General features: G+C 41.1%; 1 protein-coding gene across 3 annotated transcripts; it reads right to left on the reverse strand.

Moving 5' to 3' along the window:
* Nucleotides 1-43,958: 43,958 nt before the first annotated feature.
* Nucleotides 43,959-115,552, reverse strand: FAM53A (family with sequence similarity 53 member A). Of its 3 annotated transcripts, none has more exons than XM_074904368.1 (5): nt 115,471-115,552; nt 94,213-94,460; nt 87,225-87,279; nt 84,155-84,957; nt 43,959-45,150 (listed from the first exon to the last, which is right to left on the reverse strand). In XM_074904368.1, exons 2-5 carry the CDS (start codon nt 94,288-94,290, stop codon nt 44,827-44,829), a joined length of 1,260 nt encoding a protein of 419 aa, XP_074760469.1. In that variant the 5' UTR covers nt 94,291-94,460; nt 115,471-115,552; the 3' UTR covers nt 43,959-44,826. The 3 variants fall into 3 exon arrangements, with proteins under 3 accessions (XP_074760469.1, XP_074760471.1, XP_074760472.1); XM_074904370.1 differs by having other exon boundaries at nt 115,375-115,483; XM_074904371.1 differs by lacking the exon at nt 115,471-115,552 and adding an exon at nt 97,820-97,841.
* Between the last annotated feature and the right edge of the window lie 28,627 nt (nt 115,553-144,179).

Raw genomic sequence — 144,179 nt, forward strand, 5'->3', positions numbered from 1 at the left:
AATCCTACGCAGGATTGAATGTGCAGATCCTTGTCTTTCCGTTGTGTGTGTCTCTTGTTGCATAATCCCCAAACAGCACTCTGCCCTTGGAATGAAAATCTGAGAATGTTTTGAACTTTTTTTAACCTGCAAATAGAAGGCTGGTGGTAGGATTAGTAGGTACTGATGGAAGAAGTACTAGGAAGCAGGAATCCTTAAAACCATCTCCTTTTTTCTTCAAAGGCCCTGACAGGTCTCCCTCTCCCTTGTTTCTCCTCTCCCATATTTACCAGCAAAATCCCTCATATTGAATCATCCATGACTTTCAGCCACCTTCTACTTTTTCAGTGTTTTGAAACACCTGCCATGCATAAAAGCAAGATATATTCAATTGAACTGTCCTCCTCTGCTCCCTCATACAGCTCACAGCTGTAGACTGGAAGCACCCCACAAGAAAGTCCTTCATGTGAGTGCATCCAGCACCTTGTACATAGGGACACCCATCCCTATTAATTGCACTTGGGGGCATCTAAAAATCCAGTGATGGTCCTGTTCGCAGACATATAACAGACCCAAAGACTTTAGAAAATCTCATTGTTCCCTGATGAAATAGAGAATGTTGATTATTCCACGTTTGACAGAGCCACTGTGTAAGCTAAGGTGCCCTCGGTTCCTGTCCAGACCTACTTCAGACAAACATTTTTCGGGGTGTCATTGCACCAAAAGCTTTACTACACCCAGACCTGTACATGTCGAGATGTGCGACTGCATTGCTGGCTCTCTGTGCCACACACCTTCTTACAGACCAGTGCAAGATTGGTTGGACAATATTTACTCCTCAGCAAACCCAACTGGATGTTTCTTATCACTGCATTGATCTCTAAGTATGTACAGTTTGATTATTTTTTATTCCAGTGCTTTTCCTGGTAAGTATTGGGGCTGACTGCTTTATATAACCTCAGGTCCACCTTTCTCTTTTCTTTGAGGACAGAAATTATACCTGCACCCCAAAGCTGCCTGCTTTCCTTTGTACCCTCTGGTGAATATATTCAGCTTAGCCATGTTTTCCCTTGTCTGTTCTTTTCCTCTTCTGTTTTGTGTCTTGCCATCTTTATATCACAGTGAAATGATTTTTTTTTTGTTGGAGAAAACTGAAGCAAAAAGACATTAAATATGTTGGTCTTCTATAGGTCATCTGTACCTCTCCTGTTCCTCATTAGGTAATGGGCTTCTGCCTGCTGCTGTCTTTTTCTTACTTTACTGTATTTATAGCACCTTTCTCCTTGTTTCCTAACACTCCTCAGTGGTTGTAATTCATTTAGCACAGCAACCTTTCTGCCCTACATGCTTATTTTATTCCTTGATCTCATCCTCAGTAATGTGACCTCATTCTCCTTTTTAAAATGATTCTTCAGGGACTCTCCTATCCTTATCCTACCCTCTGGCTATCTGCAGTGGGTAGAGGTGGATTTTCCTACTGTGGGTGATGTAGCCTGGCTCAAGTACTTACTGCCCATGAGGGGAGATGGAGTTCCTCACCTCTGGCCATGCTGAACAAACCTGCCAAGATGTGGCACCTCACTCAAACAGCAAGTCTTTATCAACCACACAGCACCTAAATTATTCCCAATACTTCCTGCACCCACAGACAGAGGGTATATCAGGGGTATGTCAGATGAAATCCCCTTATCGGTGTCCCATATCACTGAGATGTTGTGGGAACGTGATGGGTGGCAAATGGTGGGCCTCAATCCCACGCCCATTTCCACCAGTAAAGGACAAAGGAGCATCCAGAGAGTGGGGAACAGGGTGCTATGGAAATGTCTTTGTCCCCCATTAGTGAGGGAAAGCCATAGTAATCTGCCCCCAGTTTTCAAGTCTGCCAGAGACCTTAAGCATCAGCTTGAGATTTATTTGGTGTTCTGCAGCAGGGACAAGCACTTGCCTGTGCAGATCCACTGTGGCAAGGTTAAAAGGATGCAGGTCTGCCTTGTTCTGCTACTCCTCCTTGCTGCACACAGGGACTGACACTTCCCAAAACCACCTCTGGAAAGTCAGCAGCGAATTAACATGATGCTGGCAAAAGTAAAGCTGTTAAAACTGTTTGTAGCTTTAAAACCTGTATCTCCTTTGGCAAAAACATCTGACAAAAAGCAAAGCCAATCACTGCCCCACAGTAAGAATAACTCAAATGGAAGTACTGGGAGCTTTAGAGGTGCTTGTTGCAGAAGGGGGATGTCTGAACAATGGAGGTTCAGCCGTGTTTGACTTCCCAAAGACATGAGGGAGTTGCAAACTTACTTGTTCCCTCTATGATGCTCAGCAATGCAGTTCCCACACTGCAGCACTCCACCATACCTAGCAGCAGGCTGAAATGTCTCCTGGGTGACAATGGGCTCCAGCCCCACTTGATGTAACCTCACCAGAGGTGGTCCTAGAAACCACTGGTAAGGGAGCAGTAAAAAAAAATAAAATGCAAAGGAGCTGATCCCAGCCCCAGTTCAGGTAGGACACCAAAGACTTCCTCTGTCTTGGTGAAAACTGGAGTGATTTTGCTAAGACTTGACTCAGTCTCACCAGGTAGCTTTCATCCTTAGCCCAAGATGTCAAATAATTTGCAAAATGCTTGCAATTGCATTGATACGTGATGGCTCCACTGGCCAAGCATGTTTTTTGGGAAGTAGCTTAATCCCAGTATGCACCCCCCTTCCTGTCTGAGATTGCAGGGACTTGGCACCCAAAAGGCAAGGAAAGGGAAAGCTGTTGTAATTTCTGAACCAACAGCCCACGGTGTTTTATTTCAGTGCACGTGGAGGCAAACAGCTCCAGAGAATGTCACCTCCTTCGTTAGAGATCACAGTTAATGAAGGGCTGAGAATAAGAATCAACAACCCTTACGAGCCCCTCTTACAAACTTTCTAGATTAAAAGCTAATTTTAAGATATTTTAAAGACACATTTTCAACCTGTATAACACTCCCTTACTCACATATATGTCTGACTACCGTGGTGTGCCAAAGCATCAATTATAATGTCACAGAAGCACTTTTCTGATGACATGTCCCTAAATGATCTCAAACCTCTCCTTATCTGGGAAGGGTTGTGTAGCTGGGTTTTTTTATACCTTAATTCTTCAAATTCAGGAAAACTCCAAGGAACTTCCCAAAGTCAGCCTAAAGCCTGGGTAAGAGATCAGCTGGACTAGTTTATTTTTCAGCCCACAGCTGAACCAGGCCCTCATCACTGCTTGTCTCACCCCACACGACCTTGGGTAAACCAGTCTGGCCCCACCAGCTCCCGTATCAGGTTGTGTGAATGCAATCTAAATTCAGCAAGCAGCCCTAATTGATGCTCTTTATGTTTATTTGACTCATCGAAGATATGCATCAACCTAAGTAGTAAATCTCATCGTTGCATAGGAACTACAAGGATCAGTTCATTTCCAAATGTGTCCTGGAAAGGGCCCAAGATATCTAATACTGTGGGGAAAACACATATTGAGTGTCAAATTAAAGTAACAGCAGCTCTGCAACAAATGGCAACTTCCTCCTGGAAGAGTCAAAGATGGCTCTAACTGCTGATGCTTTTAAATGTACTTTCAGAGTATTAATAGAGCTGATTTAAAATAGCTCCTCTCACTCTTGTTCCTGCTTTAACTCATACCCAACTGCTAAACATACTGTGACTGTTCCTGCTAATACGCTCTCTGACAAATCACAGCCATGTATAGGTTTCCTCTCAGTATTTCCAATTTACTCTTTAATGGGAGACAAATGTGTCTTATTTGCTGACTGTGTAATGAGTCTTAAAGAATTTCCAGGCATGCAATAGGATGGTGCTTATTAGAGCTGCTTGCAAATTGTTTTATTTGCTTAATTCTGTGCCCATAGGATATTCACTGGCACCTAAATGCTGCACTGGCTGGTGCAACACTAACATGTAAATCAATATATTACATAAAAAAGTAGAACCTTCAGTGGGAGTATTCCCATTTACACTTGACAAGAGTCAGAAACCAACATATCAAACTGACGAGAGGTACACGTAAACAGTTGGTTTACTTGTGTAGTTGTAGGATAGCTATTGCAGTCTGGCTTCCCATCGTAAGCCTCCTTTAGAAATATATCAAGTACCTGATTCTGGCAACTTCAGGTCTGTTTAATTTCATGCACCTAGGGTTTACTATTGATTATACAGAGGGAGTCTTTGTTTTGGTGGCCGTGCGAAGGAAGGATGCCTCTTTGTGGATTTGTACATGCATTTTGGGATTGAATTTTTTCATGTTTTTTTTTAGGGTGACACCTCCATCAGGAAACACTTTCAAGCACAGTCTTCCTGACATAAATATTTATACTGTGACTTGCCTTTCCACTCGCTCTCAGCCAATGGGCCAGAGGTGGGAAGCATGGATTAAGGGCTGGGGACAAGGGCAAATGCAGTGGGGAAAGCAGCTGAGAGGGGAGCCTGGAGCAGGGGTACTTGGGGCATGAGAACGGCTGGAAGAGATGAGGGAGGGCAAGGGATGGAGTCACAGGCAGGGGTGGGAGATCTGTAAAAATATAACATAGAAAATATAATTTTGGCTAAGACATGAGAGCAGGTTTTCACTGTCAAATCTATTGGTGTCCATCGCTCTTCCTTCACAAAGGGGTTTGTGGGGTGCTGGGTTTCGTGTGAGCTGTGGGTATGCGGCTAGACACTGCAAAACGCCTGCGGCAACAAAGAGACAGATGCGGTGAGTTTGAGCAGAGTCAGATGGAGTTTGAGGAATAAAACACCCCAAAATAGGTGGTCATTGGAATAGAAACAGAAAGAGAAATTGTACATTGACCCTGAACACATCTGACCGAAAAAAGGAATAAATCCCTCATTTTTCCAGCATAAAAACCTATGCAGTTTTCTAGAGACTAAGAGGCCTTAGATCTTACTGCTTTGTCTTTCTTACTGCTAGTAGGGCATTCAGCCTTCAGAAAACCATTAAGAATATGTTTTCTCAGGGTATCCCAGCCTTTTTACTATTCAATAGGAGGGAAAAAAATGAATTAATATTACGCTGTTGGTTTCACAAACTGAGAGAGAGGACTTAAGGATTTTCCTCTCTTAGAAAAGTTGTACTTTGCAGGGTCTCAACTGTACAGAAATTAGCCACATTTACTGCAGAATAACCCTGTTAGTGTTTAGCATGTATTTGAAATATACAGGCACACCAGATGAAAACCAGCAGTATGAAATTAGTGCACCAAGAGAAAAAGGCAAGGATCAGATCTGTTCCTCTGGGGCTGGCTGCCGGTGAGCCTGCAGCGTGTGTGTGCTCTCCACTTTACTGCCAGTGCCCTTGATTTCTCAGGCTGCTTTGAAAGACAAAAAGAAAGTTGGTAATCATACACCGACAGATGGTTCCTTGGTTAGTTACTCTTTATTTAGAGGGAAGCAACTGCGATTCATCAGCTTTTTTCTTTTATTTTTTTTTTTTTTATCCTACATCATGAACTTTCAACTTCAAATCTATTTCTAAGAAGTATTGTGTGGCAAATGTCTATTAATAGCAAACCTTGGGCTGACTGGAAATTTCCTTTTTAAACATTCATATTCCATTCTTTGAGATGTTTTCACCCAATTTTGTTTCACTTTTCAATGACAGAGCTGTCTAGAAAGTTTTCCACTGAATACAATATTAAATATATCGTTTTCATGCCTGTTACTAGAACTTAGATGTTTCTTTCTTATTTTTGGACTTCCTTTCTTTACCTTAATTGCAAATTGATAGCTAATGAGCTGCTCGTATTTTATTTTGATTCTAAACGTTTTTGATTGACTATTTGGGACAAATATGTTTGTAGCACCTCCCTACACATATCAGAGTTAAGATGTATCTGTGAATAGTCCTTTTGAATGGTAATTTGCAGAATTCCATGTGCACTTAAAGTGAAGAATATCTCTAAATAACTTTGCTAGATGGAAGCCTGAACCAAAAATTTGGAATGATTGGCTTAAAGTTGAAGAGTGGCTCTCTACAATCAACAGAGAAAGCTTGTGTTACAGTCCAGCTCATGGCTAAGGGTTCATTCTCCTTTTGACACTTTTGGGACGATATAGGAATTCATTGCACATCTTAAATCCAAGTAAACAGCAATTTGTCCAAGATTCTCTAATTAGGGGAAAATCCTGTAAAAAAAACCCCAAACAATGAGTGACTCTTTGGGGGCTTCTGTTTCATGTTTCCTACCTGAGCAGACATCAGTACAGGCCTGAACCAGAATTACTGAGTGCAAACAAACTTGCGCATGAAGCAGTGTCCAAATTTTCTTTTACAGATATGGAGGAGACATTTCACTGATTTTTTTTTTTTTTTTCCAGCAGCACAAACTACAGATCAGAACTACTCACTTTTTCAGGTATTAAAGTGAGTTGAAGAGAAAAAGATTACTATCTTGAGCTTTTAAAAATACATTTTTAAAAATGGCTTAGATTTGAAAACAGAAGGGGACCATCTCTATACTTAGTTACCATAGAGAACTTAATGTAACTGTGCTTATTCATTTTTAAAGAATTCTGCTGAATTTTGCAAGGGAAAATCTCAGAGAACTCAGACAGTCAGTTCAATATCTTTAATTCTAAAAGAATCTGATCCAAGCCTCCTCCAAATTATTTTATATTTGGACCTGAAGTGAGTCCATTACAAATCTGTAAATTCAGTTCTACCTCAAAATCAGTCCATAACTGGAGGGATCAGAGACAAATTCAATACCATTTACAAGTCACTCAGCATTACGCAAGTTGAACTTTTTGGAAATAATTCACTTTTTCTCAGATTATTACCACCACCAAACACCTGCCTCAAGGTTTGTTCGGTAACAGGGAAAATGAGAGGAAAAGTCCCTTTTTCACAGTGGTCTTATGGATAGACCACATTGCTGACCTTCTAGACAAAAAAATGTATATATTGATTCCTATGAGGAATGGCATGCTGTTAATAGATGGGATCACTGACATGAATGACCCAGTCCCTTGCAAAATGTTGTATTTCTCATCTCCCTTTTGCAAAAAGTTCTCTTCTATTGATAAAACTCAGTAGAGAACTGGGCACTTCTTCTGTTGTTTTATTCTCAGTCCACCTGCCTGGACTTGAGCTTGCCCAAGTGTTGCTGAAAAGCATTAGGATGACACATTTTCACATGGAGAAAGAAGATACTACAAGGAGATGAAATGGGATATCTCTTAGACAAACATTTCTAAAGGCCTGGACCAACTATTTCAAGGATTTATTTTGTGTATGGCCTCCTTGCGGGAGAGCTCAAGGTAGCCAGGACTGTTGACCTTCTCCAACTCCTCATCGTGAGAAACGGGCACATTCCCAGTGCTCAGCCCAGCCAACTTGCCCTGCAGGCACCTCCCTCCCTCCCCCTGACTGTGGATCCTCCAGCTGCCCTTCTCTTACTTCTCTTCCCCTCTTGGGCACTGATCTGAAACCCCCACAGGTCACATAGTGGGCAAAGAGATTAAGACCAGGATTTGTAAAGATGATGCTTTTTTAGACAGCTTAATAGGCCAGATGCTCAGCTGAGGATCAGGCCATCTGTCCACTAAAGCCCTACCTGTACCAAACAGGTTATTGCTAGCAGAACTGTTAAGAGAGAGAAGGAGACAATTCGGGACTGCAAACCCAAACCTCAGCTATGCAGGGATGCAGAAGGACCTCCTGACACTAAGCACGTGGAAGAGAAAATGGGCGATGATGTTCATGGCTGACATAGGCACTAGTTAGAGGGAGACAATCCCAACTGCACATACAAATTAAGGACTTCTCTGCTCTTTCAGCAGACATAAAGGACCCAAGAGTCAACAAAAACCATAATTATACTAACTTTAAAAGCCATTGGACTGCTAGAGTAGTGTGAACTGAGCCCCCTATAAATGAGAGCCAGGCCCAGTCCCCAAAGCCAGCTGCTCCTTTAGTGCAGTGATCTTTCTCCATACTCACTGATAAGCAGTCTATGCCCCGTGACTTAAAATAAAAGGGAACGATGGTCCCTGAACAAACCCAGCGAAGAGGTATTGATTTGCAAATAGTTTAAAAGAATATTCAAGGGTCATGAGCTGACCCTTTTTCAGCTTTGACATTTTATATCAGGGAGGATCCTATTGAGATGGGAATTCATATCCTAGACATTGTTTTGTCTTGTTTCATAAATAAGTTGAATAGCTTAATTGATTGACACCCACTGCACTTTCCCAGCTTCCTCAGGCTCAAAAGTACACTGCTGTTTTCTGCCATAAATAATATGAACATTCAATCAGCTGCCAGGCACAAAAAGGAACTGAAAATTCTTCATACAATAGCTGCAATCTGGCATACGAGACACCACAGTTCTAAGGAGGAGAGCACTATTTGATATTACCAGGTATTCATTTTCCTCCTGCAGCAACAATAGTATTTTCCTACCCAAATGACCTAAACCCTGGAGAAGAAAGACCCAGGGGCCCCTGCAGGAAGGAAGACCAGTTTGTCTTGGCATTTATGTGTGTTCAGGGGTTAGGAAACTGGTTTGCAATCCTGTGAACACAACATGGGGAAGGACACGCTGGCCCACCAAATCCCATCCCTTGGAGGCGTTGGTACAGCATCCCTTCATCCCTCCTGGACTCTGATCCAACTCCATCTCAACATGAGTGACATTATTTGCCCCAAGCTCCCCATTTGTCCCGGATCTCACACCTCTGATGGCTGCAAACCTCCTCCTAATTTCCAGTCCATGCTTATTTGTGATTATCTGTTCTCATGTCAGGTTTATTCTTTTACTTAAATATCTCTTTTCCTCCCTGGATATTTAGCCCCCTGATGGATTTAATATTAATATCTCCTCCTCAATCTTGCTTTTACAAAGGGAAATAGATGTCACACACTTTGAATCTCTTCTCTTTAAGACAATTTAATGGCCTCATCAGCAATTCTAACGACTTTTGGCAGGCTCTTGGGTAAGTTTATATCCCACATTTTCAAAAAAACAGTGCAAAAATTAGTTTGACCATTGAGGACTTCCTCTTGAGGAAGAAAGGTGTGGATGTAAGCACTTACCTTCAGTTGCCCAAGTTGGAAAAGGTTAGCTTCTATCCTCCTTGTGCTTTAATTTCCTTATCTGTGAAACAGAAAGGACAATACAGACCTCAACGGGGAGTAATTAAGGGTTCTGAAGTGCACCGAGATCTTCAAGTGAAAGGTTCAATTCTAAATGCAAAGCTTTTTTGTCTGCTGTTCTTTACTTGCTACTTCTCACAGACTGCAAACCCTGGAGAGATGGCACTGAGTGAGACTAAAGCCAAGGAAAGACTTCTCCATTGATTACAGTCAGAAACATTTATGCAAAAAGTTTTATAAAGGGTGAGAGGCATTAGTTGCTAAAACAGAGCAATAAAAACTGGGAGAGAAAGAATACTGACTGAAACTATTGCAAGGCCAATTGCTAGGATCAGTAGTTTATCCTTAGAAGAAGCAGCAAACAGTTAAATCTATTTTACTTGCTTTGCTTCACAAGAAATCTCTCCAAGGATGACCACCATACACATCCTCATCTGTAATTAATAAATGTTTGGAAGGACACTTTCCCACTCAACATATGAAATTATAGACGATCCCTTAATTCCCCAGACATTTGCAAGCCTTGTCTTGTCAGAATTGAATTTACTACAGCTGATTACCCTGAGAATGCACTGACCTTCTTAGCTCCTGCTGTGGTCTTTATTTTTTCCATGGCAGATAATATGGGGACCAGAAACTGGGGACTTGGTAGCAGGGATTATGTGATACTAATGAGACAAAGCTTATTGTTGATGTTAACTGTTATTACCACTAAAAAAAGTGCACAACTCCAGACAGATGGACTTCACTTTGTTATACCAGGAGGGAGCGAATACATTTTGACAGTAGCAGCATCTATTTAAAATCTGGATCACATCTGGTGCCTATATGAAGCAGACCATATCTGATCAATCAGAATTATGGCTCTTCAGACTCCAGACGAGTTAGAAGAAATTCATTATCTGTTGTGAAGCCTGCTTCTCTTTCATCTATTAAAAAATGAAATAAGATTAATTGTCACTGGATCCATTTAGCTATTGAAAGAAAAAAAAAAAAAAAAGGACAGTAATTAAACTAACTAGCAGGCTCCACATCTGAAGACATGATTAATTCTTTGAAACACTGTGCATGTAGGTACTTGGCTCACACTAGGCTTCAGTCAACAGTTTCTTAGCTGATGAAATAGATAGCCTAGGACTTATGTCCATTTCTGGTTATTTCCTAAACTCTTGGAAACCCCCCACATGAATTTTTTCAAGCTCTGTCAGAGGCCAATATTTATCTTTCGGGCACATTTAGTCCCTGTGCTGGGCATGCTGCTTGGGAGATACCACCCTGAGGACATTAATGTCTCCATGGGGCCTCCTACTTCCAAGGATGTCCCAGCTCTCCCCTTCTGGACCAGCAGTTTCGAATGCTGAAAATTGACACTGAGATGCTGGGAATTCTTCCATGTGAGGTCTGCTGAACCCAAAATGATGGTGAGAGTCTGAGTTTACAAATAACTAAAAGTAGAATCCAAAGGATGTGTCCTGTTCTGGATCAGTTGAATTTTTTAATATTATTTTTCTTTTTACAGAGAGAGTTTTTTCTTGCTTTTGCTGATGAGCACAGAAGTCACACCAGCTATGACTTAGCCTCTGAAGTTCTCATCATTGCTTCCTTTTTTACCATGTATTTTCCTTGAGACCTGCAAGAGCACAGGTCGGAAAGTAGCCTTCTGAAAGAAAGGGACTTCTATTTCCCTCATTCTCAACTTTTAAAAGAAAACTTAAATTAAAAGATAAGGCATTTCATAGGTGTTATAACTAAAGCTGCTGAGAGAACAAAATGGTGTTTTGGGGATGGGGAAACACAAGGTTTAAGTTCAAAACTATAACCTTTGAAGAACAGTTTAAAATGCTCATCAATCGTTGTGAAATATTTCTCAAAATTCATTGTCAAATTGCTATTTTTGATTTGTGCTAATGAAACCCAGAGAAAACATCTACTTTCATGAGTGGCATGGGGGCAATGACTGTGACCTTCCAGAGGAGCGCCAGGTGTGCAAAGGAGATCAAGGAGGTCATTAATTTCTTCTGCAGCAGTGATGGCTCAGGAGCAAATGATTTTGACTGCTTATGTCTAGATGGGTAAAGCACAAAATGAGGTTATAATAACTGCCTGCCCCAAAATGCCAAACCACCCTCAAAAATAAGTGGGGTAGCTCCAAAGCCATTTATCTAACATGGGCACAGGAATGTCATGGGAAACTTGACTCTGGATGATATATATCAAAATCTCCTGCTAGCACTACTAACTCTGGAATTTCTACAAATCATGGATGACAATTTTCTAACCAAGAAGTAAAAATTAACGGTAACTAAGGTGGAAGTGATTATGTTTGATTCCTGTCTAAGCCAGTTAAAACCACATGTTATTTCAAGACAGCCAGTTTCACAAAGCTGAATCGAGTACAAGCCAGCTGTAAGGAGGACTGAGGACTAAATACAATGCCTGTAATAAACAGTTTAAAATTATTTAGCCAGATGTAAAAAGAAATAACAACAACAAAAAACCTAAAACTGTAAGAAAGCATGGTTTAAAAAAAAAAATCTAGGATAGAAAAGGATGCAAAATGAGCAATAATAAAGGTGAATGGAATTTTAGAAGACAGATGTAAACACTGAAAATACATCCTGGAGCTATATAAAGTCAATAAGGAAGCAAAGGGATGCAAGGAAATACATATGGCTGAAAAAAAAGACAGTAAGAAGCAGATGTTTGAGTCCATTGGGACCAAGAGTAACCCTACCAATACTATAAGCCCATGATTAGTAAGAGAATCAGAATAGCCAGTAATAATGCCAAAAGTCAGAAGCGTTTAACAAATACATCCATTCCTTGCCCAGGAGAAAACCAGACATTGTGTTCATATCATAAGGAAAGGATGAATATTTTCTACTCTAGCCATAATTGAAACTGAAGTAAAACAGTCACCACTAAAGTAACTTTTTTTAATATCAATACAACCAGATACCTTCCGTGAGGATGCTAAAAGAGCAGGTTAGGAAGCTCCTCTGGATGCTGATTTTAGTAACTTGCGTCCAGCAGCGGCAGAAACTTGAGAGAAAGCAAACATTATGGCAATATTTGGACACAGTAAAGGAAATTATCAAATATGTAGAAGTCTGTCAGCCTGACACTTACTGAGGGTAGTAATAACAGAAAATCTGATACAAGATTTAACTGCTAAAGAATTCAAGCAGGCACTCTAAATAATAACATTTTGCAAGAATTTCTGGAAAACAGAGCCTCTAAGAGTGGATAATATAATCACTGTGAAAGACAGAGACAGATAGGACCCATTGCTTTCACTTGGTCTCATCTCCAGAAAAGATGCAAAATATCCACATTAGCCCCCAGGTAAGAAATATTTAGGTGTTAGAAAAATGTGATACAAAAATCAGATTTATGTTCCTTGAAAAATAATTTGTTATCAAACTTAAAAGGATGGGAGAGGTCCTAATTAGGGCTGGTAAAATTTGATATAATTTTTCATTGAAAATTACTAGCTGTAATCTGTAAATTTTTTAGTTAGTTGTGGTGATGCAGTAATAGTTTTTTGTTAGTATCATATTTTAGCAATGGTATAAAGCTCTGAAGCAGTGCAATCAAAACAGCTGCAGAAATCCATAGCTGATATAAGATACTCTTCTACCCTCTATTTTTACATATGCTTCAGTAATTAACTTTCAATATAAAGAAATAAAGTATTTGTGAAAGAATTAGAAGAGAAACAGCCAACTTCATCTAATTTCTACCCAAGCCAGAAACAGGCACTTCGAAGCATGGTCTCTGCAAATAACTGAATGATTTTTTTTTCTTAAACCTGCCATTTCTTTGCTGAAATAAGGCACATCAAATTCCGTGAGGTGAAGAGACAATTTCCCTTTCTGTCCCGAACTGCCTGAAATAATCCCAGCACATGCTCACCACTCCCAGATGGAACTTGCAACGCCAGGTTACCGAGTTCAGGGAAAGGCAGGGGTTCATGTTGCTGGTTGCTTTGTGCAGTTATTTCTGCATTTTCCAGCAGCCCTTTTACCATACGGAGACAAAGCTCACTTTCAATCTCCAAACCATCACTCCTGCTTTAAAATTGTCCAAATCTCAAGGGGTGGGATTGAAATCCCAGATTAGGACACAGGAGCATAGCGAGGTGTCCAAATTCCTGCTGCGGTCAGTGGAAACACAGTCAATGCAGACAGTGAGATCTGGAGAGCTATTTGCCTGAAGAAGACACCCACTTTGATGAGCAGTTTAAATCCCACACAAACCCCTTTAACATCTAATTTTTCCGAGAAATGGATCTAAAGCTTTGAGTCAGGATAACAGAGCTCTCCTTTCCAAGGAAATATTTCAATACACATTTCTCTTTGTAATGAAATTTCTCCTCGGGACCAAAGAAGGCAATTGCTTACTGCTTTAAAGCAAATGTTTTTTCAAAGACCCCATTGTTACTCAACTTTATGGAAACCTCTCTGCTTCACAGCTCTGTCTTCTTAATGTGTGATGGCTGAAAGGTGAAGCTACCCCCAGATTTTTGCAAGCACCGTGACTGTTTTCAAGAATAAGTACAAACCAAAGCTTTGCACTGATTTATCTCTGCTTTTTGTTCTTTCTGAGAATTTCTTCTTCCTCACTTCTGGATGTGCCTGTTGACTCTTTCAAAAGAAGGAAAATAACAGCATACTCCCAAATGCTGTATGTGCCCTTCCAGCTCCAGCTGGGAAATAACACAGTGTCTGAGACAGGCTTGCAGGGCATGAAAATGCCTCGTCCTCCCCAGACAGCCAAACTAGAGTCATCTCTGTCTTGCAGCAGAGAGCTAAGAAATGACAAGCAATTTTGCTCAGGTCACCCCAAGCTGTAACCTTCGTTGTGAACTCCCCCGCTTGCAGGAACAGGATGGGAGGTGCATGGTATGAGAATGCCTAAAGTGTGAAGACACATTTGCATCGTATCTCTGATAATCAAGATGCGCTGCCAAGCAACTGTTTATAGGTACTCGGTTATCACATCATGATTTGCAATATTCAGAATATAATATGAAAAAAGACCCCAAACCAAGATTACACCCTGCAGCACCACCTCTGATCATAGAAACATATTTTCCACACCTTCCGACTTCACACCCAAACCAACGTCTGTTTAGTAAACACTAGGGGGATTAACAAATACTGACTCTGGAGTTTCATCAACAATTAGAGAAAACCTGTTAGTGTGTCAACAATCAGCTATTTCTGCTTGATGACTGTCACACATGTCCAAACGAGACGTGTTTCTCAGTTGTTTTCATCTGGGACAAGGGCACCATACAGGCATATACTAATTATAAAAACCAGTCATATAGACTGACCTATGGATTGCATTAAAGAAAATCTCCTGGTGGAACTCAGACACGAGATTATCTTGTTCATACATATGGTATAAGCACATTTTCACCCCAGTCTGAGTTTGGATTTTAAAGGTAATTACACTTAGTTAGACAAGATGAGAAGATTTTTAAGTTCACTGTGTCTTTTTGCTTTGCAAGCCATACCAATTGCCAGTTATTAGAACCTTACAATCTTCTGATATTTACCCCTGATATTTTTCTTCAAATCCTTTTATTTCAGATTCTTTAGGTATTCTTCAGAGCCCTACCTAATCTTCCCATTTGAATGTCAATCACTCACCTTCCACACATGCCAAGCGTTACATTGCTTGTTGACTTACTTAGCAATACATCCTTGCAAGCTCCCAAGACACTTGTCATCACAATGTTTGATAATGTAAATACTCCCTGGAAGAAAAAGGAAAGTACTTACTTTTTTGGTTTTCACTGAATTCTAATTTTTTTCCCAAAAAAGTTATTAAAAGCAAAATTTTAGCAGGTTTTATGGCTTTTATAAAAAGGAAACAAACCCTGAATATATTAAAGAAAGACACAGAGCTGGATTGAGAGTGCAACAAAGCATTATAGTCCTAATTCCTAAAATCAAGTAAAAATTCAGCATCTTGGCAGGAGTCAAGGTTCCTCCAGCTGAATTTCAGTAACCTGAGAACTTTAATAAACCTGGCCCAAACCCTTTGACAGTTAAATCAGCCTATGAAAGAGGAGCCCCTTCCTTGGGGTCCTCACTGGAGCACCAACTGCCATCAGGCGAGGACAAGTCCTGCTCGGTCCCAGCACGGCTGGGAGGTGCTCCCCCTTTCAAAGCCAGCCAAATCCATGTGCATCACACGCAGTGCCTGCCCAGGACCGTCCCTCTTTTGTGCCTGTGCCCATCTGGCAAACCCCCAGCCCTTCCCGCAGCCCGTGCTCCTGTCACCACAGTCTGCACACACACATATTGCAGCCCAAGCACCATTTTGGCACTTCAAATGCACAACACCTGTTCTGAAGGTTAACAGATAGTGACAAGTTTAATCACAGCCTCTGCTGAAGTTTTAGCCTGCCAGACAGTCAATTATGCTATTATTTTCGATACTTTTTTTCTCCCTCCCCCCCCACCCCCCCCATCACTTTGCAAGGCAGTTCCACAGGCAGCAGCAACATGCTCCATTTTGGAAAGACAGTTGCGTTTTCTTTGTCTTCTTCCTGGTGGCCAACAGCTCTCAAGGCCGTTCCCCACTGTGTCAATGCACTGTACTGTGATGCTGCTCCTCGGCAGACACATGGCACGAAGATGCCCCAACGGCTTTGTCCACCTTATGTCCACTGGCGCCAGCACACAAGGGGAGGTTTCCTCTGGAGCTCCATCCTCACATTTGGCCTTTATGGGCTCTGAGGTCCATGGCCAAGAGGAGTCAAGAGCTGCCCCAGTCACAGTTACACACTGCAGGACTGGGATTGGAGCTGGGGTCACTGTCAGGGCAGGAGGGGGAGGCTCATATATCCTTGTCTAAAGGTTCCCACGAACAGAAAGTTCCTCCTAATCTCAGTGCAGGGGGCTTTCATTTGTCAGTGTGCTTTGACAGAGGTCTTCCAGGCAGCCTTGGCTAGTCTATTGTGTGGAGGATAGCGAAAAGGGCCTTAAAATGTGACTGTAGCATCATCCCCAGCTCCCCCCAACGCCTACAATACAGTTTACTCGTTTGCAGTCCTACAGCCCCAATGGGGACACAGTCCCTGGCCATTACAGTGTGCAAACACTCACCTAAACCTTCATATTGTCAGCATTAGGCTTCTGAAAACTTCTATCCAGAAGCTCCTCTGGATTTTTCAGTGCACCATTTTTATTTCGTCTTAGCACAGAAAGGAGAAACTAAGCTTTCTCCTTCCCTCTCTTGGAAGAGGGTCCAAAGATGCCTGCAGCACTAAGGGCATTCAAAGTCCATCTTTATTACGAACCCTGCTGACCTGAGCTAAGCAGTATGGACACTGAGTGAGGGTTCTTTCTTCAGGGTGCTTAACACTCTGCAATTGAATCCCAAGGGTAGAGAACAAACATTAACTTGGTGGATGTAATCTGGAAGGGCAGGGCAAAAAAGCCAGGTTGTTGCTTCATGAAGCAGGGGCACTCAACTTTTTGAAAGACTTTTTTTTTTTTTCCCAATTAAGCTGAAAAAAAAAGGCAGCTGTAAATACTCATTTAAGGGGTCATTAACTCTGCCACCCAAAATAAAGCAAACATAGCAGCACTGAAAAGAGCCATGATGAGCTCACAGAGTCTGCAGCATGCCTCCCCAGTGAAATCCCTTGCTAGTTTCCACTAGAGCCAGCACGTGCTTTCTGTAGGGATACATGAAGTGGATAGCCCTGTCCCTGTCCCAGCAATAGGGACACCAGACATGTTCAGCACCTGAAGGTGGTGACATGGACAGTGCTGGTGTTTTCATGGTAGAAAGTAAGATGCTCAAGATGTAGCCAGAAAACATAACATCATTGGTGTTTGTGATGTGCCAGCATAAGAAAACTCACAGAGCTATTGCGGTGGGAAGGACGGATAGGGCATAAGGTTTTTCTCTTTGCTGGCTTCCCAGCTGCCTAGCAGGACCTGTAAATGAGCATGGCACTCTCCTAGTTTTGGGAAAGGGAATACCACTTTCTCTGTAACTTTCTGGCAAAATACTGGTTTGGGGGAAACCACAATTTCCCTACAGAGAGGAAGCTGATGGCAGCACAGTTTCCAGTGGGCTTCCTTACTTGTTGAGTGAAGAAAGTTCAGAGACCAGCACAGAGGAGGTAGCTATGGGTGACCTGGGGTTGCCAGGTACCAAAATCTTGTGCCACTGTTCCCTGACTTAAGGTTGTACCAGGGCAGCTTAGAGGTATCACACCCTAGAAGACCAACAGTAGGGCTTGGCATGGGAGAGATGAGCCTAGAAGTGGTGCTGAGATGACGAACAGCTGGTGACAACAAGCCCAGATCCCACCCGCCATGTGCAGGGAGAGGGCTGGGAGAGAGAGAGGAAAAGAGGAAGGTGGAACCAGTTTCTGTGCATCACAGAGTGTCCTCGTGGTACCTGGAGGTACTGGCTTCAAGAGATCGTAGAAACCTGACCAGATGCATGTCCTACCTAGACCACGGGGTGGGAGAGGGGTCACGGTACATATCCAAAAATTCAAGTCATGGTGGCCACCAGTGCACAGTCCCCCTGCACCTGGTGTGGGACTGAGACCCCTCCATATGCTGGAGTGCTGGCACATAAAGTTGTGGATGCTAGGAAAACAGAATGGCTCAGCAAAACAGCCCACAGAAGGGAATGGGTTATTTAAAGGGTGCTTGCCCAGGCTACACACCAGCAACGCTCTGTTTGGAGGCCAACAACCCTACTGGAGGGAGCAGTATGAGGTGAGGAGTTCAGTGCCAAGTTCTCATCAGCCTTTTCCAACCACAACACTGCTACTAAATTTAAACAAAATCTGTTCCCGTCCATTCTGCATGCCGTGCTCTTCCCTGTCACACAAGGCAACCTGAACCTGATACACCCTCCAAGCATTTATTTATTTATTTATTTGTAGCTTGTTCACCTGGTGACCACCTATCCCTCCAGAACATCCCATGATCTCAGGGGCAGCTGGGGTGCCACTGAATGGGAAAGGATGGAAAAATGCAATAAAGAAGTTGCTGACACAGTTTACCCAGGATCCCCAGGAAGCACAAGGATCTGCGTGTCGTCCAGCTCCCATGTAACATGGCGCAACATACCTTCTATACTGAAAATAAGGGTTTCATTTGAGCTAAAACTGTTCCCAAAGAGAGGTTAACTTCACAAACGCGTTTTATTCTGCAAGCAGATCACCTTGGCAAATGCTTTTCATTTCTCTGAGAGAGGAGAGATGGAGCAAACGCCTGCTCAGAGCTCCTGTGTCCTCAGCTGCATGACAGGTCAGTAAAGAGCAATGAAACACCCCATCAACTGAGCCTGAGCTATTAAATTCAAACCAGCAATGCCACACGAGTTTTTCCCATATCATATAATCACATAAAACAGAAATTTCCATTCCTTTTCAACTGCACTAATGCCGTTGGAATGACGTGTAGGGTAACACCAGGAAAGTTACTGCTGTAAAGTAAGCACCTGGGGCTTAGTTTGCATACTTCATGGATTGGGGGTTATTATCCATTTAATATATTTCTTTTGTCATGTATTAGAAGCAGAGCTTTTGAGAAACAGTATGTTTGCATACTGCCTTTAACTAACACTGTTAGTTAAAACAGTCTGTGGTATTTACTCATACCAAACAGGAACAACACCACCAGCAAAAAACCATAGGGCATGCCCTCAGCAAAAGGAAGAGACATAACACACCTATACTCCACACTGGCATCCAAAAGTTTCCCATTTGTCGAAGCCAAAATATTGTCATGATCAAAGCATTTCTGAATGAAATCCAAGATGGGTGGGTGGGAAAATGCCAGACCCTTTTATTTTTTCTCCAAAAATTTCTGAAAGGAAACAATAATTTGCAAAACCTTTCTCACTGGGGAAAAAAAAATCATTAGAAAAGGCAAAAGAAAAAAAAAAAAATTACCAACAACCAGTTCGAGCTACATATAACCCTGCCAAAGCAGTTTTTGTAATTGCTACCCCAGGAGAGATCTGAGCTATGACTTAGGTTTCCCAGTGTTTAATTAATTAAAATAATACATAACAACAGTAAAGAATTTATTGGTTTTACCATGGTCAGTTATGGCCTGACTTGAAACCTGTGGCCAAGCTACCAGGACTTTTTTGTGTCTGGTCCTGTGATGTTGGGTTTTGGGTTTGTTGTTTTTTTTTTTTAAAGTAACCCTGTATAGGCTGTATGTGCTCTCTAAACCAAGACAAGGCTGTGAGCAGCCAATGCCACTGAGCACAATCTCCCTGATGTGCCCAACAGCTCCCAAACACACATCTGGCCTAATCCTTTCCCCATGGATGATTCCATCCCAGCACTCATCCGTTTTAGCTGGCTACATTTAAAAATAGATAGAGAAGGGAGGAAATTTCCTTTTTCATTTGTTTTCTTTAGACTCTAGCTAGCCTCATAAACAACAAGGGTGTGCTAAGGGAGATTTTTTAAAATCTCCTCCTGCATGGTATTTAAGATTTGAAAATCGGAAGGTGAGACTCTTTGGCACTACACAGGCAAGCGTGCAGCGTAACTGCTCTGATAGAGGGACCCAACCTCTTCCACATTTCTGCTTAGCATGAACAAGCACATCATCTAGAGCAGCTACACAAGGTATATGACTGAAGCCTTCACTCCAGAATAATCTGGAAGAAGGCTCAGTTTTCTGATTCAATATCTGGTTTTGTCACAGAGAAGAAATTATTTGTCATACAGCCTTGGAGGCAGCTCTGCTTATCGTAATTTGTCAACAGGGTAGCAGAGAGAGGCAAATTCCGTGGCCTTTCAGTCCCTGTGCATGAGAATGTGGGTGGATTTCTGGGCTGTTGCTCAAGCCCAGGTATCAGCTCGGCGTCACATGTGTTTGGGGCACTAGATAAATAAAGCCCTTTATATCACTTATGAATAACAGAAAATGGTAGATAACAGGGAGAACTTCCTTTGGCCTTCAGGAGAGGGTCTTAGCGGAGCTAAGAGCACAAACCCGTTGCCTGATGTGGCTGAGAGCACTCCCACACCACTGAGTGATTCCCCATCACCAGGAAAGCCGAATCCATCTCTGGTGACCTCACAGCAATCCAGATGACCACAGCACAGGAGGCAACGGAGGAATAGCATCCACTTTCTTGACTCATCCCTATATAGCACTTTGAGTCAAGCACCACACAGCAACAGTGTGGGGAACACCAGCCTTGTACTGAGGTGAAGCATCTTCCTCAGTCCTCAGCCATGACTCTGCAGTTGGCTGTGCCAGGCCTGCCCGTAGCCATCCACTACAAGGACACCACGTATACATTCATTTTAAATATAGAGAGGTGATGCACTCTTCTGCCACTGTGCAGCCAACTGATGCTTAGCCAATTAGATTGATCTGAGTGCCCTAAATGGGATGTAGTCAGCATTTAAGTAGATCATTGACAAAAATAGAAAAATCAGAAGGACCTGGGAGCTATTTTGGTCTAGCCTTTGACTGTAAATGGTGTGGCTGATAGCTGAGACCACTGGCTACATTACAAGTGAAAGCCCCATCTAGAGTAAACAGATGAACTGGCTCAATAGACTAGCTTCTGTTTTTATGTCTTTATGTCTTTTCTTATGAGAAATGCTCTTAACAAGGTCTACATTACCTTATCCCAAGGTCCCTTACAAAGAAAGCAATTAACCCCTACTATTCCAAAATACTTCTCTTTCATGTGTATCCAATTATTACCGTACACAAATGTTTCCTGATGATGTCTTTTGATACAGAACACCAATATCCATATATGAAAATGCGGTCCATATCTTCTAGCAATATCAGAGGACTTGGCTTCCAGTAGATAAGATTGCTGCACTAAACCGTATTTTGGAATGCAATATCCAGCCTCTGATGTCTGACTTAATATTTGCCTCCCACAGTAGCATTTGAGAAATGTTAATGGTCTTTTATTTTTTCCAGCCAACACCTTTGATAGGAAGCGAGGTAGTATTAGCTCTGTGTTACAGAGGATCACTGTTAGCAGACAGAAGCTAAGGTCAAGGTTGTCTGAAATGTCTACAACCCAGCCAGAAATAGTCCTTCTGGGCCCCACTGAAGGTATTGAAAAAGGTAAGAAAGTTGGTGAAAATCCTTCTTGGAAGCTAAACTTCCCATGACAGTAGAAGAATGCTTAATTCAGAAAAAATAAAACACCATCACAAATCCCAATGGGTGAAAGTTGACTGAAATACAGTATTTTTCCCAGCTGTGAGAATAACTTTACCATGATCTCCCCAAAACGGGGTCCTTCAGTTCTTCATTCAAGAGTGGATGCCTTTTCAAACTCATTTGGAAGCTATGATCTTGATGAAAAATGATATCTTATGGTCTGAATCATGTAGGAGGTCAGACTGAAAGGTCATCATAATCCCTCTAGCCTTAAAGTCTATGACAGATTAGTGTCTTTCATATGGATAGTTCTTGCTCTGAGCAAACGCTGAATTATTTCAGCATTTAAGTGTTTTGCTGCTGGCTCTGATAGGATTCACTGCTCCTATCATGCTGCCTTCCAGCTTTTTATTTTCAAGAGAATGCCCTGCTGGTAAGGGCTGACATGATCTTTGTTTTCCAGTCACCATTTTATTATAACAAGCACTGGATCCAAAAATGGACTGACAACCCAAGATAAGAGAGTGACAGAATATAATTTTACAGCCTCTTTCTCAAGACAAACACATCCCAGAAATACCAACTGAACACATGGAGGAAATGTTTGAAAAACCTCTTTGTGTGCTGTTTTGTTCACATTGCTCTGACATGCCAAGGATTCTCAAGTATACCTGCCTGAAAAATCTCCAAACGATACCTGGGATGCCAGAATTGTGCTTTAGTAGATGACACCTCCTAATATGTCACCTTGGACTGATGCCCCTTGAGGAGAAACCTACTATTAGAGTTCAGCCTAATTGCAAAATCATGGAATATTTTATATTGGAAGGGACCTCTGGAGACCCCTGCTTCAACCCCTCCTCAAAACAGGGTCACCTTCAGAGCTGCCTGCTCCAGTTTTGAGCATCTTCAAGGATAGAGAGTCCCCAGATGCAAACTGCTGGAAGAAGAGCAATAAATAACTGAACCAAACTCTCCTTGCCAGTGGTAGAGGGTAGAGCAAGGGGCAGTAATAAAGGGTAGTGGAAGAAGTTCCTAAGCTGCAGCTCAGGAAGCTCAGACTGGCAGCTTTGGGACCTATAACTGGAGAGGGGTTATAAACTCCACCCTTGGAGGTTTTCAAGAGTTGGCCAGACAAAGGCTGAGCTGGCCTGACTTACTGTTGGCAGCGGTCCCGCTTTGAATGGGAGATTGGACTAGAGACCTCCAGAGGTTCCTTTCAACCAGTGTGTCTATAATTCTGTAAACAGACAGATCAATGGATAGATCAGTCAATGGAAATCAACATAACTTTTGTAAAGGTAAGTCATACCTCAAAAATCTACTAGATACTTCTGAAGGTTTGCCAGACATGGGGACTGGAGCAGTTTGGTTGATTCACTGCACTCTAAAAAAATTATTCTCATAAATTATCATAAACTCATATCACATTAAAACATAGGAAGTTAAAAGTAGGCATAAATAATGATACATATGCACACATGCATATTTGTGTGTACATGTGTGTGTATGCTTTTGTATATATACATGCACATTCTGACATGTAATAGAAGATGAGTTTCTGGAAAATCCTCCAATACCTTGTGCTGGAATTTCAGCTGTTTGGTGCAATCATAGTGATCTGGAAAGGGGATGAGTGATGAAATGACCAATGTTCAAGTACTAAAAGTTTTTAGATTTTTAGATCTAAGCCTGAATGTGAGTAATTACGGGAGGATCTCGTGACACTGAGTAACCAGGCAATGAAACCACGGTTAAAAGTCAGTGTCAATAAGCACAGATTAATGTACATGGGAGAAATCATCCTAGACATATATAAGAAAAGGACTGAAGTAATTGTGAATAATCATCTGAAAATTTCAGCTCAGTAGCTTTGAAAAAGAGAGTGATAGGATTTATCAGAAAAAGGCAGAGAACAAAATCAAAAGTCCATTGCACACCCTCAAATTATGGAAAATTTAGACAGCCCTGGTCAATATTTCCCAACAGCAAAACTACAAAAGATAACATGGAGGGCAACACTGATCAGAGCCCTGAAGTGGCATTTGTAGGCCAAGTGACTGCATCAACTCTTCAGCTTGAAAAGAGCTGATGGAGGGATGGGTCCCCAGATGCAGTGACAGGGACCAGGCTGCTCCATCTGTAGGTTTAATTTCTCCCAGCCCCTGGCTTAAGTTCCTTGCAAAAAGCATGATATGCACAACTCATACCAGCATACCCAGATGCCACCCGTAACATGTGCAGAGGACAGGCCAGTTAGCAGCCTGAAGCATTTCATTCTGCAATGACCAAATTACATACATGTGACAAGGTCTACCAGAAACGCCCCCTTTAACCTGCCAAGGTAGACTGAGAAAAGGAAAGAAAGCAAGAGACAGAGCTCTGACTCACAGTTGCTCGTGTGCAATAAGACTAAAGGAGAAATGGTTCAAAACAAGCTGCATCTTTCACACCCGCAGGCCCCATAATGGGACTGCAACAACCGTGTAGTCTTTGAGTAGTGTCAGGAATGGCAGGGATTCCAGCTTAATGCTGTTACTATTTATTTATAAATAGTATCAGTGGGTGGAAATTCCTATGTCTAGTTTGGTAAGGATACAAATCACTTTAGAAAGTCTCTGATCTCTCCAGAAATATCAGTGTCAGGGGATGTGACAGGTTCAACAGCCTAGAGGACAATGTCTAGGTACCAAGAGTGGTGGACAGGACACTATCTCACATGGGCCAAATCGGGGCTGGTGCATAAAATCTGACTTGATTCTTACCATTCCCAGATAATGAGTTCAGTGAAAGAAAAGCAGTCTGACCCTTGGATCAAAAAGAGCTTTCTCCAGGCCTGGACTACATCTTGTCGTAAGAGGCAGGGACCTGAACTGCCAGACATTTTTGTGACAGCTGAACATATTCGGTGGACAGTCCTTTCTAGAAAGACTTTCATACAAAGTGCTAAATGGACTGGAAAATTTATGATGTAGAACATTAAGAGCTAGGATGCCAAAATGGTCAAGTTACTAGCTCCCACCCATAGTCAAGCCCAGCTTTCCAGACACTATGTACAGACCCTTGAGCTCTCGGTATGATGAGCGTCACCCAAATGGATTTGGGCTTCTCCTCCTGGTATAATCCATGTGTAAGTCATAGATTGGAGCTTCTTGGCAGTATTTTGACTTTAGCGTCTTACAGAATACTAAAGGACCGTTATAGAGTCCTGCAAAGCGAAGTAATGCCACTTTTGAGCTTCAGTTGTGCCTGACACCTTTCAGAAACCAAAACTCAACCCCACAAAGCTTTGCAAACAGAGTGTGACAAGAAAGTTGGCCAGCACCCAAGCCCATCCTGACAGGGGAAACTGGCACAGCTGTTTCTGAAAACACCTACTCAGTTCACCCATGCACAGTTTTACAAGTTAGTCATTAACCACCTCACCCCCACTGAGGCACACGGTGTATAATAACCTCATGATGTGGCTCTCTACAGCCAAGTGCCTTGCAGAGGTGTAATGCATTCAAACCCTCACACACCCCCTTGGGGTCTTGGGGAGGAGTGAAAGGAAGGAGTCTTCAAGGAAACTCCCAAGATAGTTTCAGTGGTACTCTAGCTGCCAAAAAGGAGTTGGGATCCATTGTGGGTGCATCCCCAAGTGACTGAAGATGAGTTACAGAAAGTCAGATGAGGCATTACAGAACCTGAAAACAGCTGTTATAAGCCACACAGTGTGGCACCACTCACTAGCAGGACCTTACCTGGGACATGAAAAATGAGAGTTCCTCCTCCACCTGGAAAAGACTCAAATCCCCGTGTTGCTTGGAAGCTGTCTTAAACACAGGGGTACTGGCAGTACTGGATCGAGGCATGTCCTGTTGAAGTTGGCCCAACAGGTAGCCACACAGGAAAGACTCATAGGGCTAAAAATATGCCCACTGGAGACAAATGAGACCTGGTAGTTTAGACACTCAGCAGGGACTTGGCTCTTACTTTCTGCTCCAGTTCGGTACCCTGATCACTAGCTCATGCCTCCTGTCTCCAGGACAAACTCTGTATCTCACCACTCATTTCCTCATCCATTCATATTTTCAGTGTCCAGTTAAAATCTTGAAGAGCCAGAAATAGATCACGCAGAAGAGGACCAGCCCTTTTTGTTTGATTCTAAAGAGATCTGCTTTAGGAGACCTGCTTTCTGCCATGGAGCCTCCGGCCCATTGCCCCTTTAGAGCAGGACAAGCCTCATTAGCACAAGGGAGGATTTCCCAACCACCTTCTGGCAATCAGTGAGGCTGCCAGCAAGCTTGGGGGGGCTGCACGGATAAGCTGGAGAGAATATTTGATAAACAAAAGGTTTCCCTCCCCTTTACAGCAGTGACACGATGGAAGAAAACAAAACAAAAGTGACACGGGGCTGAGATAACGCCTTGCACGCTGTCTAACCCTTTGGTAGGGTTCTCTCTGCTCTTCCAGGCTGGATAGCCCGGGAAAGAGAACATGCCCCAGCCACAGAGTCAAAGGTTCTTGTCCCTTGCTAGCACCTTTAGGACCCTCCACCCCTAATTATTTTTTGCTAAGCTTGCTGTGGTAAGGTCTTGAGCATCGTGGTACCACCCTGTACCCTTCCAGGCAGCAGCTGCGGCTGTTCCTCCTTTCCTCCCTGACACACAGTAATTTTGCAAGCATCGTCAGCTGCAGTCCGGGAGTGGGTCCGGTAGATGGCATTTCCTCAGCTGGAAACAGGGTCTGGCCATGGCCAGGCAGTGAGCTGCCCGCCGCAGGCCTCGCTGCGTGAGGACAGCCACGCGCGCTCGGAGGAAGGAGTTTTACTTCCATCTGGCAGCTCTCAGTGCCACAAATCAAGCGACGCATTGTTAGTTTTAAGACAAAAGGGGAGGGGAAGAACAAAAGATCAGAGCAGGACTGATTTCTGTCTTGTCGTCCTCCCCAGGGCTCTTTCCTGTTTATGAAAAGTTGGCTGAGGGCTACAGATGAGTCTCAAGTCCAACCTCTGCTCCAGACAGCCTCGAGCACTTGGGAGGAGGAAATGACTCCAAACTTGGCAACACGAGGCCCGTCTTTGCCTGCATGTCCTGCCACTCACTGGAAAGCAGAAAGCAAAATGTCTCCCAGGAGGCAGGCGGAGCGCTGCTTTTTGTCACAGCCCTCAAAGTGAAGGCAAATGCACACTGAAACCATGGCACTTAGAAGGATGCAGGGAGCCTCCTGGTCCATCAGAGTCATGGATGTCATGGAGCCAACAGCACAGGTAGAAATGAGGCTGTTTTGCTGTAGGATCACACAAGGTTTCTCATGAAAGTAACTCAAAGGAAATTAAGATGTCACACCTTGAGGCTGCTGAGTTTGTTTGTCATGCTCACACGTGAATTCTTTTAGCCTACAAACCTCAGTAGTGCTGCCAAATATGGGAAGACTTTCCCCTGTCCAGATTGCATTTGCAAGGAGATAGCACTTGCTGCAGCACTTGCAGAGCCCCTGTTCCTGTAGTAAAGGCACACGTGCAGGGTTTGGGGTTTAAATATATATATATATTTTTAAATAGGAGTCAAACCCTGATTTGCAAACACAAGAGCTGTTCTGCACTCAAACCATGCAAATCTGCTCGTGATGGCTTGGCTTACGAGCACAAGTGCAGACTGTGGATCATGCTCAGGGATCTGGCAGCTCTGCAAGGAGATCTGTTTGCTAACCAAATCACTTGTCAGTGGTCTCTTGTCACCCTCCCTGCCAGGCCTGGAACAAAGTCCTTCAGGCAACATGGTCCCCTCTCATTCAGCACAGAGGATGCCAGCCCAACCGGCCATCAAGATCCACATCCTCACTGCACCAGCAGCACTGCCCCATGCAAGACACAGGGCTCAAGTAACATTTCCCACCTTGGGCAGGACTGTGTCCCTCCATGGAGTAAGGGGCCATTGCACCACCTTTCAGAAAGGAACCTGTCTTGGGGAAGCTCTGCTGTCTCCTATCACTGTAACCCCAGGCACCAGCCAGAGCCAGTAGGGAAACAGGCATGACTGTCATCAGTGCCCTAGGGAGGACCTATCTGGGCTGCCCACCAGGGAGGTAAAAGCCAAGACCCTTTGGAAAGGAGACGACCTGGCAACCAAGCCTTACATCTTTCCTCCCTCCCTCTCAGGGTGTGGGAGGAAATCTGAGAAAAAGTGCAAAGCTGCTCCTTCTATAGAGGGGTAGGTCAGGATCTGATCCACCAACAATGCTGCAAAGGATGATGTGTGGACAACACGTATCTGCGCACCAGTGCTCTTGACAGGGCCACTGGGGGTCATGAACAAAAGGTTAAATAGCTTGGGTGGGGAGAAAAGGTAAAAAAAATATTTTGTCCAAAGGGAATGGAAATAGGCCATGTCACAGACCCCAGCTCTCTGCTTACCAGAAAAGCTGCTGTGGCATAAACCTGGAGAGTTGAGACCCTGAGGACTAGCTCATGCCTCGTTTCCACAACTTCATCCACAAGCGTTGCTCACAAGAGAAGTAAAGACTTTTCCCCAGGTGAAGCTGAGGGACACTTACCCTGCCCAGGACCGTTCTGTCCAAAATGACCAGCTAAAACATTCCCATTGCCATGCCTGGGAAAAGCCCTTCTGAGGCCCCTAGTGTAAAAAAAGGTGAAAGCACAAACCATCCCCGTGGTACAAAAAGGATCGCATGGGTGAGCAAGCACAGTTCAAAGGTGCTCTGTTGACCAGCAAGACAACGTTTTCCTCCTGACTGCCAGCCCTCCAAATGCAGGCTGTGGTTGAGCCCCCCTCCCAGGTCCAGCATCAGCACATGGCCTCAGCACAGTGTCCCTTGCGCTGTAGCTGTGGCTCAGGGAGGCTGTAGTCCTCCAACACCCTGCTACATCTGCTGGCACAAGGACACCCTGGCTGTCGGGAAACAGAGGAGACAGCTCAGCTTTCCAATTCCCAGATGAGTCTCCAGGGCAGGCAGTAAACAACCCACAGCAAACAGAGAAAATGGAACCAGAGAGACAGTAAAGCAATGGAGCCATTTTCAGATGGCTGGAGTATTTTGCAAGCCAGGGATGATTTATGTGGAGTTGGCCCCAGGTTTGCATGTAGGCAAGGCACAAATAGCTTTGGTTGGCCAAAACCCAGCATATCTGACAAAGCTAAGAGAAGGAATCAGAGGAGATCCTGCAGGGTGCAAGTGCTGTGTGCCCAAAGCATTCTGCAAAGGTAGGAGCCCGTCCTTGCTGGCGCCACTGGTACATGAAAGCGATACTCAAAACAAGACAGAGTTATAATTGCACTGCACGAAAGACGTACTTACCCTAATCTGCTTTTCAGTGTATTTAATTCCTCATTTCGTTTAACGTCTTCCCCAGCCCGGGGAGTCCAGGGGCTGTCATCTTTCAGGGCTCTTCTCTCCCACAGTGTCCCCATGATCAGGTCCCTCTCTGGCCAGAGGAGCAGCCTCCAGAGCAGCTGTGTGCAGGGGACCTCCTGGTCCCCACCATGGGCAGCGAGGCTCCCCTGGCACAGCCAGACTCATGCCACCCAGGCCCAGGGAGGTGAGGCTCTCAGCCACAGAAGGACAGTTGCTCTTCAAGGCAAAGCCCATAATTGTCCCCCCAAGGGCAGGTTGGTGCCAAAGGACACTCTTGAGCTGGGGTGACACATCCCACACAGGCAGTGGCCTCCAACCCTGCCAATGCACTACAGGTGGCCACAGCAACTGCAAGCTGTCCTGAAACTGGAGCCTTTACAACTAGTTAGATAACAGATATGGTCCATTAGTTTGGCAGGCCGACAGGCCCCCGTGCCAAAAAGCCCATCTCTACTCAAAAGGGACACTGTTAACAGTAACTCAAGAGGATGCAACAGAAGAAAATAAACAACAGTTGAGGCAGTTGGTGTAATTGGCCAGCAGATGAAAATAAATTTATGCCAGCTTGTGAATACGGCTGCTGAGCATGATTCAGTGAGTAAATCGTGTGGCACAGAGCACAGGGCAGGCATGAATAAATTAAGTAAGAGACAAAGGCCAGGCTGCCTCTTGGAGAATATCACCCCCCCAACCACTCAGCTTTTCCCATTTCTGCCGTTTCACTCACATGTGTCCCCTGACGTCATTAATGTATGGGTTTCCCAGCCAGCCATAATGTTTTTCAGAAGGGACATATGCCTGAGCTACTGCTAAAACAAATACCCAAAACCCAAGCAGAATTAAAAAAAGAAAATGTTCAGCAGAAAATCCCAACCATTTCAAGTGCTCTTTGAGCACCATACATGAATAACAAAGAGTGAGCCTGCCATTTATTCCTTTGCGGATCACTTTTAAGATCAGCTTTTGTTCTGTGCTTTTTAGAACAGCTCCAGTCCAATGGACAAAAATTCCATTCCCAGGAGCACACAAGAAAGAGCCAGGAGCCCTGGGCTGCACATTTCACCTTTACTTTTTTTATTCTATACTATAAACGTTTGGCATGGTCTTAACACGCTGAGCCAGCGTCTGCCTTTATGCAGTGGGGCCGACAGCTTGGAAACTGGGATTCTGCAAGGAGAAAAGGAGGATGGAGGCTGTAGATGATGTGAACCACCTAGAGAAAAAGAGACCTCAGCTTGGGTGGGTGGGACCCTACCAAACATGAATGTAACCTCTGCTTTGCAGATGCTGCTTCTGGATCTTACTTTCTCTGCTGTCTGTATCTCCCCTTTTTGCATCCTCACCTCCATACATACCATTTAATAAATACATTTAGACACCTGCTCATCTCCTGGTTTAGCTGCAAACCACTTGGCTCTAATCAGCTTTCTCTGTGAAACACTGGCCTACTTTTTTAGCAGAGAAGCTCCAGTTTTGCTCACACAAAAGGTGGTTTCAAAGGCAGCAGAGCCCCAATAGTCCTGTTCTCTCCCACCTTCACATAGACATCCCAGCTTGTTGCCAGCTCAAGCCCATCTTTTACAGAGAGCTGGGGGCTTCCATCCTATAGGAAGCACCGAACAAGCTCCTAGCCAGAGCTGATTTTTCCTCAAAATAATGGGCTTCTTTTTACCCCCCCCCCCCCCCCCAAAACCTGATTTATTCACTCTATCTTTTTCAAAACAGTCAACCAAATCACAGTGCAAAGCAATGAGGTACTATAAACTCTGCAGAAGATGTTGTCACTGCTGTCCTATGGTTCCCTCAGTCTTTGCTTTGACTGCCTTTTCCTGAGCCATGTGGGAAGGTACTGCCTCAGCAAAACAGAGATGGGGGGGTCTCAAAGGCTATGCCTCAGATAACAAAGACACTAGCATTTCCTTGACAATTATAACTCTAAGAACTAGAATTTCTCCTTCTTTTAATTATAGAAGAAATATTTGGACCAGATTTTCAAAGATTAGTTCAGATCCCATTTAGACATGGCAAATAAATGGCCTGGTTTTCCCCCAGAACTTAGAGGCTCTTTGAAAAAACAGGTCATAAAAGTGGTAGCGGGAACTGCTGAATGCAGAGACCTTCTACCAAACCTTGCCCCAAACAGCTTCCCCTGCCAGCAGAGTCACTCCTCTTTACAGCCTCCCACAGAGCTTGGGAAGTAATGTCACACTGGTAGCATCAGACAGCTGGAGGAGGTGGGGACCACTGAAGTTAGTGTTGTCAGAGATAGCTGGCATATTTAAGCAGACACATTTTCATGCTCTGAGAGGATGCACAGACTCACTGAAACTGAGGTCAAGAGGATCTACAGCAGGCATCTAGCCTGGCCTCTTATGTCCAGTACAGAAAACATTTCCTTCTTTGAATATAACAAATGCATCCATAGTGTGACCGCCAAGTCTCCTAGACATAAGGCATTTTAGCATAAGGCAAACTAATTCACAGTGAACTGTGTTTCATGCACATGTGAAACCACAAAGTTCCAAGCTGTTGTAGGCATGGGTGGTTGTGTGCAGCCACGTGGAGGCCCTCGCTGATGCATCATCCGACTGTGAGGAAACTCCAATGCCTTTGCACCTGCAAAGCTACTCATCCAAAGTCCTCCAGCTGCCTTGCAAATATTAATTGACAACTCACATCCTGGGGATGTAGGTAAATATCAACTCCCCTGTTTTACAGACAGGTCAACTGTTGCACAATCTCAGTCAATATCATTCAGAAACTAAAACCAAAAGGTCATTTTCTGGTTTAAGGACTATATCCCTTTCCCTGCATTGTGTAACATTATTTCATGCTATGTAACAATTTTTTCCTGGTATTTTACATGTCTGTCTATCCTAAATTCTGCTGGCTTCCACAGTTGTCTATTCTTTGACCACAGATAAGTGTTCTGCTTACTTACTGGACATCTGCCTTATCTGCAGCCTTTCATCACATGTTGGAGTCCCCAGCGTCTCCCATCCCTACAGAGCACTACCAAGTCCCATGTACAGCTACTGGAGGGGACTGTCTGGACCCAAACCTTGAGCAGATATCACTGGGGCAAGCAGTGAGCCAGACACTCAGATGTCTAGTGACTGTCCAAACACATCTGAAACCCAGAAATCCTGCATCAAGCTAGGGTGGAAGGCACGTCTGCCCAAGTAACAACTGTCAAACATAAGACATCACTTGAGGTTTATTTTCAGCATATGGCATACAACTTCCCCCTTTCTTTAGCAAAGTGCCATTTACCAGAGGATTTTTAACGCCCCAGACCTCCCTGGGGTGGTGGGTGTGTTAAACCACAGCTCTTAAAGAGGGAGAGAAAAGGTGTCATCTCAGGACAGTCTGGGGAGTGACACAAGCGTAGGGGCGCAGATCTCAGCTGTGGGGCAATTTCTGCTCTTATTGTTGAGACCTTCTGTTGCTGCTTGGTTATTAAAGCATGCAATGCCAGTCAGCTTTAGAATTACCTTGTTTGCAGCAGGTGTAGTTCCAGATTTCATATCTCCAAGTTCATCTTCTGTTTGCTTTTCTCTTGTTGGCCAAACCTCTGGTAGAGCTCTGCCTAGGGTGACAACACCAAGTTACAAAGGCTGGGTAGATAAGGAGCAGGAAATTAGTTTCTCTAATGGGTACAAACTCAGCATCAAGATATCAGGATCAACCAGAAAATGAGATTTCTTTCCCCTCCTCTTTTTTTTTTTTTTTTTTTTTTGAAACGGGGTGAAACAAGAGTGCTATACTTGTCACAACTGCACAATAACTGGTAACAAGTGAAGCTAGAGACTATTACTTGACTCTCCTCCCTCCAGTGTCCCATGGAGGATGTCCTAGGGAAAAGAACTACCTTTGACAAGACTGTGACAAAATATGCAGCACAGGGAGATCTCAGGGAGATCACCATGGGAGTAGCCAGAAGCCGGTTTTGGTACCAGCCCAAGGAGAGCCATGGTCTGCCATAATCCAATCATCTGCTTTCTTTCTTGTCTTGTTCCTCTTGGATCTGGAACAGGGCAGGCCTCACATTGCCTCTGCCCTCACATAGCACAAGGTATCCTTTAAAAATCTAGGCAAGATACCATGTTATTTTTACAAACACATCTTCTCAGTATTGACTGTGGAAGTATCATGTTCATCCCACCATAGTGGTGGAGCATGCGTTTTGACCCCTATCTACCCATCCAACAGCTGTGCTGGTGCTTGAGGCTAAAATATCTTCTGAGCTTCAAACTGACTCCTCTTCCATGAGGACAACAAAATGTGTCTGCCCCAGATCTTCCTCCTAACTCAGTGACGTTGGAAGACTCGACCTAGAAATGCTGACAGTTCAGCACAGGTTAGAAAGATGAAGAGTTAATACCACTTACCAAAGGTGCCCCTCCTCCCCAGCAGCAGTTGAATATATTATACAGCACCTTCCAGGTTCCCCAAAAGACCATTTTACTCTTAGACAGGCTCTTAAACTTTTTTTTTTCTTTCTTTTTTTGCAGCACAGAAGGGGAAACTCTAGCCTTGGTGATTGAAAACTTTGTTTCATGGACTATATGCTGGCAATACTGAGGAGAAACATAAGCTTGAGAAGGAACCATGCTCAAACGAGTGCCCTATTGTGAGATAAGTTTTTCTTTTAGCGATGAATCAACATAATAATCCATCTGTAACACTAGATGCGTCTGCCTGTACTACAGCAAAGGGCCATCTGCCCATCTGCATATATGTTCAAAATGCTGCTGGGACAACCACGACGGTCTCTTAATGAAAGGCACTCAGCAATTAGTACTTAAGTGAAATGGTGCCCGAGCGGTTCTGAAGCCTCGTTTGTCCTTCCCACTCCAATGCAACAAGTGTCTGTAACTTTTTTGTCTTTGTTTTTATTCCAGCAATTTCTTTTTAAAGCTGGTGGGGAGGGGCGAACACGTTCTGATTCCTGCAACAGCAGGAGCCAAGTTGTAATCAACATATGTCTGGTGTAAGCTGCGCCGCCGCGAATTAGAGGGGCAAACTGCTCATCGTTTCCAAAATACCCACCTGCTTGGGGGCCAGGCTGCAGCAAAGCCATCCACTACGTGGCTCCATCTGTCTGATAAACAGGCTGCAGATTTGCTGAAAGCTGAATCATTTCGCTTCTATTTACTTCCTTTCTTTCCCCTCTTCTCCCCCCCCCCTTCTAATTGGAGCTTGCTTGAAAGGTGCAGACACCCACAAAAACAATGCAGCACAATGAGGCCAGCGCTGATGTTCGTTAAACCGCTTCAACGGAAATCCGTGCTGGGCTGAGGCTGAGCAGGCATAAAGGAGACAGACCTTGTCAGCCTCCAGCCAGAGCGGGAAAATTAAAAAAAATTAACCAGACTACAAAACAGTGCAGAAAATCTGTTTGGAGCGCGTTGTGTTACAGTTATAGAAAGTAACTGCAACCAAGACGCAAAGGGTGTTTTAGCACATGGATCCTGCTGGGAAAACCAGGAGAGAGAACAATCCTGATGTTAAAATCCCTGAGGATCAGCTCTCCAGCACACACAGCAGAGAGGCAATGCGGAACGGAGCATCCTTGCGTCTGGCCCCAGCTCCACAACAGGCTCACTCGCCAATTTTAAGGTATAATCCCAACAATTAGATCAAGCACTGAACTTGAGCACAGACCCCAGACTGTACAAGAAAGTAAGGGAAATTGTGTGTATTGGTATTGCAGTGTTTAAGCAGGTGTAATCAGGAAATCACAGCTTCCTGGAGGAAGTCTTCCCTTGCCCTCCACAGCTCAGAAACATTCTGTCAGTCCTGTTGTCAGTAAAATAAGGGTATTTCTATCCCTGCTGCAAAAAAAAAAAAAAAAAAATGATAGCTGGGAGGCTGAATTGCTCTCAGCCTGAGAAGCACAGACTGCTGCATGGAGTGTCCAGGCCAGGACATATTATGGCCACGGATTTCCTTCATCTAATCGTTTAACCTCATTAGAAAAATACTGGATTTCTCTACTAATCAGACCTTCCATTTCACTTAAAAAGGAGAGGAAAGAGAAAGAGAATTAGTTGTGATTCTCAATACATTTTACTACACAAATTCAACAACTTCTACCAGAAGGCACAGTATTTTCCCAGTAGCCTGGACAATCTCCATAGGAATCAGTTACATTTTTAGATGGACTACTTGCAAAAAACCATAAAAATTAGACAGTAAAAGCTATTTGCAAGCATTAGCATCAGTAGAAGGACTGATTTTCTGGTGAGAGAGTGAGAAACGGAGAATGAGTCAGGTTTCAAACACCTGACAAGTCAAAAAGGGTCTTTCTGGGGAAAACACCTCCTCCCTGCACATGACTATGAGATTTTTCTTCATGCTTTGCCACCACCTCATTTGGTTTCTCTCCAGCAGGGCATAGAGGGGATCTGAAAGATGTATCAAGTTACTCAGGCATTTAGGATGGGAAGACTATGGGAGAATAATGTTCACCACACACCTAAAAGTGTTGCTACATGCAGCTGATACTGCTGACAAGTGCAGTAAATTCCTCAGTAGGTTGCACTGCTCAAACCTGGTTCAATGTCTTAAAAGGCAGCTTTCTTCCATTCATTTTGTCCATGGGCTGCTGTTTTCTTTTGGCTTTGGAAACCCATCTACCAACCTGTCCATCCAAGACAACCTTCCTCCCCCAACAAACATCTCACCATGACAAGCAGCTTCCCCCCAGCCCCCCATGAACCCCCACTACCTGTTGGTCCCTCCTGACTTCCCTGCCTCCAAACAATGCAGTTAAACATTCAACTCAACAATTTACATGACTAATTGCGGCTCAAGATTTGCAGGAGTGGATTTCCACACTGCCTAAAGTCCAAGCCCCTGAAACAGTGCTCAGCCTTCAGCCAGATGAATCATATTTTCCAGCCCTGCTCCCACCTCTGCCCAGAAGAAGGATGCAGGAAATGAAATCCATGTGACCGATGCCCTGGCTGCACCGAGGACAGAGCATCCTCACCTCCTACCCTTGGGCCTCCCATAGCACCGCATATTGGGGTTTTGATGGCCACAGAGATGCATGGCATGTTTTCCAGGAATGGCTTTTACAGGAACCGTGTGTTTCGCAACCACACAGGTGCAATGGCAAGGTGAGAGGTGGCGGTTCAGTGCATCCACCCACAGTGTGCAGCTCTGGGGAGCTTTTGCCATTGGCTTTAAAAGGGGGGAGTTCTGGACACTTGTCTTGGCAAAAGATAAGAAACTCAACCAACATCTCTGCAGTGACTGACGGAGATCCAGCAAGCCCACAGCAGATGGATTTAAAAGGACCCTGTGATCCTCCCTGCCCCCTCATTTCATAGGGGTCACTCCTGCTGCTGTCCTGCCTCTCAGCCCTGTGTGACTGAGAAAGCTCTGGGAACAGGTAGGAAGGACGGAAGGGGCAGGTGCTCTTTGTGAAAGGTGGGACATCCTGACCCTGTTTCAGCCCAGCCCAGGGCCATCGATACTCCCTGCCCCAGTGATGCTGTAGGATGCCAGACTGCAGCTCTGCCACAGCCCTCCCACCACGGGCACCGCAGAGCCAGGACAGACACGCAGGCTGATGTCCCACCCCATCCCCCCACTGGTGCCTGATGCCTGGGGCCACCTTAATCCCTGGCTGGAGGCACCCAGCCCTTGCTCCCCAACGTGCATCTCCCAACCTGAGACACCATTTCATAGCCCAGCAGTGGGATGCAGCTGCCTTATGCTGGAAACCCCTATGTCCCCCGTGGGAGCTGGGCTGAAGCTAGCCAGCATCGGCTGCATCCCAACCCACCCAGTTGTCTCCGAAACAAGGTGCAAACCCGGGGCTTTCTACCCCATTGCAGAACAAACCTGACACCAGGGCAATAAAGACAGGTGGGTACACAACCCCATGAACGCCAGAACATTGTCAGAGGGATTAAAATGGGGCGATGACACAGGACCAGCCAGCCCACTGTGGCAGAGCTTGGATGCTTCTTGAAACCACAGTTTTTTTATACCTCCACGCTCATTTTCAGGCAAAACCTTCCTCACTGCACTGAAGAGATGAGGGTGGGAGGGAGGCGGAGAAGGGCCGTGGGCTGGAGGAGTTACCCAAACTGCTTTACAAAGGCCATTTGCGCTGACCTTGGGGATCCAGCATCCCCCCCTGTCTTAAACAACTTGGAGCTTTTGTGCACGCCTCACCGCGGGGCCGAAAGTAAAGTTTCGGCTGGCAAATGGCAAGCCCCATCCCAAAGCATCGCAGCTACACTCACCAGCCCAGCTAATGAGCAAGCCCACATTTCAAAACCCAGTTTACTGCTTTGGCGGGTGGGCCAGCTGTCTTCCTGTGCCCCCCCTCCATTTGCATAACTATCCATGGGGGGAGCAGGCAGCCCCACAGCCGAACAGCTGGCCATTGGCAAAATGGATTATATCACCCTTTTGTCCCCAGGTCTGGCTGGCTCCACTTGCATATTCAAGCTTTTCCCCCACACGGGCATCTCCTGTGCTCCCAGCTCGAGGTGCTCCTGGCTCAGCCCCTCTCCAGCAATTCAGTTTGTTCAGGTGAAGAAAATGAAAACAGATCAATCAGGGCAGAGCCCTTGGTGTGAGGGAAGTTGAAAGGAGGGTGTGGAAATGAGGTTGGATGTTACCATTTGCAACTGGATTTAGGAACAGGTGAAACTCTGCCTAGCGGCGTGCATGAAAACACAGCATTAACCAAATTAACTAGCAAAAAAAAATCCCAGCATTTAGGAGTCACTCTTTTCCTCTCTGAGAGCCTCTAGTGTCACTGCTACCATTCTGAACAGCTCTTACAATGCAAGAAACACACGTCTTCAGAAGTTCAAGGTCTAGATAGCTTTGTTTATGCATAAACAAGACTTACAGCCCCCATCCTTTCCCACTTACAGGCGAAAATCACATTCTTTTCCTGAAGAGCAATAGTTTTAGAGAACTTTTCTTAGCAAAAATTCAAAAAGACTGGTGCCTAAAGACTATCCCAGCCGTTTCCACTAGCCCTAACTATAGCAGACTTATCGAAATGCCTCCCTCTAGAAGGAATATGTGCCTCAGATCAAAAAAAAAAAAATACAGGGTAGGAATACTTGTATTTGCTACAGTTCTGACATTGTGCCACAAGCCTTTTGGTTTAAAAAATTATCTCCCATACTAAATTTTTTTTCTATTCAAATTTTTCAATTTCTGTTGATTTGTAGGTTTTTTCACTCTTTGTTTCTGTCACCATTTCCTCATTTGCCCCAGATAGACTCTAATATAATGACATTTGAAAACAGAACATTTACATTAGACAAACAAGTCAGACACATTCACCCTGCCCTAAATGGTGGAGCAGAGCTCCAAGATCAGGTCACCCAACATTTTGCATTACACGATCCTGATTTTAGACTTGTTTCCAATGACTTAAAAGTGTTCACAGGCTGAAGTTCTTCTATGTCAGGTATTTGCTTTAGGTTGATTCCTTTCATTTGTTAAAAAAAAAAACTAAATAGGTTCAACATTCTTTGCACAAGAAAAAAAAAACAACCAAAAACCAAAACCAAACCCAACAAACCACTATGCTTTGCTCAATAAAAAAACCCACCACAAAACAAACCACCAATCATCTAGCCAAGAAGCCATAGCATCTATAGGGACTTTGTCAGGGTTACTGTGACCACCACAAGGATAGTGTTACAAATCAGCATTTGTGATTCCTGTAAAATTTCATCCAATTTTGACCTTGCTTTAACAGCTAGAAAAACACACCAGTTTGTAAATTCTTATTTGAGACTTCAGCATCTCAACTCTAAACGTTTGCTATGCGCTGAGCCTGCACCTGCCATCCCAGCTCCCTGCTGCTGCCCACATAGCCCGCATCACCCAAACCCTTCTGACAAATTACCTCTGGACACGAGTTTCCAAACTGAGAGAGGGTGATGGATGTAACAGAGCAGCATGGGGGACAGAACAGCCTGATGGGGATGGGGAGTCATTAGGGATGCTAATGAGTCAGAGGGGAAAACCAGAACTAGATCATCTTGCAATAGCCAGACTTAAAAAATCCAGAGTAAAATCCAAGCTCCCAGGTACGGACATTGCTTTCTTGGCAAATAAAAACCTGTGAAGACATCTGCAAAACGTTCATCTTATTTCCCCTCTGGTGGACCCATGTTATCAGACACTAAACAAAGGAGTAGGCTGTTATCTCGCATAGTGAATGACTTCGTTGTGGGCCTTAAGATCATGACAATGCTGATGACCAAATCTGGAGAATTTGTATATTTTCGTGTCTTTTTTCAGGGCAGGAGTTGCATCACAATGTTTTTAAAAACACGTGTTAGAGGGAAATGAAAATTGCTAAGTCACTCAGAAATAGCAAAGAGCAGATGCAAGGCTGCCTACAGACTCATAACTTGCTCTCATGCACCTTTCTGTATTAGGCAAGATTCTCCATTCATGTAACGACGTGCTCTGTCTTCCACGGGAACACGTCTCATTCAGTGCATGGAAAGAGCCACTGGGAGGATGAAGCAGGGTCACGCAGCAAAATCAGGTCATCGTATGCTGGACTGAAGCCTCATTAGCTGAAAAAAAGCAAAAGCTGCAGACAGTACAGGGCCATCCTCTGACTCTATTTTCCAAGATTTCCCTCTTCTTCTGCCTGAGAATCATATGAGAATGGATTTTGAGGAGTATCTGCTTCCCTGAGATGTGAGCAGCCCTGTATTTTGATGAGCAATCCCATTGCTACTGCGTATATCACAAGGGCTACGAGAACTGAGCTTTCCCTTGCTGTAGCTACCTAGCCATGAGCTCTGATGCTTCCAAAAACTCGTTCAGACAGTGTCTCAAACTCTCACCTGGTATGGAGTAGCTGTAAAATGAACCAAGGACGAGCAAAGAAAAAAAAAGAGAAGGCAGCTGAAGCAGTTGCGCATCACCCCAGTCCATAGTTGAGTACTCTGGGAACACATTCTCACTCCACACTGCTGCAGGGAGGAGTTCAGCCAAGTCTGGTTTGGAAAGTGGGACACAAGTTTTGAGTACTCAACAGAATAACCCTCACTTTAAATTCACATCATCACTCACTTCAGAAGAGCTTACCTGAATCAGGGCACCACAGCTCTTTGTCCAAACCGAGACATCATAAAACATTTCATCTTATGGTTTAAAGAGTTTAGGAAGCGAAATGCTGCTCTAAAAAAGTTTAAAACTTGTCTACGTAGAGTACATGCACTACTTCCTTGGCTCAAATCACTCACATCATAGATCTCTAAGTCACTTTACAATAGCAAAAAACCACAAAAGCAGTACTGCTGGATGGGTCCAAGAAGCTGCAGATAGTGAAAGCACTGTTTTCCCCTAGTAAATACAAGCTTTCAGCATACCACTGACTATAGTGCTGACCAGATGGTGGTGGGAGCAGTAACTTGGATGATGTTAATTACAGACAAACTCCAAAACAACTGATGTCAAAACTCACTTTGAAAACACACCAAAATGGGCTGCTAAGCATATGGCAGCAATGCTCCTCTAAAACTGTATTTTGTGTATGTTAAACAACTGACAAGCTCCACCAAGGGGTCTGAGGATCAGTAGCCATAGCAGCAGGGTCCCAGATCCTGACTATTTGATGCTTGTCCCTTTAAAATGCTGAGGAAAAGGTACTGAGATGTGGTAGTAGTGGCAGCCACGAGCTCCTGGACCAGGTCCTTTGCAGGGTGAGCACACACAACACGTGCCACCAACACAGCCAGTTCCCCTCTTTTAAGGACAAGGCCTTGAAGGAAACATCTCAGATGATCTGCTGAGCAGCACTGGATGATTTCTAATGAGAGGATGAGCCCTGCTGTGAAAGCCCACCATGCAAGCACGCGGATCTATACTCTAGTACTTTTTAAAATGAACACTGTGCAGTTTGCAAAATAAACACAGCGAGCAGATTGAGAAAAATTATTCTGGCATCTGCCGACCACCAGCGAGGACTTCCTAAAAGCCTGTGTGTTTTCAGAGGTTCTGCAAAGGCCAGCTTTACACCAGCAGGTATCAGCATCTTTACCTTCAGTTTGGAAGTAAATTTACTAGGCACCACCCCACCAGAATGAACTTGGATACAGACAAATACATATTTTTTAGAAAGATGATTTAGCCCAAGCTTACAACTTAGGGGCCTATATTCCAGCAAATGCCAGCTCTGAATAGGATCTATTGATTACAGTTGAACCGTTCACTGGGAGCTCCCACCTCTGCTCCAGTGTGCTTTCCTTGACACGTTATTCTCAACTTCTCCTCCTCCAGCAGTTATTTACCTTGTAACTTTTAGGCTTTCTTGGAGATGCAAAATCCCAAGGAAAATAGGATGGGAAAAGACTGTGGGAAGTCAGCCAGCCTTTTCCCCTGCCCCAAAGCTGAAATGTAGCTGTTGCTCCTGACAGCTGCTTGCTCATAATATATCTCCATTTGTGGAAGAGCTACTACCACCTCCCCACACATCTGTTCAATGATTCCCTATCCTTTGGCCTTCGAAGAAACTACCACTCATCCTAACTACAATTTAAGCCCAGTCTACAACATGATTTCAAGCCCAGTTCTTTCAGCACGTCCTCACAAGTGCATTTTCCCACAATTTCAAGGTATCAGTCACATCACTCTCCACTGCACCCTCTAGTCTGAAGTGCAGCATCTCAAGCTGCATACCTACAGGTGCTCCTGTGAAACACAGGACTACCTTGAGTCTCACCAAATATATGACCATTTGTGAACCTTAGCCTGAAGCTTGCTTTTTTGCCACCATCAGGACAAAGTGCCAGATCACTTTAATTAGTTGGCCCAACACTGAACTTGTGCAGTTTAACCCTATCTAAACTTATGGTCTTGCTGAAAAGGATCTTGTCTTTCTCCACCATCATCTCCTTGTTGAAATCAAGTTGCCAAGACTATTTTGAATTCTAATGCTATCTTATCTTTCACATCTGTCCAGCTTCCTGTTGACTGCAAATTTAAAGTGCATACTACTTTGTTATCCAGGTTGCTAATAAAAATGAAAGATAAGTGACCAAGAGCAACTCCCACAGCCCCATGCAATACGGTCTTCTGTTCTGGTTCTGACACTGGATGCAAGACGGAAGGAAACCACTCCCAGAGCAGAGCTGCTTACAGCCTAGCTCAGCCCAGTTCCAAATACAATTCAATCTCTGAAACCACGCTTTCCCTTCTTGCAAACCACCTTCTGTACTTGCTCAACAGTCACTACTGATTTTATCCTATAATCGAGTGCAACAAAGGTGCCAAACTAATCATCTGTGAATTTGTTTTAGAAGAGGACTTCAGAGCTTGCCCCATCTCAAATAAGTTTTAACCAGTAATTCTTTTTACTCTTGGCTCTCAGGGGGATTACATTAGCATCTGCAGACAAAGTGCACAGATTCCTCTCAGCAGATTTCTTCATTTGCCAGTGTTACTGCACAGCTGTTCAACTACTTATTTTCCTGTCACCCACTAATAAGAGCCTAAACTAGGTAATTACAACTTCCTACTTTCATGAAACTTGTTCAGTATCTAAGCCCACTGCTGTTTATTTCCACAAAAGGGCTATTTAGAGTTTTAACAGCTGGCTTACCAGGAGACTGAGGCTTTGTAGCCATAAATAAATGTATCCGTACCTTCACTTGGGAAACCCCTTCCTACCCTGTGTGGGCAGGATTACAGCTCTGTGTTGACTGAAAACAGTGCACCTACAGAAGGGAACTGGAGGACCTTGCCTTTGCAGCCAGAGAAGTCAATTCACCGAGATCGCAGCCAGACCATGTTTCAGAGCTAGAATAAATAGTATCTGGTCTTCTACTCTTCTCTTTGCTCTGTCACCATCTTCTTAATAGCTTCAGTTCTTGGTTTGTTTTTTTTTTTTTCTTGGCAAAGCACATCTTACCTTTTATTCACACCCTCTGAGGTATTTTCTTCTTTTACTTCTTCCAGGAGCTTGTCTTCCTTGGGGGAGGAAAAGCCAAATGGATTGTCCCATTAGCTTTCTCATTCCATGCCATCACACTTAACTAGAGTGCTTTCAAATAGGTAAATTAACTTTTAAGTGATCCCAGTTGTACTGTTGGCCTTTGCTACAATCCTACATTAAAGTAGATTCAATTTTACTTACTTCTACTGCTCAATTAAGAATAATACACAAAGAGAAGTGTAGTTCTGCAACTAGTAATTGCAGTCCAGCAGGGAGCTGCACTTTTCCGTCACCCACAATGACTGATCACTGCAATATAGTGCATTTCCCATCTCCCCAGGAGAGGAACTGGCTGTACCTCACTTGCTACCACTTGAAGTAGCTATTTGAGGAAGGAGCAAGAATAGTGATCCTCAGTTGCATAAGATTATTTCATATAGCTTTGTGCATGTGTATGCCACCATCTGTATGCTCTGTGCTACCCTGGAGCAAATATCTGTGGGGCGAGATGTGCAGTTAATAGGAGCTTCTGAAGGAACTGAAGTCTTTGCTCCAACAGCAACTCCTTTATTTACTCATATAGAAAAAGAATGATTTTTGTCAACAGTGATCAGTGTCACTTTCTCACATACAAATATATATCAACATGTCAAGAGACCAACAAGTCTTTCTGGTGTTGTTATTACAGGTATTACCAGTATCAATATCATAGATCATTGCCCCTCAAAGTTGTAAAAGAAAGAAAAATAATTTATAGCTTCTCAATGGCTAACCAAACTTAAAATTTTGTACAGATACTGAAGTGTGTAAGCTGGTTCAGTAATTAAAGGCCAATCCTCTTTATCAATTTCTCTTTATCAGATCAAAGGCTGCCCCTAATCAGAAGGCTGGAGCCTCTGTCATACCTTGCTCTAGCCTTTGTTATATGCCTCAAGTATTTTTTTATTACATTCCATTAGCTGATTTGAAATATGTCACTGTATTTTGCGTTTATGGCACAAGTTACAGTAGGAGTTGGCTCATTTAAGCTGACTAACGTGATGCACTGAAATGCCACCATCTAGGCTTCCTCATTTCTATCCAATTTAAAACCATTTTGAGATTAATTTCCCCCTTGTTCAGGAAAATCCTTATTGTAGCTGAACTAACAAAATAAGTATGTGTTGCAATAGTCTGCAATGAATACAGTATTACATTTGAGATGATTACAGAGTATGTAATCACCAAGACACACTTTTTTGGTATCCAGCATCTGTTACTCCCCAGACTAACTTGATGTCACTTCCTTCTCAGATGACCAGAAATCTGCCCTCCTCCTCCACCCAATTCTACACATAAGTAGCATATGACATTATCTGCCACAGACTACACATTTTCCACTGGTAAAATTCATAAGCAGACACAAGTGCAAAGCAAAATGTCATTTTATTTAATTCAAGGACTATTTTCCTTCTAGTATTGCTGAAGGGATCACCTCCTGGGGAATTGATCATTACAAAGTCCCTGTCTAAAAGTTCAAGTGCTCTTGTTGTACATTCTTTTGAACCACAGAAAACATAATGACCAAGTAGGTGGGCAGCTACTTGCAGTTTTATCCCACCTAAGTTAGCATTGCTTCAGGCTAGAAAACAATTCAAGTAGTAAAATAATGGAAAATGTTAACCTTTAAGGTCACTACCATATTTTGATCAAAAAGTCCTGAATGTATGAAAAGAACATTTGTACATGTTATGAAGGTTTTTTTAACCAGACACTGTCAAAGATGGCAGTTAACTATTTTGGACCAGTTGCCAACCAGATATTTAAGAGTTCTATCTGAAGGTTTATTATCAATTTCATTATGCAATTCACTTTTCACATTAAGCTCTTTAACAAAAGCAACAATACCCGCACCAGAATCACTGTAGACAGATTTAGTTTTATAGAATGCCCTTCTGAAAATTCATTTCAAAATAGAGATGCTTTTTCTCCAGAACTGTAAAAGCCATAAAAATGCAAAATATCTGTTAGGAAATTTTTAATCAAAATTATTCCTTAATGTTCAAAATAACATTTAACCTCCTACTTTTTTGTTGTCATCCACATAAGACTAAACAGGTAACAATGGTTCACATTTTTCCCCCACCTGAAACATTTCTTCTAACACAGGCCCAAGACAGGCAATACAGAGTCAGGGACATGGATTATGCATGGCAAAGGTAATCCTCTATCATTTTAATTTAGAACAACTCTGATTCTAGCACACAACTTTGAGTCTCAGTTGTTTTCAATCTGCTCTAGGTCCAAGTCCCCACAGTCTAGAGGAAAGATGCCTTCTTCGGTGCTCTCACAATCACTTGTGTCCTCATCACTTTCACATACTGCAGCTGCCTTCTTATAATCCCTTGTTTTGAAGCTACCTTGGCATGACCCATGATGTCTTACTTCATCCAGTTGTTCTTTCATCGGACTGGAACCAGGGGTGATGATGTTCATAAGATCATTTGAGTCACATGGGGATGACACAATTGTCTTCATTTGTGTGTCATCGTCATCATCTTCATAGTCAAGGGAGCAAAGACTTTTGGAATTTTTTAAAGTCTGCAATTAAAAAATACATGAATATATTAAACATGACTGTACAGGAGGAGAGGAATAGATTTCTTAAATTCTTGAACATACACAAAAAAAAAATCAGAGTTCCACGTGTTTAAATTTACTTACTAGGCAATCTGGTTTTGCAGATATTTTGCCCATGCAGATTCCCATTAGCAAGAAAAACTACCAATCCCCTTTTTATAATGCAGGAAGATCCAAACCCCTAGCTTTAGACAACTAAATGAGGAACTATAGACTCCCAGTTTGATATATCATCTTTATGGCAAGTCCAGAGCATAACATTTGTGTCAGCCACACTGTAGCCTAGTCAACAATTAATTTCTCCAAATTCCTAAGCGTGAAGACAATGTGCCTTTAGGCATTACCTCAGCAAGAGTTTGCAAGGCAACCGGCACATCTGGGTAACCTCACAACGGGAGAAAACCAAACTTCTACTGGAAGCATCTTGCTCCAGAATCAGCTTAGTTTCTCTTACATTTGGGTACCATTTGAGTAAGACCTCAGGAATTTGAACAATTCTGTTTGAAAAGTATATTAAAACCAGAGGGGCACTCACCTTTATTTAAACAAAGGGAAAAGAAAATTTCAATATGTGTGCTACCTCTGTCCCTCAGATAAGGGAATAAAATGCCTAAGCTCCTCATGTAACTGTAAGGAATCCTTGACTAGAATCCAGAAGCAGCGTTTAAAGAAAAACAGAACTACACAGACAGCAGAACTTCAGATTTTAGTAAGTTAAAAACTTCCTAAATTTCACCTCATACAAGCACACAGTGAGAGAAGGGTGAGACAACCAGGTGTTAGGAGCCAGAAGAATAAAGTTGTGCTAGCTTTCAGTATCTTACTGGTTAAGTGACTCCAGTCTTTCATGCACAGGGCAATTGTTTTATTACAAGTAGATCCATGGGGAAACAAGACCAACTTTCACACCCATTTTCAGCTTCCTCCCCCAATTTGTCATTTCTTAGGTATTTTATATTTGTTGATATATTCAGCTGAAATAGGAACATTAGGAACATTGCAACATTCCCAGTGTGCTATATTCCAGATGCTCTTCCAGAGCACTGGATAATCTTTCCACTTCAGCAGTGCACGTCAGCAGCCACACGAACAGTTTATGAGTATCTTTGGGTGTTTTTTTAAACAAAACTTCACAAATTCAGAAGAAATCTGAGTTAGTCAGCCTTGGCTGTATATAGAAGGAGAGTAAGGAAACTTCACTGAGATGAAGTGATTTGCCTGACCCTTTAGGGTCGATGTTACATGTGGAACATCTTGCAGACAAGTCCACTGCCACTCCGCAAGTTCATATAGTTCCGTGGACACCCCTACGTCAAACCTACAGAGAGAGTTCATTTGAGGGAAAGCCAGGGTAAAGGTAAAAAGCAAAACACTTGAGTTCTGGAGTTCAATCACAGCACAACTCGCCTGAGGAGTGAACAGCAGTACCAGTATGGGATGGTGGTTCACCATTGTTGGTATTTCTCCGTAAGAAACACACTACAGCAGTATTCCCCAAGGCTGCACCACGTGAAAACACTTCAGTTTGACACTCTTCACTACTGATGAGGTTTGTTATGTGCCTGTATTGCACACAGCTGGTTTTGCTCAAACAACTTTCATACCTTGTAATATATATTAGACAACTGGTTAACTAGTCATAGATTTCAGGCCAGAAGGAACTATAAGGGATAATCTAGATTGCTTGGACAGACACAAACAAGATTTCATTCAGGAGCCAATTTGTGCAACTCCAAGACCTGCATCCAAAAATCAATTTTCAGAAAAAAAAAGCAAGCTGACCATAGTTCTTGTCAGGAGGAATTCACCAAAGTCTTTGTTAGCTACAGTTAAAACCCACATGTGACTAACATCAACAAAATTGATAACCTCGCCTGAGCAAAAAGCTTTCTATTTCCAAATTTCACTCCCTTATGAAAACAGTTTTGGTATAAAATTCATTGTGTTTTCAAAACATTTCTATATAGCTCACTTACAGCTAATTCAAGTACAAACATTTAAGCTCCTTTTCATGACTAAGAGGTGTGAATTTCTCTCATATTTACTTAAAAGCAAAACAGTATATTTTTGAAGTAGAAAGTGTGAAAGGATATTTTAATCCTAATTCTATCTCATTGCTTTGAAAAAGAACACATTTCCTGTGGTGTATCTCCATATAGGGGACAATATTTTCAGTTCTTTAAATCTTACAGTAGGCACTGGGAAGGAAAGGGATCAAATAAAGGAAAGCTTTGAAAGTTCTGCTTTCAATGTTTTAGAAAGGAATTCCGAGTCCCCCTTCAAAATATCTTTTATTCAATTTACTGCTAGAAATTAATCCAACCACACAGCTGTCTTTCTAGAAGGTTTGTGTACATAAATGGAAAATTGCCTGCTAGCTGTACTGTGCTGAAACCACTTGAATGGGAACTTTTAGCCGGTTTCAACACAACAGCAAGTGCATTCAACTGGTTCTTTGTTCACCCACTTGTCACAACCTCACCGAACTAAAAATAGGTGGATTTATTATCTCACAGCACAATCCCACTTTCACAAAGCAAAAGGTAGAAATTGCAATGCATTCAAGCCCTCTGAACTGCAGCTTTACATGTTACACTGGTACAGTACCACACCTTTCAAGCACAATTGTGCTCAGTGGGGAGCCTGCGAGTACTTGCTCAATGGTCCTCATTTTATAAAGGATGCTGGACTAACAAGACAAAAGAGTCCACAGTTGGCAATGGATAGAACTCAATCAGCTAAAAGTATTCTTTTGTGTGATAGAAAAAAAAAGAAAAAAGAAACTCAGAGTTTTAAAAGAAGTGAGGCGATAAAATGTCTGAATATTAAGAAAAAAACTTTGTACCGAAAACAATGGCAGGGAAGGAAATAAAAGAAATCTCTCTAGACCCTTGCCATACAAAGCAAACAAGAAAGGCCCAGAGTAGCTTGAAAGGAAGCTAATGTCTGTACTCTTTACTAAACCTCCAGTTCAGAAACCCATAATACATCACTTTCCAAATATAAAAAGCAATAAAAAGGTTGTTTTTGTTTTACTAACAGAACTAGAGCATTTGCTACAGTAGTCAAGGGAAAAATAAGACATTTATGTGCATGAAAACGTAGTGTATAATGGGAGCAGCAGTTCTCATGCTTCTTCCCCATGCCCCCATCATACACCAAGTCCACCCATTTCCCCCTCAGTTTTGAATGGGGGTGGAAGATACAGCTGCTCTGAAGAGGTGCAGCTGCAGCAGCTGGCACAAAGCAAAGAGCAGAGGAAGCCTGAAACCACCAGAAGCCCTAAGCCCATCCTACTGCTTCTCAGCACTAGTCATCACAAGAGGATGGGCTGCTCCCTGAAGCCACAGGCTTAGGAAGAGAGGAAATTCAGACTGATTAGTTACCTGGTTTGCTTTCTGTCTCATCCTGTGGCTTTCGCCTATGACTTAAAGCATTATCTCTTGGTCTGCAAAGATAGGGATACATCAGGTTTCTTGACTTAAGGTCTCTACCAAGGATATTAAAGATGTGGGTGATGCAGTGGTCCTCACAATTAGGAGATCCTGGAATATCAGCAACCAAACCCAAGCATAAACCACTGAAGAGGCAGCCTGAGCATAGAGCAACACATGGCTTTTTCTGTTACTACCCTGTACCTAGCCAGTGAATGGAGAAGGAACAAGTCAGTGGAGCAAGTTAGATGTGCTACATTTCTCCCTTTGAGGGCTTCACAGGTCCTTATTTCACTTCCTAGACTTATGTTTCCTACAGATGAGTCAGAATGGCTAAAAACCATATGCCTTTACTGTTGGTACCTCATGCCACAGTTATGTTTTAGATTAGAAGCACCACATACAGCGTGTGTTCGTATCTCAGACCTCGGACACCACCCTATTCCCAAAGAGGTTACAGTTTGGCCTCTGCCATAATGAAGTCCAACCATGGTACAAGTTTATTACACTGAAAAGACTTCATTTAATGAAGCTAAGAGGGTAACTTAAGGACTCTAAATTATAAAAAAGTCATGAAAGACTGGTCCTAAGCAGCTCACAATCATGTTGAAAACTGCTTTCTGAACACACCACCACCTGACTGACATCACATCCTACCACAAATAGATGCCAGTGTCCCCCTCTGTAAACTGAATTTTCACTTCATGCACCTAATTACTTGCATTAATATCATTACCTGTGACAATCCAAGCTGAAGACATGTACAGTGTTCACTCCAAATCATCAAAAATGTCAGCTGTCTGTACAGATTAAAAAATATCCCACCAGTCTTAAATCTTTGCATCTTCTACTAGGCATAAAGTGAAAAATAGTAAGAAAAATGCTGTGTTTATGTAACAAACTGTTAACCTTTCTGTGGAGTAAAGCTCTTGATGTTTGACTGACTTCTGTCTTGAAGAGCTCTGAGCATTTTGTGAACACTTCAGTGTTCACAGATAACCTTAGCTTTAAGAAGCATGCAGTTGAGAAGTAACACTGCTTCATCAGTACGAAGTAGTGCTGACAGGAGGAAAAGAATATATTAGTCTTCATAATGTCTATATGCTTGAGGCTTGCTAATACACTCTAAAAGTTAAAAACCTAAGTTAACTGGGAAAGAATTTATCTCTGCTCACATGAGAAAATAAAGGTATAGGAATACTTAAGTTTAACTGAAGTGTCTGAAAAATACTTCAGGTCAAAAGCCATTGCATATTTTTAAACTGTGCATTTGAAATAAAACAAAAAAAAAGTCTTTTTTTTCCTGCATTGAGCTACAAACCAAGTAGTTAAAAACATTTCTATTTATGTATTTTGTGGAAACCTAATCAAATCCCTAGAAAATTCCTGAAACCCTCATAGGTAAAAATCGAGTCTCTGATCATATTCACTTTGGGAACTAAATTTTCTGTAGCACTGCAGTTATCCCTCATTTTCCTGGAAATGTGACATGTATTTTTATATTCAAAAATGCAATGCTTATTTTATCATCTATAACTAGGAAGCAAAAAACCCATGGAATACAGGACAGGAAGAGATAGAGCGCGCAGCCTCCACCATTGTGCCATGTAATTAGACACTTAACTATAATAACCATTCTTTACATCAGAAATAAAATTACTCCTGCAATTCTTGTAGTCAGATAAGGTAAATCCTACTTGAAAAGCGAAAGACCTAGTTAAAAATCAATACAAGCTGACATGCAGCAATATGGCTATGACTAGAAACAAAAGTTGTTCAGTACCTTGTCTCTGCTCTATCTTCAAAGATTATTTTTAATTTTTTAGATGTAAGTGCCCAGGAAGAGAAGTAAACTGGTATCAACTTGTTTGACATCAGATGCTAAACAGCATCATGAAGTAACAGGCTTTCATCTTCCACTAGCCAGACTGTTCTAGATTTAAGCATGCAGTTTTCTGGTATAGTCTACCATGAAAGTTGATCTATTTATTGGCCTAGATTTTTATGCTTATGTTGTGAATTGTTCCACAGTATCCTTATAAATTTTGTTTATGAGCTGTAAGAACTTGTGATTTGACTTGGTTTTTTATTTAGTGCTAGTAGTTGAAAAAATACTATGGCTTAATGAAATAGAAAATATTTAAGTGAAATGCTGAATTTGTCTATACTCACATATGCAGAAATACAAGACTGTTCATCATGTGAGATAACTGACAGAAACCACTGGCATAGATAAAGGTCTACAAATGAGAAAAACAAAATGCACTAAGACTGGAGAGGACTGGGGGTCTAGTTCTCTGCCTGAGCACCACTGCAGTCCACACATATTGGTCACTCATATCAGTGGGGAGATTCTGGGAACAGACTCATGCACTGCAATCTCTAGACCTATAAAGCAGCCTACTTGTTTAGCTAGGAAACTTTTTAAGACCCAATTAAAATAATCGCTACCACACCAAATTCTAGATAGCCACATATGACATCTCAGGCATGGCAGATCCCATGGCAGGAATTACAACTACCACAGATTAAGTTCAACCTGAACACCTGCTCCACCCTTGCCCCCAAATTCAACATAAAAGTTATTAATGATAGGCACTCCACATATGAAATCAAATTTCACATTCAAACTAAATATCCTCTCTGCATCTTTTCACTGTAGTGGTTTGCAAAGATCATCTAAACAACTGAGGCTGCCTGTGGAGTTTTTAGTTGTTTAGGTGATCTTTCTAAATTAAAAACTTTGTCAGTCTAAAGGTGTTTCTCTAAACTAAATTTAAGACGACAAAACACTACTGCTGTTTTTTTATTTATTCTTTTCTAAATTAAATTTTGGTTTGATAGGGACAGTTTAGTACAGAGCTAACAAATGCTTACAGGAAACCCAGGTGCTGGGATTTCGCAGTTTCTAGGTCCAGTCCAGGATCATTCATCACAGGGGTTAACTTTTTTGTTTTTATAGACAAACTGGAAGCTAAGTGAGTTAATGCAGTAGTTTATGTAATAGTCAAGAATATGATTCAACAGCAATACTACTATGAAGGAGGTGAACATATATGGCAGTTTTCCCCTTATATAAAACCCAGGCCAACATTAAACTGCATTTTAAAAAGTTTACAGTGGAATTTTAAGATGCTGTTAGCATCTTACATTTTCTGATTCAGTGAATTTGTGAACTGCCAACTTTTACCTTCCCTGATTATGTATAAATCATGCAACATTATAAGAATGTAGAATTTTATTCCACAAACATCAGGCCTATGTATTTTACCTGCATGTAATGAGGTAGAAAAAGTTTCAACTATTCTTAGTAACAGTCCAGCCAAGCATAAATACCTACAGATGCTATGAATTATTCCATTAACAGAAGAGCCTCAGAGTATATTTAACTGTTCTGAATTGGCTGATAATCAATACAGTGTCAAATTGGAACATAATGACATTTGCTCTGTTCAGCTGAATAATACAGTACAAGACTTTGGCCAGGGAAAAAGAAGATTAAACCAAACAAGACAACTACTAGCAGCAGTGTTCATTCAAAAATGCACTGATGCATTAGAACAGAGGCTTCCTCAAAGGGAAAGCAGCACCACAAAAAAAAAAATAAAATCAAAAAAGCACTGAAATAGCAGGAAGAATGGCCTGGAAGATGGGTTCTAGCTCTGTTCTTGCTTAGGAAGCTGCTGCAGTCTGGGGTCTCTTGCAGGACCAAAGCAATTGCTTTGCCTTAGGGGAAACAAGTGTCTTTGCATACCTTCATCTAGTTATTCTCCTACTCCCTGCTCGACCCTAAGCACATCTCTAATACGGATAATGGATTTATCTATCTTACAGATAAACTTAAGAGCCGGACAATGTGGAACTGGGCCTCTACTGTACTTGAGCTGGACAAGCTTGAGAGGCTTCAGTTTGGCAAAATCATTAGCCAACTGCATTAATGCGTGATGGTGTGATGAACAAACAGCTGCACCATTTGTGGTCATACAGAGATGATGAACACATCTGTTTTGTAGTAGAAGAGCACAGAAGGAAGCAATGTAAACACATACTCTCTCCCAACAGAAATAATTCATGTTTTGCCAGAGTAGTTCCATCTTTTCTGAAAGGAAAGGTAAAACTTCTTGAATGGGAAAAACACAGGCTCTGGAAACAAGAAACAACATAGTGCATATCACCATCTTCATTAATATTATGAAGAAATTATTTTTGTAGACTTTGTTTAATGTCCAATTCATACAGATTTTAGAAAGATGCATCTAGTTTTTGGCATTTTAAGAAGCACACTCACATCATTAAAATGAGCTACACACACACCATTTCATAGACATAAGAGTAACACACTTCACAGTTGCTCAAAATAAGCAGTGTAAGAAAACTGCCTAACAAGAACATGACTGCAGTTACATCTCTCAATATTCAGCACTCAGGACCCAAAACCAAAGACCACCCTGGGTAGCCAAAGCCTTCTAATGTATTATTCCTCTGACAAATTAACAGACTTGCATACTACAATCAGCTCTAAAATGTAAAGAAAGTTACTTCTAAACACAGGAGTTTTTCTAGATTTCTAACTAAATGCATTCAAGCAAGAAGAGAAGTTGTAGCTGTGCTTCCACAAAACTCCTAATAATCAGTTGCATTTCAGTTTTAGTCACATTTTTTAAGTTCACTTTACTATGCCAACTCTATTCTCAAGTAACAGGGTTTAAGTTGACTGATTATGCACCAGAGTAACACAGGACACGATTTGACCCTTGTGGCTTCAAAACATGACCATACTGGCTTCATTTCCTGCCATTTATGTGTCATCTATTTTTATACAGAACTTCTATTCCTGAGCAGTTTAGCCAAGGACTTATTCCTTCATGACTTCGCTATGAGCTGCAAGCAATTACTTTCACAACTGAATCACATATGCACTGATTTTTGCAGAGTCCACCCATGTACCAACAGCTTAAAGTTCCAGCATGTTCTTTCTTTTATCCTCGGGTCTAATATTAAATTGATACGATAGGTCAAATTTCTCAGAAATTAGGGAAGTAAACTCCAAATCCTGATTCTAAGGCTGCCCTCATTAGTTACTGACAGATGTCAGCCTCACCTATATTATTGGGTTATGCTGGCACTCCATCATAACTAGCATTTTAAGGGATTCTATAATTGGGCCATAAAGTTCACTTCTGCCAGGGATGGGGGATGGGAGCAAAAGGGCAACACAACCTCAGCTTGGGAACAGTTTCCCCTTCTTTGGACCAATTTTCCACTACAAAAAAGCTTGTCCAAAACAAAGCCTTAAGATCTTGTTATACAAGTGCACACAGGCACGCATGGGTACATGCGCACACAAAGTACGAGTGCTGTTATGAATCTTTCGCTCAACTCAATGCAAAAACCACAATTTACCAATAAATTCTTGTAGGAGCATTAATTCAAACTGTAGGTGGACTCTCGCCACTAATTATTTCCAGAGACAAGTTAAGTTGAACACATTTGTTTAGAAAGAACAGAATTAGCAGTGTTCACCTTCAATCTCTGAACATATACTGCTTTTCTAGCTTAGTATCTGATTTTGGACTATTTTGAATATTTCTGAAACTATGTGGCTCAGGAAGTGTTCTTGACATCAAGTGGCAATATATTGCCACTGCTATATATTTTTAATACTAAGTCAAGTTGTGCTAAAATTTCTTTGATAAATACAATTTGGACAAGTTTGTTTATTTGTTCAAATATCAACTGCTGAAGTGTTGTCAGCTTTGGTACTCAATACATTTTTAATAAAAGGTTGAGTCAGGAAACCACATATGTGGTCCTTTATCCTTGAGCTACACTGAAAACCCACGATTTTTTCAAATACATCATACCAAGTCAGAAGAGAAGCAGAGCAACAAGCAACTTCTGCTTAAGACAGTCAACATTCAAAACCCTAAAATGTAACACTAAAACGGAGCTCTGCATTTCACTGCATGGCCAGCTTCTGTTTTCCTCTCTTTTGTAACAAAAATCTATATGAAAAGCGCTATATATTCAAGTATTACACACACTTTGTTTTAAAGACTGGAATTTGTTTATACTACCAAACTTGCAAGCTTCCTAGCATACCATAAAAGCCTTTGAAGTTTTAGTCACATGGTTACTACTATAACGTAAACTGAAGTCAGGAAACTTGTCAGAAGTCTCATTTATTTAAAATTCAATTCCTGGTAATACTTAGGTTTTATTACAGAAGCACATATCAGCAGCACATAAAGAAGTGAGTTCTTTCAAGTATATGAACAGATTGGCTGTTTGATTATTGCAGCCATCATCTCCCAGATCACTTACGCAGAAGACATCTGCTTATAACTGTACTCCATTAAAAGCTGCATCTAACAGCATCTTAAAAGAACCCCCACAAACTTCTCTTCAGTTTGTGTACACACCTGAAAAAGAGCGTGTAAACAAGTCTGTACTTCCCATCCTAAGGGAAGAACAAATTCACATCACTAATTGATGTACATAAATTCAAATCAGCTCATTTTCACATGCCTGCGATGTTTTGCATTTCCTCACACCTACCATATATTCATGCAGCAGGAACTGATCTATGCAATGCAAGACTAACAAAAGACAAAGGGATAGTTAAGCTTAAAAGACTTTTCAAAGTGATTTTAATGAACATCTCTGTGGAGAAAAACCTCAGGTGAACCAATTTGATTTAGGTCTCTTTCAGAAGATGATGCATCAAGTCAGAAACTGACTGTCAAAAAGCAAGAGAAGTTTCACAGCAGATAATATTCAGAGTATGGAAGACCACAGCCTAGCTTCAGAATGAAAAGAGTTTTTCCAATCCAGTACTATAATGATGAACTAATCTATTAGCTTGATCGCCCTGTTATAACAAGAATCCCAAATACTAAGAGAACCCCTCTCCCAAAATTACCCTAGATTAAACTCAGAGAGGTACAACTCATTTGCTAATAAAATTTTAAGAATTTAATTAGGATTTCATTTTTTGCCAAGAGATCTGAAGTTTCCACATCAATGATTAAACACTACTCAAGTTTTCTGCTGCCACCATCTCTTGCCGTTTAGAACTAGGAAGAAAAACCCCTATTCCCCTGCCACCTGCCAAAATCCAGATGGTAAAACCCAAGAAAAGTGCTCTCACCTCTCTTTAAACCCTCTGGTGCAGCTTAGGCACATTAACTATAAGTACCCTATATATAACACTGAACCATAGCTCTTAACTCAATATTGTATTGTATTCCAAACAACACCACCAATAATTTCAGCATAATCCAATTTTATGACAGGCTAAGTAATAATTAAAAAAGAAAATATCCACAGCTGGCTGAAACCTGGCTTGTGAGTTAATAGATGGCCCCTTTTCTCAATGTCAAATGCAGCTGGTCTGGTACTCATTAGCTCTTTCAACAACGAATACTTACTTGTACATACACGAACTTGCCAGAAAGGGAAAGAAAGTCTGCAGCAGATATTAAGCTGCCTCCTCCTCCTATTAGCACATTGCTTAAAGAAAAGTACCATAAACATACAAAACCCATTTCAGGTATGACAAAGTAACACAGTGCTAAACAGCTTTGAGAAGCTCCAGCTATCGCAAGCCGTTTGTAACACTGTGCCATTTACAGAAGAGGGGGGGAAAAAACCCTCTATCCTCAATGAGATTTCCTTTCCTTCACTATCCTCAGGACTTCTACTCCCTCGCTGTCACAGCACAGGGAACCTCCAGCACAAGGGCTCACTTCATTACATGGCATTTCAGGCCTAGTTTCACACTGTGACCCACTCTGCTGATGCAAAGAAAGCAAAGCGCCAGATGCTCTCTTTGCCTACTACCTCCGTAACATTTCATTCACTAGTCCAAAAAACTTCCAGGCATCCATTCAAAACCAAGTACCCCCAGCCTGGCCTGGCCTGTCACAGGACAAAGTGCTGGCTTGTCTTCAGCTCACTTTTGATGCTTGCCTATCATCTCCCAGCCCAGCCTATTCCTATCTCCTTTCCTTCTTCCCAAGCCTGCTGGAATTTGAACTTTAAATGGACGCCCTCCGTGGCAACAATAGATAAAAAAGGAGTCTTTGATTGTTCATGCGTTGCAGAAAAGAAAGGAGGAGATTCATCCTGGCTGCGACCTAGCAGGAACTCATCAAGCACAGCTCCCCTTCCATTGCAATGGGATGCCTTAGCCTATAGCTACTCATTCAATCTCCCTGCATCTATGTTTCCATTCAAAGAGGATGAATTCTTCAGGTTTCCCCTGTTAAGGAATTAAATGTTGATCCTATGAATGAAGGGCAACACCAAGTTTGGAAAGCTGCCAAAAGGTTCTGTAACACTCAGCAGTTTGGATTTAATTCAGTACTTATTGATATCTAGCAGGATTTATAGCTGCATTATTTATAAGGGAAAAAAACTCAGAGCCATATTTAGACCTTGGTAATAAACTATTTTTAGCACCATCTGTTTTCCTAGTTTGTTCCCTTGCTTAGGCAAGAGCATTCTTTTACCCAGTTCCCTCTTCCTTGCCCATTTAAAAGAATCCAGAGCCTAAACCAAAGCACAACTAAGTATCACACTGAATGCTTACTGTGCCGCAGCCCTCCTAATCACGTTTTAGACATCAAAATTGCTGACTAAGGACAGTCTTGGGCTGACGAAACAGTATACGTTGTCTTCAGTTACAAAAGTGAGCAGATTTTTTTAATGCAAGGGGCAACGTGCTTCACACAAAGAAGGTTACTATCTAGAAAGAAACAATTGATCATTAACTGCATTAGCCATCTGAGAAGCGTTCACACTTCTGGCAGTGCTTTTCTGGGCAGCAGTTGCCAAGTTTCACCCTCATTAAACTCACAGATATTTTGTCTCAAGTACATTCTGCCAGGCCAAGCTGCTGTTAGGGGGGAAAACACAAATCATAAGCAGCTGCTGTAGGCACCTTGCCTCTGCAAGATGAGGTGTTTGAAGCTGCAGCTGCCACCCAGTCAAAAGCTACCCCAAACCTCCAATTACATCTTCAAGCTTACATTTACACTCTGCTTTTAGTATGGGACATGACACTGGTGGGCTCTGCAGCATGAGAAGAGGGACGGAGTGAAAGGGTTGCCAGTTCCCTGAACTGCAAGAGAAGCATGGCTTTGGGTACTTGCATACTGATTAAGTTCTCAGAAACATACTTGATGGCAGAAATATGTTCATCTTATTCTCCTGACTCACCAAAGTTTCCTTTTTACCCAAAACAGTAGCAGAAATATTTGAAAGCTTTACTGTTAATTGTACCACATTTATAAATTTTACTTTAGGCAGAAAACTTGTCTAAAATATGAGCTCATTGAGTTCTCACTCTTTGCAAAGGGCAGCAGCAGTAAAGGCTGCAAGCTGGTTTATGAGGGCTTGCACCACAAGTTGAGCATTCCTGGGAAGTAGAAGACATGCAGCAAAACACAAGAGTATGTCCTAGTATGCAGCACATATGTCAAAAATGAATTCTACAAATGCACAACAGACACATGCAGCCATTATGGATTCCAAAGAGTCCTGAGGACTTTGAAACTTTCAAGCAGTCAATATTATTCACAACAACATTCATTTGGCACTGGCATTATGTACCAATATTTTAGTGTGAAGGAAATACACTAACAGTGCTGTCCAGCTAGCAGCCCTTGGGATGCTTCCTTCCACTTTTTTTCAGTGAAGAAAACAGGGCACAGTGCTTCTAACAGCAAGTACAACAAACTGACAGGTAGATGGAAGGGCTACTTGGCAGTGTGATACAGAGGTGGGCCACTCCCAGGATCAGAGTCAAGACGCTGAAGTCTGCTCCTGGTGAGAAGCATCTCCACACACCTCAGCAGCAACTGCTGCACCCCATCTGCCAGACAAAGCTCAGTGGCTGCTACTAACTGATGTGCCAAGTGGTCCATCCCTCTCAAGAGGAAAAAGCTCCAAATCTGTGCTACTCTGACAGGACACATTTCAAAGGACAGTCTGCCTCAACTGAGAGTTCAATAAAAAAAACAAAAACTGTTTAATGGAGAGAATCAAGGTCTGCTGTAATTTCAGTGGCCATAATAAAGAGCATGGACAAAAGCCAACATACACAGTAACTGTCACAGTAAATTTAAGAGCTATTGCCTAGTATGTTTAAGAGCAAAAAGTAAGCTTGCAACTGGTAGTTCAATTCCCTAAGGCTGTTGCATAACCTGCAAATACATTACAACATAAGAACAAATTAATACTGGTGATTAACCAGAAATGTAATCAGAGGATCTGGAAGTCTTCAAAATGCAGCCTGTTGCAAGCATTGTACCAAAGCATCTACCTTTCACATGGGCAAGGATGCTCACTTGTTTGCACTCAGTATCAGTCTTAAATATAAGCATGCACTTCTACACAGATTTGGAACATGTGAACTTCGTAAAAAGAGTAAGGTAGGTTACTACTTATTAGCTAGAACATATGCATATTTAGTATGATTATGCATTCAGACAGGACTATAGGGACACATGAATTGCAGTCTTGGAAAGCAACTGAAGATGATGGCAAAACGAACCAGGATAAAGCTTGTTATTATCTGCCCATTCACCCTTCCCTTACACACCAGACAGCCATGGAAAGACAACAGTTACCTGTCCTTAAAAATCAGTGATCACAAAGAAAGGACTTTTGATTAACTCTCAAGAACATACCCATTTGAGATGGTTGGATGCCAGTGAAGGGAACAGTGGCAGGTCAGAAGAGTATGTATAAACTCCATTTCTATCCTAATCCATAGTGCTCTCTCCCGTTCAACCCCTATGCCTGGAAGGGGTCTAAACAATTATGATCCACAACTCCATCACTGAAAACCTTTTCAGCCAATATTCTTACACAGCAAGCTTATGTTAGTGATCTACATCTGGTTCTAGCTGTATCAAATCATATATTGCCAAAAATCAGAAACCATTGGGAGATTTGCAATTTAACCTAGTTAAGTAGCTAATATACTGTTACTGAAGGTACTGAGTTTACCTTCAACCCCCGATTTAAAAATAACGTTGCAAAAGCATCAAGGTAGTTTTATTTAAGAATATGTCTTTAAAAGGTTCATACAATAGAAGTAGCAAACTCAATAGGCTTGTTCCTGCTATTTCGCACTTTGAACAGTACTACTTCTGTTCTCACGATGATCACCATTCAGCAACATGCTTCTATGTCCAGGCCTCCAAAAGCAGAGCACAGGGGGAAAAGGTAGAGAAAAGCCTTTTTCTTTCTATTTGTGTGTGTATATATATGCTCTTTAAACAGCCACAAACAAATCACTGCCTCCTGAAGCTAATTAGAACAAACACATCAATACTAGCCCACAGGGTCACTTATATTTTGTTCAATGCTAACTCCTAATTTGGAGTTGTTATCACCCTTGATAAAATGCTTTTACTAGGAACGTGACATGTACACAAACTTCCTTGATCATTTCCAGTAGTTGACCATTTCCTACAATTGCTGTATTTTCATAAGAACATGCTGGCTTACATCCACTACAAATGTTTGGAGGCCATTTGTACAAGTTTGTATTCAAGCTAAAGGAGGGATTCAACATTTTTAAAAGTTAAGAAGTGGATGCATACTTCATTTTAAATATGCATTTACACAAGGATTCTTCCTACCCCCCTTAAACAGTCAAGAGTATGATGTTCTTACTAGATCTAAATGTACTTATAAAGTTTAACAAAATTGCTTTTGAATCAGACTATCACTCCAAGACACAACAAAAACATTACACTTGACATCCAGGTACCCTCCTGGCTTGAGGAGTTAATTTGTTTTAGAACAACTGAATTTTCTGCGGTCTACTTTACCAAGGAGAGGATACCACGGAGAAGATACCACCTACAGAGCTCAAGCACCACAGTGAAAAGGTAGGCTAACCTGAATTTGGAACAGGTTTTTTCAGGTATAAGGTAGCAACCAAATAGTTTGGATCTCAATGAAGAATTTAATAGCTCCTCAAAAAACAGGGACCAATTAAGTTCTTTCCAGTATACTCAAGCCACTGAAGATTACTACTTAATACCTAGGGTCTACTTTTTCTGCAGTTAAAAAGTAGCTTGAGCTCAGTAACAGAGAAGACAAAATTCTTACTTCTTCACACAGTTATTTGAACTCTCCAGAAGGCGTGTCCTCTCCCTAGGAGAGGGGACAACAGTTCAGGTTTTTTAGAACAGAAATAGCAGGAGATAGTATTTGTCAACATAGTGTATATATTCTTTAGTTATAAATTTGAGGTGACTCTAGAACTTAAGACATGCTTCACTGCGAAGTTAAAATATTCCTGTATCATATTAAATCCCATTATTCCGTTCCTACTCACCTGACTTCCTATATAACACAAGCACAAAGCACTTGAATTTAACAAGCTTAAGAGCCATTTACGAACCCTACTGCACACTCACATGCCCTGAAAACACATCTTCATGTGCCAACTATATAAGCTTTACAAAATTAAAAAAGCAGGGGTTTTGCTCTGGGAGATGCAACTTTAACAAGCCTTAGAATTTCAACTTAAACTGAATTCTGCTTCCATAGTAACACACACAAGTTACAATGGCCACCCTATCCAAATAATATTTTTAAATGCTTAACACACTGACCACTGAGCACTTACAGCAGTATACAATCACTTTGAAATCTTGAAGTCCGTATTTTGATTCAGGTAAGTGTCCTGAAAACAAGTTCAGTGAATAACATTCTCAAAAAAACATGCTTAGGCAAGCTATTACGCAAAAAGTAAACTAATTGAAAGCTGAAAGGAGGGAAGGGAAAAAACCACACACTAAGGAGTTTTTTTTAAGATTTAGAGCACACCAGGAGTCTTGGCCTCTGGATCAATTTTTTTATTGTGCACTAATGAAGAATTTCCAGCAAGGCTCTATGTTGACAATGCTTCAAGCACAACTGACTCCTGCCACTCTAAGCACACACTATAGCAGTTACAAGCAGCCTTGAAACTTTACAAAATAGGACATGACAGTTAAGCCACAAGGCACCTGTCCTACACATTATCTTTCATACTACTCCTACATCGTAACACTACTTCCTATCGCTTAATTATTTTTAACCTACTATTTCAATCAAAATACCTTTATAACATACATTGTTTTAACAAGTTTTAACATACTATAGCTGAACCTGAGTTTCCCAGCATTAGGTGAAGTTTGGAAAAATTTTACTCCTGCTAAACAGTTCATGCCACTGTATTTTTCTTCAAATACTGCAAAGATCACAAAGTTCTCCTGCTTCTTACTGTTAACATTCATTAGTCTAGAAAACAGCCAAAGTGCATACTGATCAATGTAAAATACAACTGAAAGTTGATAGTTGTATTTTAACTGACGAAGAAAAAAGCAGCTTTATACAGTATCATACAGTAGCCTGACAAATACCTGGAATTTGCAAAACCCTTCTCCAGAAGGACGGTACATTTGCAGGGCTTAAACTGCTCAACCCCTGACTTTTAAGGCTCTTTATTAAATTCTGTGTTCATAAAATGTGTAAAATGTATCTAGCAGCCCAAGCAATTACATAGGGAGTTTGAGTTGTGACAGACTAGTCTACCCCTTGCATGAGAAAAGGGGACGCATTGGCTATGTACCTTCTAGTTTTAGTAGTCAGGTTAGGCTGAGGCAAGGAAGTTTCTTTAGCAGGTCAGAAGCTAGGAACAGCTATTAATGAATGTGGTACTGGAACCTCCTGCTACATACATCCTTCCTGGGTAAGGACAGGGCAGCAGGAGGAGAAGAGACTCATACCCATGACCCACAGCAGGTATCAGTGACTTGAGAGAAGAGCTACAGCATACAGCAGAGGGGACACACTGACTCAGGCCCCAGCACTGATGCAGACCTGAGTGTCTACCAGAGTCTCGAGAGATACCATTCCTCCTTCCCCTTACACTGACATGTATAGCATGTTCTTTGCCTACTGCAATGAATCCTGTGCAAGCCCCACCATATCCTTTTGGAAATAAAAGCAAATCCTATTTACTGATCAAAGCAGTTACATAAAAAGGCAGTTACACACAAAAAAATCTGCGCGTAAAATTTTAACTCTGATATTTCTGCTTAAGACAAACTATGTAATGATACCTGGAGTGCTGGGGTATTTCAAACACTGAAAGAATTTAACAATTTTTAACAGGCCTTCAAAATAATTGAACATTTTACCCCAATGCATCATGAAAATAGACACACCTTTGTGCTAGAGATACTTCACTTTCACACATTCTATTGATGTGAGCAAAAGGCACTTTTTTTGTATCCCCCTGAGATGATCTCTCTCCGTTTTTAGAGGAAAATGAACACTACTAAGGGTTCGCACCTACACAGGAAGAACTGATCTTTTGAGGTACTAAGAATGCCTGTGTTCAGCTACTCTACAGTAGTTGTCCATCAAAACCCACACCCTTCCACATCTGATAATTGTGCTACACAGCAAGCCTCAACTTGGCTCACTCATATATGTGTGGCCTTGCTACAACTTGTCCACTTAAGATAATGGGTTGTCAAATTGAAAGTATGATTAGGGGAAGAGACCAAGTTTCCTCTGGTGATACTGCACAATCATTCATGTGAAAGAATGTTAGTGTCGTTTTCAAATTAAAACGGAGGGTGTTTCCCTACTACAGGAGAAAGATGTTTGACAGTCTAAAGATATCTTTTGTCAATTTGTCCTGTATACCTGGCAATAATTAAGCACAACGCAATTAAACACAAGTTCAGTTCAGTTTCATGCAGCTGGAAGTAATGGTCCCACGCCATAAGATGACAAATTTGTCCAAGAAGTTACCATAAGTTAAGTAAATTGATGCTCCCTTCTTCCCCAGTTTCTGAAATATGCTTCCCTACCATCCTTCTTGATAATGCCTAGAAGAAAGGATTATGCATCAAAAGATATAAAATTAACTAGCAAAAGTATTAGCTCTGAAGTGTTTTAGTTACATTAAACTATTCATTGAAATTATGTTTTAGTTTAGATCGGTTTATCAGTTTCCATACATAATTTGATCACTTTGGTACTTTGACATTTGCCTGAAGTTTACAACCTTGCCACATTAATAATGAAGTTATCAGCACATCAAACCCCAGTGTTGGACCCTTAGCATGCAGCTGCAGCAAGCAGAAACAATTTCATCTTCAGAACTGAGGATGTCCCTGCTGTTTTCTCAAAGTTATGTAAAGGCAGTTAAAAAAACTGGAAATACTATTAAGCATACATCCAGATTGATGGAACAGTCATTTCAAAGTGCACTGAATGAATGGATTTAGTTTTTTTTTTTAATTACTGCAAGTTCAAGATTCTTAGAAAAGGCTGTTAGGTGGATGAAGCATCAGAAATCAGTATTGCAGCTTAAACAGTAATGAAAAGCTACCTAGGCTTGCATTTCATACAGAATGCTGCAATTGAGACTCCAAAGACTCTTCGGCTAAGACAAGCTCTTCACATTTTTGCAGTTTTACTGTTAAAAGTCAAAGTACTAGTTTAGCCATTACAGGTTTATCAAAGATACACTGTCAGCAAGATACATCTTTTGACCTCGCAAAATTATGCTTAATACAAAAAGACATATCTACTACTTATCCCACTGATGACTTTTACTAGAAATTATATTTCACCTCAGATTGCCTTCTACTACACACCAGAGTTGAGAACTCCTGTTCAGGAGATGCATTTTGTTCTCCATCACTTCATTATTACAACAGATCTAATCTCCAAGGTACCATCTTATTTGCTAGTTAATGCAAATATTTACTTAAACTATTTAATTGCATGTTTAAACTAGACAGGTGACACTTGATCAAAGTATTTTCCTGAAAGTCAGATACACAATGTAGCAGATGGGTTCACGTTGCAAAGCAACCTCAAAAATCTATGGTGTCATTTCCAGTACTGGGAAGAGTGCAGAGAAACTACAGCCGTGACAACAGCTAGTCACCTACAAAAAAGCTGTTAACACCTCCTGGTATCAAAACAACATATATAAGTCCTAACTGTGTTGCCCAAACACAAGTAGTATTTTTCAACCCAAACTGATCTTGATCTCCGAAGAGCAAATTTGAAATCAGCTCCTTCTGTTACACATACATAAAAAGAAATTAGAGAATTATACAAATAACTCATTTTCTGGTCTCTCCTTGTACAGAAAGGTGGGCAACTCCCAACAACTAGGTAAGGAAGCTACTAGCAAGATCTGAAAGACCTTTAGTCTCATTTACTCCTTGTTTTCTTTTATACAGACTTGCCTGGAAATGACCATGTTGATCTATGCTATAAATAACTTCAACAAAAATTTAATCTTTTGCTTCAAAATGCACAGTAAGAGGCTCATTCATCTGACCACTTAATTACTGGGAAATCCCCACATGGATTCCAGAAACACTTGAAATCCTAACCAATGGACTGCATACTAGAACTGGGTGTCCTTGATGCTCTCTCCCTTCCACCACACCAAAAAACCCCCCAAACTTTAGAGGCTTTCTTGATACTTTCTACTTCCAGATAATTCTTCTAAAGTACTGAAAAGATTCCCCTTGCTCTTTGCAAACTTAAACCATTCTCATTTTAAAATGGAAATTCCCCTTCACACATACATATAAGTCTTCACCCCTGTAAATTTTAGCAACAAAAAGTCATTTCATGTCAGGGCTGCAGCTGCATTTATTGTAAGCCAATTTTATTTTTTCACCAAAAATCCACAGCAGTCATTTGTAACTGTAAGACTAAAGTTTGAAGCAAGTTGCTTTCTCTAATGTGTTTATGCATCACACTGAATTCAAAAAGTCTTTCTGAACATCAAAAACCTCACAGGAGTTTTCTGCACTCATCCAACTAAAATCTAGGACCTCCTTATCTTCTTTCTGTGTGTACTGCTCTCACAGGAAGCTTCTTGGGTGGAGACTTGAAAAAGTTCTAAAAAGTCTCTGAACTGTATCTGATTTACTAGTACTAGTTCAGCTTTCTTACACATGCCCATTTCTGCTGTACAAAGAAGCAGGCCTAAACCAGAATATGGTTCCAAAGAAAAACCTCAGCCCTGGCACATCTTCAGCCCCTTAGAGCTGAAGAGATCACACACCCCACTCAGCACCGCGATTAATTACAACTCTTAACATATTCTACTTACCCATGTTGACATAATCAAAGCAGATTAAAACATTTTTCCAGAAGCAAGACAGGCAAGGCAGCTAAACGACCAGACTTCAGTCTAAAGGGGCCCATAACAACAGCATGACACAACTAGTCTTGGAAGTTACACCTTATCCCAAAAGGAAAAGGGTTAGTTCTTCAAAACCACGCTATGACATACTGCTTGGCATAAAAACTGAAGATATAGTCTGTAATAAAAGCCCTAATAGCAACAAACTTAAGCTGCCTATAAAAAATAATCTAAGCATTGAATTTCAATTGCTTACTCTACAAAACTACAGAGAAAAACAAGTCCAAAGAAGAATAATTCTTTCTTAAGCATTCTCCTCAACATCCATCCAGTGGTCATCATGATCAGATAGGTTTATAAGAACTACAGCTCTTCTAGTTGTACGTACTTAACAGCACTGCCATGTTTACCTCAAGTGTGGCCCAAACCTGCTCTCAATTCTTACACTATCTACTTCAATGACCAGCTAAAACATCATACATTAGTTTTGTCAGACATAGTGCAGCAATACTAAGAACCTCATATAGAAGTGAGACCTAATCAGCATCAAAAAAAATGCACAATGATGGAGGTGACCACCTGTAGACAATGCACCTAAAGACTGGTTAAAAGGGGAAAAAAAATGCCCTGAAGAGTACATCATACTAACACACTTCACTAGTTGAAGTTGGGTGGCATCAGCCACATAAGGGAAGGCTGGAATACTCAAGAACTTGATTGAAATGATATCATGGGCACATTTATAGAAAAGCACAAGGACACACTATCAAACTGCATCATGAGGAATTCATCAGTTGGAAGGGTCAGAGGAGGACAAGAAAAACAAGTGACTGCAGTCACCAACACAATACAGCCATAAAAGGAGACAGAATAAAGCAAAAGCAGTCTCAAAGCAGAAAAAATATCACCATATTTCAAGAAAGGAGTCGGAGGTAGGAAAGGTTCACAGAAAGGCTTCGAAGAGCCTGGTTTACTTAGCATGGGGAAAAGGACAATCAGCAATAACCATTCTCTAGATCTGCATGCTGTAGAGGGATCAATTGAAAAGGAAGAGCTACAGAACCATCTCCAGAGTACATACTCACATAAGGACAATTGATAAAATCAGCCAGGAATAAGTTTAAGGGATCGCTCCAACAACGTTATGTTAGAAAACCAGTAGGAAGAATAAGTCAACCATGTTGGGAATGAACAATAAAATCCAGTTCCAGTTAAAAGCCATGTTAGGTGGTGCTTACGTGCTAATCTTGGAGAAACAAGACACATCAACCTCTGCTTTATTCATTTGCCTTTTGCAGTAAATTGAAGCCTAGGAACCTGTGTAATCTCTTTCAACAACAGACATAAGCTTGGCTGTACATCTGACAGCTATTACTTTTAGGAGATTTTGATGTTTCTACAGTACTTAAGCCTAACCAAGAAGGTTGCGGAAGAGAAACTAGTAGGGTGGGGAGTGTTACACAAGAACAAGCTTGTCAAATCTCAGAATATATTTTAATAGGCCACAAAAAAATATTTTGAACACAAGTTGGTCAGTGAAGGGTGAAAGCAGCCTAGTACAAAATGAAATATTTTAAGAGCTGTACCTTAAGTACAATAAAATAACAAGGAACCAACATTTAAACAGCCTTTGTGACAGATGAGCAGATTTCTTTTTAGAAAAAAATCAACCTGTCCCAAGTTTTCTTCAACCATATGGAGTACAGCAAGAGGAGAAAACTAATAACACAAATGAAGTAACTAGGAACTAGTGTTTAGTTGATCAACAAGCTTCATAAAGGAAGGAAAATGTACCAGAAGACACAAGGAGAGAAGAGGCATCACTCAGTCATTCATGCATACTCAACTCTAAGAAACAGTCCAGATCTTACTGGTTTTCAGGCTTCCAACACCTAAAATTTAAATTGAAGTAGTAAAAAAACCTCAGACACTACAGTCTAAAAGGTAGTGGTTTTTGAAAAACAATTAAACAAATTAGTGATACTCAAGCCCTTTACCTTACTTAGGGACAGAAGTATCATCCTATGCCTTACTCTATGCACACAAAGCCTTTTCAGATGGAGGGGAAAAATATATTGAAGTAGGTATGAATCACATTAAAGAATTTAAATACTACACATCAATTTCAGATCAGCTGAAGAGGAAGGTGCTTTAATGCAGAGGGAGTTAACAACAGCATTCATAGTTTGCTAACAGTTCCACTGAGGTTTGTTCTTACAGATTAGAGGTTATTACAAATATGACTGTTTGCTAAAAACGCATTTCAACATCCTGCCATTCCTCTTCATTTCCTTCTCTGTAATCCTCTGTTCTACAGTTTCCAAGCATGAACTTCAAGGATCAAATTATTTCTGCTGTAACTTGAAGGTAAAACTACTAATATGCATTACAAACTGTATTATCACAAAACTCAGCCCCCACTCTGAATGGATATACATCAAATGATCCCCCATGGAAGGAACAATATGAAGTCTGTTTCATAATAAGGGAAGGACTTTACCACAACAGGACAAAGAAAAACCAACAAAAACTGAGTACAACAGCAGCTAAAGCAGCCAAGCAGGATTGTTTGCAATATTTCCTGTAAGATACCAAAGCAAAAAGAGGTCATTTTTTAAAAATAAACAGAGGAGAAATTCAGAGTGTCCCAAACCTGTCACTCATTATGCTCTGTAGACAGAATGTTATAGCATTCCTTTGAATCTCTTTCCTATTTAGGTCACAGTTCCTGCTACTCCTACAAGTTACTGTGGTACTCTGACTGGGACAGAAAAAACACCTCACATTGTCACTATTAGTCACAGTAAACGTGGTAACATTTTGTACATATTGATTTTGTAAATATTGATTTTCGCTCTGTATGACTGGCAACTACTACTAGTACATCACTACTTCAGTGAACATGAATCTGAATTGAAGTTATTTTGCAGGTGCACAAGGAACTCTCCAGGTAGAGGATCCAGCATGCATCAGTATACTCATACCTGAAGGAGAAATACCATTTTGTGCTTAAAAAGTCATTGGAAACCGGAGTCCATCTCAAAAACGTCAGTCTTACAAATAGTGCTGCTCAAGGAAATAATAATTGGAAGAGACAGGCATTGAGAGCTATTCATAGACCTAGAGCATAAAATAAAAAGGCTGCAGAAGACAGATTCCTTCCTTCCCGCCTCAAATGCCAGCACCCCATCCTGAAGTACAAAAGTATGCTTTTTTTAACCCATAGCTTCAAGGCACTAACTGCCAGATTGTCAAACTGCTGACAGTGGTAAAGAAAAAAAGATATCCCCAAATTCTGTTTGGGAACAGAACTTTTGGGAAGTTTTCACCCTTTTGTCACCATCATCTGGTTGCTGACTGTGTCATACATCCTACTTGTGAGACTTGTATCATAGCTCCCCAGAGGTCTTCATATTTTTCAGAATATGCACTAAGACAGAAAAAGCCAGAACCATGCTAAGTGGATTACAATTCAATATGGTAACGTTAAAGATTCTGAACCACAGCTGCTGTGGAAGTAGGTTCACTAAAAAATACAAGCCATAACGAGTGCTATTTCAATAAGTGATAATCATACTTCAATACAGATGATCACATCTGAGCCAATTTGGATACTGGAAGATGACCCTTTTGTTACAACAGTAGTGTCTGAGAAGGAACTGTGGTTAGGGATATTGAGGGAGTTCACATGGCTTTACTCCCTGGTCTGACCCTGAAACATGCTATGGCTACACTTGAGCCATCCAGCAAGTGTCAGGGCCACGAGATCCCAAGCCTAACTAGTCAGGGAAGAGTTCAGTAATCTGCATAAGGCAGCTTCTACAGTAGCCCAAGATGATCTCAGTGTATTTATGTAGGAACTGGAGATACTACCATCAGTTGGTCATGCTATCACACAAAAGATCAAAGAGAACTCAGTTCTACTGGATCTTTCTGGTAGAAGGTATAGAATGATTCTTACTGCCACAGTGAAAGTGGAGCAGGATGTAGCGATGCTCAACACCAGGAGGCACAGCTGATTTTCTGGACAGTTATTCTCTACAAAGGAATCCAAACAAGATTTTGAAACCAGACCAAAGAACTTGAAAAATCCCTAAACAGAAAGCAGCAAAGCAAGGCAGAGCAAAGATTACTCAGAGCAAAGCCAAAAGGGACTTACAGAACAGTAATATACAAGAAGCAGAACCTGAAGAGTAGCAAGCTGTGTAAACTACTTAATTCAGCACATGCCCTAGTCTCACAGTAATATAAGAAGAATTATTCCTCCTTCCAACATTCACTTCCTTCCTTTGGAGGGAGGACAACAGAGCTTACAGCAGCAATTAATAGTCCATAGCTTCCTTATAAAACTTAAGCACATGCAGGCACACACAGATCCAGTAATGGGGAAAGAAACTGGCAACACTTTGGAGGAAAAAAGTTTTTAGACCATGTGGAATTAGTCAGAAAACATCATGCTGGCTTGCCAATTTCCAATAAACACAGACATGTATTTTGTAAGGTCGCTTAACTGTCATTTGACAAAAATGTTGATTCCCAGTAGAACAGTTCCATATTTTAGGTTTATATCATGTAAGATTCATCCCGAAAGAAAGACTTGCATGCCTACAGGAAGGTTTGCTTTCTCAAGGTCTGTTACTGAAGGAGCTTTCTAAGTTCAAGTAGCTACACTTAAAATTTTTTTAGAACACAGCTGGCCAGAACAGCATCCAAATTCAACGGTAACAGAGGCAGAGACTAGAGGCTCTCCAAACCATGTGTCAAACCAGTCTAACCTCTTCAGGCAACAATGTTCAAGGTAAGAAAAACAGTAATCTGTCTCAAAAATAACTAGGTCAAGAAAACTCTCTGCTGTGGTTAGAAATAAACACAAGGCCACTTCTTAAACTTTATGACCTGTACAACTCTGCTTTGGAATGTAGTTATCAGTTATGTTTCAGTACAGAAAACAAATCTGTTCTTGACAGCAAGATCATTTAGGGTGCAAGACTGGGAAAAAAAATGTTCCCCTCTAATACTGCTCAACCTCACAAGCTATTTCTAACAAATTAAGGACTTCATTAATTAGCAATTAAAGCTATAACTAAAGGAGCTTTTTCCTCATAATGAAGGGGGGAATTACATAAGATCTGGATTATCCAAGATCTGAAGCATCTGAAACGAAGCCCTAGATGGACAGCAATTCCACCCCTCCACCTCCCTCCTTTTTTAAAAAAAAGATGTTACTTAGGTAATTCATCTGGTTTGTGGCAGGAAGAGGTAAAGGCATCAAATTTAAGACTTGCATTATCTCCAACAACTTGGCAAACTATAGGCTCATCTTCAGGTATTTGTACTAACACCATAAAACAAGTCTAGTTAACTGGGCCTGTTTATTAAAACAGGCTTAGAAAAATTAAGAGCAAGTTAAAATTCAAGCCTGGCAAAGGCTGAAGGTATTAGGACAGCACCTGCTGGTCCTGCCTGAAGGATCTGTCATTGATATCAACATTTGTTCCCGTAAGTCTGAGACCACATAACAAGCCTCAGATGTGCCCTACAGCTCTTTCACTCTCCTGCTCTAAGACACCTAGACACCTACTTTGAAAGCCCTTCCTTCTCAAAATGGCTGTTCCTTGGAAAACTTACATACATTAACAGCTTTGGTGTCAAAATTTCTTCATCAGTAACAGAAGACTACGAAGGAATTTTACTAGTTTTATACCACCCACAGAGCTATACACGAAGAACATCTGAATCCAGGCTATTTCAGTACATCTGAAGACCAGTCATGTTCAGCAGAGACATTAAGTGCTATAGGCAAGACTCCCCATTTAACAGAACACCTGAGCTCTGATGGTTAAGAACCCCAGGCTACTCAAAAGCAGCCCAATACTGCCAACTGGAAACTTCTAGCCTGCTGAAATAATTATTTGTAATACTTTTAAACTAAGCTAAAGCTACATAAAAGTTAATTATCTCAAAAATAATTAGGTGACCCCAACTCTACTTCAAGTTTAAAATAATCTTTACTATATGAAGCATACTTCTGATCATCTAAAATACAAAGCTAGTGTTACTTGCACACCAATACAGGCAAAAATGTATCACTTGTCTCTCAAACTATAATTATTTTTTAATAGATTAATCTCTGCTGCCCTGGAATAAACTCACAAGAACTAAATGAACAAAAAACTCAAAAGGTAATCCTGTGAAGAGCAATTCACATTGCTTTTGTACCATGATATAAAAAGCTGGCATTTAAAGGCTTCATATATTACACCAAATTATATTCTGAGTAGAAAAGGTTTCTCCAAACCATCCCACTAAAAGGCAAAAATACCTGTCAGGTACTAAAGCTTAGCAGGAGCAGGACACTAATTATCTATTACTCATTAGTCATCCCACAAATCTGTTATTGCTTCCTCATATGGAAAGTTCTTAAGGACTGTCATATTCTGAAGCTTGGTAGTCAGAAGATGACTCACTTGCTTTGAGACAAAACATTATTACTAAAATATAATGCCTGTTTCATACAGACATTGTAATCACCATTGTATTTGAAAGAGGAAAACAAGGAAAAGGAATTCAGCTTTCCTTCCCTAGTTCTCCTCATACAAAACTCAAACCACAGGGGTGGCAAGGGGAAGGGAGTGGGGAAGGGGAAAAACAAATACTAAGGTGGTTTCTATAATCAAAAACTCCATAATTTCTAAGCAGACTAAATGACTGCATAACACTAACATGCTACAGGATGACCACAGGAAAGCACAGCTTCAGAAAAGATAATGCATTATCACCAATGCCTTGCACACTGTGATTTGCTTAAGGACGTCATTAAAATACTTCAATACTTATGTTAGTATTTGGAGAACCAAACTTAAAATTACACAAGAGTGGATGTGAAAAGAATGAAGTGTTCTACAGTTAGCACATCTTCATCTACGTGACAAAATAAACAGAAGAAAACTAAAGTGATGAAGGAGGATCTGCAATTCAGAAAAAGATGTTTTAACACAGTTTAACTTTTTTTCTATAGAACTTTTTGGGAAAAATTAATTCGAGTTCCAAATAAGCACTCTGTTGAACAGGGCAGGGAGGACTGTCAATCTCAATTATATCCCTGATTCAAAAAAGAACGTGGAAAAGTTGACAAGTAGTTTCAACATCTCATTTTGTATTTGATTAAGGATACCCTTTTACCCAGCTGTATTCAACTATTTCTGAACTGTAAAGTTCAAGAAACTGATACAGCAAACATTAAATGCTTCTAGATGCTTCTACTTTATGAAAAAAATCATTGCTTTTATATAGGAAAATAAGAAATACTGAAAGTCTTGAAAGCCAGGCATCCTTTCCAGTTTCATTTGTTGGACTCGACATGTATCATCAAGCAAATAAGATCCAAACTCATCAACCCAGTCAGCCACTAAACTGTCTCCTACATCTTGCTTTTGTAATAATTGCACTCTTAACTTAGCATTGTTTTGCCAGGAAACCCTTACATCTTACACAATCAACTATACATATTGCAAGCATAAAGGTTCACGCAGACTGTTCAAAAGGAAAGTTAATTCTACAGGGCAGCGTCTCCAACAATTAAACCCAGAGCATTTTTTCCCCATTTTGAGCAGAGTTGCATGTTACTTATATCCACTTGGATAAAGCCCAGAAGTTTTACATGAAAAGCTCAGACAAGTCAGTTAAGTAGCTACACACCATAGCACCATCTGGTATCCTAAGTCTTATGAGATTCATTGTCAAATTAAGTTATAAGCTGACCTGCCTTTCTTATAGCCAAATTCTGGAAAGGTTTACACAATGTTTACCTCTCCCTGAAAGAATGGTATAATCCAGTATCTTACTTCATTTTAGGAATATCGACTCTTCTCACTTCCACAAGAATTCATCACAGCACACTAAAGAACTAGAAACCATACTTAAGTCTCTGCACCTCCCCACCAACATTAAAAGCTCCCAACATTCGCTTCCCAACCTGCCCTCTGAAGTTAGTCACGGCACAAATGTTGTCTTTAGGGAATGCTGCTACAACATTTTGGTGAAAGACTCAGTACAAGAGTAATTCTGATTTGACCTGGCACAGTGTCTAAACCTATTCCAAGAAGTTAAAACCTAAGATTTATTATGTTGCTTTGTTAGTTATTAAGCGTAATACCCAGAATTTAATAATGATAAACAACTCAAATTTTTCATGTACTTCACAATAAAAGCCATTGGGGAAGGGATGGGGAGAACTTTGCTTATAGAAAATGAACATCAGTTTTCAAACACCACAGTGTTAGTAAGAATTATGTAATTATAGATAAGCCTTTTAGTTGATGTTAACAAAGTCACTCCTGAAATAGAATAATTCAGAGACTTCCCACATTACTTTCACACAACAGATGTGCAGCTCATCTATTCAGGTTTAGGAGGATGAAAGTCATACAACTATGCCTGAAATGACAAAATCCAACTGACTGTCAGATAGTAACATAAAGCCCAGTGGAAAATATAGTTTTCTAACAAGGTTAAAAAGCTGCCTTTAAACTTAAGCTAACTACTTATGCCACAAATGCATACTCTATAAAAATAGTTTAATACCTCCCTGAAAATACTATTGCTATTTAAGCAAGTTCCTTCTCAAGCAATAGACACAACAAGGGACAAGCACTGGATGCTACACATGATTTAGAAGTTAAGAATGCTAACAAGTACAGGCATATTTAAGATATAGGAACAAATTTCTAGTTCATGTATTTGAATTCAAAAGACCCAACATATCACACCCCAAGCAGAAGCGCAGAGCTAGCAGAGGGAATAGCTTGCCTTCCTCAAGTCAGAAATCAGCATTAGCTTTTATGCGTCAAGTTGGTGCTCCTTCCCCTTGGGAATCTTGTTTGAGAAGAAAACACCATTTGAGCTAGACACCTCCCCATATAACCTCCCCCTGCACTGATTTATAACAGCATAGAATAAAGCTGTGTTGGTTTCTGGTTTTTTGTTTTTATTCTGGTGTTTTGTTTTTTTAAAAAATATGTTAGGACTTTAAGCCCACTTGTTAACTATGATTATCTTCACTGCAAATCACAGGAATACAGGTTTTTTGTTCTGATATAATACAGGTTACAAAAGAAACTATTCCTTGAGTTTTGGAAATAGAAGTTGATTTTTTTAACTTAAGAACTTCAACATAGGAAGTAACATCTGTATAACAAGTCACAAACAATAAATAAAACTTCAGATGACTGAAAAGGTTCATCACTTTCTACAAGATCGTCATTTTGGTTAACCTGTTTTACTGGAGTACTTTGAAGAGCTTCAGACATAACTGTTAGCAAAAGGAATAGTCTAAATATTTGACTGGATCCAGCTGAACTCTTTAGCTGGCCCTACTCAAGTCTTCAGAAAGATCTGCAAGAAGCCATAAATCTTCAACTATTATTTTTCACAGCAAGAACTACCGTTCATGTGTAATTCCAGGCAGAAAGCACAATCATTCCTAACATTTTCACAAAACAAAAAGGAATAAGTGGATACAGATTCCTAGTCTCTAGACACCATCCTTAATATTTCCTATCCCTTCTCCCGCTCCTGCTGAAGTTGCTTTCAAAAAAAGACTAAGGGAGCTCATACGTTTTCACTAACTAGAGGACCAGGAAGTTCAATTTAAAGTTTTATTTCCATAAAATATTATCATAGCAGTAGGAAAGAGATCCCAAAATACATGCCACTATCTTAAGTGAGTCTGAATGAGTTTTATAGCTTAAGCGAAACTGCCTTTGCTTCCCACAAAAGGCTCTTTATCTGCTAAAGAAACCACATCCCTGGAGGCATTTAAAAGGCTACAGTGGACGAGTACTAAAAAAAAATATATACTGTGGGAAGTAATCATGCATCAACAGGATGATTTAAAATATCTTTCTCACCCATGATTTCCACAACTGGTTTTTAAGCAGATAGTAAGCCAAATGTAAGTAGTCACTCACACAAACTTCAACTCAAACTGCTGTACGTTATTTTTCATTTAATTTGAGGATATGGGAGGCATAATCACACTACATAGTAGATGCATATTGCTCAGCTTCAAAGAAGCCAATTTAACCTACAATCCAAGTCAAACATACTTGCAAGTTTATTAGACATTGATATCCAGAGACAGGTGTAAAGAGTTCAAGAATATCTGTGCTGTTTCACCAATGCCAGTGGTGCTGGGACTGTAACTGGCTATCACTGAAGTTTTCTCAAAAAGTCTCTCCCTTTCATAAAAGGGGCATCTCAGATTGTTCCAACCTTCTACATACCTGCTCCTTTCCAAAGAGAAGTTCTGCCAAATCTTAGCAATTCTCTACTTTCTAAACTAATTTGCAAAGAATAAATATAATAGTTTGACCAATCTCTAGCAGATCAAAGTTGACTTGCATTTCATTATTCAAAATCCTGCAGGTATAGCAGTAGCTTATTTTCACTCTGTTGAAGCTTAGAAAGCTTACGAGCATCCTGCTGTATCCACTTCCATTCAGACATTTGTTCTCCAAGCCATAAGGTTGCCCTTAAAGAAAACACACTTACACTTCGTAAACGCTGATGTCTTTGGCCTCTTGCATGTAGGGGTACATTGTATAGGCAAATAGTAGAAACATTTTCCTTGAGGTCCACTGCTATTTCTTTTCAGCTATAAGTTAAATTTATGTCTAGAATTACACAAAGTGGATTTAAACCACTGAATTAAAATATTGACATCCAGCTCCCTTCCTCTGAACAAGAGCATTGACTACTGAGCTTAAATTGCTTCATGCCTTTTGAAATACAAATCATGTTATCTTTTCCTTTCTTGTTTTATGATCACTTACAAAAATTACTACCATGGGAAGAAAAAAAAAAAAAATCAACCACCACTCCAGAACTGGTTTTCAAAACAAAGGTAGGCCATGATTAGCCCTGATTTTCAAGTGAAGTTAAAGGCTCCCCTAGGAATAGACATTAAATTTTCAAACAAGAACCAAAATTCTGTCCCTGGCTCAATTGCTTCATTCATAGCTGGTTTTTTTGTCCTTATACAAAGAGAAGCTACAAGTAAATTAACTAATGTCACACTTTTGCAAACCTTTTATTGATCCCAATCAACCTCAGTCCAATCCTACACTACATATAGTTCATCGGTATTTTATTTTCCACAGACCATATTCCAAACACACAAGGGAATCAAGGGCACTCTGAAGCAGAAGATATCTCCATACAGTGGAAGGACACAAACTCATATAAATACTTGGGTTAAAAGGGACCTTAAAGACTATCTAGTTCCAACCCCCCTGCCATGGGCAGGGACACCTTCCACCCCTTCGACTAGCCCAGGTTGCTCAAAGCCCCATCCAACCTGGCTTTGAACACTGCCAGGGAGGGGGCAGCCACAGCTTCTCTGGGGAACCTGTTCCCATGTTTCATCACTGTCACAGTGAAGAATTTCTTCCTTGTATCTTATCTAAAACTACTCTTTCAGTTTAAAACTGTTAACCCTCATCCTACCCCTACACCCCCCATTAAAGGGACCCTCCCCATCTTTCCCATAGCCCCCTTTAAGTACTGGAAGGCTGCTGTAAGGTCTCCCCAGAGCCTTCTCTTCTCCAGGCTGAACAACCCCAATTCTCTCAGCCTGTCCTCACAGGGGAGGTGCTCCAGTCCCCTGAGCATCTTCGTGGCCTCCTCTAGACCCACTCGAGCAGCTCCATGTCCTTCTGATGTTGGGGGCCCCAGAGCAGGACACAGTACTCCAGGTAGAGTCTCATAAGAGCAAAGGGGGAGAATCCCCTCTCTTGACCAGCTGGTCACACTTCTGTTGATGCAGCCCAGGATACAGTTGGGCTTCTGAGCTGCAAGCTCACACTGTTGGCTCAGTCAGTTTTTTCATCCACTAATACCCCCAAATCCTTCTCCTCAGGGCTGCTCTCAATCCACTCATCTCCCAGGCTGTATTTATACTTGGGATTGCCTCTACCCATGTGCAGGACCTTGAACTTGGCCTTGTTGAACTTCATGAGGTCTACAGTCTATCTTAGAAACAGTAGTGTACATCAATGTATCACTGAACTGCAAAGTGTCATCCACACGTAGAAAAAAAAAAAATCAGACCGATATTCTGACCAAGAGATGCTGTACTACATTTTCATCCAAGAGTACCACAAGAGCTTAAGTGATTAAGGCTTGCAATTGTATTAAATATCTTCCCCAAATCACACTACACAAGCGTAGTGTGCTAGGCAGTGAACAGCCTTTGCTGACTTCACTGTATCCACAAGCAGAAAATACGTCTACCCCAAATAACCTGTTTGTTCCCATTTTGACAGGAGGCTATAAGAGACGAGCTTTACATAAGCATCTCAAACTATTTAAAGTAACATGCTTACTATACAGAGAACACAATCTGAATGAACTTCATGAGTCGGTACTTAACCTACTTTAGCCAGTCCAAGCTTGATTCACAGTTACCCTGCTAGCACTGTAAGAGACTCTTGATATCACTTCATCTTGGATATGCTAAAACAGCAGCCTGGGAGAAGGCCTAATGCAAGTGAGCAGCTACTTCACTACGCTACTCATGTGTATGATACTGTCTTTTCTATAACTGAGTTCTACTTAAAGCAATGACTGCCTGTGCAGCTTGGGAACATTAATGCCCTTTGTTCTAGCATAATCAAAGTGAACAAATCTACTGTAGCTGTGCCTAACAGGGCATACACAGAAATTTTCCAGACAACAAGAATTCAAAGAATCAAGAAGAATGCTTCAGAGCTTATTTTGCTTAAACTTAGTTGAGGCCACAGTATGGCTAAATCATTTATCTGGCCATATACAGACCATTACAGTGATCTCAGAGAAATAAGACAAAATGAATGCCTAATAGTTCTCATATAGCAACCACAAGTTTGGTTACCCTGGTTTAAATACTTAAAGACAATTAGTATCACATCTCACCCCTGTATTTACTCACACTGGGTCCTGCAAACTGGTCCACACAAAGTAAAAATCAAGTAAGCAGCTGCAGTGATTCCACAAGACAAACAGGAGTTAGTAAGAAAGTCTCTGAAGGAGAAGTTAACAGTTATCTGACCCAGGTTCAATCACAGCACTCCTGATATGTTCTGCTCTTCATAAAATACTGCCTTCCCATCACACCCTTCAGGAAAATATATCCACCCCCACCATTCATCCCTACTTTATGTACATTTTTAAACTGCTGTGGAAATCACTATCAACTAGGCCTTCTGCTTATCCTCAAACTTAAGCAATACTAGCTTTGCTGTTTTGGCCAGAGTTGACTAGTCGTTATGATTCAGATGCTACCTTCTGTGAGAAGCCCTCCTTACTATATAGATCAGGAAGCCACTGTGTCACTGTGACCTGAAGCATAGAGTCAATAATCATAAAGCAAAGACAATTTAAATTCAATTTACTTTAAGGATCAAAGCCATCCAAGTGTTTTGCCGATTCAAGACTTTGAACTCCAAGAAAATAAATCAAGCATTCAAGCATTTGGAGAAGGTGATGAACAGAGTTTACAAAAATTAAACTGTTGTGAACTATTGTGGAAGTCCAAGATGAAGGGTTAAAAACCAGATCATCAACAGAAAATAGAACAGTAGTTGTCAGAGTTTGAACCACTGATTCAGACTTTGAAGTCCCCAAGTTGCATGCTGGTAGAAGCCAGGCCATCATGCTGGAGGAAGTATCCCATTGCACATTCATTGTTCCTGCATGCCTCAAAGCAGCTGTTCTGTCAGGCACGGTGCCAGCCTGCACAGAGCTTGGCTTGACCCGGTGTGGCACTCAGGGTCTCTCTCTGTACCAAGAAAATCCACTAGTATAAAATCCAGATGACTTTAAAATATTTCTAAGAAGGCAGAAGAACCCTGTGCTAGAAATAACTTCAGTCCCTGACTTCCTTCACTGTTTAGAGACCCTTAAAACTTTTCATTGTGTTGTCTGATCTAATGTTAATGCATCAGATACCATAGGACTGAATAATTGAAACTACTCCTTACTTGCATGAAGTCAGCTATTTTGTATTAATTAAACAGACCAAAGATGGTTTCAGAAAACATGTTAAAGAAGTTTTGAGTTTAAGCATGATGCCAAGATTTTCCTTTTTTCCTGCAACTCCACACCCCAGCATTGGGGGAGGAGTAGCACAAGAATGTTAGACACCAGAAGGACTTCAACTACAGTGTGTTGTTTGATCTGAAACAGAATTAAAACTCACTGTCACAATAAAGCTTGCTTACACACTGAAAAACATGTGCAACCTCTTGGCTGTTCTTTACTTGTCACACCTCAGGACTGACGTAATTCATGAAGCAGAACATTTGAAAAAGCTCAGCAGTTTCCTCCTCTTGTCAGTGAGGAAACGTTTCTATCCTACTACTGCAGTTACCAGTCTAAATGCTACATTTACTTGTTTTGTGGCAGTTTGATAGAGCTTATTAGCTGCAGAAGAGCACAAGTTCAAAGACGCTCTTTGCCACGCACAGTCATCTTGAAATACCAAGGTGATCAGAAGCCTGCTGCAGTGAAGGAAGACCAACACCCCTCACCAGCAACAGCTTCTTATTTGGGTGGTTGTGAAGAAATACTAAGTAGGCATAGATACTGTATTCTGCTGTTCTACAACTCATACAGCTAATCTTGCATACATAACTGAACAGGAGAAAGTAATTTTGAATCCTTAGGGGCTGAAAACAGCTATCATATTTTGTTATCTTTTCCTACAGTCTTTTCCACTTGTTTTTACAGCTGTCTTCATGTTCTAGAAGGTCTGAAGTTTCACAAGTTTGTATTTCAGCTTCAAGTCCAGAAAAAGATCCTTCCAGAATTTAGCACTATGTGACAGCTAAACGGTGTACAGCAGTTCGCCTGATCATTTCATTCTACTTCTACATGTGAATTACTCATTTTACTGAACATTAATGTAGCATTTTCCAGATATATATAACATAGTATAACAGCAAATTGAAGATATAACATACTCTTTTCCAAGAGGGCATAAAATCCAAAACAGAGGGGGAGTAGTAAAGTGTGAAGGTCTGTGGAAGAAAAAAATAAAATCAAAGTATATAGAAAAAAACAGTTTATGTTAAGAGCTGCCCAATTTTTTCCTTCTTAAATAAAGGCGTAAATTAGAATACTAGAGGCAACAGTGGAAGGAGCAAGCCATGAATAAGTACAGAAACTAAGGATAGATTAGTAATCTGAATTCACTCACCTATGAGCTCTAATCTTAAAAATCAATTACAACAGGAACTTCACTTTCAGAATTAAACTTCTGATTTTTGAGCACTTAGATTTAGCACATTAGTAGGGCCTGAAGCAACAACCACCAAGTACATTTTCTAGAACTCAGCTAGCAAAAATCAGTTCACTAACGCAAAAAAACCCCTCCAGACCAAAACCACCTTTCATCCCTCCCTTTCTCCCACTAAAGCTTCACCCAACCACAGCTATTCCAAGATCTTCATTCACATACAACAGCACCTGCTTCAGGCTGAAGTAAACAAATAATTCAGTTCTGATCGGTTTGAGGGAATTCCTAGCTGAGAAAACTTGAGCAACTTTTTGGCAGGTGTTTCAATGCTGACCTCTCAGGACTTGAGAGCACTGGCTGCAGATCCAAAGCTGAAGACCTGGAACTTCCCTCTTCATGCAGTTGTGGCTCCAATATACCACAGCAGTATAAAGTAAGAACTCTCCCTTCGCAGCACCTTCAGATCTATCATAACAAGGGTCAACTATAACTTAAGTTCTCCACAAGCAATATCTAATTACCAACCTGGTTTTGAGCAACTATCTTTTTAGGAAGATTTGAGGATATCAGAATATTTGCAAGCTTGGAACAAAAATCCTTAAAAGCACTTGTTTTCAACATAGGTCTTTCATAAACTTAGAAGTGAATTTGAAATCACAGAAAAAAAGTATTTTTGGAAACAATAAGCAGCCATCAAGATACATGAAAAAGAGGTCTTACTGAGCTTCCCCTTATTGTAATCCTGATCTTCACTGAGCTATACGCAAATATAGGACACATCCACATCTCCTTGTATGATACTTCAAAACAAGTCTTCTGTAGTATTAGCTTATAATATTTTGCACAGCAGCAATTTTGTTTAAGTTCAGAGAGAAATGTTTAAGACCACAATATAACTTTCAAAGCATATACATGTGCCAGGATTTGGGGCATGGGGAGGAGGTAGGCTAGGAAGAAATATAAGACTGACAGTGTAATGGGTAAGGAATCTGTCATTCTAAAAACCCCAACATTTCTTGAAAACTTAACTCAATTTTTACTTCAAATGATTTCAGTACTTGCCTAGCTTTTAAACAGATGTTTTCATTAAAGTTTAGCATGTTTGAAAACTGATGTATTTCCAAACTATACTTTGTGCCTTTGATTAAATTCGCAGTAGTATCTTTACAGGAAGATTCTACTGAAAGAGCTGGAAAAAGCCATCAGGCCTTGACACTTTAGAATGAACTTTGTTGCATAAACTACTCAGCTTATCACAAAAACATCATTTCAAAATAGGTCTCACAGGAAGAGAGTTATCAAGACTGGTTGAGTATTAGTTTCATGTACTCTTCAATTCAGCAGCAAACCTAAAGAGCCAAAAAACTTCCTATAGACACAAGCTTTATCAGGTTTTCTCTATACACACTATTATATGGATTATTTAGAAGGTATAACATTTGAGCAACTGAAACTATTCTGCCAATCTGAAATACTGCATCTCACCTCTAGAGCTTGAAGAATGCAAGCAGCAAGTCTAGCCAAGAAAGGAACAGGTTTTTAATTTTACATTCCATTTAAACAAGGAAACCTGCATTAGACCACATGGGCAGTTGAAAGGCAAAGCCACTAATATTTCTGGAATAGATTAGCAAACTAATCTCAGGAGCAATTAACACCAAGAAACAGGTAAAATCTGAATAGGTGACTAGTAAGCTTGCATCATATCCAAAATTCAGAAGAGTATCTAGTCCTTTCTAGAACAGAACTGGTTACCAACCTTGTCAGTAGGCACACAAATCATTACGTGGTTTGCCAAACAATTAGCTACCCCACAGCTTCATCAAAAAAAGCTTTTAAAGAAGAAAATCCTTTAAGCTGTACATTGTCTTCTTAAGTTCTCTTCTTAAGAGAAGGACAGATGCCATCATACAGATTTTTAGCTAAGCAAAGTAGACAAACTAGTTAACTTAGTGAATATGCCAGGTAGAAACAGTTCAGTTCCAATAGCTTCCTAATACTTCTCACACATTTCTATGTAAAGCCTACTAATACCAAGGTACCACAGGCTGGACATTTTAGCCACCATTCTATTCAGCTTTTCTTTTGCACAGTGTATCACATGCAGCGACACTGGTGCAGAACTATTTCCTTTTCTTACATTCTTATTGCTACTTCTGCAAACTGCCTCCTCCCCACTACTCTTAAGAGATCTACTCACAGAAACCTCCCAAGTCTGGTATCTACTGAAAGCAGTAGGTTTAAGTTCCCACAAGCATGAAGCATTCTCTGACCCTAACAAAAAACTCAGTTTTACATCTACAGAAACTAAGCAAGCATCTTCAGTTTTAAACTGTAGCAGTTGCTTCTGCGGACACAGAAACTTTGAAAAATGAGCTGTGCATTTCTACTACATGCAAAGTGTAGGTATGAACTAAGTTTACTAGCTTTTAAATCAGCACCTTTATTCTCACATGAGGAAAGTAGCATTCTGAATAACTGAAGTAAAACACCTTCCATTGAGCTGGAACATTTGCACTTGCCATATTAGAACACTATTTCTATTTCTGACTGGTTATTAGCAGTTTCTTTAGTTAAGTCATTTATATAGGGGTTTGCTTACTCTTATTTAAGCTTTATGGAATTACTCAAACTGTAAGGGGAGGCTTAACCAAGCAGATATGCAGCAAGATGACTCAGAAATCATTGCATGCTATTCTCTGGGAACACAGTCACATAACTTTTCCACTACCCTGTCTACCACCTTGCCCCCATGACTTCCTTACATTTCAAAACCAAGCCATTTTTCTTAGGCCTCTGCTTCAAGAACTTTTTCATAGCTCTTTGTATGCTGTATCAAGTAGACTGGACTTCAAGAACTGGGCTTTGGGAGCAAAAGGTAAATAAGCTGCTACAGAGTATAGCACTGGCAAGTATAAGCAGGCTGCTATACTGCTGAAGGTGATATATCGGTACAAGAACACAAGCAAATCTAACAACTACAAATTAGTTCCGTTTATCTAGAAATAGCCTTCCTGCAAGGGTTCCCTTCACACACTGAGGAAAGTAAAATCTCACCCGTGTCATTTTAAAAAAGTCTAACGATGGTCTGTTCCATCGTACATCCTCCTCCCGTCTGCGCTTTAGCCGGCTTTTCTTTTCATTCAGAACACAAGGCTGAGAGCGGCATCTCAACAAGCCCTGACGCCGGCTGAGCTCGGGTGTGGAGGTGGGAGTGCTGTTGGCTGAAGGCAAGAGATTTCCCGTCTCTGTGATGTGCTCCTGGGAGAGGGAGAGGCGGCGCCTTGGGTTAAAGTCACAAGGGCCTCCAGAATTCCAGCGGGTACTCGAGCTTGTGCTGCCCTCGCTACTGTCCACAAACCCACTGCTGGCAGAGGAAGGTCTGGGTACTGGTGACGTGTTGAAGCTGGTGATAGTGAAGACGTTATTTAGCGACAGTATGTTTTGTGGCAGACTGATACTTGTGCTTCTCTGTAAGGTTGCACTTCCATGACTGTTGCAGCGTTGCAAAGTAGCACTACCACCACTATTACACCGTCTCTTTGACACGGGAGTCCAAACCTTTGAATTGCCAGGCTTCCACGGTGACCGACAGCGAGCCAGCTCATCTGGCTCAGAGAGGGACCTACAGTGGCGTTTTGTTGGTGGTGCCAAGGGTTGACCCGAGTTTTCATTCAGGTTTAATTCACTTATCCATCCTGACACCATAGATGTACTGGAAGATTCCTGCTGCCACTGCAGACTACCATTACTGGCAGTGCCGGTGCTGAATGGGCACACTGGGAAAGGGTAAGCTGAACTCCTTGTTGTGTCAGTTTGGATTGGGCAACCCCCATTTAAAGCTTTCCAAGGACTCTCTTCTGAAAGTAAAAAAAGGATACAGGTGAAAGATGCAAAGGAAAAAGACAATTTGTTTTAAACCTTGTTTAATATGAAATCATGAATCAAGCTTACAAGGATAAGCCACAACTAACTAGCTCTCAAGCAAAGTTTCACACTATAGTTACACATTCTTTTTCTTTTAAAGGTAGAAAGATCACAAAAACATGAAGACCAAAGTATTTCAGGAGCCAATCCAGGCATTCCAGTATATGTACAGCTTGTTAATGCTTCTTCCTGTATATTGAAAGATTACAGCACTGTGTTTCTTAGCAAGAATAACAGACAGCTTCCTTACCTGCTTCCTAACGCATAGCATATACCGCAGTTAAAACCTGTAACAGCAAGCAACCTAACATACAACCAAAATGGATTAACAAATAATGTGAGAACCCACCGGGGATCTTTTTTTAATAAAAGAACAGGATAATCTCTTCAGACTGCTGTCCTTCATTTGACTGTTATGCTTTTCTTTAGTAAGATATTCTTAATAGAAAAGTTTCAAAGAGATGGGCGTTCACATTCTATAGTGTGAAAAGCTTTATACTATTTCTAATTTAAAGTTAAATCAGACTACAGATTGTTTCCTTTTTTTGCTCATGAAGTGTAGGGGGAAAAAATCCTAATTCAATGCATAAAGTGAGTATCCCTCAAGAACCTCCTGCGAGCTTTACTGTGAATACAGACATAACCCATAGCGCACAACTTCTCATCTGAAGTGGCAGTGCTGGGTTAAAAGCAGTCTGTCAGCGAAGCCTCTCACTCTTTTGTAAAGCGTTTCTTTGAGAACATTCTGCACATTTTACAGCTGTTCCTCCACATTATACAATGAAGTGTAAGAAGAACTACAGCAGACTTTGGATTTGCAAGTTGAAAAGCAGCAAAACTGTTGGCCAGTTAACAGTGCTTCATGCTTGGTTAGAAAATTTGCTAATTTAAACCAATTAGCCAAGTAAGTTTCACTTACCACAGCTTTAAAGAAAGAGTATTTAAAATACCAGTTTTTTTCTCCTACACCTCTTTTAAGAGCCTAGATATAGCCTAAACATCAAATACTCATATATTCTTATAGTTGGCTGTCTAAACTAAGATTTAGAGTAATCATCAGATAAAAGATTTGCTGAGTAGCTTTAAAAGTTGCAAACCCAAATAGTTGTACATGTTCCATGCCCAAAGTATGTCATGGATTATCCTGTTTATTTGGATCTTATTTAAAGAACACCCTATTGTCTCAAAATCATTTAACTGTGCAGACAGCTGGCCTATTCAAACAACATGTTTTATTAGAATTCCTCTGTCCTTCCTCCTCCATTCTTTCAGATGGGTACAACCACATACTGTGCTTTGCCTTAAGCATGTAAGCTCTTCAAGGCAGGGACCATCCATAATTCAATGCAAGTAAAATAGCCAACACAATGGGATCCAGATAATGTTTGAAACTCCTAGCATCTACTGTAGGACAATTTGCTAGCTTAGACTGGCCTAATTTTTAAAAATCCGTAGGAAACTTTCTCCCAGGCTGGGAGGCTGGTTCAAAGGTTACTGTAAAAAGGAAAAAATAATCAAGAGTTTTACATGTATTTTAATTGTTTACATGATAATGGTATTTAAGAAAATATTTAAGATGAAATACCATTTCCTTTGAAACCTCACACAAACCAAGTTTCACATTTTACAGGGAATCCCACTGAGCAAATAAAAATCCTCCATGCTTGAAGACACAACAGAACATGCAAAATTTCAAGTCTGTCCCTTAACAAAGCAATAAAGAGTTTACGTATCAATAAGTGTAATTTTAATTTTTGCTAGATACAACTTTACTCCTCTAACAGAACCAAGAGGGGAAAGCAAGTAACACATGTATGAAGGCAATGCACTTCACCTTATGGTTTGCATTATGCTGGATATTCTATGTGGCAAAGCATGTAAGGAGGTGTATAAAGATGTGAGAGCCATCCGCTAGCTGATGAACCTGAAGAGATGTTTAGCATGAAAAACAGCACTGCTGTGCTTCTGTACACCAGAGCAGATATTGAACCAAAAAATGTTACAAGGGCTTTTACTATGCAAAGCAGATCACAAGTACAAAACTAACAACCAGCTATTCCCAGTATTGTTCAAAGACCAGCTTAAACCAGCAGGCTCTACAACAGCATGCTCCATCCCCCTCACCTTATTTACAAAAGAAAGGCTGCTTGCTATACCAATTACCTCAGTAAAACACAGCTAAATTTTCTGAAGAACTTACCGTTGATTTCGAAGGGAAACAAGCTGCCACTTTTGTTCAGCTTCTCAGATGAGTACTGAAATTAATCAGAAAAAAATTTTCTTAACTGTGTGAAAGAGCATACACCTCAAGGAAACGGCATGCAGTTTTCAGTTTCCCTATATGTCCATTTAACAATGCCTTTAAAAGGACAGGGGTTTGCTGCATATCTTGAAAAAATTCCTGAACAGCTGATCTTTCTAAACAAAACTTCTGTCATCTATTTGTAATGTTTTCTGATATATTGCTAAGTGGGAAACTGTTTCAAGAGTTGCAACATTACCCCATGTGAATGAACTGCAAAATTAAGAGTGATAATTCACCCTTAATGAAAAAGCTTTGATCCAATTCTCATTTCAGTGGAAAGGAAATTAGTCTGACAATTGGGTTTACATTTTCAGTCTTAAGGGTAAAAAAGCAAAACGATTCATCTTAAACTAAGAGACAGGAATAGCTTTATTTAAATTAAATATACACACTCTTAAGAATCCCCAGAATGAGTATTGCTCAAATCAGCCTTTACTAGTATTTTACACTTTCTTAATCAGTGTAGCAAAATGTTTTATTTCTTAAAGTACAAAAGTAATTAAAAAATATTTACTAACCAAAAGTCACTTTCTGCAGACTCACAATATTTGAAATCACAGTTTACTGGTGATGGTTCACTACTCTGAAACCATGTAAAAGCCATGCTTAAAACAACATTTGCATGTAAAGGGCTTCAGAATTTATGATTAAGCTTTGTCAGTGGCATCTGCACAGTAAGACAAGTTTGAACGCAAAACGTCTCCATTTTCCTAAGTAATTTTACCTAGAAAATATTACTAAAGGCATTCGTAAATAGTCTACATTTTTCAGACATAAAACGGAGCTTGCTACCCAGCCTCCTAAAGAGGAGTTATAAATAAATGGCTTAAGGCTCCATCAGAGCCCAAGGGCCATTATTTATTCCCTCACCACCACACCTCAGGATGAAGAGGAAGATTGCTTTAAAAGAGAGCAACACACTTTATGTGAACATTGTGTTTTGTGTATAGCCAAAGAAGATAGCATTGTACATATACTTCCTTCCCAGATACAAAGTCAATTTTTAAACAAACATCCTTGAGGTACAAAGCTTTTGTTTCTTGCTGTATAGCAACACAGAGTGCTAGTGACAACTTTATACCCTTGAGGTGACGTATAAGATACAAATAGTAAGCTATAGTAATACTCCCTTGGTCGTATTGTTTTAGGGGTACGAAAGAATGGAACTGATAAAAGGATAAGACAGCAATCAGATTTTTAAATAAATATCTGTATATGAGACAAGCCATTTGATTTTTATTTTACATTGCATCCACAGATGCATTTATAACTTCCTTTTAAAGGAGGCTACTTTAAGTAGATAGCAGAACCCCAAATTTGAATCTCCATCCAATTTGCAGTTAATTAGCCCTATTCATCTAAAGTCTGCAACTTGACAGCAGGAGCAGTAGTCACTTTTACTAGTTTGCTTTTCATAACTGCAGTTTCCAGTTATATAGAACAGGCATTTAAAAAGCTAGTATCAATCATTTAAATAGCTACTAAGGTATCATACAGAACACAAAAGCACATTAAGGTAACAGTTACATTTCAGCTGTCCCTGAAGGAGAAACAAACAAATTAAAGAGACTTAAAGATAAGGTTTTTCAGCAAATTGCTTACTCTCCAGCTTTCCCCAAAATGAAAGGCAATACCAACCTATTCAACTATCAGATAGTAGCTAAGAAAAATATGGTTTTGGAACAGAATCCTACGTCAAAAAATATTAAAGCTAACTATCTTGAACCACATGGAAAAGGGCAGTGAGAATGACTTGAACATCCCTAATTATTATGTTATGATTAAAAGACTATTCACACAGGCTAAAATCCTGGATGCTTAGAAGGACTAGAGCCTCAAGGATAATCCCATACAGCAATTATTAGATTGATACTTGAGTTTTTACAATTAGTTTTCAGCCAAACGCCTCTTTAACAATGTACTCTTTCCAAATGTCTCAGTTAATTATCTGTGCTTTAACCACCCTAAAAAGCCTTGTTCAGCGGAGGGACTAAACCATCTTTGACAGCTGTAAAGCACTGAAAGCATTTTTCGAGAGGGGCAGGAAAAAGTGGGACCATACACACACCGACTATCTGTACTACAGAGAACAACTGCAATGTTACTCTAACACAGACAGCAATCCCATCCTCAGAGCTATTTCTCATCAGCTTCTAGTGAAGTCCGTGCTCGGTTCTATGACAAAGCAGATATATTACAACTACAATTTGTTCTCTCAAGTGATCATTTATACAGAATCCTGTTAAATTACAAAAAAGTGCTAATTCTTTGGAGATTCAGACCAAAAACCCTCACTAAGAATGTTACACATGACACCATCTGCAGAAAAGGGACAGTTGCAATATCTCCTGTAAGAACTCAAGGCACTGAAATAAGGGGTGACTAAGGGGAGAATAAACAATCTCCTTTATGACATACTTGGCTTTCTGCAACTGAAACTAAAGATACTGGAGAACACTATCTGGTATTGTATTTTAATAATGTCTGGAAGTCAAAACTTGAGTAGACTCTATCAGGCCGTAAAGCGTTTATAGGAGGGAAGATCTTTTTATCTATACAGCACATGGCAGAAGTCCCACTAGATATTACTGTAACAGGGCACTGAACCAGTTTATCAGCTCTCCTGAGCTGGCTATGCTCTACCCTCTCCCATTCATTCCTTTTGTGCTATGATCTACCTTAAGCTTCCTGAATGAAGAGCTCTTATGATTATACTCAAGAAGACTGCAATTACTAAGATCCTTGAGAGGTAAGTCTGCTACCTTCTGAGTGAAGGAAATCTTCCTTAGAATAAGGCCAAATTATTTAACAAGGTCATTTTCATGAAAAGGAAACTCAAGGGGTCATGCATGTCTACCTTCCAACTACTACTTTTTGAATAGATGTTAAAAAAAAACCCAAGATCTGATGCCTCCTCAGAGCATTCCGTGGAAAAAAAACCCACCATACTTTAAGATAGAAACAAACCAATAAAGCTAAAAGTTTCAGCGTAAGTTGGGATTGTTTGCTTCATGCAAGAAAGTATGGGGTTTTTTAAATGCTTGTTCAAAAGTAGAACCTCTTTTGTGCATATGAAGAGACTATGCTCAAAAGGAAAGGAATTGTGTGGTATGACATTTAGGACAGCACTGAAAGTTTCAACTGGTTTACTGAGTCTTAGCAGCTGTTCTTTCGTTAAAATATTCACTTAGACACCTAGTCTTGAATTGAGTCAATGAAAGAGGCACATAAGTGAGACTGACAATGAATTATAATTTACATCACTAATTTAAAAAGTGTTCTTTTCAAGCAAAAACCCAACTGTAAAAAATAATTCTGGCTATTCTACATACACTCTAATCTCCTAAATTAAGAACATAACAGACTGTGCTATCCTCCTCATTATTCTCAGAATGACTTCTTGATCTTCATAATTTTAAAATTAATTTCTTTAATTTCAAGGCATTTTCTCCAGTTTCCAAGTATACAGGAGTTCCTCCAATTTATCAGCATTCTTCCCAAACCACAGGAAAGCCAGAATTTATTATTCAAGAACTAATTTAACCACCACCACACCGGTGTGAATTTCACTGTTTGAGGAGGCCACGCCAGACCTCTACCTCTTCCAAATATGACTCCAATAGGAAGTAGAGTGAGAAGCAGTTGACCTTTTCTCAGAATGTTAAAGAGTGATTAAGTCACATCTTAGACTCAGCCCTCAAGACTTTCAGCTAGTGGCTCTCCATTCAAGGAAGTCAGCCCAATTTCAAGTCTTTCAACACAAGTCAGCTTCATAAAAATTAAAAATAATGAAAACCCACATGCACTGAAGGGATTACAGTAGGGGTTCTTCCTTCCACAAATGCTTGTCTGGAGATGCTCATATTTGCTTTTTAATACCACACCTCGAAGTTTTGCATCTCCCACACTGTTACTTCACACACCAATACTAGCTACTACATGAATAACCCAGAAAGTACAAGTTTAGCCAAAACATATAGAAAAAACTTCAAGACTCTTAAGATTCAAGAGATCCATGCTCAAAGAAACGGAGACCAAATTCTTGATTTAATAATGCTGTCAACTTATGAGAGCCACAACATGCTCACAGAACATCTCACTATTGTGAGGTAGAGTCAACCAACCAGAGATACTATTCTACCTGAAGAGCCACTTGAGATAAAAGCCTGGGACAACCTTTCTGCTTCTACAGCAGGAAACCCAACCATTTGGGGTTCTTTTCTGAAGGCAGATGCAGCACAAGACTAAGTTATCATGCACTAGCTGAACAAACTACACCAGCTTGGAAAATTAGCATGTTGCTTAACAGAGCAGTAAAAGAAGCTACAGCCAGTATTTCACAACCTACTCAAGCAACAGGTAAAAAAGGGTACTTGGTCATCATACAGCTTACACAAATGAAAAAGTATACTATGTCCTACACATAGTCTTTACACCCAGCTTGGCTAGCGGGAAAGTAAACAGTTTTGAAAGAGCTATTCTTTCTTTCTTTTATAGCCCTCATTTACGAGCTGTATTACAGAATAGCTTTCCCCAGATATTTTATCTACTTGTGCCAAGACGAGCACTTGTGCAGATGCACTGTGAAAAGTATCATGAAACTGATAAAGGTTAACATTAATCCAGGCGAGAAAGGTTAGTCTTAATCCTCAATCAGCTCAGAAAATGATTCACCACATGGTCCCACAGAACTTCGTGCCAGCATAAGTAATGAAAGGTACAGGCAAGACCATTTCAGAATTGCTCTAAATTGCTGTTGCTGTTAGAAGAAAATACAGCATTAACCTGAACTTCTTGCCAACAAGTCTAAATGTGCTAGAGCTGATTCAAGACCCCCACTAGCAGTCTTTTTCCCTTATTAAAGTTTAGCAGTTGTCTTTACTAGTGGAAAAACTTTTTATTATTTTAGGTTCACCTTTTAATCAAGAAGTCATCATGTGCTCCCATGAATCCTTTTTAGTAGGCAGCAACCTAGTTAGTTGTACACTTTTATTCACACTTGTTTTTCTACTTCCACACCTCACTTCATGATTTCCACACTTTTTCAAGCTGCCATTGTGTATAAACAGAACCTGTTCCTGGCCCCAGAATCCTTTTTCTGCAAGAATTAAAGTATTTACAAAACCAGTTACTTGATAGATTAAAGGAGGAGAGAAGCAGGAGAAGGGTGAGGACAAAACCACCCATGAGACATCATCTGCCATTTTCTACTGCACTCTTTCATGTTTTATTTTAAGTACAGGTAAGGACGGGAATAAAGAATAACCAACCTACAATACATCACAGCATGCCAACACACTCCTGTATAGACTCCACACAGTATAAAAACAGTAATACATCCTCCTCTGATCTTACAAGGCTAGTCCAAAACCTACAGTGACTATCAGTAAAAGGACAGCTCAGTTTCCAAATTTATGCAAACTTTAGTGCCTAAAAAAACCAGAAATAAAAGATACCATTACAAGTTGGGGCAAGCACAGCCACTGGTTACAGACCATTGGCTCACATCTAGGCCCAGAGTTTAGTTACAAGTGATGAGTTTGCCATTTCAATAATACAGCAGATTCTCCTACAAACTGCATATCCCAAGTGCTTCATCAAGCTAGCTGAAATAAATGCAAGCTGAGTAAGCACTTCTTTTCTAAGAGAGTTAACATCATACCAAGACCGCATATCTGCTTTTCAAGATTAGAACATATTTAAGGTGAAGATAGTAAAAACAAGTTATTAGAAGAACTCTAAATGGACCTGTTACGTTTTCAAATTAAAACCATTTGATTAATGTCTACTATTCGACATCCTTACTGGACAAAGGGTCAGGTATTTCACATATGAGAACTGCAGGTGCTTGTGCACAAACTCCACCACATTCAGGATATGTTTCACCTGGTGTGGGCTTGTGGAGTAAATAACCAAGCAGTTCAGCCACTTAAGTTACAATAGAGGCAGAAACTTACTGCTAAAGTAACTGAACATGCTTCATGTTCAATGCTTGCATCATTTACTATTTAAAAAAAATACAGAACTGGTGTTGAACATTTAGTTCATTTTGACATTCAAATTAATTTCTTTTGGTGTTCCACAAGGCTAGTTCATTACATGAAGAATATGGTCCCAGGGTTCTCAGATGGGCATGCAAAATTGACAGAAGACTATTTTGCATTACTCTAGAGTAGATAATAGGTCTTTTCACGAGTGAGATGTGGAAAGAATAGATTCTTTAATGTCCAAATAGCATGCTTGAACCACACCGTGGACCCACATATTAAACCAGCAGAAAATAACCCAGTAAGTATTACTATTTTTTTCAGAGCGCTAGGCATCTGACACACTGATGAAGTAAGGATCTACAAGCATCAGTAACAGTTTGGTAGTTAGTAACCTGACTTTCCTTTCAATTGTATTTACCTGATGACCTGTTCTTATGCCCTGTGCTGATAGTTACATATATGGTGGTCACTGCTTTTTCTAAGTAAATACTGTTGTCAGATATAAAGCACTTGGATATATGAAGCGAGGAAAGCTTCACTACACAGCAGTACTTGTGCTTTTTGTTATGGAAAAAGGAATCCTGGGAAGTTTTGATAATTCTTTTCAGTCATTAGAACACTTTACTTTGTGAAGAGAACAGGCTTTTTGCTTGTTATTTAACATGAAGCTGTAAGGTTAGAAAGATCACTGAAATAAAGCATCCCTTCAAGAAGAGCCATACAATGAAGTTTCACTTTTTCCCCTTACAACTCTCATCCACCTTGCAAACTAGTCCTAACTTAAATGGCTCAATTCTGGCTGATCTACATTCTTGAATCTTTTCTGTAGTTTTAAATTACTTTAAATCTACTTCACATTTTCACATTTACATGTTATTTTAGCAGATCCTTACCAGATTAATATTGTATGTTTTACACCTCAGATCATCCAAGCTCTGGTTCTGCAGCTTTTCTGTTATTAGTGTTACCATGGTAGTTGTTCCTTTTCCACTGCTCACACAGAAGTGTTGGAGGCTCTTCGGTCTCTTGTTTCAATACTCATGAGCCATTTCTGTTTAAGGTTTAAAGTCTTGATATTTATGCTTCCATCTTATTGCCAAAGTTTATTTCCAAATGCTGTCAGTGTATCATGTCTGGTTTTCTGTAAAATTGGGGCAGAAAAAAAAAGTCAGAAAAATTCTTGTGTACATCGTAATTAGCATTGTAATAACAGGACTTGTTTGGACCATTCATTCGTGCCAAGTACACCACTCTGACCAACGCTACCCCCTGGCATTTCAGATTACATGTCTATTCATGAAAGAATATTCCAGTTGAGATTTCATTGATTACAACTTCAGAAGGGAAATAAGACTCATACATAGCAGAGATCAAGATATTATTTGGCCATTTCTTACCGCAAAACCAATTCTACCTAGGATTTTTATCCAAGACAGAAGGAAAGACTTATAAGCTTTCCCTCATTTGAGCTACTACTGAAGTCTCAACCAGGCATACTAGAACAGCATCTGAAACACGCAGATACCCAGCACACTGTTCTGTATGTTTTAACACTATTTGCCATTTTAAGACATTCTACCATATTGTTTCATCTCTAAACCCTTCTTAAAAGAAGAGTGGAACAGAGGGTAGCTCAAATGTTCTATACACTTTCCAAACCCCCAGCTACTCTTAAATCCTGTGTTTTTTCTGGTTTAAAGGTTATATAATTTCTACCTGTCAGCAAACACCAGATCTTAAACTTGTAAGCAGGACAGATTACCATACACGTAAAAGCATTAGTGACAAAAGCTTACTTATCTTTGTTCTGTGAGCAGTCACCTAAACCAAAAGCACTAGGGTCACCAGCTGCCTCTTTCCATCCTAAACATCCCCTACATAATTTCTTCACTTCTCTCTCTTCCCTCAGCATCACTAAGCCTTAATTGCTGCAATATATCATTCTTCACTGTCTTTCAAGTCTTTATTGGTTGGTTATTTTTACCACAGCAAATGGACCTTTCTACTTTCCTTAACTCCACATCATTCTTCCAGTTCTCAAGAACTAGAACAAAACCACAGGACTTCAGCTTCTTCATTTTCCTTCTTCTATCAAGTCATTCAGGCTCACCAATTCTGAAATTCACTTCCAGTTTCCAAAACCAAGTCTACATTAATATTAATTACAATTTCTTCACACTACCTTCATTGACCTTCTCTTCCCATCACTTTGCCTTACTGTGTTAACAAAAACATCTTTTCTCAACTCATGCTGATGATCCATTAGTGTTATGCATTACTCATTCTTGTTTATAATTTAAGTTGGTCAACCATCTTCAGTGACTGCTTATGGAATGAAAAAAGGGAAGAGATCCACACAGGCATTTTGAAATTTAAGCAAAGCAACATGAGCCTTGGGGAAGGAGCACAGCGGCTGCTAGAACCAGAAGTTTACTTTCATTTGCTAGGCTTTAAAGTCTACAGTAAAAAGAATAGCAGAAAATAATAATTTTAAATTAATGTTTCCATAAAATATTGCCTCTTTTCCACACTGCTGTTTATCAGCCATTTAAGTAACTGGTAGTAGCAAGAAAAAAAGCCACATAAATCTGTGACCCAAGTTAAACCCAACTGAAATTAAGATATTAATAGTATTAACAGTAATGTTAGATTATCTTTTAAACCTGTTGCCTTTGAGTACATCCTCAAATATGCTTTTCAGTGTATGGTTAACATATATTTCACCTTCACAGAAGTCTGCTACGTAACAGCTTCCCTTAGCCTTAGAGCTGTCCCATAATCATAATTTGTGCCCATCTTTAGGCCTCTTCCTCAAATCTACTTTTATTTGCTATACAATATGATGCTTACAAGTGCTTTTCAACCGTAAATCATACTACCCAGGTATCTGTAAATTCCAGTGATCTATTTTTACTGAATGTGTCCTGTCATTCAGGAAAGAACCCAACGACTTGGAAGTATTTACTTCATCTTGTTCTGAAATTACACCAAGTCAAATATCAACCTCACTCAAATTCATACACTCACTGGTAAAAGTTGCACATACCCTTTTCAATATAGGCATCTGTCAAAGCAAAGCATGGTTCAGTAAATCCTACACAAGTTTAAGGGCAAGCGTGTGAACAGAAGACTATTTAGAGTAGCATGATCAAATATTGTTATGTCCCTTTTAAAACTGATTAAGTTAAACTAGGCCTTCGGACTGTGCTGGTCCAAAGCAAGGCATCAGGCTAAGTATACGCTGTGGACGTCACTACTGTTTTACACTAAGTCTGTTCCTACTGGGCAGTCCTCCTTGCTAACGATGACATAATGAGTAAGTGGAAAAAAAATGTTACTGTCATCATGCTCCTATCAATGACAGCCATTCAGGCTGGGGTTTGATGTACCGCCACTGCCATCACAACCGCAAACACATTTTCTTCTTGGCTATTTGTTGCCCACACCAGTATGCCAGTACAAGTGGTTTTGCTACTACACAGAGAACTAGATCAAGGAATTTTTATAGTTGGATAAAAACAAAACCCTTCCTTTTGTTTCTGGGAAAGGTTACCCAGTCTGGTTTGCCATGAACTAAACACAAATGCTTGTGGGATGCTGACACTGCTTATTGAGACACCTGTCCAACTACAGCATCAGAAAAAAAAGAAAAAGAGAAAAAAGCCACAGAAGGAAGCCAGTTGACATTAGCATTTCCTACAGAGCCAGGCAGATTCTCCCATTATTAGGAATTGCATGTCCCCTTCCAAAGCATGGTTTGAACATGTTTTGCTCCTAATTTTTCTTTTCCAATTCATACTCCTTTGACTAGTTAAACTTACCAGCTCAGAGCAATCTGAAATCACCCCTGCAGCCTCAGCACCTCAACTCAAAGTGACCAAAGCTCTGGTTCACTCTAGTTGATCTATTTATACTCTACCAGGAATTGCTTCCCTCATCTTTGCTTATTAATATTGGCTGTTAGGAGACAAGATATTCTGAAGAGTTACTCTAAGCTTCACTATGTTGCTGTATTTTAAAAATTCATCAATATATATTTTCAAGCCTTACAAGACTTTGGCCCTCAGTACCTCCTGTAAGGAAGTTCCTTTCACCACAGAAAACTCCTCATGGTATTTTGACTTTTGGGGTCTTTTCTGTTTGTTTCAAAATCCTCTGCTGTGGTATGCATGTAATGTACCCACAGAGATAGTAAGCTGTTTATTTTATGTACTTTTTCCACCACACTCTCTTTCCAGAGCTGGTTAAAGGCAGCTAAGTTCCTTATCATGCCCTTCACACTTATCAGGCTGAATCCCTCTCAAACTGCTCAGCACTTCAAACTAATTGGATTTTCAGTAATAGGAACCATTTGACCATCCTTGTTATAGCAACATGGATCCTGCTGAATTTGCATTTCTTCAGCTGCCTCACGGCATAGCACAATCAAGTCCTGCCTACCACTGCAAGTACATGCCCTGCTTTCTATACAACCTGTAAGCATACCCCAAAGATACACACCTCTGTTGTCACCAAGTCTCTACATGTAGCAGCTGAGCCAGGCATGTAAGTTCAAACACCAAGATCCTCCAAGCCTTGAGGTAGTAATAACAGCCCTTAGAGCTCCAAACTGGATGAAGTCCTACCAGATTATGGCCATCTTTCCTTTAGCACACCATCCTTTATGGAGCCTGATTAGGTAGAAGAGCAAGAAAGCTGAGCCATCCAAGATAAACACATGTAACAGAAGATGTTCAACTCTGTCCTGGGAGAGACTTAATTTTACTATGATCTCCTTAAACTGGGAGGTAAAGGTGAGAGGTAGGGAGAAAAGCTATTTTTATTGCTGAAAGGTAGACTAATGAAAAGGAATAAAAAAATGGAACATAAAAAAAAAATCAAACTCCAAATGCAAGCCAAAGCTAACATTCCTCACAGCTGGAGAATGAGCTGTGATGGAATCAGTATCACCATTATCTCTGATTTAAAGTTCTGTTCTATGACACATTCTGAAGTCTGAGAAAAGTAAAGATTTATTATTCTATCTCTATAGTACTACTAAAGAGGAGAGGTTTTATTTCTTTAAAAGTTTAGCCACAAGTAGTAATGACTTGTAAAATCTCTGCCAAAATTAAGGATGGAGATAGAAGAAAAGAAGTGCTCGTGTCACGAATTCTGTATCTTCTCAGTGACATCACTGGAGTCTTTTTTGGGAAGACTACTAAAAATATGGATTACCCAACCCCTCAGCCAATTAAAGGATGTCAGAGGCTCATCCAATTTGACAGCCTACTTTCAAAGAGATGAAGAGTCCTGATGAAGAACATAAAGCCAATTCAAAAATCTCATCTCGGCTCTAAGAAAGTAAGGCAGCCAGACTCATTTCCAACCCACTCCTCCTCCTCTGCATCCTGCAGGACAAAATGTTCCAGCAACAGCTCATCTCACTGGGAAAATTTACATTTGTTTGAAACACTTCTAACAATTTCTCTTCTGTCTCTGGAAGTTCCATCTTGGATGGAGAAGAAAAGATCCAAGATTTTAGATGAATTCCCCATAACAAAAATGTAGGTGTTTCTTGATAATCACAATTCTATTTTTTTCTACCTATGGGATAAAGTTACCCAGTGACACAAAAGGTCATTCCATCTTTTCTGTTCCTTCATATTATTTCCCATTCTCCACTCAGAGTTATATGGAACCCTTATTACCAACAATCCCATAAAGATGTACTTAGCCAGCTCCCAGCAGAAAAGGATTAGCTGAAGTCAAAATTCCAATTCGGATAAGTAGGTCCTTTAAAATATTATCTCTGCTTCAGCAAGCCAAAGCAGCTAATCACCCCAGCAGTACTAACTCCAGATCTAGATGATTTTACTACTAGACTGTAGGTGAAAGAGACGATTTTTTGCCTCCTGGCACTTTCTGCAGTGTCCAAGGAGCATCACACAAAACTGATCAAGTTTTAACAGTGCATTGTCTGTCCCACCCTAGTTATGCTTGAAGTAAGTCTGAATTGGATGACAAGCTTTTTAGAAACTGCTAAACTAACGCTTTATGCCAACTGAAAAAAGCTACATAACGTCTAGTTTCTTGCAATGCAAAATTCCAGCTTCCAAATGGAAAGAACATTCTACTCCTAAAACTACACATTATTTACCGCAGCGCTAAGAAGTTCACAGGGAGGCTAAGCATTCCTTGTAACATAAGTCTATTAATAATAACTTTTAGCCCAGAAAGGTTCTCGATAGCAGGCATTTAAAGAGAATTATTTGCACTCTATCCTTCTGAGCACTAATCTGCAGAGTAGTTATTCTGCAACCTTACAAAGTTCTACATCAAATCTTAAAAAAAAAATCCATTTTAAATAAAGTTTCCTGCAGCTATATGTTTCAGGGGATAGGCGCTGGAGGAGGACACCTCAGTTTGCAGCATATTATGCTTTAGGGATTGCCTCAATGCACAATTAACTAGCACCCCTTTTTATAGAGAACCTCAGAAAATAAAGTTTAAAAACAGGGTATTAGAACAACTGTTTCTGACCAATAGGGACAAAGAAAGAGTAGAGTTTATAACCCTAGTTTGTATTCTGCAGAAATTGTTTCAACAACCATCTAGCAAGTCCTGTTTAAATAGTAGTTCCTCTCCCTGAAGAGTTCTGATGTGACAAAATTCAGGTAAGGCTCAACCCCCCGCAGGCTAGAACTCAAAACGATGCCAAAGAAGTTAGTTCCAACATTTGCAATTCTGAGTTTCTTTTAAAGACTAAAGAGATATTTCTTGAGCTACAGAATTTCTTTGCCTTCTCCATGAAGTGCTTTCATAAGCCAGTTTTTATTAGAAGGAAGCCTCAATATTATGAGGTGTTCAAGCCTGGATTAAGGTTGCCACAACTCTAGCACAAAACTGCAAAAAGAGACAAGAAATATATGCTAGAAGGCATCCTTTCTATTAACTTATGGCCACTGGTGTCAAGTTTCTCAGATATGCCACAGGCTCCGGAAGCAGAAGCAATATCAAGAGCTCAAAACTGTCTGCTGAAGAACATACCTCACTTAATGTGCAAGAGAGGACTCTATTACACTACTCTAAGGTTGAAAAACTAGGATTTGAGTTATTGCCTCCACAGATCGACAAGAATAAATATTAGGTCCACTTGCCTCAAATGCAGAAAATAACTATGGAACCCAAAATTTTACCATTTTGACCCTAAAAGCCTCGTCATTCTAACACCAACTAGTCAGAGACAGGTGTAACAAAATACAAACTGTTAGTAAAATAACGCTGCATCCTACACATTCATTTCTAGTCCATCTCCCACACTTCAGATGTGAGGGCTCCTATGAGAAGGAAGCAAAGCCTCAACCATCACATACAGCTTTTGGACTCCGTTTTACTTAAAATGCAACATTTTGGCAAATCCCTTGAACGCAAAGGGAACAAGTAGTACTTGGAGTTTTCTGATTAAGAAAACAGACCTTAGTCAAAGCCTCCCACCATGTAAGGTGAAAGCAACCTGCAAGCAGAAGCACCAGAAGTAAACTAAAGAGGATATCCTGGTTTAAGATAGTGGTTTGCAGTTTTTTGCAAAACTCACTGAAAAGAGGTTAAAGGTAATAAAGGTGTACAGATTCCTCGTTCTTCAGATGCAGAATTCATCCAGCTTGGCTGAGAAACATATACAAAATAAATACCAAAATTTTAATAAAATTTGAATTAGAAATGGAAGAATTTACTCTTATATGATACACTTTTGTCTGTAATAAATATACTACCATTTATTTCTCAACTACCAGGTGGTTAAGGTTTGTTTTTAAACCAAGAGGAAAGGCTCCTTTGAGAAAGGCAAAGGCAGAGTAGAGATAGGAGACATTAAGCCTTTGTCACAGTTTATAAAATGTATTTCTCAAAGCAACAGAAATGGTGGAGAAGTAAGCCCAATTAAAGCAGTGAATGTACCAGCACAGCAAACTAGGACTAAGAACTCAACCCAGACAGAGGTTAAAGCATTTATTATTGCCAACTCATATCAGTAAGAAGTCTGTCTCACAGGTTTAAGCCTGTCTTTCAGACTTGAGGAAGACCTAACATCCATATCACAGACAAGTCATCTTGCATCTTTTAAAGTAGCTTTGTCAGACAGGACAATCAATGAGCTGTGCCTTGTGTCTGATCCTGTACAAAGATGCTTCTCCAAGATGCTTTTGTTACATCTTCTTTCCTAAAATAATCTACCACTATTTAAGTGACAAGCAAGGATGTGATTAATTTTGCTGAAGGATATTTACATCTACTGTTTGGAGTTCATTTGAATTAGCCATCAGCATTGTCCCATGACCTGTCATCTCCTTGCAATGTGCAATTTGGGCTCTTTTGCCTCCTTCCCAGAATGACTGCAGAAAGCACAAGACTATGATGTACAGCGTTGAGGAACAGAAAGTCTGGTCTACTGAGGCTTTTACACATGAACGCCAAGCCCTTTGCCATAATTATGAACTAAATGTGTAACAGTCATTATTTCAAGAATACGCTAGCTCAAACTAAGAATTATTGCCTAGAACAAAACGTAGTGGGCAATCACCATTTAAAGAGTATGACTGTAACTTTCAGTCTATCATGTTACTGGAAGTTCGAAGCTAAGGTCCTACACAAATTATTTCCACCTCTACACACTGTTTATAAATATTCTATTTAAAACCAATGGAAGTATTTATTTAGCATACAAAGCATCCAGTGAGATACAAAATTCAGACTCATATATAATAATTTATACAGAAAATATTAGTCTTTGAAGAAATATACATACTACCAGCCTAAGTCTACCACACTCCCAACTAAAGCAAGTGATCCAGATTATACAAGGCTCAAGACTTATTTTACTCAGAGGCTTGTGGAAAAAAAACAAACACACAGATGAAGACCAACTGGCCCTACTACTGAGATATTTGCTTCACTCCATCAGCTAGAGAAGAAAAGCCAAGGGATAAAAATAAAGATAAGCAGTAGTATCACCTACTTTCTCATAGTGTTTGCCTTTAAAAATGAGAAGAGACACAAGCAGGCACATATACATGCTTAAAAAAATACTCAGGCCTAAAAAACATGTAACATTGACCCTTAACTTGTATGGCAGTGATAATGACGACTACTCCATGCACATCCTGCTCCCCCACAACAGACTGAAATATCATCAGTACTGAAGTACTGTTCTGTTACCAAACCCTATGGGCTTGGAGCTGAGGGATTATATAAATCTCTTCCATACATCCTGCTCCCAAAACACACACAGATAATAAACCTCCTCCTATTTGCCTTCAGGTTCATTCTGAAGAGTTTCAGACATCTGGTTGGCTTGTTTAAAATAAAAAGCCCAACTAGTAGGTTTGTTTTTATGATCCCAAATGTGAAATGTTCTTGTTGGAGGCCTCAGGCCAGGTGGAAAACACTTGTGTTAAGATGCTACTTCATGGCATTTCAGGGATCTAATGAGCTATATAATCTGCACACAGGGAAGTCTCCCTAACATTAGCTTGTGTACAACTATGGAAATTAAAAACAAGGAACCTATGGTAGTCCAAGTATTTTTCAGTAATTAGTACAGCTGGTGAACTGCAGATACTGCTAAATTTAGAATTCTAGTGCTTATCAGTATTTTGTGATGATCCATACATCTCAGTGCTTACAGTAACATGAAATACACTTCTCCAAGCCTTACTGTCCTAATTCTTCATACTACAACCAGTATTTTTGTCTCATGACAAAATACTATGCCCAATTCAGGGGCATAAGAATTTCAGTCTTTGTCTCAAAATTATAACTCTCCAGAAGATCATTGTACAACTGTAGTGAATGAGCACATGTATGTGTGTATCCTTATTTTAACAGTTCAACAAATACACATTTTACATATTTTCATATAAAACCCAAGAGTCTAAAAAAGAAAGCAAATTACAGGAAAAGCTACGGAAGAGTAAAGTTCTACGCAGGCTTGCATGCAGTAGTTAAAGCCTTCTGCTATATTATCTATCTTGAAAGAGCATGGAAATGCATTGAACAGATATGAGATACAGTGCATAACAGACAACCAAGTTGCCTCCCATGGCCCAAACTTGTTCTCAATCATGGCTGACCATCTGTAATTTGTTACTCAAGAAACTTGAACTCATCTGGCAGGAGACACCACCTCAAGAGGCAGCACACTAAGACCTCAAGTTTTACAACACCCATCTAGTTACATGATCCATTAGAATCCAGAAAAAGCATAACCACACAGCTTTCAAGTAGTAAGAATTTTCTTTAACATAAAGATGCTAAGATATCACACTACAAATAGCAAAAATGGATGCTAATTTGAAGAACTTGCTGCTCCTTACTTTGCTAAACTACAGTTCATATCAATTCACTGTTTTCCAACTTATATTTTGCACATCCCATGAGTTTTTGAATGGCCAAGTCTCCAAAAAGATCTGCACTACATATATACTGCTCCACTACACATGAACCCTTAGTAACAGTCTATAAATGCTCCAAGTATGAACAGACCACAAAGTGAAATCCATTAAAACAATGGAATGAAATACAAAGACAAAAGGAGTACATATGTCAACATGGTGTGTGCTTTCAGCATTTTATTTGGGTATTACTTCAAGTGTAACCAGGGATACCCCGTTGCCTGACTTAAGGTACTTCAATAAAAATTAGTTCAGTTGAGCTATGCAGCTCTTACTAGTTCATTAGACCATTCCAAAAGCAAGATAACTACTTTCTCTGTCTGTGTATTCAGCCTTCAGCAGCACATGGAACAGCTGGATTCAGGAAACACTGTGTTAGACATCAAGACCCAAACCAAGGGGTATGCAGTTGCAATAGGCATTTTAAAAAAGCATTTGTGTAACAATTAAATGAACTTAAAGAAATCTCATGGGACAAAGTTACACCATATAAGAGAAGATGACTGTGTTAAGTCAGGAAAAAAACAGTGAACTATTTTAGCTACATCAGTGTGATTTTTTTTCTTTAAATACTGAAAGACAACCTTCTGCTTGATAGAAAAGCTCAGTATATTTTCACTATGTACTACCTCAACACGATCAGATGTTTAATGAATGAGTCATTAATTCTACAAGCAAGTTCTGTGGAAAGATTAATTTGCAAAAGTGGATTCATAGAAGTCACTAGGACTCCAAATGATGAAGTTTACTCACATAATACAGGCTATGAAGCCTCAATGCAAAACCATGCTCCTGTATGGGAAGCAAATGGGTACAAGGTGCCAATCAGTACACAAGTATTACAGACCACACTATGATTAGTATAGGGCAGAATACCTCAATTTTATTCGAGCACAAAAATGATAGGTAAAAAATGGAATCTGAGGAAAGGAAGAGCCTTTACTTTTAATCTTCACGGATTGGGACAGAAATTTAGCAGCTTTAAATGGCAGCAGATAGGTGACTTGACTAGCAAGTCAAACATGTAACATCTGCAGGTAACAGCAATGCAAAAGAGGACCATGAGTGCTCGGAAGGAAAATCTGTGTCCTCCCATCTGGGTAGTTAGTTATCTTTACAGATGACTGCATTCTGACAAGATCAGCTTCTGCTAACCAAGTTGAAGGACAAAACAGTAAAGATTTCTCTGATAAAGTCAACATTAAGAAAGATGCAAGTGCATCCTTTCAGGTCTTCACCAGAAAACCCTCAATCTTTCAAATGATCTTTCAATACTGATAAAAACTGTGCTTTACCTAAACATACTTTAAAATAAGCCTCTGAAATGACATCTGGGTTTCTGGCATCTTCACACATGTAAAGGTTAAACATACTATAGTCTGCATGAAACAGTAACATCTTTTCTGCTGAAGATCAGAAACATCAAACCACTGCATTAGGGGAAGTCACTGGCTGAGCACCTGGACCCAAGAAGTACTGAAGTGATAAACAAGCTTTTGACAGCTGCAGCCTTTTCTGCAGGTGCAAGAGGTTTTTACTTCATTTCAGTTTGGCTCAGTTTAACAATTAGTTCAGTAACTACTTCAGAATTTAGAAGCAGGTTTGGTTTTATTTGATCCTCTCAGATCTTGTGCTCAACTGAGAAAAGGGTGAGAGGAAGGGAAGGTCCCCCTGAACCAGTTCCAAAGTTTAGAGTCCTGTATATAGAACCTTAAAGTTTAGTTTCAAGGATACATGGTATTTTGCAACTGATTACTAAAATTTGAGCATCACACTTAACACAGAAAAATCTCCCACAACCAAGTATTAACCCATCTTGCAAAAACCTTTCTGAACTTCCCCCTGTACCACCCTCAGTTGCAGCACCCACAGCCAAACTAGCACCATCACTGACAGCAGGATGTATCTAACTAAAGCCTGAAAAAAAGCATCCTAACAACAAAATCTCTGTTTCTGTTGATTATGAGCTTGGAACAGTTAATTCAGCTGAAGGTGTTAGAAGCTAAGCAAGTAAATCCCACCCTGAATATCTAACCTGAGGGCAGGATCTAGGATGTGCCTTGCTGTACAACTGAGTGCACAAATGCTGCACACAAGCACAACATTAATCCCCATTTTACCCACACCCCCAAGCCATGCCAGACACCACTTCAAGGATATTATAGGGGATACTTCTCAATCATACTATTCTACAGCACAAATGGGAGTTTGGGGATAACAGCATGAAGCTACTTATATCTTAACCATTTGAAGAGGGAATTTAGTGATTTTAAGATTAGGTGTTATGCAAATATAAGTTAAAAAGCCCTTTTACTTTTTTGTAACATTAAAAATAAACAACTTTATTTCATCTTGTATATCAGAATACAAACAAGTATTAACATCCTAAAGTACACTGTCTACACTGCCTTTAACTTCTCAATACCAGGAGATGCTGCCTTACTTTTTTGGCAACATATTGTGAGTTAAAAGTGATCACTGAAGTAATCTCAGCTAGCAAACATTCAACATCTTTAGAGAAGGATTATCAGACTTTCTAAATCTCTGCTCAATTTAAGCCTGCAGCATAATTTCAAAGGATAGATGTCCATCTCCTTAGAGAACACAGTGGAAAGAATGTTTAGAAGATTAATTATTCCGACTTGCAGCCAACCACATCAAAACTTTAACTACACTCAAATATATCTGGGTGAATAAACTACTACATATACAGGGACTATAAAAAGAAACAGATTAGAGCAAGACTAAGGAAATTACTGGAAGGTGGAAATGCAGAATAGTTTGAAGTTTACAGGGAGAGATGCTAGAGAAGCAACAATGAAAAGTATTTACAGAACTGCGTCAAAATCCCAGCAGAGATGGTGCTCAGAGAAACCCATTTCTGTAAAGCACAAGATACATTATGTGAATCAAGTTCAGCAGGGAAGATACCATGAAAACTAAGATTTCAAAGAAAGTTGCACCCATAGAGATGTCAACAAATACTTCCAAATACAAATCCAAGAAAAAGCACCCTGAAGAAAAGTTAGCTCCAAGTAAAGGGGCTTATTCTTCAATGTCTAGCTTGCAATGCAAGAGAAATTTCACCTCAAGAACGGAGAGCTTGAAAATCACCCTAACTATAGATGACTTCAGAGTCACTCCACAACACATGGAATTATTTGCAAGGTACCAGATTTAGGCTGTTATGTGATATATTTAAGTATAGACAGGAACAGGCCATGCTCTTTAAAAAAAGTTTTGGACATCAGTTTCTGAAGCTAGGCCTGCCTTCATTCCACACTTGTCTTCAGAAAAAGGCCAAAACCCCTGTGACTGGTCTCCAATTCCCCCCATTCCAGTAGAATCCCAGGGGAAGTGGGGAACATTCTGTAAATGCCAAAAGGCAATAAGGAGGTGAGCAGCACCCACAGGGTTCACTTTGACATCAGAGTAATGGGGTTTAAGGACAAGAGAGAATCCACTGAGGTCAGAGACCTAAGTTCAAATACTTCTGCTGTTGGAAGGTAAGAAAGGACTGTATGGTGAATGCAATACTTGGTAGATAACCATCCCCAGAGAGCAGTTGTCCGTGGTGCATGCGAGAACACACAATCATCTGTTGCTGGCAGAGTAGTCTTGTTACAAGTAAGAGAAAGGCAGGAAGAACTGCAAGACAATATTAAACTTCTGTGTAATTCTGACAAACTGGAAAACTCTTCTGCAAGAAACAGAATACAATTCAGTTCTGAAAGGTACGTTCAGGCAGGACAAACTGAACAAACAGGAAGGCGAGTTCTTCAGAAGAAAGCTGTGGGCTAGGTTGGATCAACAAGCTCACTTTGAAACAAGTGTTAAGCTGTTGTAAGAAAGTCAAATGTATGGGGATGCATAAACAGGAATATCAGCTCCAGGGCACATGAAACAGTCTTTTCACTCCACTCAGCACAGGAAAGCCTCAGCTGTAGTACAAAGTTGGGCTTTAACAACCACACTTGAAGACTACTGTGAACTAATTTGAGAAGACCAAGAATGATTAGAGCTGGAAAAAAAAAACCACCATGACCTCTTGGGAAGAACCAAATACACTAGCTTTATTTAGGCCACAAGTATCACAAGGCAGCAGGGTGGAGGGCAAGACACAAGGAAACAGGAACATGACAAAGAACAGTTCAAATATTTTTAAAAGATTACTTACTACAGTGCAAAGAATAGCTGTCCCTCATGCCCAGGGAATTAAGCAATAAGCTTGACCTGCAGTAAGGAAGATGTCTAGTTCCATATTCAGAAGTTTTAATGCTGAGGACAGCAAAGCACTGGACTGAGAAGAAAGCAGAGCTGCTCCGGCTTCTTTTATGAATTGCATTAGGTGTGCAATACTAGTATAGCGCAGGGGACTCACAGCCAGCCTACACCTTAGTCATTTAAAAAAGTGCAAAAAGTAGGGCTGACAATCTCAATTTCAAGGCACTGTAATGCCTTTGCTTGTCCTCCTACAGTGTATGCTTAGTTTCAATGAGCAGAAATTACTTATCGGATTTTTCAGATTAAAACTTCAGGATTTTCATGTTCAGGTTATTTTACTATACAACAAAAGAGTCATCACACCTGCCTCATACTTTCCTCACAGAAATAAATCAACTCCAATCATTCCCCATAGCAGTGTGCAAGTTTCAGCAATATTGCAGTATCCTGCTGTATCTTTCTCTTGTGACCAACAGAAAACAGAAGCCGATTACTTCAGAAAGACATGCGTGCTTAGCCTTCCAACAACCTAGAACAGTGATGTAATAGCTTTCATTGAGGTAGTGTCACAAAGCACTGTCACAGACATATGCACAGCACCTTTTACTACAACCATAGCCTTAGGCTTGGTTAGTACTTCTTAAGGGTAGAAAGTGCTGCACACAAACCAAATATTCCAAAATAAAAACTAAGATACACAGGATTTTACAGATGGGGGAATTGAAGCAGACAGCATTAGTTACAGCCAGAGGAACTCTGTGCCTGAGACGTTCATATTTAAACTGCAAAATCTAAAATCACTAAACAAGGGAAGAATTAAGTCAGAGCTCAAGCACTAATAGGACACCTAAGAATCACACAAAGACAAAATACTACCCTTATTCATCCTCTGTAAGAGTTTTGGTACAAGTATTTATCCCAGTACTTGTCTGCTTTGTTTAAATGCCATCCTTGTGATTTGTGAAACATGAAAATAAGCGAGGAGAAACAGTCCATCTTACCCTCCAGGAGTCCAGCAATTTCTTATCCAAATATTGAATCAGACAGGTCTGGTCAGGATGGAGTGCTAAAAGATGAGGTAAGCAAGCACACATGTAGCCAAGCTCAAGTGGACTACCATACATACCGAGAAGTGAACAAGCTAAGCTTTACACATTTCAGTGCCCGCAGTATCTTCTAACCAGCAACTCTGCTATTGTATCTTAACCTTTGGTAGCCCCTAGCGCAGGCAACAGCATTTCAGTTCAGCTTCCAAGTTACTCATGCTTCTCAAATCCATCAAGATTCAACTTTGTTGTTCCATTTCATCACTTGTAAAAAATAAAAAGATGAGGTCCCAGGTACACACTCCTTTCCCAGAAGAAGAAATATATACCATATTTTAGCCAATTCAAGTAAGTAGTTATTGAATGCTGTTTTCATTACTCCTCTCTCCTCCTCACTTACTAAATACTGTGTGAAATTATGCTCTGGGGCACAGCAGTAGTCTTGACGCATGCTTACACACCACTATACTCCATTCCAAATAGGACATAATGAATAATTATTTGCCACTACTATTAGACTGGGATAATTGAGCAAAAAGGTTCCTTTTTTTAAACTAAGATTGTAATTCTAACTGTCAGCTCATAAAAAACTATACAGCTATACAAATAGATACTAGGTATCTAAATAGAGACCATCACTTAAAAAAAAAATCACACCCTCAAACAGTCCACAGAACATAAGTCTACGTTATGAAAACAAAGCTGGTTCATACCATGATGCAAAAACCACCTGCAACCTCAGTGGCCATCTACATGTTAAGAAATGCTGAGCAGCTAGAGAAAGAACCTAGCAGATCCAGAGCCATCCAGTCTCAAGCATGTTTCCACAACTTTCTGGTGATTCATAATCTACATCACACCTGAGGCTCCAAACTTTAACTTTTTTCATTTTCTGCATGCTACTTTTGTACTGTGGAAGTTGATAAAGCAACACGGTTTGACAGATTCAAGTGACATACAGCTTTTGTCACTTGTATGCTTCCTTAAATATGATAAATTTTCATCCCTCTAAAACCAAAAGAGGTCAAGTCAACAGAAACCTTGAAGGAAGACAGAAAAATGCATTTTTCTTTGGGAAAGCAGAGGGAATTAAAGGAAGCAGTATCTTTAAAACAAGAATTTTCTCTATAAACAAGCTTTGAAAGTTAGAATGGAGAACACAACACACAGTATTCAGTAGTAACTGTATGAAATGGAGGAATACTTTACTACAAAATCTAAAGCCACAATTAAAAAGGTGAAACATAATACATGTGCACAGCACTGAAGGAATGATTTAGTGCCACTGACATCAACATGAACTGCACAGAGCAAAAATTAAACATGCTGCAATAATAATTTGAACTGCCCAATTAGGTTAAAAAACACATTTACCCTACAAATTAAAAAACCTCCCAAACCCCTCAAAGGCATTAATGCTGTTCACAATGTTATTTGAAATGCAAATTAGAGACCTAAAGTTAATATAACACCAACAGAAGTTCCTATTATTCCCATTCATGGCTCAAGGGGAGGTGACAGTAGAAGAGAAGCCACAGCCTTGTTGTATGAGGTCTTATTAGGACAGTAAAGGCTTTTCTTCATTTTTGAAGTTAAGCCACCTTAACTTCAGTGTAAAAATTGATGAATTATAAATGTGATCTTCCATAAACCCAGAAAACTTAAGTATATTAACAAATAAACAAGCCAGCTGCCCAGACTGGATGGATAGGGCTGGGGCGGGAGGCCAGTGGGGGGTAAGGAGAAACAAGTACTCTTCAGAAAAAGAATTCAGATCCTGTCTCCCAGCATCACAGATCTCAGTCTAAGGCATAAAAGTAAAGGTATAGACAGTGGTGCTGCAGTTATTGCTTTGACTATTTCCTGTACCAGCTGGGTTCCAATTTTAAAGCTCAGCAAATGCAGAAACAGCTTTCTTCCATCTCAAATGCCTTTCCCACAATGACTTGTGGGTCTTAGTATACTCAGTTTTGCAAATGACACTTCTAATGACAAGTCTAGGCAAAATACTGGGTTTTTTTCCCACTCTTATCTCTGTCTGTACAGACTTACACACATCGAAGAGCAATTGCCATCACTGGCACTGTATGTCCAAAGCTCTAGACCTGCAATTTGATGTATCTCAACCTGTACCTCACTAGAGTTTAATTTTTACAGAAACATATCAACGTTGTCATACCAAATTCAGAGCAGAGCAATGATGCTAACATTAGCGAATCAGAACCCTTGATCTTGCTGTTAACACCCAACATAAGGGATGGCCTGTGTTTCACCAAAATATAACCAAGTTCAAATAATGGAAAGTCAATTATATTACTTTTGCTTTTCTAACTCAGTAAGTTTCCTAACTGAAACATTTTGTATTTTCTAAAGCATCATATTCAACCGCTTGCCTTAAAGAAGTGCTGTCAGTAAACTGAGAGCCATAACCCAGATAATGTATTTAGTAACAACAGCCCTGCCTACTTCCTCCCCTCAACCTCAAAATTAGCAGAAATAATGGCCTTCAGAAGTTATCTGTGTCCACTACAAAACATTAGAAGCTAGTTGATGAGTTTCTTGCCAGCTTGTTAATGACATTATTTCCCAAACTGACCAAACAGAAAAGATGAAACAGCACAAATGTAGAAATGGAGGTATTAAAGAGTTGCCAGTTACCTAGATTTCAAGTTTTTCCTATATAAAACAGTACTGCAATATCCAGTTGGGTCATCACAGAATAATTTTGTAAAACAGCCTAGAAAAGAGTTAAAAATATGCCATTTTCTTTTTTACAGACTTCCTTTTGAAGGGAAAAGAAAATCCATAAAGAAAACCATTTTCTGGAAATATGACTGTCTCAGTCCCCCTTGGCAGAGTGTTTACAGTTAAGAGAAACCAACAAAGCACAGATTTATTTTTTTTTTTTTTTATATAGACTCTTTCACCACTGGATTGCAGTAATTTACTGTTGGCTAAGATCTTGTTAACCACACAAACTTCATGACTACCAAAAACCACCCTGTCAACATAAACAGCTCTCAGGTATACAGTCAATAGATTAAAACAATTTACCTACCAAGAAAGTATCTGCCACTACACTGAGTTCAAGTAGCTGTTTTCCTAGCCATGAATTTCTTCCCTAGAATTAATGAACGGGGCTGCCTTCTGCTCATTAACCCTTCCTTCAAGAGTGCTCATAAAGCCTTTCACAGGTTTCTGTGTGTAGCTTCACCCCCCCAGTAAGCTTATGTTACTTGCTGTATCTAGAATAAAAGTTATAGCTGCTTCCACAATGGACAGGAATCCCTTACATGTTCTACCATAATATGTTTATATATAGATAGTGCAAGACTAAAGAGAAGGTCTTATGAACATCTACCTGCAAGATCATTCTTACATGAGTATCAGATTTCAAGAATGTAATAATCTAAAAATAATCAAGGAAGTTTATTATAAAAATAAAAAATGAAGTTTAAAGCAAGCAAACTTTCTGAAAAACACAAAACTTGTGAGCTTGCATGGGAGAGGGAAATTCACTGCGGCCAAAAGGCAAAATTAATGTATTTTGATGGTCATAATATAAACAGAAAAAGGAATTTAAATGGTAATATAAATACTAGTATTTTCCACAAAATGTTTAACAAGACTTCTTACTGGTATTTAAGAAAACTCAAAGAAGAACCAGAAAGGACAAATTCTTAGAGTAAAACTCAAAACCAGCTTCAAAAAAGTGTAGGAGCAGGGAAAGAATTGTGTTTGGAAAGTTTTAAGTACACCATGTTTCTAAAGGGAATAATCTATCAAACCACAGGAGGTGACTAGAACTGCCATCATCACTGCTAACACAAAGGAATGTAGATTGGGGGGAGGCAACAGAGGAAGGGGGAGAAAGAACAGGGAAGGGAAAAGGAGAAGGAACTTAAAAAAGGAGCTACAGTAATGGCTACCAGACTCTCAAGGAATTCCTATGGGAAGGAATAAATCCTTCGTGTTTTTTCTTTAAATAAAGCAATGCATGCACTAAATTGCAGTCATCACAGGAACATTAAGCTTTCAGTTTATCTGCCCACCATATTTTCATAAGTATAGTTTTATGCTTATACTAGACTTCTAAAGGTTAACACAATGGTTGCAAATACAAATATTTCTTCTTTCAGCCTCCTCATTCTTCTGAATCATATACCCTGCAGAAAAACAGCTTTTCGAGGGGAAGTAGGAAAGCTTAACTACACCAAATTTAAAATATCCCTTTATAATTATTTAATCAACTTTAATTCTCAAGTTAAAGACACAATAACTATGGGTTACACGCTGGCAGGTAAAGGCCGCTAGAGGACAGCCAGATTACCACAGCATGGAAGATCCTGAAAGGATATCATTAGGGGGATGATCCTGCAAATCAGTATTTTAAATTTACGTCTAACAGGCACCACATACTTCCACATGATGAAGAGTGGCATTTTGTTATTGACAAAAAACTAGGGATAATTTAAAACAACAGACATATTAAAATTAATAGTATTTCCCAGAAATTGAAAATGAATGTGTAGTAAACCCATTTTCTAGTTAGGAGTTCCAACAGCTTATGCAGAACTACTTGAAATGTATGTTTTAGCACCTTACACATACTGATCTCCTGCCTCTGAGTGCAATTCTTCCAGGCATTTTCAGAAGCACAGTACTTGTAAAGATACAAGCTCTTCAGGCTTCATCACATAGACTGCATCTCCAATAAAACCAGAACAAGTCACATGCTTCATTAGGAAAGTTTTTGCTATTCAGCAAACACTGCACTCCAGATTTCCTAAGCCCAACTCGAAGCAAACAGACTATTCACAATTAAAACACATCCAGAAACATTTCAGCTTGCCACATAATACACAAACTTACTGGTTCTTGCCAAAAATGGCTTTGACAGAAATATTTTCTAGCAGTCAGGCATATGAATGGGAAGTAATGTAACAGTAAAGGCTGTAATAACTGTTCTCAGGAGCTAATTTTAATGTAAGCACAGTGAACCAGAAAATAGATTTGACCAGCTGGCTCAACTCATCCCGAGGCCTAGAACTCGGCATGCACATTAAAACCCAGTGTCTTATCTGGTCTGACTCACCAAGCCTCTCTCAACCCTGCAACCTGAAAGTTACAGTGCTACTACAAAGCACTATTTCTGCAACGGCTGTTTTGTGGACAGTTATGATGGACATACCATTTGCCTAAAGAGAAAACGCCTTAACTTTCAGATCTCTGCCAGAAGAGTTCAGATAACTGACACAACGCTAAGCCATCATCTACAGCAACCAGCCTGTCTCATTAGACCTAAAGCGACTTCCTTAAATAGCACCCAAAATTTCAAGAACACATTTCCATTTAGCCTCCGTGCAGGCAAGAAGACATTTAACAAGCCAAATAGTCAGAACAAAGCCATGTTACTGCCCTTAGAAAAGCCGGAATAACACAAAGAGCCTATTCACTCGCCGATCTCGGACTTTTGAACCCAACTGGTCGCTACACTTAGGAGCCATAAATTAGAAATCAGCTTTCCTATTGCCGAGGGAGAGGAATGAAGAAAATAATCGCTGTTTTCACCCAGGAATCACTGTGGAAAGCAGCTATTGTGGAAAAACACGCACCTACTCTGACGTAACTCTATCCTTGAGCAACAGAGGGGAGAATCGCCTTAAAAAACCCCGGGGTACGTGCCCGCAGAGAGGCGTCCCGCGGGGCAGCGGCACAAAGCCATGCCCGCGCCCAGGCGAGCCCCCGTGGGCCGGGGACCCCCCGCACCGCACCGCCCAGGCAGGCCGGGGCCCTCGCCTGGAGCGGCCCCGCCGCGCAGGCAACCTAATTCCCACCCCGAGTGGCAACTATTAACGCTAATAAGTTGGAATTTTTTTTTTTTTTTTTTAATTGGGGGTTTTCTTCCTTCTTCCTGGGCTGCGGGCAGCCGCCGTTTCGCTTCCACACAGTCCCCAGCTATAAAGGCAGGGCGAAAGGCAACTATAACCTTTACCTCCAGCTGGGATGAAGGAGCGCGGCCCCCAGCCTTAATACCAATAACAATAATAAAAAAAATATGAAGTCTGTACCTATTCACCTATCTATATAATTAAAGAGATTATCAGCCCGCAGCTCTGCGGCAGCGGGAGGCTGCTGCCGCGGGGAAGGGCAGCTTCGGGGTGACACCCCCACCCCGCAGGGTGCCCCGTCCCCTCCCTCCCAGGGCGGCGGCCCGGGCACCGCTCGCTCCCCCGCCCGGCGAGAGCTGTCCGGTCCCCGCAGCCGCCGGGGCTCTGTGCAGGGGTCCGGGCCTGGCCGCCTCCCCTCCGCCCGGCGCTGCCTGCGAGCCGCCGGCCGCCTGAAGGACCGTTACCTGCCGGCTGCGCTCGCCCTCCGCCGGCGGGCGCTGTCCCCGCGGCCTCACCCGCCCGCCCCCCCCTCACTGCAGCACGGCGCCGGCCACCGGTACCTGCGCCCGCCCGGGCCGCCTCCCCTCCGCGTATGGACCGGGCTCCTCAATGGCAATTGAACAAAACAGAGCCGGCTCCGCCCCCTCCCGGCACCTGCCCGCTCCCATTGGCTGGGCCGCCCGCCCGCCGCCCTTTGACCCGCTCTGCCATAGGACAGCAGGGCGAGCCGGCCCCGCCCGCGAGGGGCGGGGGGCGGGGCTGTTCTCCGCAGGAGCGCACGGCTGAGGCGCCTGGTGGGGCGGGGAGGACGCGCCTGACTACAGCTCCCAGGAGGCCTTGCGGCGGAGCAGCGCCCTCCTCTCATTGGCTAACCAGGGAGCGTGCGGAGGGGCGCGGGGGGGAGCGGTGACGTCATCGCGTCCCCGGATAGAGCCGCAAGGGGGGCGCGGGTGCGCGTGTGGCGCAGCCCTGGTGGCCAAACTGCGCATGTGCAGCGGGCAGCGGCGGGGGGTCGCCTCAGGAGGGCGGGAACAGTGATGGTGGTCGCGATGGTGGTCGTTATCCTTCACCTCCTCCTCATCCTCCGGGCGGTGCGGCTGGGGAGCGCGCGGGGGCTGCCTTTTGCTTGGAGCGGCCAGTCAAAGCTGCGCTGCTGGCCTTGGGCCTTGTCAGGCTGTGGGTGAGCTCCACTGAGGCCTGGCCCGGCCCAGCTGGTTGCACCCAGCCTGGCAACACGGGCAGAGCCTCTCCCCAGAAGGGCTGAGGTGCGGGCACCCAGGCCTGTGGTAGCTCTACAGGAGGCGGGAATGGCACCCGGGGCTTCCCCCAGAAGCCATCGCCGTGGCGAGCCGTAACCAGCTCCCACTGTTTGCGTTGCTTTGCCCGTAGCTGGTTCTCCCGAGCTCCCTCCACGGTGTGGTGCTCCGCGCTGTGTAACGGTGTGCTTACACTGCCCTCTGCTTGCCTGCTCCGTGCTTCCCTCAGCTGGCAGCTCCCAGACCGACCTGCTGGAAATACCTCAGCTTCATCTCCCACAGGGATCCGGCATGGACCCGACCTAGTGCACATCTTCTCTTGTCTCTCAAAATGGAAGCCAAAAAAACCCGAACGCGTGCTTCTTACTCTGTAAGATTACAAATATTCCTATGGGAGTTTTTCAAAAGCAGTTATGAGTCAGCCATAGTGAGGAAGTGGGATGTGTTTGGACAACAATTACATTGTACACTTGTCAGGGCAGAGACTGCTTTATGTGGATGCATAATCCTTAACATCATGAGAAACCAAACGCTGATTTACTGTTGCCTACAGGCCTAATATTACTGAGGTGCAGGTATTTTTTATTAATGGTAACTATTAGCAAGCTTGTCTCATCCCTTTAACAAGCATCTGTTATTTCAACCTTCTGCAACCTGTTCTCAGTGTTAGCACATGGAGTTGTATTTCACTCCCTCACCTTTCCTTTGACCCAGAAGTTTTTCAGCTGACTTTACCTTATTATCCTGTAAGATTTTGCTGAATTACAAGACAATGCTGCAATAGATACCCAAGTTAATGTTGCAATGCAGAGTCCAAACCAAAATTGTGTTCCTGAGAAATGCTTATTTTGGCTTGATTACTTTCTAGGCTTTCAAATTTTAACCTTAAGAGACTGATAAACCCAATTTTACTTCAAACAGCGTTACCAGGTTTTGCTGCTTGTGCTTCTTCACTGTCCTTTCATCCTTCTCACTCTGTACAACCCTACGGTACCCAGTTTCTTGAAAAAGTTTACATGTTTATTTTATTTTGATAAACTTTAGGCTGAAATTTTTTCAAATAGTTTTCTAAGATACCTTTCCCAAATTATACGATGAATATTTAAATTAGTGTACTTGTTCTCTGTAAGATCAACACCTACCTCTCTTTAGAAAGATCTTGCAAGTGATTAAAGGTACACAGAGAAAAGTACACAGCTTTCTCCCATATCTCAGTCCTGGCTCTGGAATTAGTTTCTGGTTGTGCTCATTTTGCTCCTGGCCTTATTGTGAATTCTAGTGCATGGGAAACTGTAGTTCTTCTGCTTTTATGGTCCTACCCATATCTTTGGCAGGGATTTGGCTCCATCCCGTAATCAGTTCTGTACACAGAATTCCCCACTGAAAACAAGTTATTCCTGAAGCATTTCATTGCTAAACGCTTATCCAACCTTAGAATTAACAATTCAGTTTTTTAAAAAATAAAGTAATATAATTTTATCTTTCACAACCATTATATCTAAGTATTCCACAGGAGCTGTTCAGCTCAGGTGTGGGATTTTGATATAAAGCTGGTTTTCCCTCACCTACAAGTTCAACCATTTTCATGGTTTTGAAACATTAATGTTTCTCTCAGTTAAGTCCCAATGCTTTCCTCCAGCCTCCTGCAGTATTTCTGCTGCAAATAAAGGTAAAACCAGAGGGAACTTCGTGTTTCTGAAACTGAACTGTTTCTTGATCGCCATGGCTGCAGCAATGGGGAAGGCATGTGAAAGGAGCTACAGTTGCATTCCCCCAGCAGTCAGTGCTTCTGCTCTCAACTTCCACAGGCTGGGTATGTCCAACTGGGGTAAAAACTTTGCAGATTCAATTATCTTATGGATTAGATAACTCTTCTTCTGTAATGCTTCCCTGTAATTTCTCCCCTGATTTATCACTTTTCATTCTTCTTTCCAACTTTATCAGCTTTTTTTCCATTGCAACAATGGCTGATACTCTTCTTTTGGGGGGCTTTTACCTGTCTGTAGTCCAAAACCAGGTGGGAAGCCGAGCCCTAAACTAGTGATGTTACAGAGATGGTACCTCCTATGATCAGCTGGTTGCATCCCAAAACTTATCACATGGGCAAGTCACATACAGCGGTCAACAAAAACTAAGGGACTAGGGTGGGAGATAGATAGGAGTGAGTGATCACATCTGAGGCAGGGCAGGTGGTAGTTCTAATCAGTGTCATTCCGTATTCAACCATAGTCTTATTTTATACCCAAGAGTAAAGCTCTGACAGGGATCCAGTTTATAATTTAGATCTTGGTAAACACAGACTTAAATTTCCCTCATGACAAGGTTCAATAATAATTGTCTAGCACTTTAAGTATCTAATTACAAACATTCTACCACATGTTAAAGTGGTTGGTGTCTGTTCACTCAACTGTGTGTCTCCAGGAAGGGCCATCTGTTTCCAACAAAACAGCGAGACATGAACGTAGACAGGTTTCTAAATATATATTAAAAAAAGAAGAAAATAACCTAAAGAGACACGCAAAGCTGTCTTTACAATAAAGCACAGAGTGATATAGGTGCAATCAGAATCAACCTCAGGAGAAGGTTTTTGCGTGGGGGAACTGATGCATGGCATGATTGCTCTGAGATACCCTTCTGGGGATTATTTTATGCACCTAAACTACTGGGGTAAGCATATATAAGTCTTCACTACATATACAGATGATATGTACAGTTTGGTCTGTCTTGACCCCTATTTTCTGTAAAGGAATAGCAGTTCCTCTTATATGCTGTCTCGACACCTAGGTCCTAGATCCAGTTATTCAAGAAAGGGAGTGTTTTCCCCCCCTTAGTCAGAACATGGGTGACACACTGGCTTCACCTCTCATGCAAAACCAACAGGGAGACCTTAACTCTATGTGTGTGTGTGTGTGTCACTACTAAGCTGCTGTCAATCTAGGCAAATTACCACCTAAGATCAAGAAGGGAGAGAGAGGAGACTATGCAGCTCAGTTCTTTTTTTGTTATTATTTTCATAACGTTCGTAGATAAGAAGCCCAGCAGCTATTTGATGTAGTTAAAGAAATAAAGTGCAAAAATATTTCAGACACTATGTAATGTGCACAGCTGCTCATAAAGTTCAGATGAGCATTTCCAACACTATTTCAAATTGGTTGAAAGGTATTTTGCTGTGTACACTGATCATTTTTTACTTAGCATAGCATTAGTAAGCCAAAAGTTAACGTATTTACTAAATACTGTGGTCATCTTATAATGAGTTATAGAAGCAAGACAAGTAAGCGAGTTGGGATATGGATAGCAAGTCTCAGGTAAATTTACCCCAAATCACGGTAGTTCTCTTCTTGTAGCAATCACTGTTAGTCATTCATCTGTTTCCTAATAAAATATATATAATGGAAAAGTGGCCTCTGTTTTAAAAGACAAATTTATGAAGGCCTGTCAGAAAGATTCCAGATCCAATAAAATCCTTCAGTGATCCTGTTTCCTTCAGGGTCACTTTGCAGTCACCCTCAAGAGCAAGGGGGCAATGCAGATTCCATCTCCTGGCCCAGGGAGTGAAGAAAGAAACTGGACTGACTTTGGAGTCCGACACAGAGCAGGTACAAGAGACACTGCTTAGGTATTGGGGGGTCCCGTGATATCCTGAGTGTTTTGAGGGGATGGCTGACCCTCATCAAAGATGCTTTTCACACTTCTCGCTGTTTAGCAGTTTCACAGCTGAGCATACAAGTTTTGGGCACAAGAGGAAGTTCTGCCACTAATTATACGTATCGGTGGTTTTAATGTAAACCTTGCTCAGGCTGCTCAAACAGACGAGTTTTCTGTATGATGTACTTTTCCTTACTTACGTTCGAGGGCTTATTATATATGAGATAAAGCAATAAGAATGCTAAATAAATAAGCTGGAATTGAGAAGCAAAGCAGTGTTCAGCATCAAAATCTGAAGCAAGTAGAAGGCTGACATCCTGGGATATTAGAGCCAGGGGTCTCTCATATACCACTACAAGTTGGCTAGACATTATGTTCTTTGTAAACTCTTAAAAGGATTTTGAAAATGTTGAGTTAATCATGACCAGATCAGGTTTTATTGGATTTCATGGAAGGTTGACTCCATCCCGTGCCCCCTGTACACAGCTGACTTTTTCTACACCCAGCCTTTCACCTCCATTACCTGCTATTCCAGCTACACAGTTGCCTGCTTCTTCTTAAATTGAGCCATCTGGGCAGGATATACTTTGTTTTTCAGGGTAAGAATTAGCCACAGGATTCCAAAAAGGGCAAACCAAGCTCCAAGTGCTGAGCCAATATAGCATTGTTCAGCTTTTCACTGCAGTCCCCTAGGAACAGTCCCACTCATGAGAACTCTAAATTGCGAAGAGTTCAGCCAAAGCATCTTCTGCCTACTCAAGTTTCTAGTCCTTCCTACATACATTTCCAAGTGCCTTGTTCTTTTTGCAGTATACAGCACTTCCTTCCTAGACCCTCTCTACACTTGCCTGCTTTACCAAATGGCTATTCACCTCCTGAGCGAGCCTTTTCTCAGCCCAAAACTTTTCCCCATCTTGTCTCTCCTTTAAAAAAGCCAAGGGACAGTGAAGGTGCATCAGTTACCTGCAACCTGGATGCAGTCAGGAGAGCTGCTTGAGTTTTCAGGTTCACATTTTTTCTGCCAGACAGGGTTTATAGAGCTCTTGTGACCTCCTCTAGTGATTTCCAATACAAGGCACAGGGAAGACAGATCACTAACAAATAAATTTGATTAATAAGTGCTGTTATTTAAAGCATGCTCTGCACAACACATCAGATTTGTTATGTTTCACCATCCTTAATATAGAATTTCTGTATGAGCCATTTCATCTGCTTCTCATTTTTTATGAGGTGGGTTTTGTTTTTTTTTTTTTTTTTTTTGTTTGTTTTTTTTTGTTTTTTTTTTTTTTTTGGTTGGTTTTGTTTCATTTTGGTTTGGATTTTTTGTTTTGAGGTAATAGTTAGCACTGTTCTGGTACTTTTCTTTTGTTACTTACCCAGAAATCTCAGGGAGCAAGAAACAAAGCCATTATCCTGTGGAAACACACTTGATAAATACTTTATTAGTGTAAGAATTGTTTCTGCGTAGATTATTTTTTTTTATTCTACCTCCAAATCTGCTGAAAAGTAGTGGAAGGTGTGCAGTGGGCAGTGGCATTGTGTCAGGCCTTAATATTTTCAGGAAACAAAGATCTTTCAAACATGAAACTTTATTGGAAAGAAAAGTGGTTGAAAACCAGTATTTCACTTAATCTCGTTCCTAAATTGACTATGGTTAGATAAAGAAGGAACTATTTTAATCATTAAATCAAAACAGGAATTTTAAGGATGAATTTTCATTTGCATTTCAGCTGAGCAGAGTGATACATACCCAAGATTTTAAACATGAATTCTTCACATAGGTTTGTGCATATTAATCATCAGGTATATTCAAGTATTGAAGGGTTTTCTTTTGCATCTTATATTTCTAGATAATTTCCCCTGCATAAGGCAATTCAAATGCCATGTTTCTACTCATGCTCCCAGACCTGCCTCCTCTGCTCAAACTAAAATTACAGCCTGTCTTTCAGAAATCCTGTCCCAGATACATTAACTGACAGATCAAGCCCATTGTGACTCAAATAGAACTTTTAATTTTCTCTCACTTTTCTCCTCTACTAATACAATCTCATTCATTCAAACTGCTGCTGCAGTGGTTGTCTAGCCATGTCCTTTAGCCACACCAGCCTTCTCCTTCCAACTCTGCACTGGCTTTATTTTTGTTGTATCAACCATATGCTCCCTGTCTTTCCATTCAAAGCCCTTCATAGCCTATTTTACTTCTATCTACCTTTCACTAAAGCAAAGGCAGCTTCTGCCTCTTGAGCCCCCCAGACACCTGAACTGAAGATCACCTAGTGTGACCTCTGCTTACCTTAGGCCTTCACATTTAGCAAATGTATTCATATATTAAACCCAAAGGTTTCAATTAAATTAAAGCATTTTAATTCTCAGGAGACTAACCAGTGTTTCACAAGAAGAAAACAAGTGATCACTGTTGCCTGAGGCTTTTATGATGGCCCAAATGATTTGGGAGGTAAACCAGGCTGTTGGCTGTAGAGGAATGGGACAGAAAAAGACAAATGATCCTTCATGTCCCTGTTCCCATTGGGAGAGAAATGTCTTCCTGACCCCTGATCAACCCTCTGCAAGGGAGCAAGAGACATCCATCAGTTCTGTAGAAAGAGGGGGTTCCTCATGACTTCAAAGCACCCACTTAAACTGTTCCGTGTTTTCAGCTATGAGACATCTACAGTGTCTCTGAAGAAGGGAGGAGATAATATTGGAGCTAATAAATTTTCAAAATCTGTTCTAATGCAACCTGATGTCTTTTGGATGTTTTTCAAGGCTGACTGACTAAGATGCAAGTACTGAGTGAATCTTTTTCTGCAGTTGGGGTAGGTGAAAGCCTCACAAGTTTGGTTTTTCTCTGTTCTGTCTAAGACTGCAGAAGCAGATGAAGTGGCATTGTCTTCAGTGGGAACACTTGTAGGGTGCCTTCTGTTCAGCTGGCTACTTCCACAAATTGTGTGCAACCTCCGAAAGGCCTCTAAACCTTTATCAAATTCAGCTGAAGTTGTCCAACTGGTTTTAAATGTATTACATCATATCTGTAGATAGGTGCAGATGGGCACAGATGACATGCACTGGTGGTTATGTGTTGAGAAAAGGAAAGTGGGGGAGCAATAATTTCTCCCTCATCTCCGATACTACTGGCTAAAGACAGGAGATTTCATTATAGCCATTATTTTAATACTGAACTGGGATTATTACAAGATGTTGAAGGCTGTGCACAAAGCCTCACTCCCAGAAACAAAAAAACTGAGCCAAAACTATGATACAGGTAGTGGGCTCAGGAAGAACCAGTGAGACCGTCCAGCCCCAAACCTAGCACCCACAGAGAACCCATGGTTTCTTAACGCTAATGAAGGATCTCATGATTTATTTTATACCAATGGCAAGCGCAGTGCATTGCTAAGTAAGCAGCAGTGCATATTGACAATCACAATTTTTAAAAAGTGTGTGATTTCAAACTGCAATATATCTAACACAGTGAGGGCCACCGGAATCTGTAATAAAGATCAGCCATGGATCCTCTTCTTACTAAATGACTAATAGACACCTCTTAGCTTTCTCCTGTGGCATTCTTCAGGCTTTGGAGAAACTCTCTCTAGGTATCTGCAAGATATCGTTATCTCTTCTCATATTCCCTCGCAAGCTCTGACTTTGCACTGAGATCTACAGAAGCCTGTCAAAGCCTGCCAGTGGTGGATGCTGCTAACCAGCCTGATCACCATGCACGTACTCTTTTCCCTTAACTTGGGTGGCTGCCTGCTTCTCTCCTCTTGCCTCATCCTTCCTTTGGCAATTCTTCAGGCCAGGACTGTGTACTCGTTCTGTGTTGGTGCAGTTCCCAGCATTACAGGGATGGACCATGGCTAGAGTCCCTAGGTACTTTGGGTCAGTAAATAACACTGGTAATCTGCAAGCAAGAAATTGCTTTGATGATTTGGAGGGGGGAGGTGTTTTCTGTGAACCAAAAATTGTAGCTTCCCCCCCCCCCCCATCAGTTAAAATATTCTGCATACAGATCTGCAGATCCCAAATGCAGAGAGGCTACTGTAAACAGCTGAAAGAATTTCCCTCCCCCCTGCCCCGAGAGCTATCATCAAATATGTTTTTTGAGGAAGAAGTGCAGTCTTTGAGTGTGTGTTTCCTGTTTCAGTTCATTTTTAATGTTCTAAAACCAGTGGGTACTTAGTTTATAACGAGCATCTCTAACTTTGTCAACAAGATAGCTGTTCTAGTTTTTTCACGAGTGGTGCATTTTTAAATCCATTATATATATGTATGTCTATATGCTAGGACCTTATGTGAAAAAAATTAAAAGCAAACTTCACAACAGCAATGTAAGCCTCTGCCTGTCTTTTTCCTGGTTACCAACCTTGTACAAATTAAAAGCACATTAGCCACTTTGAAAATAAATCTGACTGCAGTTCAACCTCTTCTCTTTGGAGTTCTAGTTTGAAGATAGCAGTGGCATTCCACTGGCTAAGCCACTTGAGTGAATTTCCTGGTTTTGCTTGGTTGCTTAATTTCCTGTTGGGCTCACATTTTGCCTAATTCAAGACAAAAAGACCCCTATAAATGGGATGAATGATTGAAATTGCAGAGCTGGACATAGTAATTTGATTGTAGTTCAGCATGTGCCTCTCTGAACAGAGGTAGAATTTCTGAGACATGCATATGAGTAACTCTAAAAATGTTTTTAATTCAGCATTTTCTCCCCTTATTAAATTACCAATCTGTGTATCCAAATATCTGTTCTCAAAGGTCTTCTCCTTGTGTTCAGGTTTTAATGTGTGTCCATGACAAGTTTCTCCCTGTTATGACATCACTCTTAAGTCTCTAAAACAGGACAAAAATAAAACAATAGGAAGTGCTACGGTCTGTTACTCATAAAAGCTCTCTAGCAGTCCTTAGGAGTACATTTGAAGCAGATCTCTTTCTCTGCATCATTTTTCCAGTGATAGGCTTTACATCTAAAATACTCAGGATTGTGAATGGGACTAAATACTGCCTTAGCAAAAGCCTATAAATAATAGATAGATAACAGATACAACGTAAGTCTCTAACCTGATTATTCCACCATCTTTTCTTTATATACTGCCTATCATGCCATACAAAATTAGTAGGCTATAAAAACTTAAAGTAAAACTGTTGGCTCTTTTCCTTCCTCAGTGAAGTATACCACCTATGTGGGTTTATTTATCGGTTGCATCAGCAGAAGACTTTATGATTAAAAAAATTTTGCAGTTCTATCTGAACACCTTCAGCCTGGGCTCAGCCTGATCTTTTCTGGGCAGGATTTCCAGGATGGCTCTGTCTGAGAATGCACTAGCCATGCTCCAGGAGCTACCCAGCTTATCACCTGTATGGGGCTGGAAGATTTAATAGCATAGACCTGCAATAGATTGAGGCTAAACTAAAAGTATGATGACACCCTGTTAAAAGGTTAATTTCTGTAATATCTGTTGTTTAAGTATCTTTTCTGTCAAGAACTTGATGGTGGAATGGGTACCAAATTATTAATGTAGGTGAACCAAACACCTATATTAAACTAAAACGTTAGCTTGGCTTTGGATGCTTGGGCCTGATGATTCTGAAAGGGCTGTTGTGAACCACATTTCCAGCAGCATGATTTACTTCAGACATGACAGACGGATCCTGCAGGAAATGAAAATGCTGCATCTTCTTTCCTGAAAAATATTATTATTATTCTTAAGCATTACTCTTGTATGTGTCTTTTATTCAGATGGTCTGTTAGTGGCAGGGATCTTGCTATGTTGTACATCTGGTTAATGGCCTAGAACATCATCAATGTTTACAGTTATTTCTAACAGGAACTGAGATCAAAGATCAAGTTAATGGAAGAAAGAACAATGAAAGATGAGAGCCAGTCCTCTGTTGGGAGGGACTATATTCTGCCCTTGCAGAGCTTTATCTGATGTCTTTTTCCATCTCTGATGACTATAAGCCAGATCCTGTGATCTTTGTATTGACCAGCTTTGTATTTAAAACCACATCAATAACACCACATTTAATTTGGGCACATTTTTAACCCAATGCCCTTTCACTTCTTGAAAAATCCATTTTACCTAGCAAGAGCTGTATAATACTGCCTCTAAAAATACTGTGCCTAGGCATTTTTACGGCCATGAACCAAGCGTACTAGCTTTTTCATGATTATGGACTTGATATGAAGGTTGCATCATCTTCTGGGTTCTTGCAAATAGAATAATATAGGTTGAGACAGGGAAAATTAATTTTCAGAAGAGCCAGGTATACATGGATCCAACAGCTTCTTGAAACTTTACAAACTAGGTAGCTCTGACAGGGGGCTTCAGATTTCCATCTGTATAGCAGCACATTTAAAAATGTGTATGTAACATAAACATGGCCAAGATACTATGACTGATTTGGGTGGTTCTATTTTTATGTTATTTTATTTTTAAGCTAGCTAGGAGCAGCCATGGTTTAAATTAAACCCATCACTTCCACGTAATTGAAGAGGGATTTACAGAAGATGCAGACGCTTTTCATGCCAAATGTTGTGCATGTACAGAATGAGAACCAACAATTACAATTAATTTGTGAGCCCATATTCCATACCCAGGAAGCAGCAATGTGCCTTATCACCATGAATGCATGGGGGAAGGGGTTTTACTGGGTTTTCATGCATTTTTTTCAACCTGGAAGTTGTGAAATGCCTTGGATATTTTTCACATGCATTTGTCCAGGCTGGCAAGAAGGTGCTCTATCTGTAGCACGGTCCACAGGCTGGGACAGCAAAGGGTCCAGCAGCATTTGAGAGCTTTAACTAAAAGTTGTGGCAGACAAAATCAGTGACTGTTGCATTCCACCTGTTATCTCTGAGAGTCAGCAGCGCTGCCTTCCCCCTCCAGCTTCCCTGCAAGTCCTGGCAGCACTGAGATAACACTTCATTCAAGATCTGCTCATGCTAGGTTATCGATAAAGTTAGGAAAATGAATACCTTGAGGGAACAAGGCTAGATTTTCAGTTTGCTTAATTTATGGGCCAAGTCTAGCCTGGTACAATGGAAGTCCAGCTGTCAGCGTTCTTTGTCACCCAGCTTTTAGAGGATGTCATTTTGCTAAGGCAGGACATGAAAGGGGGTTTGAAGAACACTTTGCAGTGATGGTGGCTGACTACTGTATTTCTTGTTAAAATTAACAGCACATTCTCACCAACTCTCTCTGATTCTGCTTGTTCACAGGCCCGGGGCAACTGGAATATCTTTATTTTGTCCTACACTCCTTCATCACCATAGCAACAAATGGGCAAATATTATAATTTTTTTTTTTTTTTTTTTTTTCCCCAAGTAGACTGGTAAATTTTCAAGACCACACACACACGCAGAGTACAGGTAGTTCAAACTCAGGATTAGCACGTCAAAACTGTGGGTTTAACCAGTAACTTGGGCTGTGGCCTGGCTCCATGCCAATGCCCACTGGAGAACATTCTCACAAAGTCACATAGCACATTGGTGACTACACAAGTGTGTGGGCAGTGCCCAGTGCCAACCTGTGGCTGTTGTCACCAGCATTTAAAGGGAGGTTGAGGTCCTGTCCAGGACCACCCTGAGCTCATCCTAATTGTGCCACTGGTGGAAACAAAGGTCAGCTCTTGTGCAGGGGTTTAAAAGTTGTACTTGCACTCCCAAGAGGACACTGCAGGCCAGAGCCCTCAGGGACACTGCAGTCACTAATCACTCTGGCCTGGGAAGCAAAGTCACCATCTGCTTTAATAAACACTGTCAAAAACATAAACAATGTCAAAACAATAAACAAATGCAGGGGCAAAAGGATCAACCTCAGTAACTCATCGTACACCGGGAACTGAGGGAAGGAATTCACCTCTGCCTTTGTGGAAACCCTTGCAATCACTGAGAAACCCACTGGACAATACTCTGCCATGCAGCAGCAATTACAGCGCTGGGGCTATAGACAAAAATGGACATCTAATTTCTGGTTTGGAGTCTGGGAAGAGATCCTTGCCAGCTGCAGCTGCTGGAAGGCACAGTGCCTTGGCATGACCATTAGAGCGATGGGTCATCTGCTATCAGACCCGAGGAAGCCTGAAGGCTGTCATCTGCAGTCTCTGGGTGCAGAAGCTAGCCAGAAGGTCTTGAGTCTTTCCCTAACCTGTTGTTCGTTAAGCACCCTGCAACATCTGTATCACTAGGATATTTCATGGGAAAGTTTTCTTTTTGTTGGTTACGTGTTCCTGCTTGCACATGTTTTCTTCCCCTGTATCTAGACCATCTATTCTTTTCAAGTGACAGATACTAAAAGTAGTAAGCTGTAAAAACATGTACCACCAAAGAAAATCTCTTGGGAGACGGTAAAACAAACCCAGTCCCAAACACCCTCCCCTTGCCCACGTTGCCAAACCACCTCCTATTCTACTGCCCTGCCAACAACTCAATTCTTCCACAATACCTAACAGGGAGGGAGGTGGTAGCAGATTAAAAAGCCAGGTTCCTCCCTCCCCGAGGTTTCCCAGCACGTATTGCCGGCCTGGGGAATATGGGGGAAGGGGAGAGGAAAGGCTGGCTCTGCCCTGCATAGGGCCAGGCAAGTTTTCAGCTGTATAAAATATATTAAATTCCAATCTTGCTGGAGCCGGTGTTGAAAGATTTCAGCAAGGCCAACACTTGACCTTTAGCAGACAATAGCCCCGGCCCTAATTGGCAACTGCTCATTGTGCGTTTTCATGTGTTTTGAACAGGCGGTTTTCATGCTCATTCCCCTGTAGGCTCAGGTCTGGGGCTGCGAGCTGGAAGCGGCGAAGGTTTGGTGATTTCTGATTGTTCTATAATGCCACCTGCTGACTCGAGGGCGACAGTAGCCAGTGTATCAAAAGTCCTTTCACGGAGCCCTGCTTTTAACTTTAGTGCTATTTATATTAATGGGATCGTTCAATGCATTTCACTCATGTTCTGATTTAGAGTCCAAGGACAGACCCGAGTTACAAATCCTAAGTGAGCACCGTAAGATATATTAGACACTAACTATACCGGCTTATTGTGCTTCAGTTGGGTTGCAACTAAAAAATATAATAAGGAGGTGACTGAAAAGGTCTTGATACTGAAAATACTAAAATGTTTTGTTTATAACGCACTGGACTTTTTTATGACTGATACAAGCTGCAAGCGTCTGCGTGCCAGCCCTACAGTGTGTCTTCTCTAAATGGCCAAGACGATGGGGGGGGGAAACAACTGCCTACTTTACTTCCAAGGGAGGCCCAGATCTTGCTCCCTTTACAAGGATGATTTCATCATCCATAGCGATTCATGCAAAGATGCATAGAATAGTAAAGAGGCCCCCATCCAGAAAAAGGCTCCAAATCATCTCCTTTGCAAAGCCTGGGAAAGTTCAAACTCAGATCTGGAGTGAATGCCACACTGCTAATCTAATCTTTTAACAAACTGAAAAATCATGACCCTTTTATCTAACAAAATTCTCACTTCCCAGACTCATCCCATTACACTAGTTGGTCCTTGCTCTTCACCACTTCCCTGTCTTGACCGAAATCCCATTTTCACCCCCTCTATCTCTATCTGAGCCCTTTTAATCGAAGTACCTCCCTTGCAGGGCTGATGTGCTCGCAGCACACCTCAGCTGTTCCAGCTGCTCTGCCCATGCTCTGCTGGGCCCCTCACGTCCTCTGAGCTTCTCTTCCCCTTGGGTCTGGTCCTGCTTTTGCTCCCAGCACTGACCTTATTCATCAGCTCCTTAAATAACTATTCTTACAGGTCTCTACCAGCACCCCCAAAAAATCTTTGTGTCTTGCTTATAAGAGCCAGGCTGATGCCCAGGGTACATTTTTCAGATGGCTTATGACATGGGCAGCTTGACATTCTCCAGTGCAGTGGAGACAGGCACGGCAAAGCCTTTGCACCACTCTCCTCCTTCTGGCACCTTAATGGGGTCTAATTTTTGTGCTGGCCTCCCACGCACTTAATAAAAGACGCACATTCAAGCAGGCTTTGTGCCCAGAACACAATTAAACATCCAACTGTCCGATCTGTGTGGCCAAATCCTTGGTGTTCCCGGGGGTTCTCAGGTGCAGGTTCACACTGGTTCATCAGGTTTCCATAGGGGGGAGGAAATGTAATTTAGCTCTTTCAGTCTTAGTCATTGAAAATAAAAGGGGAATAAGTGAAGCTTGTCTTTGGCTGTAGGAATGGCAAACAAACCAGGCATGATTCTTTATCTTAAAGTGAAATTTGCAAGTGAACAAGGCATTATAATTGATGCAGATTTAAAGATATAAGGTGAGGCTATTCTGTGTTTAGGTTTAAATGACAAACCTTATCTCACTTTTCCCATCCCCTCCCTTTTTCTTGCCTTGCACAGCAGAATGTTTAACAATAATTTCTTCAGACCCAATCCTCAGAACTGCTATTCCCCACAATTTTTAGAGCAGCTGGCGATACTTAGAAACCCTAAAAAAATCTCCCCTCATCAAACCTTTCTTTCAACACAAGTTGACCACAGAAATGTCATAATACCTGAGATGAGCAGTTTTGCTGCATGCTCTGGGTCACTGTGTGCCATTAACAAAAATATTGCATGAGATGAAAACAACCCAAAGGCACAACACAGAAAATAACTGGTGCATCAGCCCACATGAACATCTGGAGGGACACAAAGTCTGCCTGACTGATGTAAACATATATGTATACTGAAGATATATCAGGTGTGTCTAATTCCAGAGCTGAATCACACTCAAGCTCTGGACTATTAATTGTGCACCATGCTAAATTGTCAATGCCTTTCGTCATACAGCTGTGGCCTATGCCCATAAGTGCCCTCCCAGGTAATGCCTGGAATGGCTTGTGGGATATCAGGCATTCCTAAAAGGCAGTATGGACAGTCCAGAGCCATCTCTGGCTCCCTTCATGGTCCTTCAGCATTATCTCAAGCAGGTTTTGCTTCCTCAAGAATGTCTGCCCCCTCCTCATGCTGCACACCAGGGCTCACCAAGCATACACACCCTCAGTTTCATACTATGAAAACACCATCTTGATGGGATACAGCACAGCCACTGCATTGCTTCGGACACTTTGAATCTCAGAGTATGATGTCTTAGGCCTTCAAGGCCAAGACATGGGCCCAGAGAAGACCCCAGCACCATAGACATACTATATATAGCCAGACTGTGCCACTTTTCTTTGGGCCAAAGAACAACATCTGCTTCTGTTTTATTTAGCAACATAGATGTCACCAAGGAAAAAAACATCTCCTAGGACTTACCAGGGGGCAAAGTCTTATACTATAAACTGTGTTATGAGTTTATCCCTGACTATGAAACATTGGCAAACACAGTGGAAGGTTTAGTCTCTTCTGTTTGCTGAGGCAGTGAGAACAGGGAGGTTAGAAGACAACTGGGAATGGCTTATGCCAGAAAAATAGTCTAGAACGAATGGAAAAGTAAAGAAAAAATATTGTATAATGTTGTTACTAAATGACAGAGAGCAATTAGTATACTAATGCATTGCATACTTACTACACAAGGGAGGATCTTCATACATCCAGAGACGGATCCATCTAGAGATGGATTGTAACCTTCATCTACCTCTAGTCACATCACCTTCCTTTGCATGTAGTTGGGCATTGCATTGATTTTACCCCTTAGCTGTAACTAAGGAAGGAAGGAGAAAGTGTACAAAGAAATAAAAGCTGCAAAACCACTCAGACTTCAGTGCATAGCAAGATACCACAGGAGCTATAGGTCCTCACATTTTGATTTGCATTTTCCAACTATTGCAGAGGGCCTTGAAAAGACAACATTGTTCACTGAAATATTTGACTGCACAGAGAGGCAGATGACCCTTTGATGTATTAGCTGAGGTTTGAAGGAGGTGCACGAGGAGGGAAACAACACATTGGAGAACAAATGGAAGCTAAGCACACCTTGGCATCCTGAGCTCTAGGGTTGGGGTTTTTTTGCTTATAACTAGGAGTTATGGAAATTACTGCAGAATTCTTGAAATTGTTTTGAAATTGTTCCGTTGTATATAATAAGAAAGGACTACCTCAATAACTGAGTGGGTTGACCTTACTAGGTTACATACTCTAAGAACAAGAAGACCCCAAGTCAGGTTGGGATAACAATATTTAAAACAAGGTATCTAAGACAAGTGCTTATTTTTGGTCAGTGCCTTCTGTGAAAAACAGTTCCTATTGCATAAAAGCAGGAGGAGGTAGGAGTGAAAGGCAGTCAAACAATGAGGAAAGTGTTTCATATTGCACAGAATTGTTCATTAGATTAGCATTTCTCTGCAGCCACCTCTGGCTCCATCCTTAATATTGTGAGGGTCATGCAGGAAAAAAAGGCCTCAGAAGCTGAGCTGCAGGAATTGGGATGAGAGGGGAGCAGTGAGGATGTTGAGCAGGAGTTTTGCCCGAGCAGGTCTGATAGTGACAGAGAGAAGGGATATTTGGAAAGCACTGTGTGCTACTGAGGTATGATGGTGTGGCTGTCCTCTGCTGGAGTCACCAGGCTGGACAGCAGTGAGAAGGTGGGTTCCTTGGTCTTCTCCCGAATATTTATAAATCACAATTCTCTTTCCAGAGAAGATTAAGAGTTGGGTAAAAGGAGAACTTCCACCATTTTCCCATTTTTTAAAGGGCTGGTAGCCTCTGCAAGGATGCCCAGGAGCTGCACCCAGCACCACACTCTTTCTCCAGCTTGCAGTTTTCCAAATGACTGTCACCTTCCTCCTTGCCCTGCTCTCCATGGTTGTTGGAAGCCCATGCAGTCTCATTTCTCTACCCTCACAAATATCCCTGCTGCCCTGCCCTTTCATTGAACCCAGATATATCATTAACACATCTCTTCTCTACTCTTCTACATCCTTAATACTGCCAAATACACCAAATAAAACAGCTGCAGCATCCTCACTGATGGAAGCTATGAAACACCAAGTGTTCTAGGACAGTTACCCCACATTTGAGTAGAGCAGATATCCCATCCAGTCATACATTGTTATAGCAGTAGGAATCTAACTCGGTTTCCATCTTCTCATGCCCCTTCCCAAGGCAACCAGACTTATGTCAAAGTGGCACTAAGTAGGTGGCATTTTTGTCCACTGCACTTTGCCTCCTCACCAACCAGACTGAAATCACTATGCTTTATTGGAAGCAGGCAAAAATGTCAGGTCCCAGCTCTGTGAGGTGACCTGTGATCCCTGCTGCAAATAATGAGAGGTGAGGGTATTTGATATGTTAAAGTGACTGTTAGGACTTCAATCATCTGGGCTGAACTTAACCTAGAGACTCATAGGTGAAATGTTGAACCCTCACTCAATGTTCCTCTTAATCTATTGATCTAGCAGAGATTTATTCTGTGTATAACCCTGCAAGAAGTAAAAAAGTAAGTAACAGACTGTAAAGATCTTAAGTAATTCATAAGTAAAAACATTTGTAAACTCCGGTACACTTCTGTGTAGCTGTTTAGTATTGCCAAGCTGTGCAATACATACATGAAGGTACATTTGCTTTAGTGGGTAGATCTCATCTGACAAACCAAAAGGTTGTACATTTAATAAGCAGGTAGTGTTTAGTTATGTTTTTTATTTTATTAGTTATATATTATGTTTTCAATGCTTGAAATGAGAGTGAGAGAAAACATGACAAAAACTTCTTCTGAGTGTTTTCTCTGAAGAACCAGAAATCTGAAAACACACTTTGAACTAACAATTGCAAAAGTTCTGCCCAATCTTTTTGTTGCTAAGATTATTGGTGCATATTAAAGCAATGCTGACATTTTCATTCCAGTTTGGAAATAAAGGCTGGAGGAGGAATCACATTAGCGACCAAAACTAGCTACCTACTATTTGCAGCAAACACTAGATGGGATATTTTTCAGAGAAAAAGGGAAGCACAAGTCTGGTTTAGAACAATCTTAAGCTTCTGCACATTGGTAGTCTTCCCAACCCAACTCCAGATGTTAAGTCTGGCTGGCTGGAGGGAGGAAGGGAAGATATGCAGAAGAAAATGCACCAGATATCCAAGATTAGAAGTTATGCAGTCTCAGGCATTCATCAAAGATGGGAGCTTGCCAGCTTTTCCACATATGGGATGGGGGTTTGAAAGTGGAAAACAGCTGCTGTTGTTCCAGGCCATGAAGGTTATACCACTGGCCCACCACAGCTGGAGATGAAGGAGGATCCTCAACAAGGAAAGCGAGCTAGCTGGTGGAGTGAGGGGTAACATAGGGCAATCTCATCATCTCATCCAGTAGAAACATCACTGACTACCAGACTACAGATGACCTGTGATAATGACTGCTGGGCTCCTATTACATCCACATCCTTCTCCTGGAGTAAAGAGCAAGTGATGTAGTTAGAAACTTCGGGAAACAGCCTTGAAAACACAGTCAGCAGTGATGGATGAGGCATCACTGTGACTTACACTGGGGAGAGCACACCAGACTCTCCCAAGAGATTGAAAGGAGCGCAGCTCATAAGGCTGGAGAAGGTAAGTGTGTGAGAGAGGATCTCCTGTCTGTGGATCCACCAGAGAGTCAGACCAGTTGCTACAGACATTGCCATGCCTTGAATGGATGTTGCCTCGCAGACTGAAGAGCGATGCTGAATTTGTCTCGTGGACCATCCCCTAATAGCTTCAAGTATTAGGTGCTTCAGAACAAGAGGAGAGAAACCAAGGAGGATCAGTGTAACACAACCACAGGAGATGTTTGTTCATTTGCAAACATGAGATTTATTTAATCCTTTATATTAAGGATACAAGCCACTGAGAGCATCAAAATGAGACAGTATTAACCTCTTCAGAGTGTTCATAACCAGCCTTGCTTAATTTCCTTTTTTTAAGAAGAGTTTCAATTGTAGTACTGGCTAGAGCTCAAGAGAGCTCTAAAAAAAGTCCCTTATATCCTGATATTATTTAACAGGGCTATGGACAACTCATGCTTCATTTTCAGTTTCTTCAACTATCTTTAAAAGAAATGTTATCTGAATGCTCCCCAGATGATTGGAGTCATTAAGACAGATGTGTGAGGAAGAGCCCCATTGCAACATGAACAGCAAGGAAAAAAAACAGTGCTCCAGCCATCCCAGAACCATGTTGTTTACACCTGGCAGAGAAAAAAACCCTGGTCTGTGGTGCAAGTTAAAATTCTTTTGTATTTATACTGTGGTATTAAAAAGAAGCATCTGTATTAGATATTTACTGCCTAAAGCAGAAGGTCATTTTTGTCTAATAGATAAAGTACAAGGCAGAAGTGCAACAGAGGAAGCAAAGCAGTCCCTGCCATGCCTCTAACCTCCTGTGTGACATCAGGCAAGTCGTTTTTCTTCTGTACTTCATCTTCCCAATCTGTAATTGGGGCTGACGTTAACCACCTTCTTGGGGAAGCACCGGTATGTGAAACCCATGAATGACTGTGACATGCATTTTCCCTGTACACTAAGTTTCCTGAATCACTGTATGACTGATTAGATTTTATGTTTCCCCAAACATCTTCAAAAGCAACATGAGCTTTTGCCCAGCTGCAGTCCCATATCCCAGCTCATTTCACAGGCAGCTCAGGCTGTTACTGTCTGCTACCCTGGGATGCTGAAATCTTGCACCGCACGCAGCTCTTTGATGTGGCATTGGCACAAGGAGGATGCTCCCCTCCAGCAACTCACAGAGTGAAACCATGCAGTGAGATGTCCAGGCAAGGACAGGATGGATTCCATGGCTCTTGTGCTGCCTCTTCTTCGCTTTTCCCTTCCTGTAGCAATTATTGCTCATCAGCACAGATTAACAATTGCACAGGCAAACCCTCAGAACAAATTAATTCAGGACCAAGGGCCAACCTTAGTCAGTAGAGCTTTGCCACTGACTTTAAATGGGATTGGGATTTAGCCCTGCAGCCTTCCCCTGTATTTCCTCTTTTCACCCATTCATGTGCTACACATGTGTAGCTTGCTGGCAGCTCCCACGGCTTTGGGATGAGGCACTCCCAGGTACAACCTCCAAAGTTGCGCCTGTAACCTCCTAGCGTTCCTCTCCACCCATTCCCTGGCCCTGTCTTTCTGCTAAGAGTTGTTCCAGCCATTTTATGGTTTCCTTTAAAAGGTAGGAGAATAAAGACAAAAATAGATCTCCATTCATTCATACAGGTTTCTGTTGGGCTGTGAAGAATTTAAAGGTCCTCTCACCTCATCTCTTGTTTATCTAGTAGCCTCAGGCCTCATCTACATGAAAGAGTTGCACTCGTTCAACTAGATGTTAATTTAAACCAATTCATTAAACTAATACAAACCCTGGAGCAAGCAGATGGACGTTCCTGTACTGTATTAAAACCAGACTTCTATCGGTTTGCTTTAATCTGGTGAGAAACTAAACCAAAGTGAGGAGCACCCACGGACAGGTTTGCTCTGGTTTTACGGAACGTGTGGAAAAGAGCAATGCAAATCACGCCAGGGAGTTCTCACTCGGCAGAGCTCTGCTGCTCATTCGCCTGCAGGGACCAAGTCATGACTTGAAATGAATGTCTTCCACTCCAACCCAGCTGTCTCTGGTGCAACACTTCCCTTTCTTGCAGAAGAGCAGCAACCCGTCTCCATCTTACTGCTTTAGAGAGGATTCTGCGAGGCATTTGGATAAACTGACTTCGGCAGACAAGCTCCAGCAGATCCAGATGCGCTGCTGAAAGTGCTGCTGCTCCCCGCTGCCCACTCCAGCCGCTGCGGGCAGGCAGCACAGCTGCCGGAGAGCGGGCAGGGGGAACACACGTCCTGGGCTGCTCGGGTCACAGCCCTGCACCTTCACACAAACTGCTGAGCACAAGGTGGGAACGGAGGCAGCAGGTTTTCGGGTGGGTTGGAAGGTCAGCACACAACTCTTGCTGGATGTGCCATGACCTTCTGCACAACGGGAAGCAGACAAGCAGGGAGCAGAAGCTTCTTGTCCCACCCCAGCAAAATTCACCAGAGCTGATCTGTCTGTGCTCTCGATCCTTGCCTCAAGCTCAGCCATTTGACAGAGATCTTGACCAACTGAGAAAACGGCCAGGAGCCTCCAACATACACCCAGCGCCATAAGCATCTCTCTTGCACTGGAGTGCGTTGTGGAGGTCTCACACCTCTTACCCAACCCAGGGGCTCTTGTTTCAGGTCTTTACTTCACAGCCAGTCAGTGTCCCTGCAGGTGGTAATAAAGTCCTAGCGGTATTTCAAGACCATGATAATGGGGGCTAAATAAGAAGCCAGGTTGAGTTAAACTCAAAGATCCAAACTGCATCAATGAAATTCCAATGGATATTAAGAAAAAATACTTCATGATGAGAGTGGTTAAACACGGGGCCGGAGAGATGATGGTATCTCCATCTGTGGAGATACTCAAAACTAAACCGACAAGACCCTGAGCAACCTCATCTAATGTTTAAGATATCCATCTTTTGAGTGGGAAGGAGGTTTGACCTGATGGTTTTCTTAAGTCCCTGCCAACCTGAATTATTCTGTTTTATTCAAGGAAAATAAGGCAGAAATTTCTTATCTGAAGTCAGCTTCCCCCACATTCCACAGACCGGGGCTGTCACACAGCTAGGAAATTCACCTGGCTATTATCCAGGTGTTCACTCTTCCTGAAGAGAGAAAACAAGAAGAAAATTAAGAGACCCAGGAGTCTGCAAAATGGTGCCAATTGTTGCACTACAATTCCATAGAGTAACACAAAAGATTTTCCACCAGGAAAGTGCAAATGGGAAAGTGGAAGTCTACAGTGGAAGCTCCTCAGCAGCCACCTACCCACTGAGCGGGCCACACCGAGATGTCTCGGCTGCAGGGGCTCCATCTAGGCTAGGGAAGTTGCTAAAATGTTTTCTGATGTTGATAATATCAGTTGGCTTTCCCCTGCGTTGGTAAGCACTAGGAGTCTGGGTGTAGGTGGCTGCCAGCTGGTTCTGGCACTTCAAAGCTACGTCAGTGAGACATGCTCTGAGCAGCACTACACCATGGTGTGTAGACCTCTAGCAGCAGCTACGACTCCTAAATTTCCATTATTGTGAGTACTCAAGGCAGGGAGAGAAAGAGAGTCACTGTTAACACGGGCAAAACCCCTTAGGCTGTGTAGGGGCAGCGTAAATGTAACAAGATTCTCATTATTTAAGGGGAAGCAGAGAAAAATAGAGGAATGGTTTTGCAAAAGGTGTATAGATTTTTACTAATTTTTGGGGTTGTTTTGATTTATAGATATATATAAAATCCAGGAAAAACGTTTGAAACTTTGTTTACATGAATTTTTCATCATACTGGAGAAATCCAGGTGTTATCTGCTAGATCTGGTTTTATATTACTATGGTAATTTTTCATCCAAGTATCTCAAATTTTCATGCCAAAGTTTTCATGGATTCAAAGACATGATTAAATAAATTTTCAGGAGGAAAGCATGCCAAGGGCCATGAAACACAAAAGCGTGATCTCTAACTCAGGAAGCCTTTAAGTTGCAGATAGCTGGAAGCTAGGAGAATGTACCAGAGAAATCTCCAAAGGTACTTCTGTCCTTACCTTCTTTTCTAGCATCCAACTGGCAGGATACTGGCTACATGCCACCTTCATGTTCTTAACCAGCTCCTTACATCTTTGGTCAGAGGAGGGTGATGATGGACGCTCCCTCGTTTTCACGCATCCATTCATCCTAGGGATAGAATCTTGCGGCCTGTCCAGACTGCAGCACCTTCAACTCTCGCAGGCTGAGGGTACAACCTCCCTCTTTCTCTCCACCCTTCCCTCATATTGACCCTTTGCTACTCTGATTCAGATCCCTTCGAGATGCCAACTCTTTTTTAATTCCCTGTGTGGTTTTCTGCCTACTTAACAAGTTGACTCAACGTGTGCCAGAGCTGGCCCAAGGGAGAGGAAGGGAAGGCACAGCTGGAAGCAGAAGGAAGAAGAGCGAGATTCTCCCTCACCATGACAAGCTGTTAAATTTGCTTTTGCCATACTAGAACTTCTGCCTTCGGGCACAGCTCCACCCAACCTGAAGATCTTTGGTGCATCTCCGGTGCACTCTCTAAGCCTCCTGGTCCTCCATTTTTGCACTGGCTCTGGCTCTTTTTGTGACTTTCACTGAACTAAATCAGCTGGCTGATCTACCAGTTATTTGGCTTACAAAGGGGTCTGACAACTACAAGAGATGGTACAAAATAAGTAGCAGGACCATGTGGTTGGCTGGAGATAAAAGGAAAGGGGGAAGAGCAGGAAAAAACAAGGTCCTCCTTATCAGCAGCTGTGAATTGTTAAACTGCTCATACATAACTTCATCTCCATTTGGTTTTTTGAGTATTTTCCCCTTTGCAAGGTCCAGGATCTTAGCATGACAGCACCCAAATCATTTGCCATTAACAGAGCAGCACCAATCTTCACGCAAAATTGTGTCAGATCTTTTAGGCTTGACAATTTCTCACAGAAGCTGGAGAACAGAGACCACATATCACAAGGCTGGTTTGAGTACCATTTAACACTTTCTCATTTGGTCAGAAGGAGGGAAGCTGTCCCATAAACGAGATGAGATGCACCAGGGACGGACTGGTACACCACAAATGGACATTAAATCGTAGCAGCACTGCCAGCCTTAATACTCTTGAACTGGTACACTTGCAAGAACCTAAACCACGGCTCTGGCAAGAAAAGAAGAAAAACATTTCCTTGCATTTACTGCACAGAGATTCCAAGGGCCAAAGCACCAGAAGTAGGTTCATAAATCGGTCGCACACTTAACATGCAAATTTGTCTGTTTGCTGCATCTGTTAGACAAGTTGGTGGTCTCAGTTCAACTCCCACGTGATAAAGTCTTACAGTGTTTTCCAGTGTTCCATGCTCATGGTGGACTGAAAAAGAAGTAACTGGTTTAAAGTACCACAAGAAAGAAGAGCATCTTTAGGAAAAGTAAAGATACTGAAGCACTGGAAATGATTCCTTGGAGAGGTTTCAGAACCTCATTGATGCATCTGGGGTTAGGAAGAGGTCTGGCAATGTGATGGGTGAAGATGATCCCACCTTGGGCAAAGGCACTGTCTTGAGCTCTCTTCCAGTCTTACATGATGTTGGGCATTACGTGGACCTTGTTTCAGCTGTTGGATTTGACTAACCTCCCACACCACTCCACAGAACAGATATAGTTGTAAATTATAGCCAGATTAGAAGGATCAGTTAAGAGTGTAAGAATGCACGAGCAACAGATTTTAAATTCTGTTGGGTTGTGACTTATGTAAACAATTTTCAAGTGGCTGTGACCTTCAGCACAACACAGTCCTTAGTGGTTGTGCAACGTGAACAGAAAATGAGTCTGCTCTGCTGCATTTCTTTGACAATATAACTGCGAAGGATGGAGGAGCAAATTCCCAGAGATCTCACAGAGCTTCCCAAAAGTCTTTTGATAATTGCCATGAGATACCTCACAGACACCCTCATCTTGCCCCTAGCTGTTCGTGGAAGATGCTAAAGACCATCAAATTATGACTGTAGATGCAAGAATTCAAATCTGACCACCCAGATGGGCCAGCTGGGTGCCTGGTGAAGGCCCTATGTTCTGAAATCATATTCAGTAAGCCCAAAAGAAAAGAGGCCTGGCACAATTAACACACCGGTGTAACCTAGAATGAGAAGTCAGACAGAGGCAGAAAACCTCATATAATACAATTGAATTACTTCTCTAAAATAGGCACTGTTTGTGGCTTTCCTGAACACCTAATCTGAGAGCCATTTGAAGTCAGTGGGAAGTTTCCATTTACTGCAGTAGATCTTATATCAGACAAGGTAGCTATAAAGTATTTAGATATGAGTACCTTTCAGTCCTCAAACTGAACCAAACTAGCCACCTCGTCAAATCTGTGCTAGTGCTGATGTTATTTTCTAGTATGAGAAGGTGCTTAGAGAAGGAATCTTAATGAAATAATTTTAAAAAGTATAAAAGCGATTCTCCTATTGCCAGGGAAACGTCATGATTTTTAATACTCCACTGGTGTGACGGGCAGTTTCTATTTGCTGAGAAAGTGTCACAGAAAGTTGACAGAGGCTTCAAGAAATTGTACTGAAATGGGTAGTGTAGTTGTCACTGGGCTTGTCTTTTGTTTGGCTAAAGAGATTAGAACTCAGGCTGTGGTAAGCTTTTGATGGCGAAGAGACACTTCGAATTTCTACACACAAGAGACCTCTCAGTATTGTACTTATGCTCTGTTAAATATACCCACCCCAATACAAGAGATTAAATCCTTGGACACAGAAGGTAACATATATTTCAATTGTATTTAACATATGGTGCAGTTATTGCATACTCACAGCTGTAAAATAAAGAAAATAAGTGAGAATATAGCCAGTTTCTTCCAGTCAGCCTACACATGCTGACAAAAGAAACAAGAACCTGTATCTCATCTTGTTTGGACAGCATGGGAAAGATGAGGGGGGGGACAGCCAGAGCAGCTGCAAATAACTATGTCTGTTTCAAATTCAGAACAAATCATCTTCTTGCTGTAATTCCTGACAAAAAAATTTTCTTGTCCAACAATTTTTAGGTTGATCCTGTAGGATTGCAGGGATAATCATCCTGACACTGCAGATAACAGGATTGTGATCATAAATCTTAAGATTCAAGTACATTCACCATGGTTGAGTGACCACCGGCATTTTAAGAGAATGAGAATATTTTTCCCCTGAAAAGACGACAGCACGAAGGGCACATGTGCAGAAAGTGAAGCCTCTGAATTATAGAACAATGCATCATTTTTATTTTCAATTTGCCATGCGCTCCTTATCATTTCACCCACATTCTGCCCACTAATCAAGGGAAGAAGGCTTGGCTGGTGCAACTGGTTCTGGATAGATCTATTTGTGGCTGTTGCTATTGCAGCAACAGCAAAAACGCCTTTTTTATAGAAGAATCTAGGCTCTGTCCCAGAATATAAGTGACTTATTCTGAGAACAATTATTTTTATCTACAGAGTGAAAGAACCTTTACTCCAGACTAGTCTTGCGTGGAGCTATTCCAGCCTTGTACGTGTAAATGATGAAAGGAAGCACGCCTGTTCGTATTATTTGGCCCTGGTTGGTACAATTCTGCCTCTTCCCCATGGAAGAGGAGAAATCAGGTATTTAAGCAATATTAATATTACTGAACTACGGAGATGTTATTTTCTTTAGGCACAGTGAATTTTGCCTTTTGAAGTTGGTTTATCTTCTGCAAGCAAAGTGAGAAAAAATACAAATAGCAACCAAATTGCTGATCGATATAAAACAGTTGAAGAGATGCACTAATCCACACCCAAACCCTGATAATGGCCCAGCTGACTCATATATAAACCACCACCTTTCTCCACAGGTTTTATATGTGAATGCACTCAAATCCTTAACAATACCTACAATTTCAGCCAATTCTGCAGTTAACCACAGTCCTACATATCCATGGCGATCAAAAAAATGATCACCTTCCAAAATGTAAGGAATTTGACATTAATAAAGGCATCCTACTCCCTGCTAGGCAATAGACTAACCTAGCAGACATGCCACATTATATCATTTGCAAACTAGCAGCAACATTAACTGAGCAAGCACATTAACTGAGATACTGCTGTGCAAAGGAGAAGGGTTGTAAGTCTGGCTTTACTTTCTTCCCCAAGGACCTCTCCAGCAACCAGCATCCTCTCCTTAAATAGTTGTCATGTATTGCACATAATTCTCTTTTACTAGAAATACCTGGTAGGTCTTCTAATATCTGTCCTAATGTGGCAAAGTGCTCCCCCCTTTTACACTCTGCATTCTCACATCGCTGATTGTCATTCTCAGGCCACACAAAATACCCTCTTTAAAAGAATACAGACAGCAATGGAGCTGAAAACCAGAAGAGGTGGAAGTAAATGACTCCACAAAGAACAGAATATAGGATATATGCTGTACTGCAACCTTAGCCAACAGGGTCCAACAAGGAGTCCCCTTTGCTTCCATTTTCCCTGCGCTGCAGACAGCCTGGTGAAGCAAACAGACCTCTACAAACAAAGCACGGCTGCTTCACAGGATGCCCAAGCCTTTCTGGAAAAAGTTGGTTAAGTCAATGAGTAAACAGTTTTGTTCAGATTGCAACAAAAGCGACTTGGAGTACAGTGAAAGCATCTTACCTTCTTTCTTTGCCATTGCAAAACTCACGTGACAGGACCCTTATACTCTTGCTGTGTAGTTTATATATTCCGTGTGCGTGGGAGTGAGTGCTCGGGGATTTGGGAAGGGAGGGGGAAGGGGGAAGAGTCCAAACAAAACATTTAAATGTAATTCCTTTGATGGTGCAGCTGTGAGAGGGTAACTGAGACTGTTTTGCTATGATATTTCAGAAGCTGCATGGTTTTACTGTCCTTTATTAAATATGCTTCAGAAGCAGCAGAGAAATCACGTTTCCACGGCCAGCCTCTCCTCAAGTCTCCTGTCTGCAGAGCAGACCTCTGTTCTACATTCATACACAACACCAACTGATGCTTCATTTTCCCCCTTTCTTGTGACTCCACCTGTTTCCCACCTTCTCTCCCAAACTTTGCATACAGGAGGTATTTCCTAACCAGCATGAACAAAAAAGTAAGAATGAGCCCTACCGCTTTGTGAGAAAACTGCACAATAGCACCCAAATGAGAAAGATGAGTCTGGGCGTTATGCCTGGGAATTGGGCAACCTGCTTCCCGGTTCATTCCCCATTCCTTTACGTGCCTGTACACTCCCTTACACTGAGCCTGGCAGGTGCAGCACTTAATCCTGGTCTCCACAGCGCAAGGAGCACAAAGCAGAGACGCCCCAGCTAAGGGCAATCCAGCAGCATCAGGAATTGTGCCGTGCCGCTTCAGGTCCGAGCAGTTCTGTGCACGGTGCTGTGCTGAACGACTCGCCCAAGAGCACAGATCACTGCCAGCTGCAGTGTGCCTACACCACACTTCTGCACAGAGTAGGTATCTCCCTGCCTGCCCTATCAAATAGGGTAGAAATACCTGCCCTGTCAGATAGGAACGATGGCAGCAAGTGACTTGACAGGGGATTTTTTCAGAACAAAACACACCGAGGCAGTTCGCTGTGCTTCAGTGTGAATTTCTGCAAACCTTCAACACTTCGCTCACAAACTATTCAACCCTTTCCCTCTAACGCTGGTTAAATCTGTAGCTAAGGTGACAGATGCAAAAATGCTACAGCACCAGGCTGGTGTCAGTGGGCTGCAGTTTCTCAGATAAATGACCACGGGTGAGGCAAGGAATCAGCTACCTGCAGTGTTACACTGGTTTATTGCAATGGAAACGGAGGGGGGGAGGCAGGGGAGGAATTGTAGTTCTCTTTTCAGTTTTACCCTCCATATTCAGTAACATACATGAAGGTTTTTCAA

Source organism: Athene noctua, chromosome 4 (assembly GCF_965140245.1).
Source record: "Athene noctua chromosome 4, bAthNoc1.hap1.1, whole genome shotgun sequence".
Classification (NCBI taxonomy): Eukaryota; Metazoa; Chordata; class Aves; order Strigiformes; family Strigidae; genus Athene; species Athene noctua.

What these genes read in the sequence shown, in the direction of transcription:
- FAM53A (XM_074904368.1), bottom strand. Translation starts at nt 94,290, where the DNA reads ATGGTAACACTAATAACAGAAAAGCTGCAGAACCAGAGCTTGGATGAT. An exon ending in AAACATACAATATTAATCTG is followed by an intron (nt 87,280 to 94,212) that starts GTAAGGATCTGC and finishes GATTAATTTCAG; the next exon opens with TACTCATCTGAGAAGCTGAA. An exon ending in GTTTCCCTTCGAAATCAACG is followed by an intron (nt 84,958 to 87,224) that starts GTAAGTTCTTCA and finishes TTTTACTTTCAG; the next exon opens with AAGAGAGTCCTTGGAAAGCT.